The sequence below is a fragment of the Lissotriton vulgaris genome, chromosome 8, assembly GCF_964263255.1.
Source record: "Lissotriton vulgaris chromosome 8, aLisVul1.2, whole genome shotgun sequence".
NCBI classification, from domain to species: domain Eukaryota; kingdom Metazoa; phylum Chordata; class Amphibia; order Caudata; family Salamandridae; genus Lissotriton; species Lissotriton vulgaris.
The window spans coordinates 64342686-64486864 of NC_141696.1; the positions used below are offsets into that span (position 1 = coordinate 64342686).

Genomic DNA, 144179 nt, shown 5'->3' on the forward strand with positions numbered 1-144179 from the left:
TTGAATGGCGCTGTATGTTGATCTGAATGTTGTAATGTGCTGTACCCGCATCTGGCAGTGTGAATCGTCTTGTGAGTCAATTATGAAGGGTGTGTGAATGGCCTGTAAAGAGGTTGTTGCCTTGCCTTGGCTTTACAGTTCACGAGCTGAGAGTCATTGGTTAAGGTGGGTAACCTTTTAATAATTAACAATGCAATTCCGTTTTTGTAAATCCCTTCTTAATAGAATTTTACGCTCTGAACCTTCACTCACCCTCGTGCCAAATCCAACCAGTATGTCTGTGTACTTAAGGAATTGTTCGTTTTGAGTAAGATTTGTCTTTTCTTACTCTCTCTGCCAGGGTGTACATCGTCTTCACATTCTCTGTTGATATGAGTATTGTAATGTGCTGGAGCCTCAGCTGGTGGTGTAAAAGTGTGTGTCAAGTATGAAAGGTGTGTGAACGGCCTGTAAAGAGTTTGGTGCCTTGTCATGGCTTTACAGTTCACAAGCTGTGAGTCATTGATTCAGGTTTTAAACATTTTAATTATTAACAGTGCAATTCCTTTTTGTAGAATCTCGTGTTAATAAACTAAACATGTTGAACCTTTCACTCACCCATGCGCTAAATCCAACCAGAATTAGTGTGTACTTGTAGAACAGATGGATAGGCGGTCATATTTGTCTCATCTGTATTTCTCTGCTAAGGTGTAGTCTGTCTCTAGGGAAAATTTACCAACTTTATATATTTTTGTAAACCACAAAAAATGGGGAGTGCTGGCTGGTGTGCCTCTCATGGACCCTAACAAGTTTTTCTTTACTCTAAATGCCATGTAAACCTCAAAATGTGACTTAGTCAAACATTTTTTCTTGCATTACTGTGTCATAATATTCTAGTATCAGAAAAACCCAGGTGACCCCCCTTGTAAAACAGGTAATTTTGAGATTGGTAATTTTGATGTCTCCTCAATACATTTTGGCCCTTGCCTGTTGCGTGTACTTTGGTAACCCACATGAGTGAGGTACTATTTGTATCGGGTGACCGGGGGAACACTGGGTGGTTGGAAGTTTGAATCAACCGCACAACGTACAAAACCAGACAATTGAGTAAAAAGTGATTTTTTTTCAGCTAAATTTGAGGTTTGCAGGGGATTCTGGGTAGGAAAACATAGAGGGGTCCATACAAGCCACACCTCCCTGGATTTCCCCGGGTTTATAGTTTTCAAAAAAGTATGGGTTTGGTAGGTTTCCCTATCTGGCCGCCAAGCCCGGGGCCAAAAACCCAGGTGATTCTCTTTGCAAACCAGCTCATTTTGTGATAGGTCATTTTGATGTCTTCACAATATGTTTCGGGCCCTTCCCTGCAGCGGGCACTTAGCCCACTCACACGACAGAGGTACCATTTTTATCAGGAGACTTTGGGGAATGCTGGGTGGTTGGAATGTTGAGGATCTTTGCACATTCAAGAACTTTCCATCATAGAAATGTGAGGAAAATATATTTTTTTTTAAAAAAGTTTGAGGTTTTCAAGGGATTCTGGGTAACAGAACCTGGTGAGAGCCACACAATTCTCACCCTCGTGGATTCACCTGGGTGTCTAGTTTTATAAAATGCATAGGTTTGCTAGGTTTCACTAGGTGCTGACAGAGCTAGGGTTCAAAATCCAAAGCTATGCACTTTGCAAAAAAGGGACAATTCTCACTATAAAAATGTGGTGTGTCCACATTGCATTTTGGGCCATTTCCTGTTGCGGGCCCTAGGCCTAACCACACAAGTGAGGTACCATTTCTATCAGGAGACATTGGGGAATGCGGGTGGGTGGAATTTTGTGGATCCACACAGATTCTAGAACTTTCCATCACAAAAATGTGAGGTAAATGTGTTTGTTTGGACAAAGTTTGAGGTGTGCAAGGGATTCTGGGCAACAGAACCTTGTGGGAGCCACACAAGTCACCCTCTCTCAGATTTCCCTGGGTAGCTAGTTCTCAAAAATGTATAGGTTTGCTAGGTTTTCATAGGTGCCGGCAGAGCTAGGGTTCAAAATCCACAGCTAGGCACTTTGCAATAAAAGGGTCAGTTTTGACTATACAAGTGTTGTGTGTCTACATTGCGTTTTGGGACGTTTTCTGTCATGGGCACTAGGCCTACCCACACAAGTGAGATACCATTTTTATTGGGAGACTCTTGGGAATGCGAGGTGGGTAGAAGTTTGTGGATCCACATAGATTCCAGAACTTTTCATCGCCGAAATGTGAGGAAATATGTTTTCTTTGACAAAGTTTGAGTAATTCTGGGTAACAGAACCTGGTGAAAGTGATACAAGTCACCCCATACTGGATTCCTCTGGATGTCTAGTTAAAAAAAATATATAGGTTTGCTTGGTTTCCCTAGGTGCCGGCAGAGCTAGGGTTCAAAATCCACAGCTAGGCACTTAGAAAAAAGGGTCATTTTTCACTGTAAAAATTTGGTGTGTCCATGAAGTGTTTTGGCCCGTGTTCTGTTGTGGGCACTAGACCTACCCGCAAAAGTGAGGAACCATTTTTATCTGAAGAGTTTCGGGAATGCATGGTGCATGGAATTTTGTGGGCACAGCAGATTACAGAACTTTCCAACACAGAAATATGAGGAAAATGTGTTTTTTGTACAAAGTTTGAGGTTTGCAAGGGATTTTGGGTAACAGCACCTGATGAGAGCCACTCAACTCACCTCATCCTGTATTCCACTTGGTGTCTAGTTGAAAAAAATGTATAGGTTTACTAGGTTTTCCTAGGTACCAGCTGAGCTAAGGTTCAAAATCCACAGCTAGGCACTTTGCAATAAAAGGCTCAGTTTTCTCTGTAAAAATGTGGTGTGTCCACATTGCGTTTTGGGATGTTTTCTGTCATGGGCACTAGGCCTAGCCACACAAGTGAGGTACCATTTTTATTGAAATACTCTGGGGAATGCGGGGTGGGTAGACGTCTGTGGATCCACATAGATTTCAGAACTTTTTATCGCAGAAATGTGAGGAAAATATGTTTTCTTTGCCAAAGTTTGAGGTTTTCAAGTAATTCTGGGTAACAGAACCCACTGAGAGCGATACAAGTCACCCCATACTGGATTCCCCTGGATGTCTAGTTTAAAAAAATATATAGGTTTGCTTGGTTTCCATAGGTGCCGGCAGAGATAGGGTTCAAAATTCACAGCTAGGCACTCTGAAAAAAGGGTCCATTTTTACTGTAACAATGTGGTGTGTCCATGTTGTGTTTTGACCAGTTTTCTGTTGTGGGCACTAGACCTAACCACACAAGTGAGGCACCATTTTTATCGGAAGAGTTTTGGGAATACATGGTGCATGGAATTTTGTGCACACAGCAGATTACATTACTTTCCAACACAGAAATAGGAGGAGAATTTGTTTTTTTACAAAGTTTGAGGTTTGCAAGGGATTTTGGGTAACAGAACCTGGTGAGAGCCAGGGCCGGACTGGAAATACCGGGCACCGGGCAATCCCCCGGAAAGCTTGAAGGGATGGGGGCCAGTTTCATTACAGGGGGCCGGTTTTATTACTGGGGCCGCCGATTTTTGAAAAATCGGCCCCAGCAACAAAATCAGAACACGTCCTGCTTCCAGGCCTGTCGCAGCATGGGTTTTCAACAAGAAATCCGACCCTGGAGTGTCCAACTGCAAAAATACACACACAGTATAAATAATATGGTATTATTTATACTACCATTTCTCAGGTGCACTCGTTTGAGGCAGAAAATGAGGCCATGCTCAGGGCAATGACCTCAAGTACTTAAAAGACAGAAAGGGAGAAAACCTCTTGTGGAAAAATAAGCATAAAAAATTGCATCACAAAAGGGGGAGACTGAGGACTGCAAAGCCCGTATATATTCCTTATTATTTCATACTGAAAACAGGAGCAAAATATCGGCATCAAAGCCTTCATTTATGGCTGAGGGTCTCAGCTTTTATACTGTGCTGCGCAGCTTTCAAAAATCCCATCTGACCTCACCTCTTTACATAATTCCCAACTTCCCAAGTCTTTATGCATTCCATTTTAGAAAAATCGTCCATGGCACCATCATAAAATGAATACAAAATGCGCACAAATGTTCTGCTGCCGGCAGCAAAATCAGAAATTTTAGCAGCATTTATTTTCCCCTGGAGCAGCCTAGCTTGCTGGTCGTGTCTGTTTCTGCACAAAAAGCAGTCACGCACGCACAGCAGTCCAGCAGTGTTCTATAATACCCTCTTAATTCACATCAGGTCTACCCAAATATTAGTGTCAACACCAAACAGCTCGAAGCTTCCACAGGGAAGCATCTCTCAGTAGGAAGGGGTGCCCATATTTCCCTTGATGGCTGGAACCAGCTCCCATGCAATGTTTGCTCCATAGATTATATGTTCTATACAGTGCTTAATTTGAACTGGTGGTTTACGGTGCTCAGCACCAGCGTTTAATCATTAACACCAGCACCTTTCAGGAGCACTGGTTAAGGGCACATTTATTCATACAAAACAAGCGTATGGAGAGGCAACAAAGATAGTTGAAAATAGAATGTATCAAAGTGACAAAATAAAACACATGTCCTTCAAAATTGTGAAAAAGTCCAACAGTTTTCTTGACACGATGATAAAGAACAGCCAAGAGTCTCAATATAAGATGACCAATGAGACAGCCACGAAACAGCCAACGCGTTTCATCCGATGTGGGCTTCCTCAGGGCAGATATAATTCAGGTGGATTGCGGTCTCATTGAAAAGAGCCCCAACTGATTTGGTAGGTCAATCGCTAAGCTTGTTATCACATAAGTCTGTATTTGCTTTCACCCATCGATATGCAGAGGTGAGTACTCTGATATGCACCACACCCGATAGATCCTCTTTGGAGCGAAATCCGACTGTTTGAAAGCGAGAGTACCTGACTCGTCAAAATAGAATGAGGGCGACTTCTTAATTGAGGATCTATCGGGTGTGGTGCATATCAGAGTACTCACCTCTACATATTGATGGGTGAAAGCAAATACAGACGTATTCCGACATTATAGTGCTCAATCCACCCAAGCGTTTGGATTGGTATCTTGATCAAGTCGCTTTCTTCTTTCTCTACTCTTCTTCGTTGGTTGTTGCACAGTACTCGTGTGATAACAAGCTTAGCTGTTGACCTCCCAAATCAGTTGGGGCTCTTTTTAATGAGACTGCAATCCACCTGAATTATCTCTTCCCTGAGGAAGCCCACATCGGGTGAAACGCGTTGGCTGTTTCGTGGCTGTCTCATTGATCATCTTATATTGAGAATCTTGGCTGTTCTTTATCATCGTGTCAAGAAAACTGATTAAAATTGGACTTTTTTCACAATTTTGAAGGACATGTGTTATATTTTGTCACTTTGATACATTCTATTTTCAACTATCTTTGTTGCCTGTCCATACGCTTGTTTTGTATTTATCTATTTATAAGTTCTGTGGCAGTGGACTTAGGAGTTATGCTTTTTTACTGCATTTGACTTTGTACGTAAGTGTATAGGTAGGTGGTGCAACATTTAATCCCTTACTGCCATCCTTGTGCTGTGTTTTTCACACATTTATTCATGCTAGGCACAGGTAGATTAAGTGATTTGTCTTGAATTACAGGATGTCGAGCTGACGTCTAGATTCAAACCTGTTTTCCTAGCTCCAAGAAGTTGAGAGCGCTGGCCATTACATCACATGCTCGCTCGCTTTCCTGGTAAGTAGTTGGTTCTGTTTTAGGCGGCGCCAACAGGACAAATGAGCCCTGGCACTTTTTTTTTGTTTTTTTGTTACAAACTAACCACTGAGTTTATGTAGCGCCAACACTCCACCTTACATGCACTTCAAAGCACTCGGAAACAAGCAATGTATTTGGGTACGCCGTAGACAGCGGAGTACTACAGAGAGGCAGACACACACTCCTCCACCCTCACACCAAGAGCCCAGTACAGAATCATGGTTCTGCAAAACGTGCTAGGCATCATGCAGAATGCACGCACAGGAACTAGTCCTGTAGCAAGTGTCATCATGTGAAGCCTGAGGACAGAGAAGGCGTTTGGATCTGCAGCTCACGTATACATGTCATAGAGAAGCTTCTACTGAACATGTACAGATACGTGTGTATTTTTGCATTTGGTTAATATGTACGTGTGGGCGAAGAGAGGCGCACGGGGTGACATGTGAGGGTCCGAGGGAGGAGCCATACACAAGGGGCAGACGCAGTTTGGGATACGGAAGGAGGCCTCCTAGAAGAGAGGCGCCAAACACCGAGGCTGCGGGGATAAGAAGGGAGCGCAGGAGAAGAAGAGAATGATCCGCAGCAGACCTCCAAGCGCTGGGGTACACAGACCAACACAGAATCAGTGTGCACCCAAGATCACAAGGAGGGCTTCAAGCGTGCACGGGGCAGGTCCTCCTACTGCTGGCGCAATGGCTGTTGGTCGAGGGCTCCGGCCCTTTTATAGCTTGCAGTCCACTGCAGGGCCCATGCCCCTGAATATTCTCTTCTGTTCTATGGTCGGGCGGAGATACTCTACTTATTTGGTTAAACAAGTAGAAGCTTTAGGCTGGAATACATATTCGTGGTAATATACCAACCAACAATAAAATCATCAAGAACACAAGGGGCTTCTCCTCCGAAAACATGAATCCTTGTTCCACCTTTTCTGTGGATTGCTAACAATAATCTACAGGACTGATGCAGATCTTAAAATGTTAGCAGGAAAAATCCTAAATGTCTAGGTCAAGTCTATAGTAATCCCTTTCATGAATCAAAGGGCAAATGATTTCATGCATTTTGATGACATTAACAAACTGCCTTTATGGCACTTTGAGTATAGCATCAAGACTTTGTAGATTTATATGAATTAACTTTTGAAGTTTCTATACTTCATAACACTTCCAATAACAATTACTAGAATTATGACAACATAATAGTCCCAACACAATGTTTCATCCATGGAAATTCAAATTCAGAAATGAGTCAGCAAAAACAGTAGTTGAATACATGAAAAGTTCAGAAAAGGCTGACTACACTTAAAGAAAAGTTTATTGTGCACAGCCCACAAATGCACTAGACACCAGTGTCATTCGTGTTCAGGACAGAAGGGAATAAGCATCGATAAAATGGCTGCAAGATGATAAAATGTGTTAGATTTTATTTTCTGATCTATTCATCAGGCTCTCAGAATTCAAACAGTAGAATCTCAATCACAACACTACAGCTAACATTTTGGTAGATGTAAACAGAGAACAGTATACATGTGAGTGAGGACTTGGAGTGTTCAGGTTTGAATGATGGCACACATGGTAATGACAATCAGGTCCAGTGAAAGTATCTTCGGAGCCAGAAGCAAAATGGTAATTTACCAGTTGGGAGCTAATTTTCCTCATCCTCAAGGGCACTATTGAGGCTGTATGTTGTATTTTTACGCTGTCTGGCAGGTATCTCGAGTTGTGTCAAAAGACTGATGACTACATTGGCCTTAACGTAGCACTGGCACTGTTGACCACAATCAAATGCAAAATGCAAACAGAATCTTTACAATGTATGCCTTGTCCAGAAGGAACAGAGAGATCTGCGTGTGACCTTGGTCAAGCGCAGAAGGCTCCTGGTGGAGAGCAATAGCAGCTCATGCTAGTGACGAGGGAAGTCTCAGGACTGAGGCCCGAGGGCCTTAGATGTGCTACAGAGGCCTTCAGTGCAGCAGCGCCTTGCACTTGCATTCTTACTGGTAAAAGGAGGAAGCAGTGAGCGCTTCAGGGTAAGCAGGAGGTGCTGTGGAAGAAGGGAGAGCTGCCGGTCGAAGGTGGGACTGCCGACATCGGCGGCATGTGGGATGAGAAGGTCACGACAACGGAGAGTTCAATGATCCATGCAAGAGGGAAGGGGCACCGCCAGAGACATGAGAGCATGGACACCCTGCGAGCCGGCACTGCCCAGGAACACAGGCAAAGGCCGGGAGAGCCAGAAGCCCCAAAATAAAGGACCATGAGAAAGGAGATCTGGGGATTCGAGCCAGGAGACTGACAGAGGAGCACGGGCACCAGGGAGCAGGATTCGGGAGCCACTGCGGAGTCCATTGAGGAGCAAGCCCAGGGTGGAGAAACAGTGAGTATAGGGCGTAGTGACCCAGGCACACTACTAGGAAATGGCACTGAGGGAGAGGTTCTGATGGCTGTCACTGAGCGAAAGGGGTCGAGCGTAAGCGCGTATACTCAAACCACAGCACTACCCGTTGCTGTTTGCTCTTTGCCTGAACTTCTTGTATTGCCCTGCCTTGCATTAATGTTTTATTTAGAATGAATATTTCCCATAGCGATTATGATACACTTTTGTTGACTGTATGTATTTGAGAACTTTTTATAGTGCTGTACTGGAAGCTAAAATGTGTCTGGACTTTTCAGTCCATTTCAGAAGTGAAATCCTGGAAATTTGACAAATCATTGGTCTGCATAGCTTTACAGCCCTCCACTAACTATAGCTGCTATCATACAAGCTGTAATTGTCTGTATTTTCAGACCACTGCCATTTTTATTGTATTCTATCCTTTTGAGACCACTAGAGCAGAGGGTGGGTTGCTTTGTGCAATCGCATTCTCACGCAAAGCCAGTTACAGATGGAATTGCCCAGCAGCACTAGTGCAGCAGTTTAAGATCTTAAAGTTTCTGGTTGCTCAGATAGGTACAATTTCTGATATTTATATGTTTCCCTCATGTTCATTGCTTGATTTTTGCTTGCGAGAAAGTGTCACTCATAGTTATTGAATATCGCTCATAATTACACTGAATTTATGAAAATGTCACATATAGTAATCTGAAACCTTGGCAGCTACGCACAGTGCCGTGTGCACTCCTGCCTCCACTCTGCAGGGAAAAAGCACAACTTCCATTGGTGAGGTAACCTCTCACTCATGAATGGCAGTGGTGCTTTTTAACCCACACAGACAGAAGGAGGTGCTGCAGTGCAGCAGTTGGGCTGAATTTAATAGTGGTGTGCCTCACACACGCACTGCTAAATTCAACCCAAGTTACCATACCAGTCCACCCAGCTACTGCACTTTGCATGGTCATCATCTACTATTTACTGTGCTTTAAAAGTTAATACAATTAAATTCGCAATGAAAAATGTGCTGTAAAATGCACCATTTTGGTCTGTCTTTTTGCAAAGTTTTTGTGGGGTGAGAACCCCCAAACCCATCAAGTAGTGGTCGGACTCACTCGCTGCGCTTGCTCGCTATGCGCCGGAAGAGGACTGCTCTGGAAACATTTGCCAGGGCTGCTTTAAGTTCCCAGTCCTGCCCTGATGAGAGCCACTCAAATCACCCCATCCTATATTCCTCTCGGTGTGTAGTTTAAAAAAATGTATAGGTTTACTAGGTTTCCCTAGGTGCCAGCTGAGCTAGGGTTCAAAATCCACAGCTAGGCACTTTGCAAAAAAGGGTCAGCTTTCACTGTGAAAATGTGGTGTGTCCATGTTGCATTTTGGGCCGTTTCTTGTCTCAGGCACTAGGCTACCCACACAAGTGAGGTACCATTTTTATCGGGAGGCTTACGATAACACAGAATTGTAGAGCAACTGTTTTTACCTAGAGATTTTATATGCACGTTTCCCTTCCACATGTAAGACAATGTGTAAAAAAGAAGTCACTTTGAAAAATGTCCCATAAAATTCACATGCTAGTATCAGTACCCACAGTTTTGGAGATGTGCAAATAGCTTATGTTTCTAAACTTTATATTTTGCTCCCATTTTGGAAATACAGAGGTGTCTTTGATACCTATTTTTCACTTGTTATATTTGACCAAATTAATTGCTATATACAAGGTACACAATGAAAAATCATTCGATGACGCTGCTCAGTTATGGGCTCTGGGTTCCTCAGGTTCTTGGTAAACCTTCAAGTCCTATATATTCCGACAACCAGAAGTGTCCACCAAATGCAACAGTATGTTGCTTTAAAAAATCTGTCATACTTACAAGAAGTTACAGGTGAAAACAAATGGATGTTTTTTAACTCATTTTCAATTTTTCTTATTTTAAACTGTTAGTTTCTATAAAAAGATCTTGAAGAAACTGCACAAATGACCCCTTACAGAAGTTGGAATTTTGTCTACTTGTCTGAAATGTATAGCTATCCAGGATCCATTATTGCTTACATAACCATTTCTACCACTAACTGGAAGGAGGGTGAAAGCACATTAAATAGCAATACTAGGCTATGCCCCAGTAAAATGCCAAAAGTGTATACAATTTTTTGATTTTCTGACAAACGTCCATCAGTCCCTTACAGCTGGAAAGATCGGGATTTCAGCAACAAAAACCCTTTGTTGATACTAATTGGCAGGGAAAAAACAGATGGTTTCTTCTGCAGCACTTTCTTCCCATTTTTCTACCCCAGAAATAATTAAGCTGTATTTTGGCTAATTTCTTCTTCCACTCCAGTGGAATCAACAAACCTGGGTACCGTTAAAATCCCCTTGATGCTTGAAGTCAAGGACACAAATTTGGCATGGATACCTTATGTGGTCAAAAAGTTACAGGAGCCTAAGCGCTAACTACCACAAATAGCCAAAATAAAGGCTTAGCAAAGTGTGGGGGAGGAGGCCTACTAGCGAAGGGGTTACACAATTCATCTTCACCTATCCGAGACATACTACTGTCTCCTAGCTACAAAATTATTTGGCTAGTTATATTTAGTGGTCAAGGTGGAGGCATCGCCTGCATACATCGTAACAATCTATCAGTTAGACAATTACAATCTGCTGCCCTGTTGTTATGTGAATACCTGTGCATTGAAGTTACATGTAATAACAGGCAAGCATTCAAATTCCACACACTCTGTCACCCTTCATGAGATAACCTTCCTTTCATTGAACAAATTATGGAAATCATTTCATCTAATGCAGAGCTTCACAGCACTTAGATGTTCCTCTGAGATTGTAACGTCCACTGGAATAACAGGAATGGCTAAGAAGTCAACAGCCTTAAATCCTTCTTAGTAGACCTCAACCTAATCCAAATATGTGACAGCCCTACTCACATCAAGGGAGCTACTTTAGATCTAGTCTTCGGTAAGGTCAACTCCATTCATCTTGAATTTATCGCCCCTTGTCACTGGACGGACCACCATTGTATCACTTTCCTCATCACAGAATCTGTGAGAACTAATACATTTCAGGTAAACAAACCCAGATACTGGAAGATAAGTCTGCAAAACATGTACTTGAAAGATCTGAACTCCCTCAGTGATAACATCCTCCTCCCTCCTGTGGACACGTCTGATGTCCATGACTTACAGACCACTATGACCACTCCATGACAAACATTTTTGAATCAATGGCTGCTTTACAGCTAAATAGAATGTCCTCCAATATCTCAGATCTTTGAGAAATATCTATAAAAAACGCATTGGATGCTCCAAAGCTAGTTACTTCAGAAACCCAAAAACAGAAAAAGGCAGTAAGAAATAAAGGCTGCACTACCCTGCTATACACACACTGTGGATATACTTCTAGTTCAATGTTGCCCACCTCACTGGCCCACTGCCTTAGGACCACACAAATATGATATACTTTAAAGTGCACAAAGATGCAACATACTATATTACAACAATGCACAAATGCACAATTGGTGGCTCAATCCAGACTCTTCAATAATGTGGGATGTGTTCCTTTTTAATGGATTCTTCAATCATTCATGGCATAAGATGATCAAACACAGCAGCACAAAATACAGCCAACGCTTTTCGCCCCAATGGGGCTGCCTCAGGGCAATTATTAGAACCCGCCATTCTTATGGTGATCGCTAGTGTAGACGGATCACTATATTTTATACTTAATGTCAATATATAGTCTCTCCTCCAAAACCAGTAGTAATCACGAAAAGTCCTCAGTTTCTCCCACACTTTCAATAGGTAGTCCACGATTGCTTTAAAAACATCGAATCCTCAGACTGTATGTCGTAATTCAAATTCAAATATATCATGTTCACTTTGATAGGTGACTCTCCATATAGTGAAAATTACTTCATTAAGTGCTCGAGTAAGACGCTGTGCTTCTCAGCCCGTCAGAAGCCAGCGAAAATCCAACTTCAGAAACCAACTAGAGCAAGCTATAAACCGGTCAAATCATTTTTTGAACTCACCAAGCTTTAATCAAAAGGTCAAACTAACCTTCCCTCAGCGGAACTCCAACCGCAGACTAACTGTGATAAGTTTGCAGCCTTCTTCAGTGAAAAGCCAACAAAGAACAATTCGGAATTGCAGTCAGATTTGGAGAATCTATCAACCACACCACATATCACCCTCACTAATCCTAGATTTGGTGTGCCCCTGCCCACTCTCGTTCTCCCTGCAAATACAATGCATCTTGAAGCCTATTTGTTAGAACCGTGGTCTCTAGTTGGCAGAGGTAGGTAGGTACCACTGTCCAAATAGGGACCCTTGCTTCTAGTCAGGGTAAAGAGGAAACCCTCTGAGATAACCCCTGCTCACTCCCTTGGTAGCTTGGCACGAGCAGTCAAGGCTTATCAAAGGCAATGTGTAAAGTATTTGTACCAAAACTCACAGTAACACAGTGAAAACACCACAAACTGACTCCCCAACAGTTTAGAAAAATAAAGGTATTTAATCTAAACTACACAAGACCAAAACAACAAAAATCTAACATACCCAGCTCAAGAATATGGTTGCAAAAGTGTTCTTAAGGTTCTTAAGGTTAGCGATAAAATTATCCACAGTTGTATCACGTTTTAGCCACAGTACCTTTGTTAGCGATAAAAAGTTCCAAGCACAGAAACTGTAGCATTGAAAAACAAGCGATGCGTTGCTCCTGAGACCCTGGGTAGGCGTTAGCAACTGCCCCGCTGCAGCAGCGGGCATGTTGCGATGAATACAGTCTGTATGGGGAGGAAGGCTACTTGTATGGATTCCCGTGCGTAGGTTCTGTAAGAAGTTTTCTCCCGCAAAGGCACGATGCGATGATTCTCGGGTGTTGCGACGATGCACGGTCCAGCGGGGATCTTTCTCTTGCAGCTCCTCGATGCGATGGCTCTGCGATGATTCTCGCAGCGATGTGATGCGTTGATTTCACCCAGAGATGACAGGCTCTGCGACGATGTTCGCAGCTGCGGATATCTTCCCGCTAACGAAGGGTGCGACGACAGGCACTGAGATGATCTCGGTCTTCGTAGCGGCGGGAATTTTCTCGCTCGGCCGGGATTGTGATAAACATTTTCTGTAGCAAAGTCTTTAAAAGCTTGGTTTACATCTCCCCAACACAGGTACAACTTTCAGAGGCACCATACATGGGCCAAGCACTCCAGGAAGGACAGAGCTCTCTCAGCAGAGCTCAGGGAAGCTGGGGGTGAAGTCCTTTTGTTCCTGGGACTTCAAAACAGGGAGCCAGCTCTTCTCAGGCCCTTGGAGATTCCTTCAAGCAAGGGGACACAGCACAAAGCAAAGTCCTTTCCCTCTCCTTGGCAGCAAAGCAACGGCAGGTCAGTCTGGCAGAGCAACAGCAGGACATTCTTCCTTCTTCAATTTCAGCTTTCTCCTTGGCAGGGGTTCCTTCTTGGTTCCAGGGTGATCCAATGTTCTGTTGTCAGGGGTCCTGTACTTATACCCCTAAAAGTCTTTGGTCCCTTTGTGCAGAAGGGCTCTGAGCCCGGTCTGAACCAGTTCTGGGTGTTCCTTGAGCACTTTGTTTTCCTGGCTCCTCCTTTCCTTTGAATAAGGGGCAGGGTCGTCAGCTGCCCAGCAGGAGGTGGAGTCAGCATTGTGGAAGGCAGACGCAGCCCTATTCAGGCCCAGATGCTATCTCCTCCCACCACTCAAGTTGCAAATGCAGTCATTCAGCCTAGGGCTGACTCAGCCAGCCTCCAGGGGAATCCCCAGCCCCTGTCACTCTCAAACCAGACAGTCAATTCACAAACAGGCCAAGGCACACAGAAAGGTCGGACAAGAGAACAGCAACTTTCTAAAAGTGCTATTCTCAAACATAGGAGTTAAAAAACACCTTTCCTAAAAGATGTGTTATTAAATTCTGAGTTCAGGGATACCAGACTTTTATGTCCTCTCTTGCTCCTATGGGAAGATATGCTGGTAGCCACTGTAGCCAGCATCCCCCATGATAGCCTATGGAGAAAGATAGCCTGGCAGCAGTGAAAAACGAAAATGGCTGTAATTCACTACCAGAGCATGTCACCTGCACACGTACATGCTCTACCTTTCACATACACTGCACCCTGCCCAAGGGGGTTCCTTGGGCCTTCCATAGGGGTGACCAATGTGCACAGAAAGGGAAGGGTTAGGCCTGGTCAGTGGGGACACCCACCAGGAGGACATGGCAGTTCACAGACTGCACACAGGCACTGCGGTGGCAGGCCTGAGACACCATTTTAGGGCTACCCATGTGGGTGGCACAATCAGTGCTACAGGCCCACTAGTAGCATTTGTCATCACTAGCCCTGGCACACCCAGTGCACTTTAACAGGGACTTCTTGCTGATACAAATATGCCAATCATGTATATCCAATCACAATAACAATTTACACAGGGAGCACTTACACTCTGACACTGATCAGCGGTGGCAGAGTGTCCAAAACATCTAAACTAGCAAAAACGAAATCCAGCACAGCATCAAAAATACAGGAGGGAGGGCGTGGCTTGAGCGCCGAGGGAAATGGCGGCGTGAGCCCGGAGCTCCGCGCCTCTTCCCCACAGGAATCCTGATAAAGGGGCCGTGTGTGCCCCGGCGCCGCTTGATAGCCCGTGTGTGCCCCGGCGCCGCTTGATAGCCCGGCGGTGACTGCTCGGGTGCGTTCTGGGCAGCCGGCGGCGTCGTATTCCCAAGTACGACCGCCGATCGCGGCGGCCTCTGGAGCGGCAGGGAGAATGGCGCCGAGCAAGATGGCGGCCACGGCGGAGCCTTAAGAGGCGGCGGACTACCAGAGGAACGCACTGCCGGCGTGCATGGTGGAGGCGCGATCGCCGGCAGTGACGGACCCCACACGGCGGAGATTGCTCCTTAGCGACCGGCTGCGGTGTGCGGCGCTATCTGAAGTGGGCGGAGCGGACGTGGCCTCCTAGCGGCCCCTTGCCGTGCAGACGAGGATCGGAGCCCCGACCCGGCCCCAGGCACCGGCCGATCCAGCAGGTGAGCGAGGGCCGCCCGGAGAGGGGACCCATGGGAGACGGTGCACGCGACAGCGCATCCTGGGCCCCCCTCGCCCCCGCAGCAGTGGCCCACACAACCTATGGGGACATAAGGAAGGATCCCAAGTGGCGGAGAAGGGCCTTTGGCATCCGGCCCACCAAACCACCCTAGGGGGGGAGCGAACGATACCCCACAGTACCCAGGGGCCGGACAACGCGACGGACGCTCACGCCGGGGCGCAGTGGGCGAACAGCGAGACCCCGGAGCGCACAGGGGTGGACCACGTAGCCGAGACCCGGGGTCAGCAAGCAGACGAGGAGAGCGAGAGCGGGGGGCCGGCCACGATGGGGAAGCCGAGGGCCAAGGTGGAGGAGGCGGCAACATCGGACGCAGTGGAGGGGGGCCCTGCGGAGCAGACAGACCTGCAGCGCTTGCAGGACCGAATACTGGACGCCATAACGGCCACCAGGGATGCGCTCCACAACGACATAGCGCAGGTGGCGTCGGGGCTGGGCCTACTCCGGGCGGACCACGACAAACTGAAAGACAGGGTTAAGGAGGCCGAGGTGGTGATCGGGGTCATGGCGCCGGCTCACAAGGCGATGGAGAGTAAGCTGACGGAGGCCCTGGACCGTATAAGCACCCTGGAAAGGCGGGCGGAGGACGCGGAAAATAGAAACCGACGCAGCAACATACGGATCGTAGGAGTGCCGGAGACGGAGGGGACGGGTGACATGATTGCCTACGTGGAGGAATGGCTGAAGACGGTGGTGGCGCCGGAATGACTTTCGCCATTCTTCACTCTGGAGCGGGCCCACAGGGTCCCCTCAGGACCACCCAAGCCCGGGCTCCCACCCAGACCGATCATAGCCAAGTTGCTGCACCACAAGGACAGAGATCTGCTCCTGCGGAGGGCTCGTGAGGATGGCCCCTTCCAGATTGCGAACACTAGAGTTACACTCTTTCCGGACTTCACCTTCGAAACGCAGAAACAACGAGCCTCCTTCCTCACGATCAAAAGGGAATTGCGGACTGAAGGGATTCCCTACTCCTTGCTTTTCCCAACTAGGCTACGAGTGGTAGTGGACGACAAGGCGATCTTCTTCGCGACTTCAGCGGAAGCTTGGGACTGGTGGGAGACGTACAAGGCCGGGACTGACGGAGCCAAGGAGAGAGAAGAGCGAGAGAAAGAGCGGGAACGCTCGCCCAAGCGGCTGCGGAAATCGAAGAGACTCTGGAAACGGGGTCGGGGGCAGCTGGGCCCATCAGCCTCTCAAACTGAGGCGGAAAGACAGGCGGCGCTGTTGGAGGTGGGGAAGCTCGGCCGAGCAGAAGGTCCCGGATCTAGAGGGGCCACAGACTCGGACACTCATGTATCGGCCTCTGGATCGGAGTCGGACTTGTCGGGGATACACCGCACGGAGGGACCGCTGGTGACGCCACAGACGGCGGACGAGATCCTCAACATATGAACTACTGTCGATGCAGTATGGGTAATGTTTGGGGAACCGGGAGGGAGGATCGCTGCCTCCGCACATAGTAGGGGCCGGGGCACATAGCGGGGCTCAGGGCAGAAGAACCATGCGGAACTGGGGAGGAAGGGTGGAGATGGGTGGCGCGGCCTCCCTCTGGACAAGGCCGTGCTCCGTAGGCCCTTAAGGCACCCACAGCTACGGCTGTGTAGTTGAGACCTGGGTCATCAGGTACGGGAGTTTGGATGGGGACTGGTATTTCGATATTGGGGCCTGTTCTGGGGGAGGGGGGGGATTCCACAGTTGGGGATTGTTTTTTTTTTTGATATTGTTGACCCTGGGGGCACCATGGGCAGGGTTGTTGAGGAGTTTTGTTTCTTACAGAGGGGGCACCATCACCGCCAACGGGCTGGACCTGGAGGGAGGGTTTCGACCAGATCACTGGGATAATGGCTAATGCAAATGGTTTGACTTGTATTACCTGGAATGTCCGGGGCCTACACACTATGCAACGCAGACACAAAGTGCATGCCTATTTAGTACGGAGGGGAGTACACATTGCGCTGCTGCAGGAGACGCACCTCACACGGCAGGAGGGGGAGGCCCTACAAAGGAGATGGAGGGGACAGGTTTATCACACCAGCTATTCGGCCTATGCGCGAGGGGTGCTCATATGGATTAGGGCAGGCACGCCTTTCGAAATCATGCGTCAATGGGTTGACCAGGAAGGGAGATATGTGGTGGTGGAGGGGAAGCTTGAAGGTAGAGATGTAGTATTGGCTAGCATCTATGCCCCAAACACGGACCAATTAGCTTTCCTAGATACACTGTCAGGGACGCTGGCCCACTCCCTTGCGGGCCCGGTCCTGCTGGGGGGTGACTTTAACTCCATTGCCGACCCCTTGCTGGACAGGTCTCACCCCCCCCTTCGTGACTCCCCGGTTCACAGGCTCTCTAGGGGTAGGAGGGATTGGCAGGAGAGCTGGGGACTCATAGATGTCTGGAGAGGGCAACACCCGACTGATCGGGACTACTCATTTTTCTCAGGACTCCATGACTTGCATGTCCGTTTGGACACCATACTTTGCTCCCGGGAGGTCCTACCATGCGTCACTGGCTCAGAGTACCTATCGAGAACAATCTCAGACCACAACCCGCTCCTGATCCGGCTGGCGTGGGTGGCGGGGAAGCCCAGGGTTCCGCTCTGGAAACTGCGGCCTGAGATGCTGGAGGACCCCCTCTTCGGGGAGGCCCTAGCGGAAGGCGTGACCTTGTATTTTGCGGAGAATGCAGGGACAGCAACATCAAGGGCGACGGAGTGGGATGCCTTCAAGGTAGTGGTGAGGGGTATTTGTATTAGAGATTATATGGGCGTGCAGAAGGTACTGCTGGGCGATTTGGCGAAGGCGGATGCTGGACTGAGGGAGGCGGAGAGGAGGCGGCCTGGACGCCCGGAACTTCAGGAATCTCTCTGTTTGGCCAGGGAGGCGGTAGCCATCGAGGTGGAGAGGCTCCGAGCCTTTGACCACAAGCGCTATGTATTACGCTCCCATGTTGACGGCGATAAGGTGGGCACCCTCCTAGCGTGGCTCTCGAACCCATCCAGGCGATGCGCTCCCATACTCCAGCTACGGGATATGACGGGCGAGGTACAACAAACTCAACTAGGCATAGTCAACGTTTTCCAGAAATACTACGAGGGCCTGTACAAGAGTGCCCCGGGAGACAGGGCGGGACTGGTGGATCCCTTCCTGGCTGATCTGCCCCTACGCCGGATAGAGGCTGAGCAGGTGAAGGACTTGGGGTCGGACATTGACGTGGGTGAGATACGATCAGCGGTGAGGCGCATGGCGAGGAACAAATCGCCGGGGATGGACGGACTCCCCATAGAGTTCTATAACAAATATCTTGACATACTGGCACCGCGACTCCTGACTGTTTATAAGGAGGCCAAGGCGTCGGGTCGACTACCGCAGTCGATGAGGGAGGCGTTAGTGGTCCCCCTGCTGAAGCCCGGCAGGGAGAGTGATGACCCTGCGTCCTATAGACCGCTCTCTATGCTCACCGCAGACTATAAAATCCTGAGCTCCATACTAGCGGCGAGACTCCTGCCTCACATGGCGGGGCTTGTACATGACGACCAAAACGGTTTTATACCGAAACGCAACACCACGGCTAATATCAGGCGACTCATCCGTATCATGGACGGTTTTAACCGAGGGGACAGGGACGGAGCTGGTCCTATCGGTTGATATTGAAAAGGCCTTCGACAGCCTCGAGTGGGACTACCTCTATGCTGTCATGGAGCGTTTCGGCCTGGGAGCTGGCTATATTCACTGGACTAAGGTCCTTTACGCGGAAGCGATTGCGAGAGTCAGGGTAGGACCGGCGGTGTCCCACCGATACCCGGTGGAGCGGGGCACTCGACAGGGCTGCTCCCTGTCATCGCTCCTTTTTGCACTGGCTATTGAGCCACTGGCGGCAGCGGCCCGAACGGGGCGGCACACCCGCGGAGTGCGGACCCGTGACGGCCATCATTACATCTCGCTGTATGCCGATGACTTATTACTATTCCTCTGCGACGGTGGTGAGGACCTACGGAGGGCGGAAGCTCTCCTTGAGAGCTTCGGAGAGAAATCGGGCCTGCGGGTCAACTGGCCCAAGACAAGCTTGTTCCCGCTGCTGGAGGGCACTACCCAGCCGCAACACCAGTCGGAGGCGACCTGGAACCCTACCTGCATGAAATACCTGGGGGTCCACATCTACCATAAGCCGGAAGACTTACTTGAGGGCAACCTGGGGCGTTGTGTGCGTGGACTGAAGGGCTGTATGTCCTTCTGGTCCACATTACCACTATCAGTAGCGGGCCGGATTTCCCTACTAAAGATGGTAGCCCTACCGCGATTACTGTATTATTTCCGGACGCTCCCACTCTGGATACCTGGCTCCTTCTTTAAGCTCCTTAAGTCTCAAATCACATCGTTCATTTGGGGAGCGGGACGGTGTAGAGTAGCGCTGGCCATGCTCTCTCGCCCGAAAGATGAGGGGGGATTGGCGGTGCCAGACTTTGAGCTCTATTACCTGGCGGCCCAATTACAGGTCTTCACGCAGGAGGTAGCGAGGGTATTTCGGGGCCCAGAGGACGAAAGTTCGCGGGGTACGCCCAGACACGTCCTGGCGTACATAACCCTCCAGCAGCAGCTGGACAGTCGGGATTTGTCGCTGGAACAGCGCACGTACCGTCAATGCTGGAACCGGACCCAGAAGAGAGCGGGTACCCAGCGCCCTTACGCGCCTGAGATACCACTGGCCATGCTGACGGCACTGCCACATGGCGGCGAATGGTCGCACCTGCAGGACTGGGAGGAAGCGGGAATACAGGTAGTTGGGGACCTTTTTGAAAGTGGAGCACTGCTCCTGTTCCAGGAGTTAATAGACCGCTTCGGTATCCCGAGAGGGGGATTTCTGCTGCACGCAGCGGTAACCAGGGCGATGCACGCCCACTGGGGCACGGGGCTTGGGGAACCCGAGACGGCAGCGGAGTGCCAGTACACCATGATGGCGGCGGGCACGATTAAGGCGGTTACATGCCTGTATAATCGAATGATTAGGGAGAATATCCCTCCTCTCACATCCCTAAAAACCAAATGGGAGGCGGATCTGAATAGGGACATACCGGACACGACCTGGGCACAACTGGTCCGTAGGGCTCGCAACAGCACAAGGAACGCCAGGTTCCAGCTGATCCACTACTATGTGTTGCATAGGGCGTACATGACCCCGGGTAGAATCAGGCGGTATTTTGGCGATGACACAGCAGCCTGCCCCAGGTGCCCGGAGGAGGGGGCTGAGTTAGTGCACATGTTATGGGCGTGCCCGGCCCTACGGGACTTTTGGCAGGAAGTAGGGGAGGTACTGAATGAGGTGACTGAACGATCAATGGAGTACGGACCGGCCGAATGTCTTTTGCACTGGTTTCCCCATACCCCCAAAAATAAGCTCACGAGTAAGTTCATCGACATGGGACTGATGGTAGCTAAGAGAGAGATCACCAAGAACTGGAAGGCGAGGCTGGGGCCTACTCCACGGAGGTGGCGGCAGGAGTTTCTGAAATGGGCCACGGCTGACAGCACACATAGATACCAACTTGCGCGCAGGACCCCTAACCAGACAGCGGCTGACACTGCGACCGCATGGGAACTGGGAAGTAATGGTGCAGGCGCTCAGGGATAGCGAAGCTGACGCAGAGGAGGAGACTCCCGGGGTGGAGGGCACGGAGGAGGCGAGTTGAGGCCCCAGGAACAGCAGGAATATGGGGAGCATGAAGATAGCAACCCAGGGATGGTAATAGCGTGGCCTTAGGCGGGTGATGGTGTGCGGGTTGGGATGGGGGGGGGAGTTTTATGGGTTAGCGCAGGGAAGGGGAGTTGGGGGCTAGCGCGTAGTTTAGTAGGACCACAAAAGTAGACATACACTTAATCCGGACACTAACCACTCCTCTGTAAGGAACGTCAGGCATGGATGTGCAGAGGCTTCATCGCCGCCCAGCCCCCGGGTTGTGGGCCGGTCGGCTGTGTACTGATTGAAGAAATGTGTTATATATCTGCTGACACTTATGATGCTACTGCTTTGTGTGTATTGGCCTGTACAGGTATGACTACAATAAAAATTATTTAAAAAAAAAAAAAAATCAAAAATACAGGAGGCAGAGGTAAAAAGATAGGGGGAAACCACGCCAAAGGTGCCAGGTCTAACACGTGTCCCCTCCAGCTGAAAGTGGGGAGAACTGGCCACCCTCTTGGGAGTTCTCTACACTAAGGCGGAAAAACCTGGACAGACCATCAGCATTGGCGTGTTCTGTGCCAGGGCAGTGTTCCACCGTAAAGTCCATTCCCTGTAGGGAGATGGACCACCTCAACAGTTTTGGGTTCTCACCCCTCATCTGCATTAACCATCTGAGGGGCCTGTGGTCTGTCTGAACGTGGAAGTGAGTCCCAAACAGGTAGGGCCTCAGCTTCCTCAGAGCCCAGACCACAGCAAAAGCTTCCCTTTCAATTGCACTCCACCTCTGTTCCCTGGGGAGTAGCCTTCTACTAATGAAAGCTACAAGCTGGCCCCAGCCCTCCTCAGTGATCTGTGAGAGTACTGCTCCCACACCATGCTCTGAAGCGTCTGTCTGCACTATGAACTCACTGAAGAAGGCAGGTGCCTTGAGCACTTGTGCTGTGCACATGGCAGTCTTCAGGGTATCAAAATCAGTCTGGCAGGCTTCGGTCCAGTTCACTTTTCTGGGCTGCTTCTTGGAAGTCAGCGCTGTCAAGGGGGCAACGATGGTGCCATATCCTTTGACAAACCATCTGTAATACCCGGTGAGTCCTAAGAAGCCTCTCACCTCTGTCTGGGTCTTGGGGGCCCCCAAGCCAGAATGGTATCAATCTTTGCCTGCAGGGGCGCCACCTGGCCGCTCCCTACCTGGTGTCCCAAGTACACCACAGATCCCTGCCCTATCTGGCACTTGCTTGCCTTAATAGTGAGTCCTGCCCTTTGCAGAGCCTTCAACACTTCACAGAGGTGTTGCAAGTGTTCCTCCCACGTGGAGCTGAACTCAGCAATGTCATCCAGGTATGCAGCACTGAATTCCTCCAGTCCGATCAGTACCTGGTTAACCAGTCTCTGGAATGTGGCAGGGGCATTCTTCAACCCAAAGGGCATGACTCAGAACTGGAAGTGCCCCTCTGGCGTTGAGAATGCAGACCTCTCTTTGGCCCACTCAGTTAAGGCAATCTACCAGTACCCACAAGGTAAATCAAACGTACTAAGTTACCGGGCAGCTCCCAACCGATCCTCGTGCTCATCAGTTCAGGGGATGGGGTGTGCGTCAGTATTGGTGACTGCATTGAGCCCATGGTAGTCCACACAAAACCTGAGTTCTGGAGTGGCACTGGGCGCAGCAGCTTTTGGCACTAAGACAACTGGGCTACACCAGGGACTGCGAGAGGGCTCAATTACCCCTAGGGCCAACATCTTGGAAACCTCTTCCTTGATGCTGGCCCTGACCTTGTCTGATTCACAGACAGACTATCTCCAGTGTCCACATCATGGACACACCAACTGGCGACACCTGGGGTCAGGGAGAACAGGGAGGAAACCTTACCAAACACCTGGCGACAGTCCCTCTGCTGTTCTGGGGTCAGGGTGGGTGAGAGGACCGCACCATCTACTGACCTGTCTTGCTCCTTAGCTGCCAAGAGGTCAGGGAGAGGATTGCTATCTTCTTCCCCTCCAGTATCTGTAGCCAAGAGCATTATCACTTCAGACCTCACAAAGTGTGGTTTGAGGCGGTTCACATTCAAGACTCTCAGGGGCTGCCTGGGAGTCTTCAAGTTAACCAGGTAGGTTACTTCGCTCTTGCGCTACACCACCTCATATGGACCAATCCACTTATCTTGGAGCGCACAAGGCTCCACTGGCGTCATCACCCACACTTTCTGCCCAGGCTGAAATTCGACCAGAGTGGTATTCTGGTTGTACCATCTTTTCATTTCTTCCTGGCTAGCTTCCAGGTTCTCCTGAGCGAGCTTCCTGAAGCGTTGTGTCTGGTTGCGGATGGCCAGCACATAGCTGAACACAACCTGGGGGGTTATCCCACGGGATTTTTCCCATCCCTCCTTCACCAGTGTGAGAGGTCCTCAAACAGGGTTGCCAAACAGGAGTTCAAAGGGACTGATCCCTAAGAACTTCTGATGCACCTCCCTGTAGGCAAACAACAGGCATGGTATCAATATGTCCCACTTCCATCTCATGGGCTCTACTAGGCCCATAATCATACCTTTCAGGGTACGGTTGAACTTTTCAAGCAACCCACTTCCTTGAGGGTGGTAAGGAGTGGTGAACTTATAAGTTACCCCACACTCCTCCCACAGAGACTTCATGTACCTAGAGATGAAGTTGGTACCCCAGTCAGAGACCACCTCTCTGGGGAACTCCACATGGGAAAAGATCCCAATCAATGCACGGCCCACCACGGGTGCTGTGATTGTCCTGAGAGGGACTGCTTCCGGGTACTGGGTGGCATGGTCCACCAAGACCAGGATCAACCTGTTGCCTAAGGCTGTCTTGGGGTCCAGGGGCCCCACAATGTCGATGCCCACGTGCTCGAAAGGGGCGCTTACCACAGGAAAGGGTTGGAGGGGTGCCTTGCACTTCACTCCAGTCTTGCCACTGGCCTGACATGTTTGGCAAGTCCTGCAAAATGAACCAATGTGCTTCCTCATCTCGGGCCAGTGGAAGTGGGTGACAAGCCTGTTTAGGGTCTTGTCTTGCCCCAGATGTCTTGCGAGAGGCACATCATGAGCCAGACCCATTAGGAAGTTCCTAAAGTGCGCGGGTACCACCAGCACACGGGCTGCACCGGGCTCAGCAAACTTAGGCTCGCTATATAATAAGTCATCTTCGCAGTAGATGAAGTGATCTCTGGACGCTCCACCTGCTGCCTGGTCTGCAGCCTGTTGCCACATACCAATGAGAGAAGGGCACTCGTTCTGCTCCTTGCAGAATTCCTCCCTGGAGGGCACACCTTCTTGCTGTCAATGGGTCAGCTCAGGTAGGTCGCCCATTACGGCCACCTGTTCCCCTGTCGGTTCCAGGGCATCGCCCTCGGGTTCTGCTCCTTCCTGGACCGTGGGAATGGCTGGGGCTGGTTTCCCGCGCCCTCTGCCTCTTCATCTCCTGGCAGGTCTCTGGGCCACTGTTTCAGGCTCCAGTTCTGCTGAATCACACCTACTGGCTGCCATACCATGTGTGGTTTTTTGGTATCAAAGAGAGGAGTAGTGGGCTATTACTGCTCGAGGGGGGCAGAAGGTCCACACACGACGTGCCCAACTAGTAAGTCTAAACAAAAGGTATTGTGTTGTTCCTGGGGGAGACGAAGAAAGGAATGCTACAGTCTGAGATGCAGATGATTTATGGCAGGGTAACCAGGCGGTAGCCCTGGGAATCCATTTTGTTGGATTTAATGCCCTCACACACCCTTTCATCATTTGGGCCTGCTCCTCGTTGGGTCGGCGGTGCAATACCCAACGGGCAACACCTCATAGAGGGGCTCTTTGGCGGAGATCTTTTTCCAACAGCCGTATGGGTGAAGTGCGGGTGTGGGGCCAGAACTAGAGGGTAGACGTAATGTGATATGAGGAATTTAAAATAAAGCTAGTGGTATCAGGAATACTTTATTCAAAAGGGCCACTGCTTTAGTTAAAAGTGGTTATTTTAGAGGAGAGTAGTGGAAAATAATGTTTCCAACTATCATCTAGAAATTTATAGTCCGGTCAACATGTTTCTCGCTACTATGAAAAATTTGATTAGCGATTCTTCAGGACCTAGTTGACTATTAGCGGGTATCTAATTGTGTAGGACTGTCTACGCTTCTGGAATGTGGTATCTATGTGCTTATATGGCTACCAAATTAGTGGGTGAAGGGAAAAACACTATTATATTACCCTTCTTCTAGTTGTGATTGTTAGTACCTGTTGGAGGAAAATGGGAGAACATATCACAAACAGAATGATAACAGGTGCATCAGTGACTGTAGAACTTGTGCATTGTGCATGCCAGTGTAAAGTCAGGCATGTCATAACACCACTACACAAGTGTATCAAACCCTCTCACATGTGAGAATTCAGTGAGAGTGGCATGTGAAGCTATCTAAAAACATTAGAATAAAATCAGAATACCAATTCGGTATTCGTGGCTTGCAGTCGTAACAAAACTCACCTAAGGCTAGGCACGTGTGGTCACACAGATCTACGTAGGCAAACCGAACATCTCCAAATGAGTTCTGTGTTCTACATCCTTCCATGGAGAACTCTCCAGGTCATTACCTAGCAGACAGTCTACAGGCAAGGCATCACTGACAACAACTTCCAAAAGATCAGAGACTCCCCCCCATTCAAAGGGAACCCGCACCACTTTGCAGAGGCTCACTGAGCTGTCAGCTGCAACTACGGGGTGGAGTACATTGTGAATGACCTGCTCTTCAGACACCCACTGATACCTCACAGATGTCACACTGGCTCCTGTGTCTCTCAGAGCCTCTATCTCCCTCCCATTGACGGTCACCTTCTGCCTGTATTTCTTAGTGTTGAGGGGCAGTAAGGTTTCCTGGACATCTCATGGTCTCCTAAAGAGACAAGAGACATAACTGCAAGCCCCTCCTCAACACTAGAAATCAAATCCCCTCCCAAAGCTACACTTGCTAACACTGGGGCTGGAGCACCAGTGGGTGCAGGAAGTTTCTTGGGACATTTAGGAGCAACGTGGCCCACCTCATTGCAGTGATAGCAGGTAGGGGGACCCCGGTTGTCCCTGTTGTCTCTGTTGTCCCTGTGTTCTCTGTTGTCCCACATGTCCCTAGGGGGCCATGGCTGTCTAGGTCTGGGGGGGGGGGGTTGGGATTCCTGTCCCTGGGAACTATTTTGGGGCCCTTGAGAGAATTCCTTTTAGTTACCCTTGTCCCCCCCACTCTTGTGTTGGGGTCCCTGCCCACCTTTGGCTGTGGTACCCACAATTCCTCCGTGGACCCTGGTACTGGTCCAGCGGTCCGCCTCCTTAGCAAGCTCAATGGGGTCTGTCAGCTTGCTGTCTAAAAGATGCTGGCACAGCTCTGGAACACAAAGACTACTCAAGTGCTCCCAACTGATGAAATGCAACAACCCCTTAAAATCAGTTACTTGACTGCCCTTCATCCAACCTTCCAGTGCACGTGAGTACAAATTCACACATTCCATGCAAGTCTCAGACTCTCTCTTCTTGGAGTTTCTAAACTGCAGTCTATACTGCTCTGGAGTAAGGTCATACCTGAGACATAAGTCCTCCTTCATATTGGGGTAGGTCATGGCACCTGCCCTCTCTAAGGGCTTTAGAGCACTCTTCCCAGAAGCCTCAATATGTTTCCACAGACCCGCCCCCCAATGCTGCTCAGGCACACCATTCATTCTCAATGCAATCTTATATGAAGTAAACCAGGCATAAATATCCTCACTCCTATGGTAATTCTGTACCAGATCCTTGGGAATATATACTTTACCCCCCTGCACTGGCTGTGCACTGCCACCATTTGAACTGGAATTCACCTCCTTGGCTTTAAGATCCAGTTCTCTCATGCTCAACTCATGAGCCAAAAGCAATTTCTTTTCTTCCAGGACACAGGCATTTTTACTTTCTCCCGCCACCCTTTCTCTCTCAGCTCTTTTATTCTCTTTTTCCATTTCCAATTGCTTCATTTTCAATTTCAGGACCTCCAAGTCATGGTCCCTTGCTCTTTGATTTTCTTCTAACTCTTCTTGATTGAAGCCCCTATTGGAATGGTAACTGTCAGCCCTTGAGCCTACTCTGCTCACAGGCAGATCTGCGATTTGAAAACCATTCCCTGTACTTGCATCATTTCCCTCTTGTGCCTCCCATTGGGCCTTCAAGATTCTCTGCAACTCCTCCTTCCTGAGGGTGCTCTTTGCAGGGCACCCAAACTCTTGGCAGAATTTCCTAAGATCTTTTGCTCTGTAGGAATACAAATCCTCAATGACAAACTCTAATTCCATTTCTGCCCCCTCACTGAGTGCCTTTCCATTCACGGACAAGAGGCTTTTAAGAGTTACTCAAAAACAGAACCAACCAAAAAAACAGTAGTATGTGGTGGCTTAGTGGTCTGCACTCACTAGTGATGTACACCAATCACTGTGGGCCTAGTACAAATACAAGTTCAAATCCCACAGCTGACAATGTTAGAACTGGGGGTCTCTAGTTGGCAGAGGTAGGTACCACTGCCCAAATAGGGACCCTTGCTTCTAGTCAGGGTAAGGAGGAAACCCTCTGAGATAACCCCTGCTCACCCCCTTGGTAGCTTGGCATGAGCAGTCAAGGCTTATTAAAGGCAATGTGTAAAGTATTTGTACCAAAACTCACAGTAGCACAGTGAAAGCACCACAAACTGACTCCACAACAGTTTAGAAAAATAAAGGTATTTATTCTAAACTACACAAGACCAAAACAACAAAAATCCAAAACACCCAGTTCAAGAATATGGTTGCAAAAGAGTTCTTAAGGTTCTTAAGGTTAGCAATAAAATTATCCACAGTTGTGTCTTGTTTTAGCCACAGTACCTTTGTTAGCGATAAAAAGTTCCAAGCACAGAAGCTGTAGCGGTGAAAAACAAGCGATGTGTTGCTCCTGAGACCCTGGGTAGGCGTTAGCGACAGCCCCGCTGTAGCAGCGGGCGTGTTGCCATGGTATGGTTTCCGGTGTGTAGGTTCTGTAGGAAGTTTTCTCTCGCAAAGGCACAATGCGATGATTCTCGGGTGTTGCGACGATCTCTGGGGCAACGCTGCGCGGTCTAGCAGCGATCTTTCTCTCACAGCTCCTCAATGCGATGGCTCTGCGACGATTCTCGCAGCGACGTGATGCAATGATTTCACCCAGCGATGACAGGATCTGCAACGATGTTCGCAGCGGCGGAATTCTTCCCGCTAACGAAGGGTTCGACGTCTTCAAGCAGTGGCGACAGGCACTGCGACGATCTTGGTCTTCATAGTGGCGGGAATTTTCTCGCCCGGCCGGGATTTCGATACATTTTCTGTAGCAAAGTCTTTAAAAGCTTGGTTTCCAGCTCCCCAACACAGGTACAACTTCCAGAGGCACCACACATGGGCCAAGCACTCCAGGAAGGACAGAGCTCTCTCAGCAGAGCTCAGGGAAGCTGGGGGTGAAGTCCTTTTGTTCCTGGGACTTCAAAACAGGGAGCCAGCTATTCTCAGGCCCTTGGAGATTCCAAGCAAGGAGACACAGCACAAAGCAAAGTCCTTCCCCTCTCCTTGGCAGCAAAGCAACAGCAGGACAGTCCAGCAGAGCAACAGCAGGACAGTCTTCCTTCTTCAGTTTCAGCTTTCTCCTTGGCAGAGGTTCCTTCTTGGTTCCAGGATGATCTAATTTTCTGTTGTCAGGGGTCCTGTACTTATACCCCTAAAAGTCTTTGTTCCCTTTGTGCAGGAGTGCTCTGAGCCCGGTCTGAACCAGTTCTGGGTGTTCCTTGAGCACTTTGTTTTCCTGGCTTCTCCTTTTCTTTCAGAGTGAACGGCAGGATCGTCCGCCACCCAGCAGGAGGTGGAGCCAGCATTGTTGAAGGCAGGCACAGCCCTATTCAGGCCCAGGAGCTATCTCCTCCCACCACTCAAGTTGCAAATGCAGTCATTCAGCCTAGGGATGACTCAGCCAGCCTCCAGGGGAATCCCCAACCCCTGTCACTCTCAAACCAGACAGTCAATTCACAAACAGGTCAAGGCACACAGAAAGGTCAGACAAGAGAACAGCAACTTTCTAAAATTGCTATTCTCAAACACGGGAGTTAAAAACCACCTTTCCTAAAAGATGTGTTATTAAATTCTGAGTTCAGGGATACCAGACTTTTATGTCCTATCTAGCTCCTATGGGAAGATATGCTGGTAGCCACTGTAGCCAGCATCCCCCATGATAGCCTATGGAGAAAGATAGCCTGGTAGCAGTGAAAAACGAAAATGGCTGTAATTCACTACCAGAGTATGTCACCTGCACAAGTACATGCTCTACCTTTCACATACACTGCGCCCTGCCCAAGGGGGTACCTTGGGCCTTCCATAGGGGTGACCAATGTGCACAGAAAGGGAAGGGTTATGCCTGGTCAGTGGGGACACTGACCAGGAGGGCATGGCAGTTCACAGACTGCACACAGGCACTGCGGTGGCACGCCTGAGACACCATTTTAGGGCTACTCATGTGGTTGGCACAATCAGTGCTGCAGGCCTACTAGTAGCATTTGTCATCACCAGCCCTGGCACACCCAGTGCACTTTAACAGGGACTTCTTGGTGACACAAATATGCCAATTATGTATATCCAATCACAATAACAATTTACACAGGGAGCACTTACACTTTGACACTGATCAGCAGTGGCAGAGTGTCCAAAGCATTTAAACCAGCAAAAACGAAATCCAGCACAGCCTCACAAATACGGGAGGTAGATGTAAAAAGATAGGGGGAAACCACACCAGAGATGCCAGGTCTAACATTATTCAAAACTTTGGATGGAAGCACTATTCTCAAAACTCCTGCTGCACTGAAGCCCTCCCGCCACTTTAGTGACCCCTTGCCATTGAAATTCTTCAGGGGGATTAGAGCATCCATATTCCCACTCTGGACGAAGATTGCCAATGCCTCTCTACTTCAAGGCTCTAGTCCAGATTGCCTGAAGTCTGGGCAGGTCATCACTATTCTAAAAAAACTGACTGCAGATCACACTGACCTTCGCAATGTTCATCCAATTTCCAACATTCTTACTCTGGCAAAGCTCCTCAAGAAATGTGGTCACACCCATCTGTGTATCTATATAGAACAATTCCGCCTGCTAGACCAATTCTACTCTAGCTTCTGTCAGAGTCCAAGCACTGAATCCGCTCTCACTCACATTGTAGATAATGCACTTAGAATACTGGATCAGAATGAATCTTGCCTTTTGATCCTCCTCGACCTTTTTTCAGCTTTTGATACCGTTAACATGACAGCCTACTGGAACACAGCATGGGGCTATCAGGGACCGTTTTAAACTAGTTCTCCTTATTTATCTACAATAGAACCAAAAGAGTCAAGTCTGTCTAATCCCTCACCACTCATTCTGGGGGGCCACAGGGGTCCACACTCTCATCCACTCTATTCAACATGTTCATGGAGCCGCTGACAGAAATTCTGAAACTATTCAGCATGCACCATCACATGTATGCCGATGACACCAAACTCTACCTGAAAGCCTCTTCCTGGAGGACACCAGGTCTCTCAGTTCAGCTCTACAGAAAACTGAAAGTTGGCTGACCCTTAATCTCCTGAAACTAAACGCTCTCAAAACAGAATTCCTCTTAATTGCCCCATCCAAAGTGTCAACAGCCATCGAAGAATGGATGGATTAACTAACAGCTCTCAACTGCATGCCAAACATCATTGATGCCACAAGCTCATTGGAATAATGCTAGATAAGTGTTTGAACATGCTGAAACACATCAGTGCTCCCACCAAAGGAGCAAACTTCCAATTAAGCATCTTAAGGAAAATAAAACCGTACCTACCCCACAACGACTTCAAGGCTGCAATGCAAACCCTAGTGATCTCTAAGCTGGGTTATGGAAGTGCAAACCTATTGGGCATTCCCAGATCTAAGACGGCTCCACTTAGGGTCTCTCTCAACTCTGCTGCAAGGCTCAGCACAGGTTAAAAACAATCACTTCACACCTGAGCTAAAAGCTAGCTAGAAATTAGATGCATGACCCACAGAGCTTTACATTTCATCTCCCCAATATACCTCACTCAAGAACTTGAACTCTCTGGTGGATCTCGAACCTCTAAAGCAGGAGTACTCACAAAATTGTTTCAAGGGGCTGCAAAGATTGGTCTTTGATGTGACCGGGGGCCACATTGATGCCAGCAAGGGGGTGGGGGGGGGGGGGTGTAAGGGAAGCAAAGCAGGTAAATCCACTGGCTTTATTCAATTGCGCAATTTGAAACCTGCAAACCTGGACTGAGCTGTGGCTTCTCCCCTTGACAAAATGAGGTGACCCTGGGAAATAGTTTTAATGTAACTGCCTCCTTTTTCTATATTGTCACATATATGAGGACCTAAAAATACATGACTTAAAGATGTGTTCTGTAGAAAACCATCTCCCGTGCTTGGATGTAATCACTAATGGTCTTGTTGTCAGGGTGGGGCGGGGTGGGGTGTAGCATGAACTTTTCTAAGTTCATGTTTGAAAACCATCACTTTAAAAAAATACGTAGAGATGCACTGCTATAATTTTATTTAGTAAGGTGAAATGGTTCTGCCAGTCAATGAAATACACTTTTTGAGTTTTTAAAAGAATATTGTATTTTTACATGTTTGCTGTCTTTACAGATGAAGGTGTTCCTAAAGTGCTTGCTGTATATTTAATTTTTTTTTAAATATTAGTGCTGAGTCCAGTAAACAGCAACCCAGTGCTGCTGCTGCTCGGGGGGCGGGCAATACTTTGAGTGTCACTAGTCTAGAGGCTCCAGCACAGGAAGGGAAATACAAGCGAAAATGATTAATATATTTCTGGTCTAGATCCCCAGCCCCCAAGGCTGTCTAGGACTGTAATGATTGTATGTTGGCCTGTAAGGTTACTGTTACTACTTCCTGTACCTTCGTGATTGCCAAATTGTAAAGCACTCTGATACGCCCAGGGGTCAAGTTCACGCTATATAAAAACCCTAAAAATAAACAAATATGTTATGTCATTTTTATCGTGAAAACACACTTTTATGTGTAGGCTTGTCTTCAAGGGACTGAAGGGCTCCTATACCATTATAGCACGGTGGAGCTACAGTAAAGGTAGCCTTGCACATCCTGTATGATTTACAGTTATTTTTATTTCATTGACGAAAACCGAGCTTGAAAAAAGGAGTTAACTGGGCCTCGGGGAAAGACAGCTGTGTTACTTAGAAGAAGAACAAATAGCTATCCCATGGGGGAAAGGATAAAATCCCTGCTGGATTTTAGTCACTCACCTGCAAGCGGCTGGACGCAATAAAAAGCCGGACCCCCGACAGAGGAGAGGCGCTGCGGGCCCCAGGCTGCTGCTGCAGGAAGGGAATGAAGTTATGACGAGAACTTCTACCGAGCTTGGGTAAGAGACCGGGAGCAGACACTCGTGCAACCGGGAGGCAGGAGCGCGGCCCGCTCTCTGTGTCAATCATTTCTTTTTGCTGCAGTCAGAGCGTCACACACAGAGTCCTGTTGACATAAAAGGAAAGAAATAAAAAATAGGTGTTAAAAGGAAACTCGGCGAATGGAAAGGGGCGACCACTCGGTCCCCCCGAACGTATGGCAGAGTGCCTCGATCCCCCCGGGAAGCCATTTTGGGCGGGGAGCGCGTCTCGGCTGGTATGCCCGAAGCGGCGTAGCCGGGGCGCGCTTTTTCCCGCCCTTGAGTGGGCTGGCCTAGACACTGACGCGACCAGCCACGCCCACGGGGCAGGCAGGGGCGGGTTTACGCCCGCCCCGAAGATGGATAAAAGAAGACGGAAGACCAGAAGACATCCTCTTGTTCCTGTGCTCTGAAGCTGCACCTCCTCGCTGCACGTGAGCTCGAGACGGAACGAAGAGCCAATTTTGAGCGTTTTAATCGTTCTTGTTTGTTTTACAGCTACTTTGTTCGAGAATGCCGAAGAAGGTTGCAAAGCGCATGACTACTGACCAGATGCTGCGAGTCCTCATGAAGGAGATGTCCGAGCTCAAGAAGCGGGTGGATGAGAACGAGGAAAGGGGGCCAAAGCGTCCTTTGGCGGGAGCAGCACCAGGGGGGAGAAATAAGAAACCCAGGAGGGGGGCAGCGGGAGACGACATCCCGGGTCCCAGTGCACCGCTCGAGGCCCCAGCTTCCGTGCCGGAAGAGGTGGTCACCCCCGTGCCCAACGATGATATGCCGCCCGAGCTAGCGGCGCAGTTGGCAGCGTGGTTGGGGAAAGGTACCGAGGGCGCCACGGCAGCCGACGCGCAGGCACTGATAAAGGAACTGCGGGAGAAGCGGGGGCGACCTGAGGTGCCCGTGCCGGCGCCAGTAGAGGACAAGACTCCAGGGACGCCTGCGATTACAGAGGCAGCGTCAGGGGCAGGTAAGCGGCCTTTGCCGATCGCGAGGGATGAATCTACACCTTCGCGGAGAGATAGATTGGGGCAACATGTCCCGTTGTCAATTAAGGAAAAGATTTGGGCAGGGAAGTATGTGAACATTTTTTCCCTGCTTGTTGATCACTATGAGGTGGAGCATGTAAAGAGTCAGAAGGATCTCATGCATCCGAGTGTTTGGCGCGCAAAAATGGCCGCCTTTAAAGTGAATGAAAATATCGGCAATTGGGGCAAAGCCTGGGGAATCTTTACGGCAATCCTGGGGGAACGTAGACCTGAGTTACTTCCCGAGTTTCCAGCCTATCAATCACGAATCATGGGGTACTCGACATCGCACCAGGGCAATCATTGGTTCTGTTATGATAATCTGTTCAGGAAAGAAAAAGAGCATAATAAGAGTCTAACTTGGGATTGCTATGATTCCATGACTTGGGATAAAATGAAGGAGTCAGGAATGTTAAAAATGCCACTGGTGGGGAGTAATGTGGGTGAATCCTCCCGACAATATGCGGGGACGCCCTTTCGATCAGGTTCGGGTGTCGAGGAATACTCGAAGCCTGCAAGCAATGCCGGAAAGAGGGGTTTCTGCTTCACTTTCAACAAAGGTAAATGTTCTAGACCACCGGGATCGTGTAAATTCAAACATGTCTGTAGTGGTTGTGGGTCCCCCCATCCTGAGACCTCGTGCAGAGCCGGAACGGGTGATAATGGGGGCAGAGGAGGCGCCAAACAGGTCTAATATAGGCCAAGGGGCGCCTTTACCTACCCCAATTGATACCTTGGCAATGATCCCTTGGCTCAGTGAATACCCTGATCGTACTTCTGCTGGGGTGCTGCGGAACGGTTTTTCATATGGTTTCCGCATCCCGGTAGGGGACTTTCGGGGAGTGGAAAAATGTAACAACCAGCTTTCCGTTCTGCAGCACGCTACCGTGGTGCAGGATAAGATCCAAAAAGAGGTGGCTCGGGGGCGGGTCGCCGGCCCGTTCAGTGTACCCCCCGTCCAAAACTTTGTCTGTTCTCCGTTAGGGGTAGTTCCCAAAAAAGACCCCGGTGAGTTCCGGCTGATTCATAATCTGTCAGCCCCGCGAGGTCTTTCAGTAAACGATGCAATCGATGCAGAAGTGTGTTCAGTGCGGTACGCATCCTTCGATGAGGCCGTAGCCATTTTAAATCGCCTGGGGCCCGGGGCGCTGATGGCGAAGTCAGATATCGAATCAGCGTTCCGGTTGCTCCCGGTACACCCAGACGACCAGCGCGTCCTAGGATTCATGTTTCAAGGTTGTTACTATATGGATAAATGTATGCCGATGGGGTGCTCTATATCCTGTGCTTATTTCGAGAAATTCAGTAGTTTTCTACAATGGGTCTTCACGAAGAAAACAGGTTTCCGAAATGTAATGCATTACCTTGATGATTTTTTGTTTCTTGGGGCAGCGGGGGAATTAGAATGTGGTCAAGCCTTGGCCGAGTTTTGTGTGCTAATGAAACAGTTTGGTGTGCCATTGGCACCGGGAAAAACAGTGGGTCCCACGACTTGTCTCGAGTTTCTAGGGATCGAGTTGGACTCCATTGAAGGGTGTTTCCGTTTGCCAGCAGAGAAAGTGTTGAAATTCAGGGCTGCACTGCAAGTATGTATACGTGCATCTAAAGTTACGCTGCAACAATTACAGCAGTTGGTGGGACAGTTGAATTTTGCCCTTAGGGTAATTCCAATGGCCCGCCCCTTCTCCCGTTCAATTGCCCAAGCGATGGTCGGTCTCAAAGAAGGCCATCATCGCACGAGACTATCGGCTGAGATCCGCCAGGATATGCGTATTTGGTTAGCATTCCTGGCGGACTTCAACGGTAGGATCGTCTGGAATGAACCAGCCGTCTCTTCGGAGGAGCTGGGGTTGTGGACAGACTCAGCAGGAAGCATAGGTTTTGGCGCCATCTTCGGCACGAAATGGTCGGCACAAAGATGGCCGACGTGGTGGCGTGAGAATGATCTGACGAGTAATATTGCTTTCCTGGAGCTGTTTCCCATCTTGGTGGCCCTGAGAACATGGCCGGATGGTTTCAGGGATCACTCTGTCGTATTTTGGTCTGACAATATGACCGTGGTCGAGTGCATCAATAGTCAGGCAGCACGTTGTAAGATGATTTTAAGGCTGCTTAAAGAAATTGTTTTGCTTTGTATGCAATTGAATGTGATATTCAGGGCAAAACATGTTCCTGGTGTGAAGAATCAGGCTGCTGACGCACTGTCTCGTTTCCAAATGCAGGCCTTTTTGGGTTTTCTCCCCTCAGCGGACCCAGAGCCAGCACCCTTCCCCGAAGCTCTCTGGTCTCTCGGTGCCCCGAACTTCGTCACCTCGTGGGAGAGAGTCTAGCACCAAGGACGAGGAAGGCTTACGAAGGGGCGTTTCGGGCCTATTTAGCCTTTTTAGGGGGAGATAGGGAGCGACTTTGGGGGCACGAGGAAGGGGTAGTGAATTTCTTGATGTCCTTACGCAGGGCTGGGAAATCGGTGGCGACGGCCCAGAGGCATCGTGCTGCCATTTCCTTTGTTGCCAGAGCACACACTATCCAGGACCCGACAGCGTCTTTTGTTGTGCAGAAGGCGCTGCGCGGGTGGCAACGCCTGGAGGGTCGCAGAGTAGATGAAAGGCGCCCGATAGGTTTGGATAGGTTGTCCCAGTTGTTGGCCACATTACACGCCACATGCTCATCTCAATTTGAGGCGGTACTGTTCCGAGCTGCCTTTACGCTGGCATTCCACGGAGCAATGCGGGTAAGCGAATTGGTTGCAAGGAACAAGCTGGACGTGTCGGGAGGTTTATGCCGGGAACACGTTCGGATTCGGGGAGAAACATTAACAGTCTCCTTTGTAAGGTCTAAGACAGACCAAGATGGGATGGGTGACTGCGTCATCATACGCAGGATTCCGGGGTCCCCCATGTGTCCGGTGAAGTGTTTAGAGGACTACCTAACACGAAGGGTGGCATCATGGGAGGGGACTTTGTTAAGACATGCTGACGCCACCCCACTGACGAAATTTCAGTTTCAGCGGGTGCTTGCGATGTCCATTGCCGCCGCGGGCTTGAACCCGGGCGAATTTGGGACCCACTCCTTTCGGATAGGGGCTGCCACTGAAGCTACAGCAAGGGGTCTTAATGTGGACCAAGTGAAACGAGTGGGGCGTTGGTCTTCCAACTGTTATAAGAGATACGTGCGGTTGCACATGTTGTGAAGCGATAATGATGTACTCACGCTTCTTGTTTTTGTTTGGTTTCAGTTGCGCAAGCCTGCGAGGCGGAGCAGACCATGCAGTCGACCTTACACCAGGCCAGCGGTCAGACGTCACCGGCTGTGAAAAAGGAGGTGTGGGTTGTGGGCCACTCATACGTGAGGCGTGCCGCAGAGGTATTCAAAGCAGGTGACATGATTCACGTGGCTGAGGGATACGGGTACAGGGTGTCCTTCTATGGTAAGGGCGGTCTCTGTATTGACCAGTTTCAAGCATTTTTTGAGGATGTATTAGGGCGGACAAGGTCACCGCCGTCCGTAATTATAGTACATGTTGGGGGCAATGATTTGGTCACCATCGGTAGACGACTACTCCTAGAGGCAATGCTTTCCACTGTAAGTTGGTTGGCGAGGAGAGTTCCGGGGTGCACAATTGCATGGTCCCATTTGATCCCACGTAAAGTATGGCGGGGGGCTATCTCTGTTCCTGCTATAAATCATTCCGTAAGAAAGATTAACAATAAAGTGAGTAGGTTATTCCGTTCCAGGACATTGCATTCTATCTCCCATGGCTGTATTAATGATGGCAGTATGTACGTGGGGGATGGGGTGCATTTGTCTCGGGTGGGGAATGAGTTGCTCTTGGGTGACTTCTTAGCATGGTTAAAAGTGTTGAATCATGACCTTTAGGTAGGAGCGTGTTGTGGGGGGTCCGGATAGCCGGTCAACTATCCGGCCTGTGGCGGTAAGGTCATGATCGGTGAGCACTAATTGGAAGATCCCTATGAGTGGGCGTCACCCAATACGGCTGGGAGCGCTCGGGGGGAGGTGGCCTTTGGCCCCTCAACGGGGAGGCGGACCCTTCTAAGGATGGGTCGCCGAAAGAAGAGGAAAGGCGGTCAAGGCCCCTTCCTGTGTAGGAGGGGGTACAGCCCCCTCCTGTTGTATTTCCCGGGGCCAGGGTCATCTGCGACGGCAGATGCGGTAAGTTGTGTGGGGTTGGGGAGAGGTCTCCGATACCTTCTAGCTACCTCACACGAGTTCTCGAGCGACCTTTAACTGGCGTCGAGTGATAAGCGCCCCCGTCAAGTCAAGGGAAATTGAGTAAGTTGCACTTGAGTACGCCTCGGTGCAGTCGCCCCTCCTAAGTGGGGGGGGTATGTTTTGGTTAGGGATCTGACACCGGTTATGACCTTGCCGTTGGCCCTTAAACGTTAGGATGTACAATTTCAATATTTCAAGTACATGTTTTGTAGGATGTTAGATCGGCTAGGAGAACCTCTGTATTAGAGAATATGTTAAAGTTAGCCTAACATCGCAATGTGGTATGAAATTGTACATTAATGTTTAACGTTTTAACTTTTGTTTTTAATAAATATGGCCGGGCGGGTCACTCCCGCCCACTTCCAAAAACTTCAAGAAACGTTTCCGGTTTCCCTCATTGTGGGATTGTGTTGAGAGGGGGTGGCGGGTATCTCAGCCATATGGAAAGGGGCGACCACTCGGTCCCCCCGAACGTATGGCAGAGTGCCTCGATCCCCCCGGGAAGCCATTTTGGGCGGGGAGCGCGTCTCGGCTGGTATGCCCGAAGCGGCGTAGCCGGGGCGCGCTTTTTCCCGCCCTTGAGTGGGCTGGCCTAGACACTGACGCGACCAGCCACGCCCACGGGGCAGGCAGGGGCGGGTTTACGCCCGCCCCGAAGATGGATAAAAGAAGACGGAAGACCAGAAGACATCCTCTTGTTCCTGTGCTCTGAAGCTGCACCTCCTCGCTGCACGTGAGCTCGAGACGGAACGAAGAGCCAAGTTTGACCCACCCACCAGCCCCTGATGACAGCGATTGTTTTAATAAAGTTGATCGTTTTTTATAATTTTGTTTCCTTTTGCAGGTGGCGATAGTGTTATGTTGATGTTGAATATTTAATAAAGATCGGTATAATTTAATAAATTCGTTTTGATTAAAGAAAGTTTGAATTTGAGGTCCATATATCGAACAGGTTTGCCAGTCATAGGGACCAATTTACTCTTTTAGTTAGCATTTGTCGTATTTACTTTGGTAGGCGGTAAGGTCATGATCGGTGAGCACTAATTGGAAGATCCCTATGAGTGGGCGTCACCCAATACGGCTGGGAGCGCTCGGGGGGAGGTGGCCTTTGGCCCCTCAACGGGGAGGCGGACCCTTCTAAGGATGGGTCGCCGAAAGAAGAGGAAAGGCGGTCAAGGCCCCTTCCTGTGTAGGAGGGGGTACAGCCCCCTCCTGTTGTATTTCCCGGGGCCAGGGTCATCTGCGACGGCAGATGCGGTAAGTTGTGTGGGGTTGGGGAGAGGTCTCCGATACCTTCTAGCTACCTCACACGAGTTCTCGAGCGACCTTTAACTGGCGTCGAGTGATAAGCGCCCCCGTCAAGTCAAGGGAAATTGAGTAAGTTGCACTTGAGTACGCCTCGGTGCAGTCGCCCCTCCTAAGTGGGGGGGGTATGTTTTGGTTAGGGATCTGACACCGGTTATGACCTTGCCGTTGGCCCTTAAACGTTAGGATGTACAATTTCAATATTTCAAGTACATGTTTTGTAGGATGTTAGATCGGCTAGGAGAACCTCTGTATTAGAGAATATGTTAAAGTTAGCCTAACATCGCAATGTGGTATGAAATTGTACATTAATGTTTAACGTTTTAACTTTTGTTTTTAATAAATACGGCCGGGCGGGTCACTCCCGCCCACTTCCAAAAACTTCAAGAAACGTTTCCGGTTTCCCTCATTGTGGGATTGTGTTGAGAGGGGGTGGCGGGTATCTCAGCCATATGGCCGGGGTGCCAAACACTCCTACTGGAGATAAGAAATTAACCAAGTTGATGCTTATTTTATTACATTATTTGAACTTACATTTCGTTATAAAATCCCTAAATCACTTCAAGTGTGCCGAGATGCTTCAAGTAAAAAAAATATATACCAGATCTACAGCATGAATGATTTCCTAAGGACAGGGGTGATGGGGGAGTATCATTGTAGTGCAGGGAAAAGTTCTGTTTGATTGAACTACCATCTACTGAACGCTTTCCTCTTTCTTTTTTGCTTCGATCATTATGTTGGCGTTTGCTGAACTTTGTCTTCTTTCGTTGTAGTTTATCTGTGCCACGTCATATTTTGCTGTTCCTTCCTATCTTCAGGCTTGTGGTCTATTTTTGAATGTACTCCGGTGTCCTTGGCAGACTTGCTAACATGCAGCTCGGGGCCTGATATCAGAATATCGAACGTGAACTATCGATGTGCTAACATATTGTGACGTCAATATGAACAATCTAAGTATTGTGTCGGTGAGTACATTTAGGTAAATACATATCTATCTATCTATCTATCTATCTATCTATCTATCTATCTATCTATCTATCTATCTATCTATCTATCTATCTATCTATCTATCTATCTATCTATCTATCTATCTATCTATCTATCTATCTATCTATCTATCTATCTATCTATCTATCTATCGCTCTATCTATCTATCTATCTATCTATCTATCTATCTATCTATCTATCTATCTATCTATCTATCTATCTATCTATCTATCTATCTATCTATCTATCTATCTATCACCCTGACTCTATCTATCTATCTATCTATCTATCTATCTATCTATCTATCTATCTATCTATCTATCTATCTATCTATCTATCTATCTATCTATCTATCTATCTATCTATCTATCTATCTATCTATCCATCTATCTATCGATCTATCGCTCTATCTATTTATCTATCTATCAATCGATCTATCGATCTATCGCTATCTATCTATCTATCAATCGATCTATCGATCTATCGCTATCTATCTATCCATCTATCTATCGATCTATTGCCCTCTATCTATCTATCTATCTTACTATCTATCTATCTATCTATCTATCTATCTATCTATCTATCTATCTATCTATCTATCTATCTATCTATCTATCTATCTATCTATCTATCTATCTATCTATCGCTCTATCTATCTATCTATCTATCTATCTATCTATCTATCTATCTATCTATCTATCTATCTATCTATCTATCTATCTATCTATCTATCACCCTGACTCTATCTATCTATCTATCTATCTATCTATCTATCTATCTATCTATCTATCTATCTATCTATCTATCTATCTATCTATCTATCTATCTATCTATCTATCTATCTATCGATCTATCGCTATCTATCTATCTATCTATCTATCTATCTATCTATCTATCTATCTATCTATCTATCTATCTATCTATCTATCTATCTATCTATCTATCTATCTATCTATCTATCTATCTATCTATCTATCCATCTATCTATCGATCTATCGCTCTATCTATTTATCTATCTATCAATCGATCTATCGATCTATCGCTATCTATCTATCTATCCATCTATCTATTGATCTATTGCCCTCTATCTATCTATCTATCTATCTGTCTATCTGTCTATCTATCTATCTATCTATCTATCTATCTATCTATCTATCTATCTATCTATCTATCTATCTATCTATCTATCTATCTATCTATATGTGCATATTTTTTTTCTAGCAGATTTATTTACCTTTTGGGTACGTAAATGCTTGGTTAGGAAGAGTAAATCTATACATACCTACATACTTAAATATAATTAATTACCTTCACAATATTTTAGCAGTCAGTATTTATGTCAGAATCTTTCTGTACATAAATGTTTTTGCTGATGATATTGTGACATAGAAACCTTCCTGTAGGATGCAGGATATGTTTGCTGTCACATGTGAGTGTTGATATTAGTGTTAGGGTCCACACACACCCATCAAAATATGTCACATAAAGTTTGGCAGGTGTCCATCCCTTTCTAGTCTTGTACTCTGGGATCTTGAGGTGCTTGCCATCTCTAGGTCCTTTCCTCAGTTTGCAGACATTCCAATAAATGCAGCCATTTTGGAAACCCGAGTCTCTGACCGCTGTTGCCGATTTGTGTGAAGTCAATGTTCATAGAGGGGGTCTGCCATCTGTAGGATTTGCTACCCACCTTGAGACCACCATTTTGTCACCGCAATCCTTCTTGAGACCACCATTTTGTCGCCGCAACCGTGCTTGGGCCACCATTTTGTCAGGAGCCAATGGTCGCCTATGGTTCTAGAAACTCGTGCAGGATCAAGCCTTGAAATTAGTTAAATGTGAGGCATGTTAGTTGACATGTCTTCCCTATATACAGGACCACAGGAATTATGCGATTCTGCTGCGTTTTCCATATGATTATGGATTTGTTGCATTTATCACATAATCCATCATCCGCTGCATAATTTGCAGGTAGTCTTTCTTATTTTTTTTTTTTCTCAGTTGCCTTTATTGCAACCTCATGTCCCCCGACCACAAAGACAGTATAACAAGACATGTTTTTGCCTTGGGGGAGGGGGGACTCATCATTTAAATGCCACTTCATCATCATCAGAACAGCAATCCCGGTGCCGAACTGGAAGCTCGTCTCCCCTTGAGACATCTTACTTTTATAAAAAAAAAAATATATACATGTTGGATGGAAATGCTTCAATCACTCTGAACCTGTTGGTATTTTTCCTGCACTCATTCACCTTGAAACCAGAACTCACGGAATCCCAGGCAGCTCCCAGCCAGTGTCTGACAGGGACAGAAAATATGCCCTGGCACCAAAATAAAAGTGGCCCACATTAGTGAATTATGTTCCTAAAAAGAGGCCCGTGTTTGCAAATGGAGCAGTTTTTAACGTATAAAGACACACTATATAGGTGTTTTGCAATGACTGCATGGCCTTGATCTTGCTGTAGGTAAAGTGCGTTTTACTATCAGGACAATCAACTGTAAAACCCAGCCCAGCAGACCATAAAACAGGCACACTAACGCTCACATGCATCAACAATGCCATTTGCGATTCCTTATTAGCGAAAAATAAGGATTCACTAATAAGGAATAGTAAAAGGCTATGCATGAAGAAATCGCTAAAAAAAATTGCAATTTCTTAATATTCCTTTATTGCGATTCTCAAATTGCGAGTCGCAATTAAGGAATACCTCCCCATTCATTCCTATTTGCCAAGAGACCCATAGGGATGAATGGGAAGACATTCTCAATTTGCGAATCGCAATTAGCGAATTGCAAATTGAGAATGCAATTTCAAGGGTGCAGGGGTGTCCAAAGGACACCCTATAGCACCCCTGAAATTGATCTGTGCACATATGTTGCGCACACACATGCCCTTAGGGCATGTGTGTGCGCAACATGAAACTTTAAAAAATGCACAAAAGTGCATTTTTCAAAGTTTTTGCAAATTACCATTAAGTTGAACTTCATGGTAATTTGCTACTCCTATTAGCGAAATCGCTAATTTTTTTACTTTGATGCATCGCATTTAAGGAATCTCAGTTTGGGATTCCTTAAATGCAATTGCAATTTAAGGAATCTCAAGTTAGAGATTCCTTAAATTGCGATTTTTGAATTTGGGATGATGCATCCCAAATGCAAAAATACAGGTCGCAAAGTGGCAGATTCTGAGAATCTGCCCGTTTGCGACCGGTTTTGGCTTTGATGCATGTGGGCCAAAGTACTTTAAAACTGGTCCGCACATTGACCTGTCAGGCTAGGGTATCGGACACCTGATGATTGTCCTAGCCCTGGTAGTCAGAAGCTGACAAATGCAGCTCTGTGCACACGTCACACCCTCCTCAGCTACCTGGCTCACTCAGAGAGCAAAAACATGATGGATGGGAATCTTTTCAGTAAGCTAAAGTTACTTCAGGACCATTATATTAACCATTTTTAGCACTTCTTTTCTATTACAGGAGGGGAATGACAGTTTGGAAAGAATGGGGACCCCTACATACTAGTTAGTTTGCTAATCGTAGGGAATATATAAACACAAGTTGGGAAAGATAATATCTAGCAAACCAGTGATAGTATTATTGCCCTTATTTCGACCTCATTTCAAATACTGTCTAAATGACATTAAGTAACATACAATACTCCTGTTAACATGAGTATTGTATGTTACTTAATGTCATGAGTATTGTATGTTACTTAATGTCATTTTTATGAATTATATATGTCTTTTTATGAACCAATCAACAAAAAATATAGACTTTTTTCTAATATCAAAAAAATATAAAAAGTAAATAAATAGAATGAAAAATAAAACAATCAAATATTTTTGATATACTACTGTCTCAGTGAATCATTATTGTCTATTAGACAGTATTTGAAATGAGGTCGAAATAAGGGCAATAATGCTATCACTGGTTTGCTAGATATTATCTTTCCCAATTTAGGAGGGGAATGACTACATGCAAATTGTTGCTTATACATAGGAGCGTAGCTCCAGGGGGTATTTCGGGTATTACACCCCACTAAGAAATGTATTTTGTAGAAAATAGTTGGGTACATGTGTTTTCAGTGGCTTAATAAGAAGTGCCTGTCAGATCTCTGCTGGGATTTTTACATGAGTACAGTGACATGCTCTCTCTTATCTTGGTTTTGCAGGCCTAAAAAAAATGTTGATTTGCATGAAAAAATCGTGTTTTAAGTATCCCTCACAATCCACACTCCTCTCTTTTTCCACCGCCCCTCAAGCCTCCTCTAATGTCCAGCTTCTCATATAATGTGTTTTACCAAGATGTTCCAGCATGATTGTTGGGGAATCTGACCACACTACGCCCGCTTCTCCACCCAGAGAAGCAGGATGCAAGACCACAAATGATCATGTTTGTGGGGCTGTGTAGGTGAGTAAATTAGTGGAATTTCGCACTTAGCAAACAAATGCGAACTTCCTCGTGTTTTTCAGTCCAAAGTTAAAATTTGCTATTTCATAGCAGACAGACGACCCACTCAACAGAATGGGCCATCAAGCTAAGGGGTATTTAATGGTCGCATTTTTACAATAAAAGTCTTTGAGCCTCATTTATGAGAAGTGACGCATCGCAGCGTGAAAGCAGCGATGCGTCACTTCTCAGTGCGCCCTCCTTGCGACATGATCGATGCGCCATATTTACTGTATGAGGCATCATGTCGCAAAGAGTTACAGATACGTCAGTATTTCTGACGTATCTGTATGGCACAAAAGTAGCGCATTGCTGGAGTGTGTCACAAAAGTGACGCAACTCCAGCAATATGTCCTTTCACATGGGGCAAGCCCCATGTGAAAGGGTTTGCATCAGTCTTACGCCTGCTATGAGGCAGGCGTGAAATATTGACGCATTTGCGTCCTAGAAGTGACGCAGTGAAATCACTGTGTCACTTCTATTACCCTTTCTTGCATCATTACGCCCCCCCCCACATACATTATACCTGGTGCAGGTATAATGTAGCGAAGGCATTTACAAAGTGAAACATCTACCTAGATGCGTCACTTTGTAAGTATGGTGAAACAAGGCACATTTATTACGCCGCTGGTGCGTCACAAAAAGTGACGTACCGGGAGCGTAAAAGTGACTCATGGTCCCATAAATGAGGCCCTTTGAGTTTAGTGAAACTGGGGAGCCTATTTTAAAAAATTACGAAGTTGCGAGCAGTCAGGCTTCACACCGTTGCAGAGGCCTTGAGTTTTACCCTTACTGGGACCTACCCCGGAGGTGCAGCTTGCATTGTTACTCCCTCGGAAAGGCTATTAAGACCTGGTTCTTCAGCTGAACGGAGCTGTGTGTCCCCCTCAGCGCCTTGAGACCCTCACGGGTGAGTAGTGTGCTTCCAATTCCCTGATTGATTGAGGTTGTGGATCCAGTCACTGTCTCCTTCACCACCACATGGGAGTCCACTGGAGCTGTAATCTGCTGTGGAGCCTGCTGATGTTGTTGCAGAGCTGCCCTCAGTGATGCTCTCTCACCCTCTCTGCCACTTGGTTCCTCCTCCTCCGACTCATCATTGGACCCAGACTGGCGAATTGCTCCAACCACATCCATTGCAAGGCCTCCTCCACTGGCTGCTGATGATGCTTAAAAAGATTCAGATAATTCTTCTGTATGCATTTGACACATAGGTAACATCACAAATCTTCACAGATCAAAAATAAACATATTGAGGAATGTTGTTACCTCTTGCTACATTTACATACATCCACCTGTTCATCTGCCAGTTAACCATTGCACCTTCACACATGATGTTCTCTGCAACATTGGGTGTGTGAACATCAAATGAGACTCTACAAGGTCAACTACTTCACCAAGTAGCAGGGGATGTATCGACTTTTGATCCTGGCGCTCTTCTGTCCTAACATAACTTTCTCCTCTCCTGCAAGGGAGTTTAGAAATCACAATGGGATTTGGATTAACAGAATTGAATTGAGACATGGTATCCATTCTGCAATTCTTAGTCATCAAATTGGAAAACATTGTCTCAAACTGCACAGCTCAAATGTCTTCCTTTGTCCTGTGACTTATGTTCTCTACTGTTAGTTTACACACCTGACTCATGTTGCAGAGACATCAATGTAGTAGGCAGAGCTATGTGCGCATTACTTTAACGGCAGCGCGACATGTGAGTGATTGAAAACTGTGTTCTGCTGTATTTTTAAAACCCTTCCTTGCACTTTTAAATTGTTGAAACTTGAAACTTACTGGCAGCGGGATCTCCTCGCCATAGACACCCCGTTCCACCGCAAGCTTTAGGTTTGTTTGTTTTGGAGGATTCAGGGTGGTATCTTCTCTCCAGGGGACTTACGCTATTGTGCCAGTGAGTAGAGGCGGAGCTCCGACAGTCACATGACCTAGACCCTGTCCTCTACTTAAAATCCATGTCAGGCAACACGCGCAGTGGACGTGCGCAGTACTCTAACGGCAGCGCAACCTGTGAGAGATTGAAAACTGTGTTCTGCTGTATTTTTAAAACCTTTCCTTGCATTTTAAAATTTTTGAAACTTGAAACTTACTGGCAGTGCGATCTCCTCGCCATAGAAACCCCGGTCCACCGCAAGCGTTAGGCTTGTTTGTTGGGGAGGGTGCAGGGCGGTATCTTTCTCCAGGAGACTTACGCTATTGGGCCAGTGAGTAGAGGCGGAGCTTCGACGGTCACCTGACCTAGAGCCCGTCCTCTACTTAAAATCCATGCAGGCAACACACGCAGCGGAAGTGCGCATTACTCTAACGGCAGTGCGACCTGTGAGTGATTGAAAACTGTGTTCTGCGGTATTTTTAAAACCCTTCCTTGCACTTTTAAATTGTTGAAACTTGAAACTTACTAGCAGCGCGATCTTCTCGCCATAGACACCCCGGTCCACCGCAAGCGTTAGGCTTGTTTGTTGTGGAGGGTGCAGGGCGGTATCTTCTCTCCAAGGGACGTACGCGATTGGGCCAGTGAGTAGAGGCGCAGATCCGATGGTCACCTGACCTAGAGCCCGTCCTCTGCTTTAAATCCATGTCAGGCAACACGCGCAGCGGACGCGTGCAGCGGTCGCGCCATTGTCGCGCCAAAGACGAGCCAAAGACTAGCCCGTCTGTGCCCATCCGAGCTCCCAGCCAGGACCAGGGGCTAGGACCCCTGCTCCGAAAATCCCCAACATACAGGTATTCTCATCTGAACAACTGTTGGCACTTCGCCCACCTAGACCTAAAGGTTGTATAACACTAAAAGCTAAACACGCAGGTAGCGTTACATGTTCTAACTGTACCTTTCGCTCTTGAACTTCCAACCTTATCCCCCCATCACTAAAAATTGCACTTCGCATACCCCTCATATTGCTCCTGTCGCTGACAACTTTTTGTTTTTAAGTCTAAATTGTCACTCACTTCCCAAACATAAACTTGACATCTTTAATCTGATTTGGGAAGAACAGCCAGATGCTCTCTTCCTGACTGAAACATGGATGCACGACAATGCAGGCCCTGACATAGCCACAGCTCTCCCCACCAATTATGCCATCATGCTTAGAGATAGAGCACTGAAAACAGGAGGTGGTTTTGTGATTATTTTTAAAAATCACCTGAAATGTAGCTTTGACCCCTAGAACATCCCTGATTGCGAAGCTGCCGCATTTAAATTAACTCTGACCCCGAATTTCACTCTATCAGGTATGCTGGTTTATCGTCCTCCTGGAAATCCAACACAGTTGGCTACCACATTCGCCAACTACGTCACTCCGCTTCATATTAGTTCTAAGAACTTCTCTCTCATTGGAGATTTCAATCTTCACTTAGAAGATCTTTCCAACAACATCTGTAATAACCTGATAGATGACCTTGCAGCCCTTAACATTAAGCTTCTTAATTCCAGCCCCACACATAAAGCAGGACACCTACTAGATCCTATATTTTCTAGCCTCTCTGAGATGGTACGTTATCCTGCCATTCCTATGTGCTGGTCAGATCACTTTTTATCTAAATTTACTCTTGGGCTTTCCATCCCAGTCGCCCCTCCTTTCTCTCCTCAGAGTACACCGAGAAGGAACTGGAATAATATTGACCTCTCTGCTTTAAACAAACCTCTCTGTGAAAATTCGCCCCCAGATGGTCTTGAAATGGAAATTGCAGCTGAGTCCACACAAACCTGGCTTTCTGAAGCCGTTGATCTATGTCTGCCCACATCCAACAAAAAACTCAACAATCATCGCACCCCAGCCCCATGGTTTAATGGAAAAATCTAAATGTAAAGCACTAGAGAGGAAATGGCACAAACATTACTCATCTGAGCAAAAAATTATATACACCAAGGCCAGAAATAATTATTATACCTCCTGTATAAAAACAAAAGCCACTTATGTTTCTAAAACTATCACCGAAGCCACCAACCATTCAAAAACTCTGTTTAATATGGTAAAAGAACTGGCGGGATCCCAAACAGTCGCAACTCCTCGGGCTTTAAACGAACTACAGTGCGATAACCTCGCTCAATTTTTCACTGGGAAAATTGAAAATATAATTTCGGAAATGAATAATTCCAATCCCGACAACACCATTTCCACTAATCAAGAGGATAATGCAACTCCCTCTGTCTCTACGGACATCTTAGACTGTTGGCCTCCCATTAGTATGGACAAATTTAAAACCATCCTCAAAAGCATTAAATCAGGTTCACCCAATGATCCCGTCCCCATCAACATTCTGAAACAACTTGATAACCCTCATTTGAAGGTGATTCTTGATACTCTTAATACCTCATGTCTACAATCCACTGTACCTACTCCCTGGAAACATGCAATGGTGACCCCCCTCCTGAAAAAACCTATGGCTGACTCTGAGGTATTATCCAATTATAGACCCATTTCCCTCTTACCCGTCTTTTCGAAGATCCTGGAAAGACATGTTCACTCACTTCTAACACATTTCACGGAACACAATAACTCTCTCCATCCTTCCCAATCTGGTTTTCGGGCAGGTTACTCCACAGAGACAGCATTACTGGGTGTCACCGAAAAGCTCCGTAAACTTCTGGATGTAGGTTAAACAGTCGCACTTAATTTATTAAACCTTACTGTGGCCTTCGATACCATCTCGCACAAACGGCTAATATATACGCTTAAAAATTCCAGCATATGTGGTGCGGCACTGGAGTGGATCACTTCCTTTCTAGGAAATCGTATGTTCCAAGTCATGTCAACCACAGCCTGCTCTAAAATCTATACCTCACCTCACGGAGTACCCCAGGGCTCAATCCTGAGTCCACTGTTATTGAACCTTTATGTTAGACCTTTAGCGGACATAGCAGACCAAGCTGGACTGACTCTGTTTACCTACGCAGATGATTCCCAAATCATCTTCTCCCTCTCTGACTCTAATCCGCTTCCTCCTTCCCATCTCAAACAAGGCCTCACCAACATTTCCAACTGGATGACCAAAAACCAGTTAAAACTAAATGGTGATAAGACTGAGGTTCTCATCTTGGGTAAACAGAAAGACCTTTGGAAGCTTTCCCGTTGGCCTACTCAAATGGGTAATCTCCCTGAACCTACCAGCCATGTTCAGAACTTGGGCATCATTGTGGACAACACACTGTTCATGCACCAACAAACTGTTAAGGTAGCTGCACTATGTTTCACGATTCTAAAATGGCTCAAGAAGATTCTATGGATGTTGCCGTTTCCACTCAAAAGACTGTAGTCATCGCTCTTATTACATCAACACTTGACTACGGCAACATTCTCTGTCTTGGGTCAAACAAAGCCGTGGTCCGCAGGCTGCAGCTAATCCAGAATTCTGCTGCCAGGTTGCTCTGCAGGATCCCAAAGAACTCCAACATTTCTGGATATTTACGTGACCTACATCGGCTCAGGATGTAGAACCGTATTAAGTTCAAAGCCCTGAGCTATATGTTTAGATTAAAAGCAGGTACTGCCCCCAAATATCTCCAAGCATTAGTACGTCCTTACGTACCTACCTGCCATTTAAGATCTGAAACCTCGGGAAACTACTGTGTGTCCAGGGTTAAACTTTCCAGAATGGGAGGGAGATCATTCTCCTACCTAGGCCCCTCCATCTGGACTACTCTCCCTAACTCCATCCTTAAGAAACCAATTACATGCCTTTTCGGAAAAACCTCAAAACCTGATCAGTAACTTCTGCTGAAGGTCCTGTGATACTACCAAGTCTCCGCCCTGGCGCCGGGAAACCCTTTTTGGGTAGCTGAGCGCCTTACAAACTTAACAAATAAATAAATAAATAGCTAGGGTGAGAGGCACATGGCACACTGTCTTGTGCCATCTATGCACAGCGTCACGTAAAAGAATCAGAATGTTGTGAACATTCTAAATAGTTCACCATTGTCAGATGAGAGAAATGGTCTTCCCAATTCCAACTCTGATGGCTACATCTGCGCAATGCTTCAGGTGGAACACCGTGCCACTGACACATCTGGGTGCATTGTCTGTAAAGACTATTAGTGCTGCACCTATATTTATCATGAGTCCAGTCAACACTGTGTACCAATCCTGTCTATACTGCGCAAGGCCCCATTTATATGGGCCGAGTCGGAATGTCCCTCACTTCTTTTAGACTTTTTGCACATTTTGAACAGTTTACATTGCTCTAGTTTAGCATCTCATTTTGTTAACTCACTCCAAACTGATGCACATGTGACATCTCTTAATATGACAGTGATGCATCAAAGACATGGTTTACAAAGCCATCAAGTATGAATAGTCAAGAGCATTTACACATGTCAACTGTCATGAATGTGTGTCTAACATCATACTTTACAATTGCAGCCATGTTTCCACCAGTGACCACAAGTGTTTGACACTGAATGGAATGCGTTGACACAGTTACAGAGTCAGAAACATGGACTCACTCTTTTGAATGTAGAGAAGGGAATCTCACACCCAATAATGTGAAAGGCCAGTGTGACAGATTATCTGAGCATAAAAGCACTGTGCGGTGCAAAAAACAAGCCACCAGACTGACAAGCATTTTTTGTAGGCAAACCATGGTCCAACCGATTTTCAATGGACAGTGTTGGAACAACCATTCATTCCAGATCACATCAGTGATATTTCGAAATTTCTGCTGATTAAGGAGCCGAAGTGGGTTTTTAAACTTGGATGTGACAAAATTGGTCTGAACGACGAAATCCCCTCCGTAACGCTCTAATGGTCATATCCCACTGATTTTGAATAAAAGATCTTCAGATTAAGACCCTTTACCTTCCTGAAATACATACATAGCTGTCTATAAAGCTTTTTTGGCGAAATCTGCAGTATATTTGGGGAAGGCTTGGTTATTTTATTTGAGAGATCTGTACATATGATCTTCTGCCCTATGTCAGATTACTTCACTGATACATATACATTGTTGTCAATAAAGTTTGTCTGTTTAAATCTGCAATATGATTTGGTTAGGTCGGGTTAGTTTGTTATGAGAGTTCTGCACTTGTGGTTTTGTTTCTCTCTCCTATGTCAGGCATAGTGCAACAATACTGTATTTACAATACAACACAAAACGAGAATGGTGTTTAATAAAGATTACAATGTTTTTCTCCTATGAAGGATGAAGGAACGCGAAACATACATATAAGATTTCGTGGCGATATGGCAAAATTGCATGCGTTTTAGATTCGCCCAATATTCTTTCTTTTACTTTGATGAGCAATTTGTCATGTCTGTAAGTCAAGAGGCGTATGTATAATTTGAGGCTTAAACGAAACGGGTCCGTGAGGGCATGAAAAAACGACATTACCCAGCATTCTCGTGTTCACGTGGTATATTCACATGATGCCTGGATGTGCCGCATGTTATGCAGGCATCGTCATGAGCACGACAATAAACATGGTGGGTAGACACTGTTCGGTACCTCCCCAAAACGGCTTGGAAGACCGTCTGGAGTACCCACGGACAGGTAAGAGTGGGATACCACCACGGCGCACTCTTTTTTGGATCTTTTCTTGATTGCTCCACTGAGAAGCAACAAAGTAGAATGTCTGTTTCCCTTAGGGACTAGAAACTACAGTGTTGCCCGTCTTGTATACAAGCTGAAGGCTTTTTTGATAACAACTTGATTGCCCCACACGAGTGCTAAAAAGAGCTAGAGTGGCGTGTACGGCATAGTATTTGGTGTGATACTCGTGAGAACACCGCTCGTAGAGTGGATTGCCCTACACGACCGCTTGATGGAAATAGACAGTTGTAAAGTCTGGCAATACCTTTTTGGATCAAATATGACAGTAACTTTGGGACCGCAGTGGCCACTATGACTATCAACAATACATCAGACAACGAGCAAATATAGATGTCTTTTATGGCACGCAGCGGGGAATATGTGTTCTGAATATACACAAGCATATCGGACGAAGCATTGCATTTAACTTTGGTTCTGTGTATGTTTCTCAGATTTTTATAGAGCGGTGCTTCGTCTCCCTGAGCCGCAGCCAGGTAAGGTGGGGCTTTATCCTCCTGTTAAATAGGTAAGCTTGGAGTGGAGATACATCAATGAATATAGCTATACTTGATGTAAGTGCATATGTAATACTATAACGATTTGGACTTTAAGCCACATTGAGATGTCAATGGTTATGGACACACAATTTTTGTCTACCTTTTAGATGTACAACCACTTATTCTGCATATTGGTATATATATATTTTTTTGTGTGTTTATTACAGTGGCGAAACAGCCCATATGCAGAGGAATTCACTATACACCTAGGATTTCAGGTGATATGGTTGTTTGTCTCTTTTTTTCGCATTTATTGTTTATGTTGTATGTTGCAGTAGCAATTTCATTGAGGTCCTGAGGAAGGCAGAGGATATAAGTTTCCTGATGTACTGCTGAAACATGTCGACCTATTAACCACTCTGGCAGGTATTTGTTAAAACTGCCTTAATTTGCACTGTTTTTTTAACCTTGGGCATTTGAGCGATATTAATAAAACATAGTGTTTCTCTCATTTACCCAATTTTAAGTCACTTTCACATACACTTTCGCACTGCAATATAATTTTCATATCCATCCCAAATCACCACCAGTTGACACCTAAGTGCTATTCTAGTGATTCTTAATTTGGTGGGGGACATAACCATCTGGTCCCGTGGCTCACCATCTATGTTTCACGGTGGAAGCACTAAGAGGAGGCCTAAATGATGACTAAGGCGGTATCAAGCGGTGACTGATGGGTATCCTCATTCCTTCTTACATATACACTTAGTTTTTCAGATTCGGTGGATGTATATTTTTTTGAGGTAGATTTCTTTTTAGACTTGTGGACATTTTGTAGTATAGTTGGAATCGGGGGGTGTTGTCCATGCTTGGTCTCTAAGTATTCTCTGGTATCCTCTCTTAACGGTATGTGTTTTTTGTCAGTGTGACAGATAATAACCTGTAATTGGCCTATGGGATACATTTGATTACACTGGCTACAACGGCTGGAACCTAGCAATGGTACACTGACCAAGCAACACTCACCAAGGCCTCAATTTTGACATCAACTGCTGCCGGGATGTATATCATGCGCTTATCACACTTGAGTGCTCCAATAACAACATACTACACAGATTTGTTGAAACCACACTGAGAACAGGACATACATTGGCCAATGAGCAGACACATGTAGAACTATCGCATTACTGCTGAAGGTTATCCACATGCACATGTTTACTAAATTTATGCTGATCACATGAGCATGGCACTACTGTCACTACCCTCAACATAATTTCCTCACATGTCCCCGAGGAAAGGGGCATAACCAGGCATCTAATGATCCTGCTGCATATGCATCATTTAAAAATTAGCAGTGTGTTTGGATGACTTACGATCTGTAAAAGGGCCAACATGCATGGTTGAAGAAAGATGTGCGAAAAGGCGCATACTTACACCCTCCTTGCTGCTGTTTGGCTTTTATCCGCAAATCCAGGTAATGGAATACCACGGCTAGGATGCGGTGCATATTGGGGGACAGGGTTCATCGCTCACCTTTCTTGCCTGGTTGCGACAGTCCCATCTGGACTACTGCAATCATCTTGGTCCAGTGTCAAAGCTCCATCTACCACTCACAGCAATGACAGATGTGCAGAGTGACCAACCCCACATCGCGCATCTTCCGTGCGATGGTCCTCCACATCATGGCCTTCTCATGGGGCTGATTTGTTAGGATGACATGGTGACGGACCCTTAGTTCACATTGAACATGTTTCTGAGTCACACACTCCTACTCAGAGGTCACGGTTAGATTGGCAACAATGTCTAAGGGGTAGGCACATGGCGTTATGTGCAATTGTCCTGTGTTCAATGACAACTCTGTCCCATAAGAACAGTGATAAGATGTTTACCCCAGTACACTACGCTTACGGTCACTTAGAACATGATTGCATAAATTTTAACAGGAGCACAAAACGTAATATGCGTCATATAGTTATGCTGTAAAGTCGACGGCGTTTCGATCCCCGTAGGTTGGGATCGTCATCAGGACAGGGTTGTCGATGAAGACAGTGAAAGTCACCCAAGCGAGGGCGCGTGGGTGGCTGGGATCCAAGCGGTCGCTCAGGAGTCGATAGCTGATCGTTAGTTGAATCTGGTCAGCGAGGGGGGCCGGGCGGCGCCTGTATGAGTCAGGGCGGCGGAGGGCGATTAGGGCTCTTAGGATCAAATGGTGCTCGCAAATAATGCTGGAACTACGTAGCTCCTGTTAAAATTTATGCAATCATGTTCTAAGTGACTACAACTTGATCTTTGGAGCCATTATTGATTCATAATTTGTCATTATGCGCCGATCACGCTGTTCACCTTAGCACTTGCACCTTCACAGTCACCAACTGTATATATCACTACTCACCAAGTGCCACTGGGTTGTCACATGATTTGTTCTGTACAGTGCTGTTTAACTGTATTGCCATGTGAAAGACCTCCTCTTGTTTCAATTGGTGAATAATACCACCTTTTTTCAAAAAAAACCCTAGTGACTCATTGTTGCTTATTTTTGTAATGCGAATTGCATACATTGTTAAAATTGCCTTCTTATGATACCTGTTGGGAATTGTTCTTGTTGACCTGACAACATGACAGAGTCCATCCTGGATAATAGTGTGCATAATTTTCAGAGTGGGACACCTCATGTATGTGGTGTTTCACATGTAGTTCATTTATTGATCCTTAAGTGGGTACATTTTAAGCCTGCAATTGTTCTCATAAACTTATATATCAGCTTATTTTGTGTGGACTTTTTTAGTATGTGATGCTTGATTGACATGAACAGTGACAGACCCTAGCAAATTTTCCACTACTGCGCTCAAATTACTGTGTGACCATACTGTGATAACAGATTTGGAAAGGGACATAATGCTGTGATATGTGTCTAAGATCAACCATGTTTATTTTAACATATTTTACAGATGTTCTATACTGTATTTTGTGCTCATAATTCATGTTCTGTTTGTATTGATGCATGTTATATTGTATATTTGTATTTATCAACTATTATGTTTACATTCTACACATTGGTATCACAGAAGACAACCAGTCTACAGGCCATTCCCACACCTGCAGACCATGGAGGAATGTGTTAGTATTCGAAAATACTGTTTAACAAGGCCAATAATTGAACAGTTGGCTGAGCAGTTGATACCAGATTTGATGGCAGGTTGCAGATCTCCGACTGCACTGACCCCCAAAGTGAAGGTTATGGCTGCATTACATTTCTTTACCACAGGTTCTTTACAGTATACTGTGACAACATCTTGTGGAATGGCAAACGTGGTAATAAAATCTTTATTGCTTGATTAATTAAAATAATTGCAATCACAACATCTTACAACTCCAAGAAAAACACATTTACATTACGAACCAAACATCTTCTCATCACATAATAATAAAAAAACTGTCCCATAAATACAATTTAACTTATCGATAAACCCAAATCTAGCCACCTTGCATCCTTAATTACAGGATATTATTGCACATTATACGTTTTAAAGTGACGATGTGCGTTACATACTATTTCCATGGATAAAACAAAGAAATATTCTGACAAATAACCATTCATTTCCACTATGAAAACTACACATGTTATATTTCAAAGTGCTAGTGGTAAGGTGCTGAAATGACTAATGCAAAGAAGTTTATCTTATACATTTCTTGACCCCCTTACCTTTCAAAGTGCTAATGTGCAAAAATGTGCAGCAATGATAACCCAGCTATTGTTACATTTCATATTAATACCATCACAACAAAAATTATTGAGTGATAGAATGTATGAGCTGTTAGAACTATTAGCACCAAAGCTATAAAAATAGAGGGGATCTGCCCACACAAATTGTTCAGCCATGTCCTGCGTGATGTGTTTGAGGCACTGCTCCATCGCCTGGAACAGTACATCAAGTTCCCCACATCAGGTGACTTATCTGACATCAAGAGCGAATTCTATGCCTTGGGACATATACCCCATGTCATTGGAGATATTGATGGAACCCATGTTGCTTTGGTACCAACAAAGGCCAATGAACAGGTCTACCACAACAGCAACCACTTCCACTGTATCAATGCCCAGGTGGTGTCTTTGGCGGGCATGTTGATCTTCTATGTTTGTGCTCGTTTCCCTGGCTCGGCACATAATACTTACTTCCTGAGGAACAGCGTCTTCCCCCATATAATGTCTCAGCTGCAATGGGACTGTGCTTGGATTGTTGGTAGGTGATGTTTTATGTTTATGTTGTAGTGTGTGTTGATTGCATGTCAGATAGTGCTCTGTTTTATTCTCCTTGGGAATCCTCGTATGCATTGAGAATCCTGGTGAGGTTTGTTTTCTCCTCATCAGCAGTACCAGCTGCATGATGGCGCAGGTCCCCATGGCCCACCCACCACCCCTACACATCCGAGCAGGACCAGTTGTTGTTGGCACAGTCAAAACTGAGCCTCCTTCAAAGTTGACAGGGAGGTTGTTGTCCACCAACTCCAGAGTGCCCTGTGTTGCTGTGCTGTTGGTTGTGTCCTGAGCTGCTGTGTCGGTGAGAGAAGGGGTCAGCTGGGTGTTGTCAGCTGAGGTGGGAGTGGTCACAGGGTATGCAGATGTAGCTGATACAACTAGATGAAGACCAATGCAGGTAAGAAAAGCCTTTATTGCCACTGCTCCTCTCTCCACCAATTCAGGACAGTCCTCACCCAACATTATAAGGTTGACTTCAGAACACCTGGAATTTACCGACAAGAACGCAGGAGGAGGGAGGAAGAAACATACCATTTCAATATAAGAGCTGAGTAATGTATTATTAATACATACAATTGGAGATTACCAGGGGTAAACAAAATAAGCTAACAAGATAAGACCGTATAAAATAACAGGATTGTAACATATCTTCATCACTCAATAACAATGCAACCATATTCATTTGTACCTAATAAAGTCCTTGTACCAACCAGGAGTTTTGCGTGTTCTTTGGGTAGAGAAAAGGTTGCTCGACTGTGGCACTGTGGGGAGACTTTGGTTTGCTGGTAGGTTGTGTTCATGTTGTGACTTAACCAACCTATCAATACTCCACAATTTATCATTGTCTAAAATGACACTGTTGTTTCTTACAGCTGTTATGCGCATGAGTGTAGAGAATTTAGTCTCAGGATTGCTCTTTCTAGGATTTTTGATACAAACCCAGACCCCCCACCACCCATCGTGGAACCTTGACTCCATGTTTGGAGTCATACTGAGATTTGTACTTGTCCTGGTGAATGAGAATTTTGTCTTTGAACTCTTGCATGTCATTAGTGATGTGAGACGATCACCCCTAACCAGTTAGGGAAGAACTTGGTGCAAGGTTTCCTACTTCTTAAGGCAGAAAAAGGGGAAATGCCTGTGGTTTGATTAGGGATGATATGATAAGCTCACAACATATCTTGTAATGCCTCTTCTGTGAGAATGCTGTTATTACTAGCTAATTGTACACAATCTTTGACCATATGGTTCATTCTTTCACCAAGACCATTCGCCCTAGGGCAATAGAGTGGTGATCTTACATGTGCTATATTAAGGTTGCTAAGGAATTCTGTCATGGCGTGAGAAGTGAATTGAACTCCATTGTCAGTGATGATGGATTCCGGAATGCCCTCTGTTGCAAATGTATCTCTAAGGAATTGAATGACTGTCATGGTTCTTATTTGATTAACCAACCTAACAGTTGTCCAATGGGAATGGTAGTCCACCATGACTAAAGCGAACTGCTTAGTTACCCTTCTGAGGTTAAATGGACCCATTATGTCTAAAGCGACTTTTTCCCATGGTTTATCTGGCACAGGTACTGGGAAGATGGGAGTTTTCCTGGATACTTTTGTTTTGTCGCTGTTAGCACATGTCTGGCAATCCTTGACTTTAGTTTCTACTAATGAGTCTATGTTGGGGAACCAGTAGCGTTCACATAGCCTAGCTTTGGTCAGGCTTCTGCCTAAGTGACCCTCGTGGACTAGATCAATTATTTTACTTCTAATGGCTTCTGATTGGATTATGGTATCATTCAGAAATAAAATGCCTTGGTCAATGTTCAGTTCGTGGCGTACCTCCCAATTTTTTTTACATCAGCAGCCTTCTGATTTTGAGTATCAGGCCAACCCTGTATAGTGTATGAAATGAGTTGTGACATTGTGTTATCTGAGTCCATACTTCTTAGCCACTCTTGGGAAGAGATGGTGGTGAGACTAAGTTGGAAGATAGGGTATTCACCTACATCAAATTTTTCTTCCCTGTGGAGCGGACTTCTGGAAAGACAATCTGCTGCTGAATTTTGCATGCCTGGCACATATTCGAATCTGAAACAGAAACCTTCTAACCCTAGTATCCACTTGGCTATGCAATGGGTGTTGCAAGCATTGTTCTTTGGATTGAACATAAAAACCAATGGTTTGTGATCCATACTTACACATAATTGAATGCCCCAGAGGAAAAACTTGAAATGTTTCACCCCCCAAAACAAGCTTTCCTTGCCATCAATCACCTGTGAGAGGGTAGCCCCCATACCTTTTCCGCTTGCATCTGTGGTAAGAATCGTTTTTCGGTTATGCTCAAAATGACACAAGTAAGGGGCTGAAAGTATACCTTCTTTTACTTTAGCAAAGGATATCTGGTGTTCTTCTGACCACTGAAACTGAATGTTCTTCTTGGTGAGTTCCCTGAGATTAGCAGCCAATTCAGCAAAATGATTCACATATTTAGACATGTATTCTGCCAATCCCAAGAAGGACTTAAGTTCTTCCTGGTTGGTAGGTGCTGGGGCCTCTTTTACTGCTTCCATTAGACAATGTTTAGGTTTAAAACCTTCTCTGGAAATGCAATAGCCTAGATACTCCACTGATTCTACCCCAAGTTGACATTTCTCTCTTTTCAGTGTGAGCCCTGCACTTCTGAACTTAGAAAGGCCTTGCCTCAAGATGTTGTCATGTTCCTTGATATTGGCCCCATATATAAGAACGTCATCCTGGAAGCACAGCGTTTCGGGCACTCCCTCCAGGACGCGCTGAATGATTTTCTGGAATACATCTGCCACCGAGGCTAGCCGAACAGCATGCAACAGAACATGAAGGTTCCTAAGGGTGTAGTGAACGCAGTGAGCCTTCTCGAGTCTGGGTGTAGCTCCACCAGGTGGAACGCTATGGACAGATCCAGGACACTGAAATGCGTAGCCTCCCCCATCGTGCTCAGCATCTCATGGATGCAGGGTAAGGGATGTGTTTCTGCTAGAATGCTGTTGTTTAAGTCCAGTAGATCAATGCACATCCTGATGTCTTGGCTATGGTTCTTCGTAGCAATAACAATGGGGGCCACCCACTCTGAAAAATCAATTGGCTGTATGATATTTAATTTTTCCAGCCTAGTTAATTCTTTCCTTAATGCTTCCCATATAAGGTGGGGAATGGGTCTGGTCTTGTGGACTACAGAACTGGCATCTCTCAGGTACCACAACAGTATTGGTGAGCCAAGAAAAATATTGGGGACTATAAATTCAGAAAATCACAGATTGACAATTGAGTGATGTATGAAAAATGTGTAACAAGTTACAAATGGTAAAAGAACAATACTTATGACTAAAACAACTGTAATACTTTGTTTTTCTTTAAATCACACAACCTCAAACTAAATGTTCTGTATATAGCTTATTATGGAACGTTAAAGTACTGTTACCTGCTATAACAATAAAACTCAGGGAGTTATGCAAGTTATGAATTATGCCTGGACTGAAGAAACAATAATACTGTGTTATTACACAAGGTATAAGCAAAACGTAAAGTGTCACTGTGAATTAAATTGACACCTAAGTTGTGCAATGTTCCTAGAAGTAGTTAATAATCAATAAAATTTAAGGTTTATTGGAATAATGAAACACCACTAAGTCACTACACACAATGCTGTAGAATGTTCCTGGAAACAGCTTAAACTGCCATCGGTGTGTATGTCACCGTGTAATGAAGATATCTATTGACACGCTAAGGAGAGTGTATCTCTGAAGATATAATGGACACAGAACCACCTTAAGGAAGCTCTGGTGTGAAAGTCACAGCAGAAACAGCGTTGCCCTGTGACGACACGCATGGAGTGCGTGTCTCTAAGAAGAAATATTCATTAAAGAGAGAGAGACCTTTCACAAAGGCGACAGAGGCCCCGCAGATGCGCGCTGGGCGTTGGTGACACAGTCAGCTGACAGGCTCTGAGGCAGCTAAACGATGAACGCCGGGCGTTCCAGTCTCGAACTGACACCGGCACAGGGGTTGCTGAGGCACTTGGAATGCAGAGCTAGGCCAGTAGAGAGAGGCTGGGGCGTTCCCACAACAGAGCTCCGGAAGAAATTCAGGCGAAAGGCGGACCTCCGGCTGAACAGTTGGATAACATTGACGGGGCTGAGGGGGTTGTCAGGAGGACGCTCTTTGTCGGACAGGAGCGGCTGAGGCAACAGAAACTGTAGCGATCCCCAGGATACAGAAGGTTCACAAAAGAAAAGGTCAGGGATCTCGCAGCGGGGCAACTGGGACAAAGGCAAGGGTTCGGTGAAGGCCTTATATTTGCAGACAGCCTGCCTAGCCTCACCCAGACACCGAAAGTGCCGTGAACCAGGAAAGCACAGCGTGTCCGAGACTCTGCCTAGAGCTAGATGAGGCGCGGGTGACGAGAGTTCAGGGAGGGGCTGCCCCAGAAGACGTGTCAACGAAGACTGCAGAGGGGTTGTGGCATGGGCATCAAGTGTTGTCTCTGCGATGCTTGCCCAGAGGTCCCCTGAGATTGAAGGCCACGCTAGGAAATGCCCCAGCAGGATCAACGCCACACACGCTGGAAGGAGGAGGATTAGGTGAAGGAAACGCCACACCACTTAAGTCACTGACAAAGGCCAGGAACATCAACATGTGAAAAGAGTCATTGTGCCAAACAGAATGAAGAGTCTGAATGACAACAACAATACCTCACCAGTGTGGCTTGACGAGGCGCGGAGGTCCTGGATATGAAGAGTTGCTTTATGAAGAACAGGCTGGTGGAGTGCACGCAGAAGGGGAGGAGCAGGAAACATCTGTCACCTTACACAGATCATTGCCAGTGATATGAAGACCAATGCAGGTAAGAAAAGCCTTTATTACCACTGCTCCTCTCTCCACCAGTTCAGGACAGTCCTTACCCAACATTCTAAGGTTGACTCCGGAACACCTGGAATGTACCAACAGGAACACAGGAGGAGGGAGGAAGGAACACACCATTTCAATATAAGAGCTGAGCAATGTATTATTAATACATACAATTGGAGATTACCAGGGGTAAACAAAATATTCCAACAAGATAAGACCTTATAAAATAACAGGATTGTGACAGTAGCCACTGCTGGTGCTGTGGGGGTGACCCTAACCTGATGGGCCAGGTCGTTCCTTGTCGTGCAAAGATGGTTTGGAGACCTCACCGCCGGAGAGCTTATGGCCGACCAGAGTCTTGGACTGGTTATCCTGGTTGGTACCAGAGGTGTTCCCAGCTTGCCTACATAAAAGACAAAATGATTGATGTGAATGTCCACAGACCCTCAAATCATACCCATTACATAGGCTACTGAACCTAATGATGAGTTAATGTACATAGATTGGCCTTCTATGTCCATGATGATGGCCTATGTTTTGGGGGGTAATGTAATTCTGACAAGATGGGAATTAATGAACATGTCCAGCAATGTGCATTAAGGAGCATGTTGAGTTTATGCCAAATTACATGTCCAAAGACATTGACTGGTTTGTGACATCCTGTTATGCCATAGGTGTGTTGGTGTTTTCCGCATCTGTACTTTCACGGTGACATACATACTCTTTTTCAGCCAATGTAGTTATTTTTTAGGCCTGTGTACTGGGCTTAGTGTGTGTCTTTAGCAGCCACATTGTTGTGGCTGCCTACACACTCACAGTCTGGTATTTTCCCAGATGTTTTTGTGATTGATGAGTGAGGTGCTTCTTGTTCTCTTCTCATTATACACATGTGAATGGCTGTGAGTAGAAACATGTGTTACTGCTTAGCTTTGTGCCTACACAGATCATGTAACTCAATAAAAAATACATTAAAAAAATATTAATTAATTTATTATAATTAAATTACATCCCACCCTATTCCTGTATAAACCAGCAACCCGCTACGGAACAAAAAAATGTGAAATTTAATTAAAATAACATTGATAACTACTAAAAATGTAACTCATATATTAAAACACATAGACAATACTTATACAAAAAAAGACATCACAAACATTTAAAATATATACTAAAATACATAACACTAATTAAAAAATCAATATTTTAAATAACTGTATTCCTGCAAACAATAATAATGACTTCTATAATTTTTTTAATCGATATTTCTCACCTTAAAGTCAATATTCTTGCTGTTGATATTTATGTGTAACGATATATAAAAACTCAATTTTAGTGCAAGTCGAAATTTCAAACTCAATATTTTGTCTGAATATGATGTTGGCCAGCTATTCCCAGTGCAGCATGCACGCTATATCCTGCCTTTTAGGTGCGGGTGGTGGACCAGCAGGAGTAGCTTTGTCAAGAAATTAAACAAAAGGAAAAAAGACACATTGTAAACAATGCTCTGTGCAAGCACTTGTTTAACATTAAATTGTATCACAATAGCGGTACATTGCTGATCCCCTAGGGCCATTGGAATTTTATGTTATTAGGAGAGTCACAGGGCCATTTTTTAGCCACACATGACTTATATTAAACACACTGACTGTCTGGATGAAAGGAATAAAGGCAGAATAACACCAGATTAAAAAACCCAGAGTGATTTCATTTTTGTATTTTAAAGGCTTTCCTAGCAAAAAATAAATTACCTCCCATTAATGAGTAAGGCATTATGCAACATGGAGTACAAGTTGTTGTGCTAAATTAATGGAGGCAGCTAGCCAGCGCGTCAGGCACTTTGCTACTCTCTGGAGTCTGCAGCTGGGCCAACTGTAATGGACAATTATCTTACTTTGATTCCAATGGCCCTGCTCTTCCTGCCCAAATGCTTTTCAAATTCTACCTTGACTCTACAACAGCCAATACTGCAATCACAATTCTGCACCAAGGTCATGGCGGTGATATGCAATGGACAGGGATGGAGGTGATGAATGATGATGGGGGATACATATCTGCATCGCTTAACAACCCTGAATTAAGGGAGTAGACCTAAAAATGTAAATGCCCTCATTTTGATCCCTAGCTTTGATAAAAACCAAGTAAGGGAAATAGTTGGGCATTCCCCTCTTTAGAAGAGCTTCCTTGATTATTCACCCAAGCAGTTAATCATTCATCCTTTCATTTTCTATATGAACACATTGATCGCCACCTTGATTTATGCTTTACTTTCTGTCATACAGTTTTTACTGGAATTTCTAATCTATATATCTCTCAATTCAGTATCCATCCTTTCAACCATCCTTTCACCCATCCACCCCATCCATAAGCAAGCAATATGACTTACCACTACCCATTCCTGCCCCCGCTTTGTTTTCCCCTCCATCTGCTTCTGCAGATGAGCTGGCCCCACCACTAGTGATCTGTGTGGCTAGAAAAATACATTACACATTATTGAGATGCCAGATATACCTCCCCTTACATACAACTGCAATACCTCACTACCATTCGATTAGCAGTATCGTCTATCAAAAATATCACTTTGGGCATTTGATTGGTTGACATGTTAGAAAAGCCAGGTAGCCAAGCCAAACAAACATTTCTTTTAATGTAGGATGGAAAGCTAAAGCCTATGATGATGAGGACTCTGAGTTATTGAAGCAAAAGAACTGGTGGAATAAGGGTCAATAAAGGACATATGGTGTTGGTTGACAAATGCAAAGAAAGCTCAGATTTTCAAGCCATGCTGTATTGTGATGGAAAGTGTAGGTATAATGTATAAATGAATTACAGCACAATATTGGGGAGGTCCATGACCATGTCCACTCTCTCGTTAACTGTTAGAGCATGAGCAAGAAAAAGAAAACCTTATCAGCAAACATGCATGGTTACTATTATTTATAATAATAGCTTGCTTGGGCCTGCAATCTTCACAGAAGAGAGTAGATTACCAACAATCTATTCTTAGTCTTTCAGTACCACAAGATATATCAGGAAGAGGGAAAGATTACTAACAAAGCAGAATAAAACTATAGACTAGTACAGACAGGAGAGAGTCAGCAACAAAAACAACATGAACTATGAAAAAACAATAATGGAGGGATATCAAGGATTAAAGAAAAACTGGATAGAGGAGTTGAAAAAAGTAGACAGTAATAAAAAGGAGAAAAAAAGGCAGTATTTAAAAGTAGTATAGTGGGCAGAGGAAAATCCATTGTGCTTTAGCATGCATTGGTTTGTATCTCTTCCTCATCAACACTTGAAAGGAAGATGGTAGGCAAGGGTGTCAGAGCAACTTTATTTCACTGTGTTCTTAGAAGGGAATTTTTTACAGTCTTTGCCTCAGTGTTCATACACAGATCTTTTTGCGCATGACACTCTCTTTTTTGTTTGATACAACTTTATTTCTCGCCAGCAACACCAGGCTCCAGGCAATAACTCCTGTCCTGGAACCCAGCATCAACATTCCACTACCCTAAGGGGCATATATATCAAAAAGGCTAATTGTGATCCTTAAATTGCGATTTTTAGCAAATCGCTAATTGAGAATCGCAAACAGCGTTGTAAACAAATATTAACAATTATTTAGCGATTCCTTAAAAATCGCAGAATTCATTTGCAAACTCTATATTAACGACTCCTTATTTGCGAATTCACAAATAATAAATTGCAAATTTTGCAAATCGGCAATTCAGGTGCAGCTTGATGACATCACACCCAGGAAGTGTAACTGGCCATGCTGTTCCTGATTGCCTGCGTAAGATCCTGGGAGGAGAAGCAAACCACTTTAGACTGCAACACCACCAAAACCAAATGGATCCACAGGAGAAGCATAAGGAGGATGCTGGGATGAAAAGGGAGCACAAATTCAGTGAGAGGGAGCTAGAGGTACTCATTGGAGAGATGGTCCATAGCCATGAGTTGCTGTTTTGAAAAAAATCATTTCATGTCCCAGAATCACAAAAAAGAAAAAATATGGCTGGACATACAGGCAAAGGTGATTGCCATCTGTGTAACCCAGCCCTCCACTGCTGACCTACGCAAGCGTTAGTATGACATGCGCTCCAGGTCCAAGGACTAGGTGACAAACAGGCTTGCGGAGGTGAAGAAGACTGGCGGGGGTACATCCGCTGAGATCGAATCCACGCCCCTTGAGGAGTTTATGGAGTCCACCCTACAGCCTGAAAGTATCAGTGGTGTGGCTGACATCGACAGCTCCGACACTCCCAATACCAGACAAGGTAAGATGCATGCTAAATCAGCCCTGACACATCTCAATTTCCAGCACACCTAGCAATACATCAGGGGAGATGTAGTCACACACATAATACAGTGGAGCAATGAGACACAGCAATGTATAAGCAGTTGTAGCAAACTTGTAATGGGAAAAGTTCTAGACAGTAATTAGCCAACCTAAATTCAGAAAACGTTATTCAGTGAACAATGTGAAGCAGAACACAAAATAAAAAGTGTTTTTTAATTTACAGTTGAACCAGAAACACAGGCTGAAAATACTGAAGCCGAGGAGGCAACACACTCAGAGGACCAGGCAGGGCAAGAGGACACAGAGCAGATGACACTGCCAACACCAGTTCCACAGAGACACTGTCAGATTGTGCCACCACTCCCACTGTTGGAGGATGAACCAGAGTCCAAAGGGATTGAGGCCCAGCCAGAGCAGGAACTGCGTGCATCACAGGTCCATGATCAGCTCCCTGTGTACTGTAGGATAGAAACTGGAAGGAGACACAGGCCAAGGGCACACACCAGCGCAGACGCTGGAGAGGATCCTACAGTGTTTTATGGCCTGGAAGGCTACAATACTATAAGAGCTCTCCCTCATGACCCATTTACTTTTTAAGGATCCTTATTACAGATTCCACCAAGGGCACTGACAAATGCCAAAAACCATTTGTTTCTTTAACTTTCTTATTACACTTTATTTAGTCATATTTTGTTATTAATGATGATTTCTTTTCTCTTTTTTACTTTTTCTTTTTTTCACTTTTTTCTTTTTGTGAATAAAAAGTTCTAAGATAAACACAATTCTACCACAAATTTACAATATTACAAGAGATATTTACACAACAAATTACAACTGAATTTCATACGTGCCTGGGGAGAGAAACCATGCAACCAACATCATACATACACACTACATACACCCTTTTCACACAACACACTCCATCTGCACGAGTTAACACGTTTCAGTTGTTTGTCTATTGATCACAATTTATTCACTACATTCCGTTGGATTAAGTAATAGACTTGGTCAACACGTTTCGGTGGGATAAACGATAGTAGAAACCACCTTCTTCAGGACCCGTCAGAGTATTGAATAAGAGTTTCTACACCCAGGAGTATTCCTTTTGATCTACGCCTTTCTGTTCTCACATCCAAGCGATCTGCTTGGGGTTTTTCATATTCTATTCACGACTGTCTGATATTACTGACTGATTGCAGACGTGTCAAAATTAAGAGACAGGGTGGACACAAGTTATATTTCTTTTTTTTAAGAAAGGTTTCCACTAGCTGTTCTCTCTTTTTCAAATATATCCTCCTTTATTTTTATGTTTATTCTTCCTTCTAGCGTTTTTCTTGGGTTGCTCTCCCTTATTTTTCTTTTATTTATATATCCAAAACTTCTTGAAGACTTTTAGTTAATCCTTTCCACGCTTCTGGCTTAATCCCATCACAAAGTCCCAAGTTGCAGCATGCGTCCACACCATCAGCATTTGTTGTAAGTTTAAATGCAGCTTTGTTGAACACCAAATTTATCTCTCTGGAATCTCACTACAGAGGGTGTGTTTTTGGTCCCTCATTTAAGAACAACTCTACCACTGCATCGCGCTGTATTCATGTGCTTGATTGGCTGTCTTGTTTTTTAAATCCCTTGTAAATCCCAGCTGACAAAGAAGAAGACAAACTGTTAGAAATGGGATCTCTGGCTGGCCAAGGCTTGCGCCTAAGTCAGTCAGAGACCACCATTCCCAAGTCAGGGCAAGGGAGTTACACGCCAAGGTAACCCCTGCTCACCCTCTAGGTAACGTGGCGCGAGCAGCAAGGCTAAACTTGGAGGCTATGTAGGTTAAGTGTTTGCGCGCGCACCCAGCAACAACACCCAAGGCCCACCACAAAGGAAACTCCACACAAGGTTATATAAAAATAGCCTTTGTATTATACCAAAACACATTAGATAAAAACACACACTTTTCAATGTGCCAACAGGCACGGGCAGAATTTACAGGGGATATGTACAAGACAGGGTCACCTGGACCACTGTCAGGAATATGCACTTTTAGAACTAGCACTTAGAATATAGAACATAGAATGTAAAATCACTGTAGCAAACATTAGCACACAATCAGTAACTACTGGTAACAGGTAAGTACCACCTACGCAACCCTAACCACCTTAGGAAAAGGTCACACAGGGAACCAGGACCTCACTAGCGAAACCTGTACTAGGAGAAGAACAACCACCTAAGTATCACAATACCTGTAGGGGTATAAGCACATTACACATGATGCATCACAACATTCAGAGGTGTAGGAAAGGAAAACACATGATGCATAAACATACATTCAGCGGTGTAAGAACAAGGCACATGACACATCACAACACATTAAGAGGTGCAGGAAAGAACAATTGAGCATTAATCACATTAGCCACAACCTGTGGCAGTCCCTAGGCCAACTGGCCTCTCTAGGGCTAGGATGCCCTGTGTCCCAGAGTCAGGGGCCTAAATGTGGCAGCTGCCCACTAAGTGCTGGGCAGCTGTAGAACTCAATAAAATGCCCCCTGATCAGCGTTGGAGCCCGCAGGCTCTAAATACACAAATGCCCCCTCACTCGGTGGAGCCTCTCTGGGTCTCTGAACAACGTAAATGCCCAGGGGGGCCTTGAGGCTCCTAATTACAAAGGCCCCTTTCGTTGGAGCGGTCCTCTGTCAAACGGGGCCACTGTAGGCAAAAAGGAAACTGCCCCCTTCGATGGAGGTCTTCTTGGACTCAAGAGACAATGGCCCCCCTCGGAGCCCGCGAGGCTCTACAGACAACTGTGCCTCCTTCTGGCACTCTGAACCTACCCATAGCTCCCCCCAGCCCGATGACACTCACCGGGCTATTGCCTCGGGGACGTTTCCTCTTTCTGCGGTGGCAGGAATTCTCCAGACAGGGGCAGGGGGACTCCCTCACCGCAGGAGTCCCGCTCGAGCTGACCACTTCTCTGAGAGCTTCCGCTCCTCGGGGCTCTATCTCCGGACACGGCACCTCTCCAATCCCGTCCCAGTGGGGGGTGGGCATCCGCCTGGGTTCCTTGAAGCTGGCACTGCCTGGGGCCGGTTCCCTTCTCCTCCAGGCCCCGGAGCGCAGCCTCGGTTCCCGGCTGCTTCCGGCTTGTCTCACGGCCCCGCCCACGTCTTGACCGAGAGTGCCTGACTTCCTGTGGCCGAGGGCCGCCAATGGCAGCGCGGCCCTGGGTAGGGAGGCAGGCACAGTTCCTCCTTATACGATCTCTGGGCTGGCGGCGGTGATTCCACTCGAGGGCACAAAATGAGGGGTGGGCACCCTCGATAAATTAACAATCGATTACGGCAGTGTCCCTGGCGTGGTGGGAACCAGCCTGGGGTCAAATAAAAGGGGCAGAAGACAGCTCCCAATGCAGCAAAGTGCAGGGTGGGCACCTGCCTCCTTAAATCAAAACACAAGGGTAAATCAAGCGCCCCAGGTGCTAGTGGACCAAATACAGCGCTCCCAAGCGCTGCTAGGAACAAGGTTGAAGGTCCAGGCAAAAAGGTCCTCAGGAAGGTGGGGGGGCAAGGCTGGGCCCAGAGCCAGGTCACAGGGTCCTCCTAGGCAGGGAGGCAATCCCCAGTGGCGGTCCTCCTGGCGCCCAGCAGCAGCACCCCTCAGAAAAAGGATCCAGGAAGAGAACCTCTTGTCAGGGGACACAGCCCCTTCCTATACTAGAAAATCCTTTGTCTCAGGGTACAGGGTGGGGGAGAAACCAGTCGCAGCTGGTTTTTGAGCACCCTTGATGTGCTCAGCCCCTCACTCTATTCACTGGCAGGGCTAGGGTCATTAGACGCACCACAGGGGGCGGAGCCAGCATTGAGTGGGGAAAGCCCAGCCCTATTCAGGACCCAGGTGCACTCCTCCCCAGCCATCAGCATGCTAATCTCCACACTCACTACCGGGCAGACCCATCCAGACTCCTGGAGCCAGGCTCACCAGCCAGCTCCAGCCAATCAGTGTGCCTGTTGTTTGTGCTAGCACCAGGCTGGGGGAACACCCAAGACGTAACAGTCTAACATTTATCTGTGGCAATGCAATACCACTATCAGCTCAGTGGGTGAATGCAGACACTGCATAGAGGATCAGAACCAGGAGAGAGGAGGGTGGGAAACACATGGAAGATGATACCACGGATAGTAGAGGGGGAAAGTTTGACAGCAAGGACAGTGGGTAGAGGGTGGTCTGCAGGAGACAGACTGCAGAGGCATGTACTCTGTGAGCATGCTGTAAACTAACTAAACATACGCCAAATGGTCATCTTTCTGTAAATCTCATGCACAATGAGTGGCATTGTTACATGGGTATCAACTTTCATGCACCAGCTTCCTTTCCAAGATGACCACTCTGTCTTCTTTTTGAAAGCACATGCGTAAGCCTTTCCCTTTATTTGCATATTCATGAGACTTAGCGTTTTGTTGAACTACTTGGATGCTATCTTTAAGTAAAGTATACATGCATGTTATCATAGAGATACAAAATTAACCTTTAGTAAAGACTAGGGGCCCGATGTAGGTAGGCCTTTACCGATCGGTAACGGCCAAAAATACTGATTTTCGGCCCTTACCGATCGGTATCCAGCCATCGAGATGTAGGGCGATGAAAATCGTCCGAATCGGTATATATACCGAATCAGAATAGTTACCGAATCGGAAATAATCCGAATCGGAAATACACCGATTCGTTAAAAGAACGAATCGGTAACGTACCGAATCGATAAAATTACCGATTCGGTCCATGTACCGAATCGGTAGTGACACCGAATCGGTAAAAATACTGATTCGGTCCATGTACCGAATCGGGAGAGACACCGAATCAGTAATTATTCCGAATCGGATTATCTACCGAATCGGTAGAGTTACCGAATCGGTAAATTACCGATTCGGACAGGGCAAAACTGAGATGTAGGGAAGCATAGAAATACCGATTTTGCCTCAAAATCGGTATTTCAAATTCGGTATTTACCATGGATTACAATCAGGTGGTAACCAACTGCAACCTATAAAAATAGACCCAAAATGAATTGCAACTTGCAGGATGGCGGCATTTTATGTCATTGCAAGGCGGCTACGGCTACAGCAGGAAGGAGAGAGGGAATGGCAAAGAGAGGAACAGGTCTACAGACAGAGGATCTCCCTGTTCATGCTCACAGAGGCAGAGATCCTACAGAGGTACAGGCTGGACTCAGACACCATTCTGGAGCTCATCAGGGACCTCAAACCACTGTTGGACCACCCCACCCCAAGGGCACACGCCATCCCAGCGCACGTGCAGGTGCTATGCAGCCTACACCTGCTTGCGTCTGGCAGCTATCAAAGTGGAGTAGCTGCGGTAGGAGGGGTGACCCAGAGCAGCCTGTCAAGGTTTTTCCACAAATTCCTTGACGCCATGATACAGAGGATGGACCAATACATATCTTTCCCTGCAACCCATGCGGAACTGGTACAAACAAAAGCAGACTTTTACCAGATGGCACGCACATTCCGATTTGCCCCCCTGCTGACACAGAATACATATACCGCAATAGGAAGTCTACGCACACCATCAATGTGCAGGTGATCTGCAATGCGAAGTGCACCATCACAGACCTGGTAGCAAAATTTCCAGGGAGTACCCACGACTCCTACATTTTTCAGGGGAATTTGGTGAAGGATACCTCCTAGGTGAGACACATCAACAGACCCCCATAACACAAAGTAGCTAAGTAAAATACATGTATGCATGTGAGTAATGTTACCCCTTTTCCTTCTAGGCGACAGTGCATATGCCCTCCGCTCATTCATACTCACCCCCTACCTCAACCCCTTTACACCCAGCCAAAGGAGGTATAACTGGGCCCACAAAAGCACAAGGAATGTAGTAGAACGGACCTTTGGCATCTGGAAAAGCAGATTCAGATGCTTGCACAAGAGTGGAGGTGCAAGGCAGTATACCCCCATCACCTGCTGCAAGATCATAGCTGTCTGTGCAATGTTGCACAACCTTGCGGTTAAGAAGGGCACTGAGGTGGAGTTGTCAGACTATGAGGACCATGACAACGACGTTGCTGTGCCACAAACACAACCTGCTGGGGTGTCTACGCCAAGTGATGGCAGATACAGATGTGAGGAGATTACAGAAAACTATTTCTGAGTGAGTAAAGATGCACAGACAGGTCAATGGATGTTTGAAAAAAAAAGATTTAATAATGTTGCAACAACGTTACTGCACTGATGTGCAACAAATGAAAAGGTAAACAAGATGTGGGTAAATGTAAATTGTCCGGGTTGCCTCACCCGCCCTGGCAGTCTTACTTCTTGCTGCACTTAGCAGCCCCACTAGGATGTGGCTCACCCCCTTCTGTGTGTCCAGCAGCCTCAGCTGAGCGCCTGCTGCTCTGGCGCGGCTCAGACACTGCGCTGGCCGGGCTGCTGTGGCTGCTGCTGTCCCCAGCCCCCCCCAGGTCCAGGGCTGGATTTACCACTGTGTTCGATATTATCAGTGCCTCCATGGCTGTGGTAATGCGGGCCATGCCCCTAGTCACCTCTGACGTGTTCTGGGTGAGGCAGTCCTCCATGTTTGCCCCATGGCGGCATAGCTGGGCGGTTGCAGCAGCAAGGCGGTTGATAGCCCTATTCTGCACGCGGGCATCCCTGCGGCGACAGTGCTCGTGTTCATCCATTTTATTGCAGAGCTGGGTGATGGCAGTGGTCATTCGCCCAAGACCTGTTGCTATGTCCTTGTTGCTATCAACAAATGTTTTGAATCCCTGTGCCATCTCTCCCATCTGCAGGTTGTGCACCCGCAATTGGCGCTGGCAGGCCAAGATTGATTTTGCCTGCATCCTCTGTATCCTGACCATACTGCCCTCCAGCCCTTGGAACACGCTGCCCTCCCGTGCTGGAAGAGTACTGCTGGATGTGCGTGGCCTCCGGGGATTGCTGCTGCCCTGCTGTGTGGGTTGGGGTGCCACAGGTGTTACAGGGTTGTTTGCTGGAGCCTGACCCGCTGCTCCCTCCATGAGGTTTGATGGAGCAACAATTATCCTCCTGGCAGGAGATGTGGCAGGTGCAGGGTGGCTCTGTGGTGGTGAGTTCTCCGGGGAGAACTGCAGTGGGGGCGTTAGAGACAGTCGGGGGGAGTGGGGAAATGTGAGGGTATGTCCAGTGTCTTCCTCATTGCCCAGGGCACTGCTGTTCTCCTCCTCCTCCTCCTGTGCTGGTACACTGGTGCTTGGCCCTGCCACCACACTGGCTGATGGTGCTGGAGCTGGAGCTTGTGTAGCTGCTGCTCCCCCGCCTGATGGTGCCCCTAGGTATAAAGAAGCATTTGTGAACTGAGTGCTAATGTATTACAGTCACTACAATTAAAGCATTGCTCATCTCATTTCAAATACTTTGATTCAGTTTTACAGTTCATTTTATTATGCTTCTGCACTGGCATTTTTTACTACTTTTGCTGACTACATTTACCATGATGCATTGGTCATGTCTGTTGCTAACAGTACTGGGCTGGGGTTTGGCTGTGCATTGGGGCTAAAGGGGAGGTGTCTGGTAGGGTGTGTCAATATGCGCATGCTTCTTACCTTTAGCTGTAGCTCTGGATGAGCTGTCCAGGTCCCCAACTCCCACCACACTCTCGCTCTCAATGGTAGTCGCCACAAGTTCCTCCAGGTCAGTGAGGGGTGGCGCCGGGTTCCTGCCTCCACCAGTTAGTCCTGCCTGCTTGTGCAGCTCGGCCAGTTTCCTCTTTGTGAGGCTGCGGATGTCGTAAAACCTCTTCTTGAGGTCGTCCAGGCTCCTGGGGGTGACACCAACAGCGTTCACTCTCTCCCCTATTTCACTCCACAGCCTCCTCTTGGTGCTCTCTGGGACAGTGAGGGACAGCCTCCCAAACAGCTGCCTGTGTACCCTCACCACCTCCTCCACCAACACTTGCAGCTCCATGCTGCTGAATTTGGCCTTCCGCTTGCGCTCTGCCTTCTGGCACTCAGAGCTGCTTGCCATGTTTCAAATAGTTCCGGATAGTGCTACCACTGCTGCTCAATGTGAATGCTCAGCTCAGGCTGCCTCTCCAGAAAGTTCTAATGAGTTGCACCTGCCTGGCTAGCCACTCCCTGCTAGGGTGGGGGAGGGTGGTTCCACCTCATTGGCTGATGTCTTTAGTTTCAGTTTTACTTGCTCGCCGAATCGGCATTTACCGATTCGGTATTTACCGATTCGGCTAATACCGATTCGGCTACTACCGATTCGGTAAATACCGATTCGGTATTTACAATGCGTTCCTATGGGCCTTTTGGCTCATGGGGGTGTATTGCTATTACCGATTCGGTATTTGCCGAATCGGTATTCGCCGATTCGGTCAATACCGATTCGGTAATTGCCGAATCGGTACGTACCGAATCACAATACCGATTACTACCGAATCGGTATATTTCCGATTTTTTTTCTCGGTATAAATCGGTATTTTAAAATCGGTAAATGCGTTTTACCTACATCGGGCCCTAGGTAATCTATTAATGTAAGCTTACAATAAGTTACTGATGTTAACAAAAGTCATCATTTATATACCGTCTTCTTCTCTTTATCTAATAAAATATGTTACCTGAGCACACCTGCAGTGTAACACGAGCAGAAAACACACCAAGGAAATACACCCAGCACACACTTAAAACAAAATGTCTGCTACAGATACAGTAATTGAAGAAGCAGGCCCAGCACCGCTAAAGAAATAAAGAGGCAGCATGTCTCTTAATGCCTGCTCACAACACACATGACCCCCTCCCTGATAAGAGAGGCTTGCAGATGAGTGAATTGGGATCAATGTGAGGAGTCACAGAGGAGCAGGGGAAAAGAGAAAATGAAGATAAAGTAATGCAATAAAGCAAACCATGTGGCCCATCCTAAAGAAAATCCATGTAGCAGTGGCAGTATCCATGATGGAACAAAACAGGCCAGAGGTGAGACAAATGTATGCTCTTGACCAATGAAAACGAAATACTTTGTAAAGGGAGACAAAAGAACCAGTGGAAAGTGCTGGGTGTGTTTGAAGTCTATAGACTGAATACCATATGTCTCTATCTAAAAACCATAGTAATATTTATTTATTTATTTTATTTATTTGTAAATGATTAATTAAAATCTTTACAAAAAAATAAAATACCAGTAACGACATTAAAAAAAACTGAACTGTAATTGGAATTTAAAAAGAATACTGCATTGCTGTAAACAGATCAATAATGTCCTCAGGTGCTAGTGAAGAACTTCAAACAGTGTCAAGTCTTTTTTTTAATGAGTCAAAGAACTTCACAACCTGGCAGTTAAATTTTGTGTTGCTGGAGGTAAAACATAGTATAACTGCCTGCCTGCAGGTCCGTACAGCGTGTGACTTAAAAGATGGGAGCAAGAGATTGCGCCTCAGGTCCCTCAGTCTAGGGCATATACATATCACGTGGACAATATCCTCCATGCCAGACTTGCACAGGCGACACTGTTGCAAAACGGGTGGTCTCACCCAGGGGGGTAAGTGTGGCAATATCGGTATTACGCCAAGGCGCAGTTTTAAAAACTTTTCTTTGACATGTATTTTCATCCCGATGTTAAGGTATGCTTGTGACTGTATTTTGCCATATCCACCCAGGGTTGTCCATCCGTGCGCTCTGTTTGCCAAGACTTTCTTGTCTTCAATCGCAGAGATGATACGTGCTGATTTTTTTGCCAATTTTTTGAAGGACTGGAGGTCTGTAGACGTTTCCCAAGTGTTAGACAAACCTAGGAGTTCAATTGATTCAAAAAGATAAACTCTGTGCGGCGATGTGCGGTGCCGTAGTAGCTCATCCCATATGTTGGCATTTAAGGAGTCGGCTTCTGCATTGCAGATTTTGCGCCAGGTTGCTACATATGCGCTCCGCCTTTCTAGAGTTTGTCTGATAATGCCGAATTCCAAACGAATCCGGGCAGGGGAGACATATGTAGGAAGGTTGAAAATGACCCTATAGGAGTTGGCTATAACCGTGTCCAGTAGTTCGGCATCCTTCCCATGGAGGGATTCACTCCCATATGTGAGAGTCGGTTGAAGTTTCGCACGCAAGATTTCAAGAAATGGTTTTAGTGTGAAATCAGGGAGTTTTGCCTTTAGAGATTTTAATGCCAGGTAAGTCATTGTGGCTTTCCCTCGGATGGAATGGAGTTGAGGTCTAGAGTTGTTGTTTGAATCCAAGAGGACACCCAGATATTTATATGAGGCCACCCTATCAAGTTTTTCTCCATTTAGGTACCAGCAAGGATTCAATTTTTTCCTGTAATTGACCGTCATGGATTTTGACTTATGAAGATTTATTTGGAGAGCGTTCTTTGCTGAGAAGGCAAAGGTTGCGTTCAGGTGCTGAAGGCCTACTTGGGTGCGGCTTATTAGCACAAGGTCGTCGGCGTATAACAGATTAGAGAGGGTGATGTGCCCTAACTTGGGTGCGTGATTACAGCATTTCTCTAATTCTGCAGGCAGATCCGCTAAGAAGAGATTAAATAGGATGGGCGCTAGAAGACAACCCTGTTTTAATCCCTTTGTCGTCCTGATCGGCTTCGAGACGTGTGTGCCAGCCCCAAGCTTGATTTTAATCCAGGTATTGGAGTGGAGAAGTATCAGGACGTCCAAGAGACGCTTAGGAATGCCCCAGTTGTAGAGTTTCAGCCAAAGTTTGTTGCGATCCACGTGATCGAAGGCTGCAATGTAATCAATAAATGTAAGGAATAAGGGTGACTTAGCTGCTTTTGCTGCGCTCATCAGGAGGGACAATAGTACATAGAAAGGGGTCCCAGTTGGTACTGGGAGTTGAACCTGCAGCTGAACAGGTTCAGACTCTTACCCGTGAAATTGCTGATCTCAAATCGGAGATTGCCGGTGATGAAACTCTGTCTAATGCCAAAGAAGCACTGGAGAAAGTCGCAAAAACCCTGAAGGACTTTGAGACTAACACCCAGCAGAGAAAACTGGAAAAACTTGCTAAGGACATCAGATACTACGAGAAGAAGAACACCTACCCATATCTCAACGAGGATTATTACAAACAAGACTCTCAAGGCCGTTTCACAGGAAGAGGGAGAGGAGTCGTCCGTGGACGCAGAAACTTTACCACATTCTCAGACTCATCCTACAGTGGGGAGAGTGACAACGACCAGTCAGCCAACAATTCTGGTTACAGCTATCAGAGCAATTGGAACAAACCTCAGGGATCCTTTCATCAACCCCAGCCTTTTTTAGGAGAGGGCCAATGGCGACCTCCAAGCGGCAGAGGCAACTGGCAGAGAGGATCGACAAGGGGCCAGAATCCCAATTGGGACAAAGGTCGGGGCCAGGCCCAGAAGCAAGTCCATTTCCCACAGGAGAGCCACGGGGAGATAGCAACCCGCCGGAAGGTGTACAGGTGGTGAAGAGGAGAACTAACCCAGTTGTAAATCTATCATCATACACACTGAATGATAATGAAACCAGCATCCTCACAAAGAGGCTGTCTTTTGTACCCACGTCCTTTCCGAATCTCTTTAATGTAAAAACTGAACCTATGAAATTCTTCAGGAAAGTCAGATTAAGATATTTTTTTAGGAATAGTTCCTCCCTCTGCAGCACCTCAACTACAGGACTGAGAGTACCCTCTACTTTTGTACCACCAAGTAGTACAATGACCAGTCAGATTATGGCATATGAAAATATGGTACTTAATGAAGTTGAAAAAGCTCTGTCTGACAAAAAATATACCAAACTCAATGTTAATCTGAATGAAAGGAAAGCTTTAATGACCTTGAAAGACAACAAGACAATCGTAATCAAACCGGCGGACAAGGGGGGTGCCATTGTCATTCAAGATGTAGAGAAGTATAAGAATAAGATCTTGCGACAACTGGGAGACGGTGTTGGCTACAAACAACTGTGGAGTGATCCAACTAAAGATCTAGCATTGGAAATCAAGGATGTGACAATGGAAGGCAAAGAACAAGGGTTTCTAAGTGAGCTGGAATTTAAGTACCTCAATCAGAGTGATCCGAGGCTTCCCACAATCTACACTCTCCCCAAGATCCATAAGAGTATGCATGAACCCCCTGGACGCCCGATTGTGTCTGGATGTGGGTCAATCCTTGAGCCCCTCTGTAAGTACATCGATTTTTTCTTGAAACCTATAGCAGAAGGAACCCCCTCATATCTAAGGGACACAATGCAAATCATAAACATTGTGGATGGCATGAAATTCCATATTGATGAACAACGGTTGGTGGCATGCGACATAGTATCGCTCTACACGAGCATTCCACAAATGGAGGTCCTGGAGGTTATGCGTACTGCACTTGATGGCCGTATGGCACCGATGGGGGTGCCAACTGAGTTTATCATTCGACTACTAACTATTGCTATGAGGAAGAATTTCTTCATGTTTCAAGGAAATTTCTATCTCCAAACCAAGGGTGTGGCAATGGGGGCAGCATTTGCGCCGGACCTAGCCATCATTTACATGGCTGATTATGAGCAGAAATTTATACAGAATTCAATCAACCCTTATCAAGCACACATCATGATGTGGCGTCGTTATATAGACGATGTCCTGATGATATGGACGGGCACAGAAGAAACCTTGAACCTTTTCCATCTATGGCTGAATCAACAAAGTGTGGATATTCAGTTTACCATACAGTCGCACCATGAAAAAATTGACTTTTTGGATATTACGAACTTCCATGAAGGTAGCAAACTGGCAACCACATTATATCGCAAACCGGCTGAACGCAATTCATTACTGCTATACAACAGCCATCACCCTAGGGGTTTGAGAGACAACCTACCGGTGGGACAATTCTTCCGTGTAAGGCGCAACTGCACTAAAAAAGAAGATTATTTTTCTGAATCAGAAGTTCTAAGCTCAAGACTGATGGAAAGGGGGTGTCCACGCAGGCTCGTGAAGAGAGCACAGAAATGAGCTTGGTACAGCCCTGCAATGAACTACTTACCGCACAAGCTAAAAGAGACGACAGAGAAGACAGAATGATCTGTGTCACTACCTACTGCACACAAAGTAACAACATACGGAAAATCGTTAACAAGTATTGGCCTTTGGTGTCAGAGGAGATTGGTCAAACACAGGTACCCATGCATTCCTTCAAAAAATCGAGGAGTATCAAAGACCAGGTGGTAAGCTCCTACCTGGCGACTCCTGAGCCTCCATCCCTGCCAACTCTGTGGAACCTACCCAGTATGACTGGGAATTATAGATGTGGACATTGTAAGGCCTGCCCAAGATGTGTACAAACCAAACAGTTTAACTACCAACACCACAGTAAAGACTTAAAAACTTTCACAAACTGCAACACAAGTTGCGTGATCTACTGTGTCACGTGCCCATGTGGTTTGGCTTATGTAGGTCAAACACAGCAGAAAGTAAAAGCCCGTATCCTTCAGCATCAGAGCAGGATTAGGTGCGACGTGATTGGGGCTCCCCCTAGTAGACCACTACAGAAGGGCTGGGCATACCGTAGAACATTTACAATGGGTCATTCTGGAAAAAGTTACACTGGGACCAAGGGGAGGCAGCATTGGCTCTTTTCTAAATTTAAGGGAAAGTAAGTGGATGACCCGTTTGGACACTGTGCGTCATGGGTTAAATGAGCAGGATAACAGTTATGCCCAGTTAGCATGTTTACATTAGTGTATTTACGAGTATCTGTCATATTGTAATTGATGTGTTCTTCATCTACATGCTTTGCCTCTCTCCCTCGTACTGTGTATCATGTTTTGACTTTCGTGACTTGATGATTTTTGAAATATGCATGGTTATCTGACATTGCTGAGTATCTGATTGTGCAACAGGATATTTATGGTGATTGACTATCTGACGTGGTATTCTCCCATCCTGTCACCACATGTACCCTTACAAACAAAAAATATTTTTTCATTAACTCTTTCATGTGTTGCGGAAATATGTAATAAGACATTACTACATTTTCTGTGTTCATTTATTTGACCCCAAGTTTACGCTAGGCTTTAAGATGTATTTCACATGTTATTGTTTTCTCATTCATGCTGTACGTTTTAACGTGTTAATAGACTGTGTCTCAATGTATTGCTGTCTTGGTCAAAGCGCTCAGCACGACATCACCCCCTTGATTAGGTTCGATCCGAATAGTTTTTTTTTTAAAACGATCGCTTTACATGTTAACCTTCATTTGGGCTTAATTTGGACCGGCCCAAGTCTTTCTTCACTTCCTAGTAGGCGGCCAATGGCTAAACATTACAGCATGCATTTAGCTGCTGCTTGGAGACGCATTCTTTCTTTACGAACGGTCTCGTGCTAAGACGCCTAGCACGAACCTCCTGCCGTGCCCCCCACCTCGAGTGTAACTTGGAAGCCAGTAAAGATTTATTTCTCTGCGCTTGCGGTGAGTCACGACCAAACGTCCTAGTGTGCAGTCTTTCCCATGATAATACACACTCTTTTGAAACTAAAACTATTCCCCACTATTCTCCCTGTACTGCAGGCCATCTTAATGCTAAGGCATCACGTAAAGGACTGTTGGCGATAATCGCCGGATTTAATCGTTATCACTTGTAAGGTTCCGTGCCTATGAAGGACGGCTGACATCGTCTTATGAAGTTTTTTCGGAGCTTAGGGTAAATATGAAATCAAATGTGGATGTTGTTGGACACGTAATCTTGTATTAGCCAGGAGTGTTTAGTGTAGCCACCCATGCTTTAAATAATTGATGGCAGACAGCGTTTTTTTAAGCTCATTTCGAACTTTTGTGTAAATATGAAATCAGATGTGTATGTTTGTGGGCATGTAACCACAGCTAATTCTGTATTAGCCAGAAGTGTTTTGTGTAGCTGCCCACACTCTAAACAATTAGACATTTTGGGTCTATCCCGATGTTTGTTTGGTTGTCGCATTCCCCAATGTTTGACAGTGGATGTGTTTTTAACCCGGCTGGGTTTTCCTATGATGCTTTTAAATGGGAGCACTTTTTCAGACACTAGCGGATTTTTGTTGTTATGGGACTCACGGTATGATTGCCCATATTCTGATTTAAGCCTAATTTCATTTTAGGTTCATGCTCTCGTGAATTTTGGCGCCATCTGGGCCAACTACCAATCCTAGAAGGAGTCACGCGATTCGGCGTGCCTTTTTTTAGGTAATTTGGTGTGATTATCTAACCTCTTTGAAATAGAAATTCAAGAACCCCCCATTAAATAGTCTGTCTTTACAGGTGCCCTCTTCACTACCCCGACACCCCACGTCCACCCGTCCTGATGCCCGTAGTAGGGCATAACTTGGCCTGCACCCCTGGGGTCGAAACGTCGACACACCCTTCGCATACCCTACCCATCAACAACAGACCATTATTGGCTGTGTTAGCCTGTAATGGGATAGGAATATTCTTACTGTATAATAATATGAGAATGACAATGTATATACGTCCATGTGGTACTTAACTCTGAATGTATATGAGACCACTTGTTTTTTCCTTTTGAAACTGATCTAATTTCTGCACTACCCTGAACACACTCCCTCCTCCCACCTCGCCTTCCTTCTCACACCCCTCTTCCTATGGGCAATATGAATAAGTTTGACTGTGTGTTTTCTGTAAAGCATTTGTAATTTATTTACAATTGAGGATGTGTATTAAATAACATTTCTCAAAGTAATTTTTCTCAGGAAGTTCTTCATTGTTCTACAATTTTTGAACTGGGGTTTAGTGTCTATTACACTGTACCAACTGGGACCCCATTCTATGTACTATTGATTACCCAGGTCCCAGTGCTGTTGGGTTAACCCGTATATCATAACATCAGGAGGAACAAAGCCATGATGTTGGTGATGTTCCCTTGACCTTTGCAGAAACCTGTTTGATTGAGGGGAATGATGGCATTTTCGGAGGCCCATGATGATAATTCCTCCAGTATAAGTCCTGCAAAGTATTTTGCTTCAACGTCAAGCAGAGCAATAAGACGGTAACTGTTTGGATGGTTCGTGTTCCCATGTTTGTAAATAGGACTTATGATAGACCCATGCCATGAGTCAGGAAGCGTCAAAGTGGAGTTTATGTTGGTAAATATTGGGGCCAGAGATGAACTCCAAAAATCTCCATCTGATTTGTACAGCATAGGTGGAATTCCATTGGGCCCTGGCGCTCCATTTGGTCTCCCTTTTTTTATTTGCCGAATGATGTCTGCTGGAGTTATTTTCAGTTGCTCTTGTTCAGCGACCTTTAGTAGACTATCTTCCTCTTTTGGATGGTCAAATTTCGCTGACCTAATTCCTTCACCCTTCCATGTTTCTTGTATGCTCGCGATCTTCGGGTAATTGAGTTGTTCCTCATTTCCAGGCCTTAAAGATGTTGTGATAGAAGACAGAGTTGCCATGGCACCTATAGTGTCATTATCATTGAAGTGTGATAATAGGTGTTTTGTCCATACTACTAAAAACCATAGAGATTTATGGTAAAGAAAAAGTTTACAAGGACGATATCGTTTGGAAATGGAATAAAAACCCTTATTAATTCATTGAAAAATACGAAGGTTATAGGGATGTTATATTCAGGCCCAGGTTTTACACATATTCAGCCAGTGAAATTCAGTAGTTATAGCATCCAAATGAGAAACAGAATGCATTTCGGCCAACACTTACCTTTCTCAATGTGAGCAACACCATTTTGCTCCACATTATAAACAGTCACTCATAGCGTAATGTGCAAACAAAAGTGAAGAAAGTGAACTAAAAAATGAAACTTCCACACCATCATTTTATTATTTACAAACAACAGAGCTGTTTCCACCAACCATTATGCTCTCAACAAGTTAGTAGATCTGTTTCAGTCAGTTTAATCGGGATGGCGATAGGCCCAAAGCAACATAACAATGGAGACCGCTTCTACACTTATTGCACTACTAGTGCCACCAGAGTGGGCTTACAATCTTAACGTGCCTGATCTGTGGCAAAAAAACTCATAATCTGCTGAACACCCTATACTCTGACTTGTTCTACTCAAAGTAAGGCATTCCCCACTATTGTGCACTGTGGAATCAAATTATTACAAACCACATTACTACCTTATCTCTTTTCAAAGAGCGCAACTGGGCTGCAAACAGTATATCACTCAAAATGTGTCCTACCATAGTCTACTGCTATATCAACCTGTATGCATAGTGTGTTATTTGGCCTTTATAAGATATAAATAGCTCCGTCACTTTTGTCAGCAAGCTCTGTAAAACATTAAAAAATATATTGTTAAAAACAGCAAACCGACTTTCCATCACTCAAAAATTCAAAGAGCAAATCACTTTTAACATTTTCTAAAGCAAAACTCTAAACTCCAGCTAAGCCTTTGATTGTTCACAAATCTACAAGTAATTTTTATCCATAATTAAACCCCTTCGTTTTTTTGCTGTCTAAGGCCATTATGTATTTTGACTCTAAAACTCTTCGTTTTTCCCTCTAATCCTTCCTATGGAATCCTTTGCAATCTCATCTATGACACAGTACTTTAGTTCTCGTACTTCCAGTTCTTGCGCATCCTGATAATTTCCAGTTGCTGGATATGCAGCATCACAGTTCTTGATATCCCTCAAATGATGTAAAATTATTTTGTGTGCTTGTAATGTGGTGATCACCACATATATCTTAGGGCAATCAGACTTGAGAATATATATTACAATGTTGCTCTTGCACTTATAATGACCCTTGACCTTGTTGAATGTATTCCCTTCTATTTTTATTTCTGTTGCACTTTCCCCATTCCTATATGCCATACATTTAGAGCAGTTTATAAATGTTCAGTTCTCTATTCTGATGTCACTTTTGTCATGTCTCTCATAGATTTATTTCTCCTGAATGAAAAGTTGTGGACATCTGGACAACTCATTTCCTAGTACCGGGTCACTCGCAAGGAGATGCCATTGTAAACTGAGAGCAGTTTTAACTTTTTGGTGTGCAATATGGTAAGTTGATATAAATCTTTGTTGTGTCTTCACAGTATTGCCCTTTCTTGTTTCTTGAAATGGATATCCTTCATCTTACAGATATCCACTTTCCTATATGCAGTGTTAAGTGTGATATTTTTGTAACGCTATACCTCAGTCTCATAAGCATGCCCTTCTTTACTCTTTTAAAGTCTTCTCTGGTGCTACACATTCACCTAGCATTAAGGATCTCACCAAAGGGGATGCTCTCCTTCAAAGGTGTAGGAAGAAACCTGCTATAGTGTAGAATGTTATTGCCTACACTGGGATTCCTGTATAATATGGTCTCCAATCTCTGTTTCTCAACCCTTATCTTCACTTCAAGGAATTCAGCTTGATTTTCAATTATGCTACTGGTAAATCTGAGATTTAATTCACTTTTGTTAATGTAATTTAGAAACTGGAGGGCAGTATCTTTATCACCTCTGACAAAATCATAACCTGTCCACATCAACAACAGGATTATGTAGCTATTTTCTACAGTCTAATGGTGGTTGGTTGAGCACCTGCTCCTCCCACGACCCCATATGAAGGTTCACATAACTGGGAGTGAAGCAGGTGCCCATAGCTGCATCTCACTGTTGTCCATATATTTTGTTGTTGAACAAAATTACATTGTGCTTTAAGCACCACTAGCTCTCAAAAAATATTGCCATCAGTAGCCTTCCCTCTTCCCAACTATTGTCAATGATTCTTTTTAAAAAATCTGTAGTTTCTTTTGTATAGCAGGAGAAGTTCTGAACATGGGGCCTCAAAAAGAAGTCTATATAGTGCAAGACCTTTTCAAAATTCACCTCTTGGGCTGCTATGATGGTCTGCCTAGGATCTTAGTGACATCTTTGCTTATCTTGGAAATTAAATTAAAAAACTGCAATTTAGGTCAATCTGCTTTTCAGTAACAACGTAACTAAATTATTCACTGTTTAATAAATCACTGTGTGTGCCACTCAATTAGAGGTTCTTTCAATTGTGTCTCTATTGACTTGAAATAATCCACCTTTTTGTAGCAAGATGTATCCCTCAATAGTTTGAAAGCCTCTGTCATGTGTCTTTTCTTTGACCAAATAATCACATAACCGCTGTTGTTTAAACATCTCACTATTACATCTGCATTGATGCCTAATTTATTATTGGTGTTCATAAAATTTCTCCACCGCTCTGCATGTTTCTTAACTTCCTGAATACTTTGATTGCCACATCAACAAATATATCAATTCAAATAGACCAGGTATATATATATAGTCATTGAAAAAACCATAGGTTTCAGGGACGTTATAGTTAGTTGGACATTTCACTCGTACAAAACCATAGAAATTCCCCATTATAGTTAGTTCAGCAAACTATAACTCATGCTCCTGCAATGCACTGCTGATGACATCACATATTACATCATTCATGACATGGTCAGTGGCATCACTGATGACATCACCAATGACATCTCAAATGACATCACTGATGACATGACTGATGACATCATCCAGTGACTGTGTGTTTCTCTAAAGTTTAAATATCTTTTATATATATGCTAAGGTGTATTGAAGAATTAGTGGGATTATAAGTGTCTGGATGGAGGATTTAGTAGGTACACATGCAGCAGCTTACACAACAACAGACATACTGATACACACACGTAGACAGTTTAGTCACTAACCCATGCATTCAGTATAAGTGAGTGATTAAATGTATAAGTGAGTGATTACATGTGTCTTACTGAATGCATGGGTTAGTGACTAAACTGTCTGAATGTGTGTATCAGTTTATCTGTTATTGATTGATTGCCTGAATATTTGTATGAGAGACTGAGTGTGTGTGTGGGTCAATGGGAGGTGTGTGACTCTATGTATAGATGTTTGAGTGATTGATTCACTGGATGTATGGGTTCAAGAGTGCATGTGGAAACAGCTGTATAGGCAGGTGAGTGTGTGTATGGGTGTGTTGGTGAGAGATTGGATGTCTCAGTGGTACATGTCCAAGTAACTACATATGTAAACGGCAGTGTATGTGAGACTTGGAGTATATAAATGACTATATGTGAGAGTCAGTGACTGTGAGAGTGGCTGTATGGATGAGTGTGTACTTGTATCAGTGATTGTATAAGAGAGTAAGTATGTGTTAGTATATGTTTGAATAAGAGAGGTGGTGTGTGTATAACTTTTATAGGTGAAAAAATGGGAGTGTGATTGATTCTTTGCATGACTGACACGTTGTGTGAGTAACTCCATGGATGAGTGGCGGTGTGTAAGTGTCTGTATAGGTGTATGAGTATATATGATAGTGTTGCATTGAAGAGTGACTGTATGTATGAGTGATTGTATGGGTGAATGAGTGGTTGTATGTGTAAACCTAGGAATCAGTGAGTGCATATTAACTGGTATTGGTGTATCGATGGTTTTAAAAATTGTAGTCTGTATTTTACAGTGGGTGTATCAATGATTATATTAGATTGTGAGTAGGTGCATCAGATTTAGACGTTGATGATGTCATCAGGGATGTCATCAATGATGTCATTTGAGATATCATCAGTGATGTCACTGATTATGTCATGAATGATGTAATATGTGATGTCATAAGAGTTATAGTTAGCTGAACTAACGATAATGGAAGAATTTCTATGGTTTTGTACGAGTGAAATGTCCAACTAACTATAACGTCCCTGAAACCTATGGTTTTCCAAGGTTTCTTTAAAGCTAATTGCTACCTATGTTTTTTTCAGTTAATTTCAATGGCTTTTTAAATGCTAATTTCTAACTATGCCTACAAAGTTAGGACTTGTTAAGAAAGGGGAAGAAAAGTGCAGCAAGCAGCAAGGCAAATGCAGAAAAAGGCAACAGAAGTCCAGAAAGACGAAGAAAAGTGCAGGAAGAAGCAAGTGATGTGCAGAAAGAACCAACAAAAGAGCAGAAATTCCTCATGTGCCCCCAAATTTTTAGTGACGGGTACTGGAGGTAACTGACTCTGACTAACCAGGACCGGAGCCAGTGCTATGCCTAAAGACACTTAGAATACAGTGAAAACACCTACACACACTAGGGAACACTATGCTTTGGGGTACCCCTGTAACTAGCATGACCTCCTCTGTATTTACCACAAGTTAGCGCCTGCATGATTACAGTGCTGCAAGGACAGTGCATGGTGATTTTATAACTGCTTGGGTTTTAGCGGAGTGATTGGATAAGTACATGATGCTGCAAAGGTTAATGGAGGAGTGCATGGGTAGTGGCAGAGGGATTTCTGGAGTGCATGGATACAACCTGGGTAATTGGAGGAATGAATCAGTATTGTGTAGGTGGTTAGAGGCCTGATTGGGTAGTGGACATGGGATTGTAGCAGTGCATGTGTTAGTGCCTGGGTGACTCCATGAGTACATGGGTACTGACTGGAAGATTAGAGTACAGCAAGAAGAGTGCATGGTGAATTTATAGTGTCTGGGTTTTGGCGGAGGGACTGGAGAAGTACACGGTGATTGGAGGAGTGCATGGGTAGTGACAGGGCAATGGCTGGACTGCATGGGTACTGCTCAGGGTATTGTAGCAGTGTAGGAGTTACTGCATGGGTCATTGGATGAGTGCATGGGTAGTGACTGGGTGATTGGAGTGCTGCAAGGAGAGTGCATTGTGAATTGATTCAAGGGGATTTAATTCCCCAACCTAAAACATGCCACAGGGCACATTTGCACAATTGTCACATCAGGACATGCCCCCTCCCTGCACCACTGTGCAAATGCACCCCTGGTGCATTGTAAATTGAGGAATTAAGTCCCCTTGAGTCCTGAGGGTACCTGAGAGCCAACTAGCCCACCAGCTACCTCCAGTAAGTGCCACAGAGCTGTGTTGCAGAGTGGTGTAAAAAGGGGGCATGGCCTTGGACCACCTCTCTGCAAGGCAGCTCCCTGGACGTCCTAAGGGGCCAACTACCCCTCCTATTATCTCCAGTAAGTCCCAGACAGTAGGATTACTGAGATCTTATAGCAGGCATCCACTACTCTGCAAACACACTACCTGAGGGTCCTTGCAGGCAAACTACCCCTCCTGCTACCTCCAGCAAATCCAACACAGTGGGTTTGCTGAGAGGTTTTCAGTGGTCACACCCTCTTTTTCCCCCATTCTGCTAATGCACCTCCTGGTGCACTACTATTTGGAGGATGACGTCTCCTTGGCTCTTGAGGGTCGTTGGGGGCCAACTAGCCTTCCTGTTATCCCAAGTAAGTCCCACACAGCTGGATTGCTGAGAGGTGGTCAGAGGCCATGCCCCCTTTCTCTTCCACTCTGCAGAGGCGCTTCCTGGTGCACTGCTGCTGGGAAGATGAAGTCCATTTAGTCCTGAGGCCCTCTGGAGTCAAGGGGACCTCATATCCCCACTAGCAGTGCACAGAGAGGTACGTTTGCAGAGTGGTAGAGAAAGAGATGTGGCCTGCAACCACCTCTCATCAATTCCACTGTGTGGGGCTTACTGGAGGTAATGTGTGACCTAGTTTGCCCCTAAGGACCCTCACCAGCGAAGGGGACTTCATCCCCCAACCAAGAGCATGCAAGAAGGTGTGTTTGCATAGTAGTGGAGAAAGTGGAGTGCCTCCGGTGAGTTGCCGGCTCCTGATTTTTTTTGGGGGGAACGGGGACTGTGTGGCCCCTTTCCCTTGACCCTTTTGGGCACCATAGACCCTATCCCCAGGGCCTGACCAATTGTTTCTTTGTTATTAAATGAAATGGGAGGGGACTGCACAGCCTCGCACCAGAGGCCTATTTCTGCCTCAGGGACCCCATCCCCGGGACTATGCCATTGTTTGTATTTATTTTTTAAAGGGTAGGGGGCCATGAGGCACCCCTCGCCTGATCGGTTTTGGCCCTGGGGAACCCATCTACCAGGGTCCAGTAATTTTTAATTTCTTTGATTTTTTTTTCCAAGGAAACAGGGCTGGGTGGCCCTCATTCCCAGGCTTATTTCGCCGCTGGTGACCGCATCCCCCGGGTCCGCCCATTTCTTCTTTTTTTAAATGGAGGGAGCAGAGCAGCCCCACTTCAGGACCATTTTCAGCCCCATGGATCCCTTCCCTTGGGGAATGGCCATCTCCTGGGGACCACAGGTGTGCCTCAAGCCCATGCGGTCCAGGCCATCTGCCACCTCCTGGGGGAGCTAGCATTTCTTTCTACAAACACAAAGATATGATGGATGGAGCACTGAAACTTTTCAGACACTCACTTCCTGTCACAGATCTGGGTTGAATCCATCATCGTTCTTTAGCTCACTTTGCCACCTCAGTTCAGACCCAGCTATATGCAAATCAGTCTTGACCCAGTGCCTCATAAGAACAGTCCCGCCCGCACTGCCAAGCCAGGTCTTCCATGAACCAGAAACAAGCATCCTGGGACCGGTTTTGGAGTCACCCTCTCATCAGCCAGGCTACCTTGAATTCAGTGGCAAAGTGAGCAAGGGACCAATGTCTGGGCATACCCTGCCAACTTAGGGCAAACAAAGCAAACACAAAGCGATGATGGACAGAGCGCTGAAACATTTCAGACACTCACCACAAGTCACAAATCTGGGTTGAATCAATTGCTGTGCTTTAGCTCACTATGTCGCCTCATGGGAACAATCCAGCCTGAACAGTCCAGCTAAAATGCAGCTCCCTGGGTGTAGAAAGCAAAGTGTGCTCGGCTTTGATAGTAGCTTACCTCAAGCGCCAGACTTTGAATGTTTGCCATACTACGGAAACACATCTAGGCCTGATGAACAGAATACTGATGCAGGGCCTCTACTATGCAGTTAGCTTAACCTCCCATGTCAGGGGTGTATGGTCTGGGCCTGTATGGGTATGGAGGTCAAGTTGCAAGAGGTGAGTATTGACGCACATGGGAGATAGGTGGTAATGCAGTGCAGTAAGTGAGACTTGCTAGTTTTGTTGATCAGCATTTATGGTCCGAATTGTGATGAGCTCCAATTTGCCAGGCTCTTAATACTTGGCTACCTCAGTGGAGTGGTATACTTCAAATATGGGGTGGAGACTTCAACTGTGTGCTTTACCCGGGACGTGACTGCTCTAGTGGCCCACTGCAATGTCTGTCTGCAGCAGCGCAGGCTATAATTGACATTGCGGAACAGAACAGGCTTCTGGACGTATTGTGACCCTGTGACTCAGATGCAACTGAATACATACACCACTCCACGGTCCACGATATCCACACATGCACAGACTTCTGGTTGCTGGTGCACAAACTTCCCCTGTGATTCTTGTGTTGCGAGCCTCTTCCCCGCCTGTACTCGGACCATTCACAGGTTATTCTGAAGCTTGCACTGCAGGATCCATGGTGAGCTCCCTTCTCTTGTCAATTTCGTCCACATTAGTTACTGCACTCAGTGTTTAGGGAAGAACTGACAAAAGCTATAGATGAGTTCTTCCGACTTAATGTTTGGTCAGTGGATAAGTTTGGCACAGTCTTGGAGACTTTCAAAATATATATCAGAGGAGTCACCCTTTCCTCTGTTCACTTCGTGGCCAACTGGCACTCCTGGAACAAGAGTTGGCAGAACTCAATTGGCAGCATAGAGATTCTGATGAAAGAGCTATCTTGGCAAATATTAAACTCAGAATAGATCAGCATCACAATGTGGTGCAAAGAGAGCTAAATCACTAGAGGAAATATGGATTTGCCAGTGCATACGGGGAAGGCGAATATCCCTGATGCAACCCTGGCGAGATGATGGCACGATTTTGGAAGTGCTGGATGAAGATGGACAAAGAGCGTGCACTACTGAGACGCTTGACGATCATTTTATATAATATAGTGGTTTATATACATCTCAGCCTAATGAGGATGAAGAATCTACTGCAGACACCTTGCACATATAGCAGTTAAATGGCTCTCGAATGAGCAAAGAGAGAGGCTGATTGCTCTACTACAGACCGGAAAAAGAACGGGCTGCGCAGAAGGAAATGACATCTGGAAAAACACCCAGTACAGATGGACTCATTGTTGCTTTCTACAAAGCTTATCAAGATCTATTGATTCCGCGCCTCGTCATTCTGTAAGAAAAGATGGCCACTGATGGGCAGATGCCTCCACTAAGGGGAAGGTGTCGCTAGTTACTCTTTTGAAACCTGGGAAGCCAGTGAATGCCTGCTACTCATACCGACAACTTTCATTATTAAATGTAGATACCAAAATCTATGCAAAGGTGCTCGTGGATTGTTTGGCTCCCATACTTCCAGGGGTGGTGGTCCCTGAGCAGTCTGGGTTTTTGCTGGGATGTACTTTTACATAAAACCTCAGGATATTTTTTATGGTGCTCCTGGAACTATATCCCAGTGCACAAGCTGTTGCGGTCTTTAAGGATGCTGAAAAGGCCTTTGATGTCTAAGAGTTGAGCTTCATGAAAAAAGGACTCCAATGGATTGGGGTAGGTGACATCTTTTTTACAAATCCTCAATGTTTTCTACATGTGACTGATGATCTGGATAAATGGCATTTTAACATTAAGAGGCACTAGTACCAAGACAAGGAGTCTACCAAAAGGGTGGTCCCTTCCAACACAGCAAGAAGGAATGTGGTAAGTAACAAGCCCAACCTGTAAAAGAGACCAGGTTTTTAGAGAAGACATATCAAACTGATCTATAAAATCACCCCAAGCCTGATAACGTAGATTCACTTTCACACCTGAGACTTTCAGAGCCAGTATGTCAAGAGTAGTGCTGTTTGTAAGCACAGGGGGCCATATTATCAAGAAAGGGCAATACATTATAGTTGGGCTTTTTTCGGCAGGAAACTGCCGCTAAAGCAGGGATAATGGTCTTGATCATATGCCCATGTGAATTCCCATAGCAGCCCAGATTTACACCAGAACCTGGGCTTCTATGGGAATTCACAAGGGCATATTATCAAGCCCATTATCGCCGCTTTAGTGGCAGTTTCCTGCCGATAAAAGCGCCGATAATGTATCGCCCTTTCTTGATAATATGGCCCAACATTCCGAATATGTATCACGGGATCCAGGGGTAGTTAGTGCAGGCTTAAATCAGCTGTACAAAATCAGTATCTGACCAAGATACTCAAAATAATATAAATGCCCTCTATCCCCTCTGGGGCATGAGAAGCCCACGTCTCCCAGTCAATTTGTCATGGAAGTGTCCAAATCCTCTGGCAAATTGCACAGTGTCACATTCTGTAAAACTTGTGGATTATTGGTAATTTTGACTTGTCATCTTTATGCATTCCCCAGACCAGTTTTGGGACCTTTACTAAGTAAATAACACCTACATTCACAGTCAAAGCCATATTACCCATTTTTACTGAACCCTCCTCAGACCCATTTTTCAAAGAGAGATCGTATATGTTCAGACCTCCCTAAAGAGCTATCAGTGTGTCTAGCCATCTATAACTTGCCAGCTGCACAAGACCTGGCCAAGGAAGGAGCAATGTGCATCGAACCAGCATTAGATGGATCAGAAATGATGGGGTGGGCTGTGGCTCAGGGTGGTGAATAGCCCTTTCAGTCTTCAATCGGTTTCTCTCCTCAATTAAAGACATATGATAGGGTGTAGTACTTACTTGTGAGGAAGATCTAATACTTGGCGGCTTTGCATTCAATTTCAGATCCCCTATTTCCACTGATAACATTAGTAGTTGTGATCTAAGATCCAATATCTTCACCTGTAGCCTTTTTATCAAATGGACTATGTTAGCAATGTCCACCTTAGGAGCCGATTACAATGAAGTTTGGAAACTGTTCTAAACAAAGCGGACTCAGAATTCTTTCAGTACGAATCGGGTCCTGGGAACAACCGATAACAATACTTTCCAACATCGTTCGGTCAGACTCTCATTGACTTCAATGGGAGCCTGTGTTCTGAACGAGAACACAGGCTCCCATTGGAAAAATGGGTGGTTTGGGAAAACCTTGCACCTTGTGGCAGGCATGGTTTGGAAGAGGGTTGCCAAGGGTACCCCCACAGGCCCCAATCTGATGCCTTTGGGTGAATGGGGACCCGCGAGCCCCCAAAGACAGATTGCGACATCAGTTTCATGTCAGACAGAACAAATCTGAATGGCTGTCCAAATCAATCATCATAATCGCTTGTTCGGAAACCGTGTACATAGAGCTGTACGATTTATCTCCGAAGGACTCGGACTGTCTGAATGACTTTCAGAACTGATTCGGACTGCCCTAACTGTTTCCGGGCACCATAATCGGTCGCTGGGAAATGTGTACAATTCATTTGGTAAAAAGGATTCCGAAACGGATTCTGCAATACTGAATCCCATCTGGAGCCTTTCCGAATGCCATAATATTCGTCCCCTTAGTGTCCCAATTAGTATTAATTAGGGCCACCTCTGATATTGCAGCATGCTGGTTAGAAAGATCTGTGGCATCTCTGTCCTACAAGAAGCCCTTCTTGATGTTCAGGCTAATAGAAGGGATGCAAGGAGCATATATCTGTTTGTGCATATTATCGAGGGTGGCAATGGTGCAGGGTTATGGCCATTAACAGCAATGTCAAGAGAGATGACATTAATTAAATGAAATGAAAATTAAACTTATATAGCGCGTAACTACCCTGAGGCCTCGCAGCGCTTTAGCTAGAACCATTCAGGCGGCAGGGCAGGGCGCTAAGCTCTTGCAAACAAATGCATTTTTAATAGCTTTCTAAAAGCTGTCAGGTTGTTGTTTTCTCTCAAGACCAATGGAAGAGCGTTCCACAATCTTGCAGCATTGTGCGAAAAAGAGCGACCACCCCAGCGGGATATTTTTACTTTTGTGGTGGTGGCCAGATGTAGCACACTGGAGCGGAGAGCTCTAGAAGGGAAGTATGGAGTGACCAGAGAGAGCATGATGGATGGACCTGACTTACGAAGAGCCTTCTGAACCAGGCACATAGATTTAAATTGTATCCTGGACGCTACAGGGAGCCAATGCAACTTCTTCAGGGCAGGTTTGGCCGACTGCCAGCGAGGAATCTGAAAAAGTAGTCTGGCCGCACAATTTTAAGTAACCTGGAGTTTGGTAATTGTAGCAAGGGGGCTCCAAGGTTAAGTGCATTGCTGTAATCCAGGCGTGAGAGAATCAGGGCCTGGACCATGACTCTCCTCGCCTGGAACGGCAATAGAGGGAGAACCTTCCGGAGCATTCTCATAAGTCCGAAGCACGTGGCAGAAGTCTTAGTAGCCTGTACAGTGAAATCAAGTGAACTGTCTAGCCAAACTCCCAGGCTCTTTATCTGTGGTTTGGGGGGAGGAGGGGGACCTAGACAGGAAGGCCAGATGGGGGTCAGGATGGTAGGTGAGGGATTACCCACCAGCATGACTTCCGTCTTTTCCCCGTTTAATCTGAAACAGGAAAGCTCCATCCATCTGGCGACAGCCTCAAGGCATGGGCTCAGAGTGCTAGACGACCCCTCACCATTATTCAAATATACCACAAGCTGAGTGTCGTCTGCATTGGTGACAATACGGACGCCAAATGGGAGGACCATCTGTGCAAGGGGCCTCATATAGACATTAAAAAGTGTGGGGCTCAGGGCAGAGCCCTGAGGCACCCGACAGCTGAGTGGCTGTTTGGCGGAGGTAGCTTCCCCTTCAAAAACTTGGAAGAAGCGTTCCTCTAGGAAGGAGGTGAGCCATAACAGTGCCAAGCCCGACACTCCCATGCCACTAAGACGGTGTAATAAAGTGGCATGGTTAACCGTGTGGAATGCGGCGCTGAGATCTAGTAGTATGATGGCCGCTTTTCCTCCCTGGTCCAAAACTGTTCTGGCCTCCTCGGTCACTGCTAATAGAGCTGTCTCTGTCCCATGTTGAGGACGGAATCCAGTTTGAGAGGCACATAACAAATCATTTGAATCAAGATGTTCCACCCCATCTAGTGGTATTTGCTCCGGGGGGGGGGGGGGGGGGAGGGGGGTGATCAAAGACTTCGCTATCTGAAAGATTTCTTTGGGGGCATTGGCGGCTAAAATAATTTTTGATTCATAAAACTGGGCTTGGGTTGCCTTAATTTCAGTTTTATAGAGTCTGATGGCGGCTCTATAATCTGCCTTTTGTTCCTGTGTCTGATCTTGTCTTTAGATCCTTTCTAATTTGCGGCATGATAATTTCATATCCCTCAGTCTGGGGGTGTACCAGGAAGCTACTTTTTGCCTTTTTATACAATGAAGAGCTTCGTTCGGAAGAGCTAAATCAAGGGAGTTGTCAATCCAATTGTCAAACTTGGCACTAGCTATATCAGGGATAGAGGACCTCAGAAACCTGCATGCCGCAAGCATGGATTCCCACTTAATGGAGGGAAGTTTTGACCACTTCCTACCCATGTGTCTTTTAGGTTCTTGTACAGGGGGGAGCTCCCAGTGATCCAGATAATGGGTAACAAGTGGTGATCCGTCCAGGGTAGAGGAATAGGGGGTTCAGTTTTTAGGGCATCAAGATTACTGAACACGTGGTCCAAGAGGTGACCTTTAACATGTGTCGAGAGGAACCCCTTTTGAATCAGGTCAATTGCTCGAAGGCTCAGCTGAAGGCTGTTGGCTGCTGAGTCAAGTTGATCGTCTAAATGAAGGTTTAAGTCACCCAGGTGAAGTTAGCCGATGTAATCGCTAAGTCTGCTAAGTTTGAGGTAAATTGACCTGGTGATCCTGGTGGTCGGTAGATCAAGAGATCCGTGAAGGAATCTGTAGAAGATAGCTCTAATGAAAACAACAGGCTTTCGCAGGCTGGTATAGATGTAGGTGTCAGACGGCATTTAAATCTTTCTCTGTAATGATGGCCAGACCACCTCCTCTACCCTTATTATGATTGAGTCTCTTGATTGTGTATCCTTGTGGGGTTGCCCATACAGTGGCTGGATCAGCTTCTAAATGGAGCCAAGTCTCCGTCAGGAAGAGTACATCAGGGTTGTACTCCTCTATTAGAAGGGCCAGCTCGGTGTGATGTTTGGGTAGTGATCTACAATTGAGAAGGAACATCTTCCATGTCCTGTGGGTGGGGATTCTCCTTAAGGTTTTTCCTGGTAGTTTCCAATTACAATATGCACACTTACGTGAGGCATATAAGGGGCGGGTGCGGTGCAGACATTTGGTGTTAGGGACCTTTCTTAACTTATGCAGAGCAACGGAGTTATACGTGATTAAATTCCTGGCCATTTTACCAGAAAACTTGGTTATAGGCACGATAGGCGTGGCTGGGCGCAGACTGGCTTCTCTTAGGCGACTCTTCGGCGTGAAGAAGGCGCCCACTTACGCGTCCGCTACGCGGAGAAGAAAGCCTCTAATTATATAGCTGAGCAGGGGAAGTGAGGAAGCCCGCCCCACTGGACGCCGACTAGCGTGCCTGGCTCCTCCTATGATGGCCACTGGTGGTATATGCAGCCTACAAGCCTACAGGTCCTGTAATACCCCTGCAGCACTTAGTCTGCCGTACAGGTATGGGAACAGGAAGTAGTGTAGTGCAATACAATGCCACCGGACAGAGGAATGCAAGAAGGATCAGCAGGAATCAATTGCAGGAATCGATAGATCCAGAAAACACCTGGCTTCCGCCTCAGGTGTAGGAAATGAAAGGAGAGAAAGGTGCACAGAGCACGTAAATATGGACAGGTAAGGGCAGCGAGTGGCAAAATACGAACGCGCTAGCAATCAGCGCAGAGTCAAGCTAAAACAAAGTTAAATTAAAGCAGCAATGATGGGGGAATATTACCGGCGCTAGCAATCAGCGCAGCTTACACCAATGCAGCTCAGTTTAAAAAGCGCTTGTTATCGGCGCGCTTCGACGCAATAAAACGGCTGAAAGCGATGCAATCGCTCAACTACCCCCAACCTCCATCTTAGGTTCTAGCAGGTTCCATCACGGTGCCAAATTCCACGGAGACCGGGCACCAAAAACATCCAGGGAACCAAAAGTCACACCCAAAAAATGTCCAATATTGAATCTATACAGGGTCCCAGGATCCAAACTTTTGCTTCGAAAATGCTGCTTCAGTAGAGTACTCCAGTAGGGTCTCCTCACCGCGTATCCAGAGAGAAAACCAAAAACATTAGAGGCAATCATTAATCCATTGGTGATCACAGTGGTATCAATATATGTGGATATATTTAGGGGCAGAGGTTTAGGCTTCTGTTTCTTAAATATAGCAGCAACTCTATCTGGTGCTTTATTTGAGTGCAAGCTGTTAACTTTGTCTCTGCCCAAGATGGTTCCAACCTCTTCAATTAGTGAGTCAATTTACTTCAGAGATATGAGTCTTGTGGCCTGCCAGGAGTTGACATGGAGGTGGCTTAACCAGGGTAGAGTACTTATTGCCTTAGGTTTCCACATTACAGCCCAATCATATAGACAGAGGAATGGACCTAGAGACTTAGGACATATTTATAAGTCTTTTGCATAGGGAAGGGCTGCATTCCTCTACCTGTGCTGTGATGCATCAAACGAAAAAGGAAGGAATGCACGTATTTATACAATAGGGTGCATTCCTGTCCTTTTCGCCTGTGCTAGAACACAATGAGCCGACTTGCGCCAATGGAGGCACCCTTGCACCAGGGTGCAAGGGTGCCTGCATTGCAGAGATGATTGTTTATGTGGAAGAAGGGGCACCTTCCTGCATAAAATCAATCATACAAGGCATTTTCTTCTTGCTATGTGCACACATAGAAAAAGGAAAAAATAGTAGAAATACAGTTATTTCTCCTCATTGCACCTCTTTTATACCTCAACTTTTTATGCATTCCCAGGTTTACAAATACTTGTAAAATCTGTATGTGTCAAATGCCGTGGGTTTTATGTGAGAGCACCCACCGTAACACCTGTTGCATGCCTCTCTATTGCAGTGTAAAGCAACACTGTGACTTGCACTGTCTTGTCTCACTCCATATCTAGTAGGACATGTAAAGCCAGGTGGGGTGAGTTTGTATGGCCTTGTAGATATGGATTGGCAGTGTGCGCTGTTGGACTGTCCTAAAAGTGGCATTTTGGCAGCACAGTGAGGTTTGGAAATGAGTCCGTACACTTACAATGCAAAAATGGAAAACACACAAAAAGTACTCCAAGGTACTCCATTTTCAATATTCAATAAAGGAAAATGAGTTCCAAGGGCCTCAGGCATAGCTTCTATGAAGCAAACACAAGGAAATGATTGACGGAGCACTGAAACTATTCAGACACTCAACCCCTGTCAAAGATCTGGATTGACTCCATCATCGTTCTTTAGCACACTTCACCACCTCAGTTCAGACCCAGCTATATGCAAGTCAGTCTTGACCCTGTGCCTCATGCGAATCGTCCAGCCTGAACTACCAAGACAGGTCTTCCCTGAACCGGAAACAAGCATCCTGGGAACAGTTTCGGGGACACACCCCTCATCAGCCAGGCTAGCTTGAATCCAGTGGCAAAGTGAGTTATAGACCCACGTATGGGCATACCTTGCCAACTTGAGGCAAACAAAGAAAACACAAGGAGATGATGGACGGAGCAAGATCACAAGCATTTTAGCACTGGTTAGCAGTAGTAAAGTACACAGAGTCCGAAGAGACAACAAAAATGGTGTCTGAAAACAGAATTGGTGAAGGCAAATAATTTGGGAGGATGACCCTGCAGAGAGAGCCAATACTAACATTCCCTAGCTAGTAAAATGCATACAAAGGCTTTGAACCAAAAAATATACTTCCTGAAGGCAAGCAGAAAGTAGGTGAACAGTTATTGTTTTCTCCAGACGTTTCAACCTTTGCATCTGGTCTATAATTCAAAGCACTCATACCTATTGGGCAAAGTTTTAAAGTATATCTGAACATATTATTTTGGACTGAAAGGGAAGTCTTCCAGTGCAATGTCTTTGCGTGTCATTGCACACACATCTTTGCACTATTGCAAAAATGTGAGTGCATGGTGTAAGGCAGTGCTTGGTGAAATAAAGGGAGAGCCATGTCTAACTACCTATTGCAGGATCCTGCTCTCTCTCTCATGCAGTGCTTCAGTTATGACTGCTGCTTAGCTTTTCATAAAATTGTATTAATTCTGCCTGTAAATGTTTTCCTTCAGGGTCTCATTGGTGGAACGTTAAATCAAACATTACATCCGCTTTTCACCAGGAGTCAAAAGGCATCCTTAGAGTGGCAGATCTGAAAATTGTGACTCTATTGTTTGACAACAATCATAAGAATAATCCTTATGGAAATCTGTATAATTTTTATCAAACATCATATATTGATTTCACAAAGTAATGCCTGTGGAATCATTCTTTTCTAGAACAGAATATGCTAAATACATTTAGGGGCATATTCACAAGTCCCTATCGCCAGAGGAACATCACTTTTAGTGATGTTCCTCTGGCACTATGGACGTTTTTGTGGCACTATGGTGCAAGGGTACCTGCATTGGCACTAGGCTGCTAAATCTAGCACCAGTGCAGGGAGACACAGGGTTGCACTGCATTCTTGTAAAACAGTGCAGCCCTGCTTTTCAGAAGTGACAGAGCGTGGGGTTAATCCAAGAAGGCTAACAACATGCTCCGTAACTTATTTTTGTAAATATGTCCCTTTGTGTGCTAGTCTCCCCATATGTATTGAGTAGAACAATAAGGAATCTACATTAACATAAGCATGTGCTGTAAGACATAGACGTAGTAAGAGCTTAAAGATTTTGATTTAACCATATAATGCCCTCTTTTCTTCTTTGACCCTTTCTGCAGATGCTGACGTTTTTCATAGTTATGCCTGCTGTCAACACAACCGCAACCTTTGGAGTTCCATACTTTGTGCTGGTCTGCTTTACAGACATACATAGTTGGCAGCATTGGTTGTCCATTCCTTTGGCTCTTCTCTTCCTTGCAGCCATTGTTTCCAATCTCACAATAATGTCAGTCATACAAAGAGAGCATACCCTCCATGAACCCATGTACTACTTCCTCAGCTTACTTGCAGTTTTTGATCTAGGACTATGCACAGCCACCACACCCAAAATCTTGGGTATAATGTGGTTTGATATGAAGGTCATCGACTTGCCTTTCTGCTTTCTTCAGATGTACCTGATGAACCTTTTACTGGCAATGGAATCTGCTACATTTCTTTTCATGGCTTATGACCGATACATTGCCATCTGCAACCCCTTGAGATACCATTCTGTCATCACTGCCAGGTTTGCTGCAAAAGCCATTGTGTTTATACTACTGAGAAGTACCTTGCTGACATTGCCTGCACTGGTGTTTGCTGCTAGACTTCAGTACTGCTCCAAAAATGTTGTTGAAAATTGCTTCTGCACCAGTGCTGCAGTGACCTCACTTGCCTGCAATGATAGGACATTTAACACACTTTACCAGTTGATTGTTGCTTATGGCCTTTTAGGAAGTGACCTCATCTTGATTGTTATGTCCTATTGCTTGATCCTACGGGTGTTAAGGATGTTTCAGGGAAAAGGGGCAGCAGCTAAGGCCTTTAGCACGTGCACTGCCCACCTTATTTTGATTTCTTTTTTTTACTCTGTGCTGCTTGTTTTAATTTTCACTGCTAAGTTTGCGAAAGTAATTCCACATGATGTCCCAGTCTTACTGAACGTTCTTCACTTCCTGGTTCCACCAGTCCTCAATCCAATTGTTTATGGGGTGAGGACCAATGAGATCAAACGGGGTATCATAAACATGATGAGGAACGGAATTACAGCCTCCAAGGTTCAATACCTCAACAGATAGATGTACAATATCAACATCAATAGTTTGAAAGGCACATCAACAGGGCTTCTTAAACCAAGACCTGCTGCCTAAGAGACATGGGAAGTGGGTTCTCACATTAACTGCAGGAAGGACTAATTTACATCTATACTCTTATGTGTCCATAATCGTTGGCCAGTGGTATCACAAAACACGAGGGGTAACTTGCTCCAAGATATGTTGAATGGTCTGCCCACACTCACAGCATCAGGGGGTGATGGCACACCATCCAATATGGAATTATAAATGCCATTACAATGAATCCCTTTACGACCAAAGCTTTCTAACGAAAATGCCTTATTTACATAGTATTTTTTTTGCAACAAATATGCCTTTACCAAGGATGCCTTTACCACAAAAATGTAAGTATTTAACAATGAGGTAGAAACACTTTATATTTATATAAAACTATTACCCACAACACATGCACCCTAAAAAATCCCTTCCCACCCCAAAATTCCCTTGACACCCAAAATCCATGACCCACCCTAAAGCCCACAAATTCCCTTGACAGCAAAACACCATTATCTACCCTAAGCCCTAAAAATTCCCTTACCACCCTACATCCCATTCCCCACCCAGAACCCTAAAAATTCCCTCACCACCCAAAACCTGATACCCACCCAAATCCCTAAAAATTCCCTTCAGCACCTAAAAATCCATACCCCCTAAATCCTACAAATGTATTTACACCTAAAAATTCATACCCACCCTAAACCTATAAATAGTCCTGTACTACCCAAAAACCCATACTCACCCAAAACCCAAAACACTCCCTTGCGACCTAAAAATCCATAACCCGCTAAACCCCAATTAAAAAAAAAAATGTGTATATGTATGTATAACATTTATTTAACTGATCTTCAAAAACATTTCTCTAAAAAATGCTAATGTATCTTATTGCGCATGGTACGTTTTGGGGACCTACATCAGGTGGCAGCTGAGGAAGAGGCAGAATCAAAAAAAAAACATTTCCCATGTCAAGGCCCATGGTGGTTTTGAACACGACTAAAGCCTGAACCGCTGGACAGAATTACACCATATTTGGCAGAAAGCTTGCTCTAATTCCAGAAAGTGTGATTTGATGTAAATTTGTTCTGTAATTTTAGAGTTATTAAAGAAAAATAAATATATATCTCTGGGTGGAGCCTAAGCACAGACCTGATAGGGAAATCTGATTAGCTCTCAGTACTTTAACCAGAAAGTGTTGGCAGCCATCCTTGGTCCAACATACATGATAGCACCCATTGAAATGCATTGTAGTGAAAGGCAGGTTTTGAGGGTCACTAAAAGGAGAATGTATAAAGGGTGATAACAGATTTTAGTTACAATATAAATCATTTGGCGCAAGTTTTCTCATGATTTTTAAATAAAAGTTATGGAATATGATCCAGAAGCTAAAATGAGAGCATATCATCAATAAGTTCTCAGTCATAAGAAAACGAAGTCTGACATTTTCAGTAAAACATGTACTTCCAATAGAAGCAAACTCCCAATACCTGAAGCGACCTTGATTGAAATTAGGGCAAATTTTAAGTACGTTCTCATCCTCTTCTATTAGTCGCCCTTTCACTGCTAGGCTTAAACCCCCCTCCCAATGCTGAGCCTTTCTCTGGCTATTTGGGTTTGCGCTTAGTGCTCCATAATGTTTTGTCCAGATAAGCTACCCACACCAAATTTGCGTCCTTTTCTTCAAACCTCCTTGATACTCACGGTTTGTGGATATTCTGCATCCTATTTATTATAACTTCATTTCCTAACCTTCCTTTAAAGAAACATTTTATTTTAACTAAACACGTAACATTAGCTGCAAAAGAACTATGGGGCTGATTAGGATGGCGGGTGGACCTAAGGGGGATGAGGACTGCTCAACATATTGTCAGTGGTCCCACAGGGCAGATAATGATGCAACTGCCACCTTGGCGGTCGCATTGCCCATCTTTTACATTGCGGCGAGTGCTGCTGGCAGCAGCACCCACCACAATGTAAAAAAGGGATGTTTTACATATCCTTGTACTGACAGGCACCATGCAGTGCCTGTCACAATGTACAGGGATATGCCAGCCTAAACAAAAGTGCCATGGGGAAGGGGGGCCCCCAATGTCCATCCTTTCAGCCTTTCCATGGCTGGTGAACTGCCATGGAAGGGCTGGCGGGTGAACCATCCTAATCCTTCGGCAGCGCCTGGCAGGCACCACCATCATTGTAGGGATTGGGAGGCCCTCCTCCACACTGGCGGGCTCAAAGAGCCCACTGGATTATTGGCGGTTGGGCTTTCCAAACACCAGCACACCACCCGCCATCAAAATATGGTGGGAGGGAAATGGCTCCATGATGGCAGTGATCCCGCCACCAGCAGCCTGTCGGTGGTGGGTTGACCTCCATCCTAATCATTATTTAAGCAAGAATCATTAAAGCATAACATGCTTGTGTATTTTCGATTCTCTCTAAACCAAATAATTAACAGAGGCTTTGTTAAATAATTTCCAGCAACTAAATAGATTAGGCAGGTTACATGCTGTTATTATGTGAGGTGTTCTTCTTTCACACAAGAAAAAACATTCCTCTCGGACCAAGCTAAATCATGAACTGCTTCCTGTTTTCTATACTTTAAAATGTTGTATAAACTCAGCACACAGTTTATTAAACTATTGCATACATTTTAACATTTTTCTAAATTAAAATCACATTCTATAGTGAGGACATAATCTAAACGAGCCACATTAAATCAAACTATGAATTAATTGTGCAATGTTTCACATGATTTATTAAGTAGAAAGCATCTGACTAAAGCCTGTGAATAGTAAAGCCTCATGTTTTTATTTACAGCACCAAATGTCCGTGTGCCACTTTTTAAATGCAGTTTTATGGCAGGTTTGCCATTAGTAATGCATAATTCTATAGGAAATGTTCACTCTATTTCATTCCTCCCTCATGATTTTAAATCATCACACCTCTTATGATTTCTAAATCATCACAAGAACTTCATTTCACATGCGAAATCATGTAAAGAGCACCCTTTCATTAGCTGAATTAATATAAGTTTTCCTCTACCTAAATCATTGTTACATGTCTGTGGTGTGTGCAGATTCTGGGCCCGATTCACAGAATTAATTTAAGACAAAATCCTAAACTTACTACCATTTTGGTATTCACAGAAGGCAATTACTCATTTTGGTATTCACAGAAGGCATTTACTCATTTTGGTATTCACAGAAGGCACTTACTCATTTTGGTATTCACAGAAGGCATTTAGGAGTCCTAAAGTTGGAGTCCTACCTTTACTATTCCCAAACTGAGAAAAATCCTAACTTTAAGACTTTTGGTATTCACAGAAAGCATTTAGGAGTCCTAAAGCTTGTCCTAATTTCAATCAAGATTGCTTCAGGTGTTGGGAGACAGCTTCTTTTGGCAGTACATGTTTTACTGAGAATGTCAGACTGCGTTTTCATATGACTGAGAATTTACAGATGATATGCTCTCATTTTGCTCTCATTTTAGCTTCTGGAGTACATTCAATAACTTTTATGGAAAAATCATGAGAAAACTTGCTCCAAATGATGTATATTGTAACTAAAATCTGTTATCACTCTTTATACATTTTCTTTTTAGTGATCCTCAGAACCTTCAAAAAATGCCCTTCACTACAATGAATTTCAATGGGTGCTATCATGCATGTTGGACATGGATCATTCACCACTAAGAAACCAGTTTAATCTGAGACAGTTTCCACTTCTTGCTTTTCTAGTCCCACCTCAGTTTACTCCAGTGCTGCTTCAGGCTCAGTGTGTTCTCTTACAGCTTGACTGACCTTCTCCCGTGGTCCCTCAACCACTGCTGGCATTTTTTCTGGAAGAGGAGTTGTGTCATCAAGGGGATACAGGACCCTATGAGCATGGAAGGCATGCACCCATTTCGGAAGGCCACCACACTTCGCAGTAGTTGTAACCAGGATCACAGAGCCTTTCCATCTTCATGGTTCTCAATCACAACCCCATCTCTCAGGTAAAGGTTGTCGCACCGTTCACTATGAATATCAAGTGTAGTACCTCCAACCTGGTAAGGAACTGTATGCACCACATAAGCCAATCCTTCAAAGCAATGGCTTCTCTTTTCACAGGTGCTTTTATGATACAGCATCAAGTCACTTTAGTGATGTTGAGACATAGACTTTTGCAAAGCAAGACTCTATGGTGTCTTTGTGTCACTCAATTATACTTCAGATTTCAAGCCAATAACTACAGTGCAATCATTGTTCACTCTGTTGCTCTGCACACATCATCTTTGGATGTCATTGATAGAGGGGGGTCTTTTAATCCGATTTCAGAGAAACTGGCAATCTGTAACTTGGGATTGATTTGTTGCAATAAGACATTTGCTACCATGTGGTTGTCATTTCATCTGGTTGTGTAGGAGTCAGGCATTTTGATGATGTTCTTTTGCATTCTATTGGAGGGACCTTCTGATCTCCCTATGGCGCTCAATGTAACGTGTATTCTTTTCCCGCATCTATTTGTTGACATGTCACACCTAGATAACACTCTTCATCTGCAAGCTTCCTAAATGTTTGGTGGTATCTATTCTTTCTAAAGAGATGTTTCATTGAATCCCTCTCTAAGTGTGTGTCCATGCATGTATCATGTCTTTGGAAATGACAAACTGTCTGGCAAAACTGGTCTCCCATCAGCTGACATTCAGCTCCTAATGTGCTATTGTTACCTCTTAACAAAGGGCCATCTATACAATGGATATAATCCAGCTCAATCAGAGGGTTCATCACTAGTGTGGATGGAACCTTGGCTTCATGCACAGATCTATGATACCTAGACATTCATGTTAATTTTCACAAACATTTTCCTTTGCTGGCAGAAGACTCAATACATTTGAATTGAGAACCCTTTTGATCATAAGCTTTTTCAATAGCAGCTACACAAGTAAGTGACTATTTCATAATTCTATCATTATCATTATTGTCTCACTCTTTTTGTGACTGACATCAAATGCACCTACTAATTTAAGGCATCTGAGCGTTTCTGTGACAATAGGGTCAACGGTTGAGAAAACATCACAGACTTTTGAACATCTTCATGTTTTGGAACAGGCCCTGAGGCAGCACAGCCCTCCTTCTCCCTGCAAAAGTGTTTATATTTTTTAAATAAACTTGCATCCCTAGTGCTCGGGCACAACATACTTTTTCTTTCGACTCTAGGAATGCTTTTGTGCAATTGTTTTCCCATGGAAGAGGATCAGACACATCCTTGTGTGCCAACCTCAGTAATGCCTTAGCTACGAGGGAAAGGCTTGGTGTTGACTGTCTACAGTACCCAACCATTCTCAAAAGCTTCTTGATTTCTCTCTGAGTTTGAGGTGGATTAATCTGATGAATTGCTTCCACTCTCTCTGGGTATACCTTTCTAGCTTCTTTATAAATTATGTGTCATAGATATTAATCTTCTTTTTGGCAGTACTCCTGACCACCCTCATGTAATGTCACTGTCGTATAAACCTGACAAAAATCAATAACCGTAAGCCATTACTCAGTACCTGCAATTTGAAAAGATATGTTGCCTGGATTTGGTACTATAGGACTACATACAACATTTGTGCTGCTAATCTCCTGAACTATTCTGTAGTTCTCATTGGGGTTCTGTAAATCTATGATCAGATAGTTACAGGAACTTCCAATTAGGTATGGGCGAAATTTGCAAATTCGCATTCCGCCAATTCAAGCGAAATGGCAAAAAACTCTGCGAGTTCGCGAATTTGCCCGGAAACTCGTGGATTTTTTTGCAATTTGCACAAATATGTGACCGCGTGTGCCTGTAACTTTGCCAGCGCGCCAAAAGGGGCCGAGGTCCCTTGAGTGAGCTGGCCACCAGTGGGGATGGGCGGGAAGACATTTCATACCGCTAGTGTGTGGTGGACGGGGCCAAACAGGCAGGGCTTCTATGCGAGTTCACATGCTTCTTGTTGATAAAGGGTCAGAGACCGAGCAGAGCAGCAGATGAGGAGAAATCGGCCTCCTGGTCACAGGAGCTTCACGGGGATGGCGCTCGGGAAACTCATGGATGCAAAAATACCTTTGGCACAGGACCCCAGAATCCTTCAGATGTCCAAGATAGCTCTGCTGCGCGTGTTGGTACAAAGCCATTTTGATCCTGCTCAGTGGGTTCAGGCGCATTCAGCTGCTGCTGCTGGACAATGTCCCATCTCATACTAAACTGCCCCGTACACGAATATGCTGGCGCTGGGCAGTAAGGTGCAGTGGCATGCGGGTGTTGCACGTCTGGTACATGCGCATACAGGTGCCAGGGGGGACACGTGTTTATTGGTGATGTGTAGCAAGTTATGACTTTACATTTTGACTGCACCTGACAGTTGTACCACCTACACGGATCAGGAGCATCAAGGCACCAGACTTCATGGTGCAAGAGCATAATGGTGCTGTGTGGTATGGGTATATATGCACTGGGGGCAGGGGGGCACTTACCACAATGTGTGCTCACACCCAGAGGGTTCATTACAGCACCCTCTGGTTCACCACTGCCACCCTCTGGTTGATCACTGTCACCCTCTGATTCATCCCTGGCACCCTGTGTTTCCAGAGAGCACCCTCTGTTTCACCACTGCTTCACCACTGCCACACCACTGCCACCCTCTGGTTCATTACTGCCACCCTCTGGTTCATCACAGCACCCTCTGGTTCACCACTGCTTCACCACTGCCACCCTCTGGTTCATCACTGTCACCCTCTGGTTCACCACTGCTTCACCACTGCCACCCTCTGGTTCATCACTGTCACCCTATGGTTCACCACTGCCACCCTCTGGTTCATCACTGCCACCCTGGGGATAATCACTGCCACACTCTGGTTCATCACTGCCACCCTCTGTTTCATTACTACCACCCTCTGGTTCACCGCTGCCACCCTCTGGTTCATCACTGCCACCCTCTGGTTCATCACTGCCACCCTCTGGTTTATCACTGCCACCCTCTGGTTCATCACTGCCACCCTCTGGTTTATCACTGCCACCCTCTGGTTCACCACTTCTACCCTCTGTTTCACCACTGCCACCCTCTGGTTTATCACTGCCACCCTCTGGTTCTCCACTTCTTCACCACTGCCACCCTCTGGTTCATCACTGCCACCCTCTGGTTCATCACTGCCGCCCTCTGGTTCATCACTGCCGCCCTCTGGTTCATCACTGCCGCCCTCTGGTTTATCACTGCCACCCTCTGGTTCACCACTTCCACCCTCTGTTTCACCACTGCCACCCTCTGGTTTATTACTGCTACCCTCTGGTTCTTCACTTCTTCACCACTGCCACCCTCTGGTTCATCACTGCCACCCTCTGGTTCATCACTGCCACCCTCTGGTTCATCACTGCCACCCTCTGGTTCATCACTGCCACCCTCTGGTTCATCACGGCCACCCTCTTGTTCACCACTTCCACCCTCAGTTTCACCACTCTGGTTCATCACAGCACGCTCTGGTTCACCACTGCCACCCTGTGGTTCATCATGCCACCCACTGGTTCATCACTGTCACTCTCTAGTTCATCACTACCACCCTCTGGTTCACCACTGCCACCCTCTGGTTCATCACTGTCACCCTCTGGTTCATCAATGCCACCCTCTGGTTCATCACAGCACACTCTGGTTCACCACTGCCACCCTGCGGTTCATCACTGCCACCCTCTAGTTCATCACTGTCACCCTCTAGTTCATCACTACCACCCTCTGGTTCACCACTGCCACCCTCTGGTTCACCACTGCCACCCTCTGGTTCATCACTGCCACCCTCTGGTTCACCACTGTCACCCTCTGGTTCACCACTGTCACCCCCTGGTTCACCATTGCCACCCTCTGGTTCATCACTGCCACCCTCTGGTTCTTCACTGCCACCCTCTGGGTCACCACTACCACCCTCTGGTTCACCACTGTCACCCCCTGGTTCATCACTGCCACCCTCGGGCTCATCACTGCCACCCTCTGGTTCATCACTGTCACCCTCTGGTTCATAACTGCCACCCTCTGGTTCATCACAGCACCCTCTAGTTCACCACTGCCACCCTCTCGTTCATCACTGCTACCCTCTGGTTCACCACTTTCAACCTCTGGTTCAACACTGTCACCCCCTGGTTCACCATTGCCACCCCCTGGTTCACCATTGCCACCCTCTGGTTCATCACTGCCACCCTCTGGTTCTTCACTGCCACCCTCTGGGTCACCACTACCACCCTCTGGTTCACCACTGTCACCCCCTGGTTCACCACTGTCACCCCCTGGTTCAACACTGTCACCCCCTGGTTCAACACTGCCACCCTCTGTTTCATCACTGCCACCCTCTGGTTCATCACTGCCACCCTCTGGTTCATCACAGCACCCTCTGATTCACCACTGCCACCCTCTGGTTCACCACTGCCACCCTCTGGTTCACCACTGCCACCCTCTGGTTCACCACTGCCACCCTCTGGTTTACCACTGCCACCCTCTGGTTTACCACTGCCACCCTCTGGTTTACCACTGCCACCCTCTGGTTCATCACTGCCACCCTCTGGTTCATCACTGCCACCCTCTGGTTCATCACTGCCACCCTCTGGTTCATCACTGCCACCCTCTGGTTCATCACTGCCACCCTCTGGTTCACCACTGCCACCCTCTGTGTCACCACTGCCACCATCTGGTTTATCACTGCCACCCTCTGGTTCACCACTGCACCTTCCGGTTCATCACAGCACCCTCTGGTTCACCACTGTAGATTATGGGGAGAAAGCACACCTGCCCAACCAGCCACAACAGAGAAAAATTAATTTGGGGCTGGTTAATGTGTTTCTAAATTTGAGCTTCAAGTCTGGAACCTGCTTCCTTATCTGTAAGTGCTTCCTGTGGCAGTTTAATTTTTGTGACAGGAGCCATATTTGTAACTATTCTCTGACCCTGCTTCGAGGGTCAGAGCAGGGTCAGAGAATAGTTGCAACATCTCTTGAGGCGACTCAGGAAGCACTTACAGGGTTACAGCAGGTGCCCAAGTTGATGTCAATTTCTTTGTAACCATTTTGTAAATTGTTACAAAGAATTTCGCTTCATTTTGGGCACCTGCTGACACCCTGCAAGTGCTTCCTGGAAAAAATTTGTCCCGCTTGCGATTTCGCTGAGTGTTCTGCAATTTCTGGAGATTCGCGGAATGCGAAATTGCAGAAAATCGGCAAATTCAGTGAACGGAACAAATTTTCAGCCCATACTTACTTCCAATGAATTCCTCCAAAAGTCCCTCACTCTGTTTATCTTCAATTACAAGTGAAATTCCTGCAACTGTCTCTTGTGTCAAATTGTATGATGGTGTTCTGGAATACATGGCATCTGGTTTTAATCCAACTAAGACTGGTTCTGCTCTTTTTATTTATCTTATATATTTCTCTGTGAACTCACATATTTCTGAGTTCACTGTTTCTTCCGAATCAGAGGGTCATTTTTCAACTGTAATTTCTGAAATCAATCCTATAGCTGTCTCTTGTTGGGCCATTTTAAACTGTACATCCTCATCAGGAGTCTATTATTCAACATCATCAGTTGTACAGTAAATTGTGCAGTTTAACTTGTACCACAAATGTTTTCCTAGCAGGCCTACAGTGCTTCTGGTAACATCAGAAAGGTCAGGGTTAAAACTGTCACTTTCAAATAACGCACACTGTTAAAACGGGTACTGATTTTGGCTCTGAATCAAATTCAAATTTACTTTTGACAACTGACCTAAATACGTTTTAAGGTTTCCAATACTTAGCGGGACCATCTGGGCTTGGAGAACCTGTTTAATTGTGATGTGTTTCAGATTTGACATTTGCTGAACTGACCTCACCTTCATTCCCTGCAAGCAACCTTTTCTGAAATCCTCTCTGAGCAAACTTCCTCTTAACCATCATAAGTTTTTCCTAATACTCTTTCTGCTTCATGTCTTGTCCATCACTACAGTACCCCTCATGATTCTCGATCCCATCTATCAACTTTCTCTGCCAACAAACTGCACTTTGCTTTATGTGCGCACTGATCTGATCAAAGAACATTAATCCAATAACAAACTGAGACATAAAGAATGTCATGTCACTGACATCAGTGCATTCTCTTCTTCTGTGCTATTGAAAGTCCTGAAATGCTATTTCACAAAATTCATGAACCAATTCTTTTAGTTCTTGTGAGTTCATTTTAATCTTTACCCAATTAAGATATTTTGGTGGCACACAGCCCTTCAGAAAAGTAATCACTGCTTCATTTTTCTCGATAACAACAGAGGATGCTGCATTAGTATAAGAATCTGTCATTGTTTCCTCACTTGTCCACTGCACAACAACGTTAAATTCAGACTACAATTCAATTAGCATTGATGTGTCAAAGAACATTTTTAAATCAATCCACAACTTTGAGATTTCAACAAATCCATCAACTTGTGGGGACCACAGTATAGGTTTGTCTGTCAATTTTGGAAATGTGTCCACAAAACCTATGCTCCATTGTACAAGAATATGCACTTCTAATACTATTTCTCTCAATGGTAAACTGAAGCTTCTCCCTCATCCTGTTTGTTGTTTTCCTCAACTAGGTCTGGTGTATTGTTTTCTTCCCATGTTTCCTTCCTACTATTGGTTCAAATTCTCAAAATCTAAACATTCCCTGATAATTTTTTCAAGTTACATTTTTAACTTCGAAACATTAAGTGGTCTCTCTTTTTCGGGTTCTCGATCAATTTATTCCACAACTCTCTCTCTTTTTTTTTTATGCTTCCTGCTTCTTTAAACTATGGTTGAAAAATCCCATCTTCACATAAATGTGTTTCTCCCTTGGCTATTGGTGTTGTAAATTAAATCTTTCCTCTATCTTTCAATAGTTGAACTGTCTGGGGCAATTTCCGTTCTATAATTTGTGGATTCTGAGATGTTGGTATAGACTTGGATGTAATTACTCTTTCTACAGTTCTTTGAGCTTCTTGAGTGTGGACCATTAATTAGGGCAGTCATAATTTGTCTAGACACTGTTAAGTGCAGCTACAATTGGCAGTATTTGTACCGAATGAGTCACAATTGGAGCAGTATCCCCTGAAGGTATCTCTGTTGGTATGAGAACAACAGGTGATGGAGCAATCTAAAATGTATGTGAAATACTTTCACTATCTATTTCTCACTTGGTTCAACATAAGCAGTATCCACTATAGTACTTACTGGTACACAGTTATCAGAATTTGTAGTGGGGACCACATAAAATGGTGGACACTAATAATGCATTCAATATTTCATTCCCTAAATCACTTTTGGTTTGAGGTGTTTATCATCCTTAATTTCCTTCTCCTGTTTCTGATCCTTTACCCTTTCATCCTCTCTTTTCTTGTCTCTTGCTTTATTTCCCCACATGCATAATGCTCCAAATTATTCTGCTCTAGATGGTGACTTTATTTCAGATAACAATTCTCCTAATCTGTCCATGACTTGCAATTCAAAAGCACCATATTTCGTAAAACTCAAAGGACCCTCTTTCTCTATAACCTTGAACCATTGGTGAAACCACAAACATGAAAATAGTTAACATCAAATGTGCAATCTTTCCCTCAGGTGGTGCCTTGTCATGTCCCAAATCTAATTTGTCACATTAACTTCCAAAGATTTCTTAAGGCCTTTAAACCATTCCATTTTTACAATAATTCAATGCAATGTTTTGATTCAATTCCGTAAACATCACATTTCTTTACTTCAATCCTGTTACACTTTGAATTCTTAAAGACTTTCAACCAATTTCAATATGGTAATCACAAAACAGACCTATCAAAGTGTGGCACACTCTGATGTCACTCTCGCTCCTAACAGCAGCTCACCCTCCTTGACAATTTCTCTGTACACTTGCACTTACACAATCATCTGTAATTGTCTGCCTTCTAAAAGAGCAATAAAATTCAGGGGCAGATTATCAACAACTAGCGATATTTATCGGTAAGAAGTTTAGCCAAATTTTTTTTAACACCAAGAATCGCCGTATTTTATTGCAGAGATAACGTGTTATTAGCAACGTTTATCTCCAATGCGATAAAATATCCGGCGATAGCGGCGAAATGCGTGAATATCGCTGGAATACCAGCGATATTCAGGCATCATCTCCAATAGGGTCTTAACCTGAATATCCACTTCCCATTGGATATACAGGTTGAGAACTGGTCTGAGCAGGCATTAGTTTTCAGCTATATTCGTGCTTAGCGCAAATTTTTGTATCGCTACGCCTGTCTTGATAATAGGCGATAGCCACGTTAGCGACTGCTTTCAGTCGCTAACTGGTTGGGTACGCCCACTTTGCATGTCATTAGTGATAAATATTGCTGACATGCAATGCGGGCCCCAAACCGGTCGCTATCACCTGAAAGCTGTCGCTAACTGATGTTAGCGACAGCTTGCTAATAGGGCGATGAAATTATTGCAGCTTTTCGTCCGAAAACGACAGCTAAAGTGGCGATAATTTAATTGCGCCTGCCTTGATAATATGCCCGTCAGTCCCTAGAAGAGTGCACATTAGCTGTGAAACCTCGACCAGCAAGAAGTCACCTGAACCGGTGTAGTTTTCCCTTTGAACTCAGGGTCTACTGCACAGTTTGCACTAATCCCATTCACACAGGTTCCCTGTCTTAGGTTGAGCTGTCGACAAAGTCGCATGACAACTCCTCAATTTTCTGGTTAGACAATCCCAATCATGGTGTCTTCTACACATTTCAATATCCTGGGATTTTGGGCCACTTCGGGACCCGCAATTCAAAAGTCAGTCCTTGGGCCACATCCTACTCAAAACCACATTCACTTGACTCTGGTGCAAACTCCAAAAGACATTCTGCAATCAAATCATTACTGAAATCTAGCACTCTCCATGCAATGACTGCAAATACAACTACCGCAAATGCAATTACTGCATGCCACAATCTAATCCAGCGCAATTACCGCAAATGTAATTACTGGAGCCAAAATTACACCAACACATTGCGCCTTATTAAATTATTACTCACACCTGTTTCAGCAACCGCCTTCTCGTATTGCCTTCTAATACTGCTTTGCCAGTCTTCAAATTCTGGGCATTGGAATCAGGAATCAAGACTTTTTGGGACTTGAACATTTATTCTAACTAGGGCAATTATTTTGGAGCTTCATTCAGGCTGTTAACCTAAACTCTGCTCCTTCTGGCCAAGGTGTAGAACCTTACCTCTGCTACCAAGCTGATAGTGTGTAAATCTCGCGATAATCTTTCTTTGGAAAATTTTGTAAATGTGGCACAATTAACCTTTAATTACCATTACCCTTTTTCAATGCCATTATCTATTCTAATGGTAATGAATAATGGCAACCGTATTGTGACCAATAGAGATCATTCATTGACACAGGCAAATAATCAAATGCAAACACATACTTTAGTCAATAATGAGAGATGTGAGTAGTTTTAAAGGGATTTATTTTCTAAATATATTTTAAGGTTCTCTTAATCTTCATTCATTAGTCAAATATCAATAAGGTTACAGAATTGATAATAGAAAAACAAAGTTAGTATAGAGCATTTTACAAATTGCATACAGCGTGTTCCATAAAAAAAAAATGAGGTACACGTGATGTCTGTCAGAACTCATGAAGTGATATTAGCATGAAGCTAAATCAATAATTAATTATTTAAGAATCTCCCATTCAGAGAAAAAAAGCATGGTGCAAATAAGCCTTGGCAAAGCCAGTTAGTCAAAGCATAAAGCTAAGAGATTTTAATAAAAAGTCCGAATGGAACTAAGCCTTTATCTAGTCTGCCTTCACCTGCATCTGTTCTGTTCTCCATCAAAGTCTGCCCTCTCTTCTCTGTAGCTGCAAATCACATCTGCTCTGCTCCCTTCAGTTCTGCATCGAAGTCTGAAACTACTGTTCAGATCTTCAGCTCTAAATATGTCTGAGTCTGTCTCTGAGCAAAGTCTAAAACTCCTAAACTAAGAATGCATTTATAAGTCAGAAAAATGTTGCAAAGCATGTGGTATGTGTGGTGTCTTCCACAAGTATAAATGAGAGAAAATGAAGATATCTTTCAAGAGTAATTTATTCGCCTCATCCACGAACAGCCAAATGTACAACTAGCAAGAATTCACATAACATTCTCGATTCTAAGAATATTAACTAGGAGAAGATCTAAATTCTAAAAGGAAGCAAGAGCTTGCATGCAAAGTATGACATTACACATCTCCCTACTTTTCAACAGCAATAAACAAAAGAAAAAGAATAAAGAAAAAGAACAGAAATGAAAGAACAACTTAACATGACTAATAGCGAAAACAAGTGAGTTTATACATAATCTTTCATATAAGACGGAGCTCTGCGTAGCCTTTGACTTCTCACACGACCAGCAGATGGATTGCTAGAACAGGATAGAGGAAGATTAACAGTGCCAGAGGATTCACAGACAGGATCAAAATCATCTTGGAAAACATTCCTTGATCTAACAACAACTACTCGACTTCTATTCCAAATCCTCCCATCCTGTGTCTTAATGGCATTACCAAAAACGTTAATGACAGGTCTAACATTGGTATATTTAGACCAAGATCTTCTTCCAACAGGTGCTTTTATTTTGACGAGATCACCTACTTTAACCTCCTGGAATTGAACACATTTTTTTTATCAAAATACATTTTTCTACAAGCTTGTTTTTCTAATTCCCTCTCCCTCCAAGCACCAACATGATTGTCAACGAACCCCTTATTCAAATTCATCCAACCAGGACACCACATTGTGTTTGGAATTCTACCTTTGAATAATTCAAAGGGAGATTTACCAGTGGTAGAGTGAGAGGAACAACGGTAGGCATCAATCCTTTCCTTAAGTGCTTCTTTCCAATTTAACCCATTTGCTCTTGCAAGCTGAATACATTCTTTTAACGTTCTATTGACCCTCTCAACAGCACCATTGGTTTCAGGATGGTATAACGAAGAACGCTTGTGCACTATACCACATTTATTAATGTATGCATCAAATACAGCAGAACAAAATTGTGGACCATTGTCAGATAGGATACTGTTCGGAAAACTTTCTCTCATAAAAATCTCAGACAAGAACTTGATAACAGAATCAGATGTTATGTCACTTACGGCACTCACTTCAATCTAACGTGAATATAAGTCAATCAAAACAATCAAGTAAGGGTTGTCAGAGATATCAATGGCTAATTCATCCCAGGGATGATTAGGTAAAACTCTGCAAACCATAGGCATTTGTCTGGTTTTCAGAATTTTGTCACTTGCGCAACATTCAACACAGTCCCTAACCATGCGTTCAATTTCTAAATCCATTCCAGGCCACCAAAATTGAGTGCGTAACATCTCCTTAGTTTTCACTATTCCTAAATGACCAGTGTGTTCATGTACCAATAATCTTTTCCTTAAAGTAGAGGGAGGTTCAAGTCTTAACCCTCGTGTCAGCATGCCATCAGTTATGGATAATTCCTCGGAGACTAGAGACCATGGTTTATCCAAACGTTTATTATCCCTGAGCAAGGATAAAACTTTAACAAGCTCATCATCCTTTAGCAATTCATTCTTCCACTCATCTTTCCCTACAACACTGAGAAAATCATCTTCGTCAACAAACACTTCATCATTACACAGATTATCACCTTTTACTAGTCTTGAAAAACAATCGGCAGCTTTATTAGAAACACCCGGTAAGTATTGTACCTCAAAATCAAACTCCTGCAAAGATATAATCCATCTCCTAATCCTAATCCTAGAAGAGATAGAATCCAAACCCTTCTTGCAAAAAACTTCCTTCAATGGTTTGTGGTCTGACTTAACAACAAATTTAGTACCCCAAATTTAATTCTTAAACTTTTTTAGAGCCCAGAAAATAGCTAATGACTCTTTTTCAATGACTGAGTAATTAAGTTCTGGTCCACGAAGGCACCTTGAGGCACATGCAATAAGAGAATCACAACCATGTTTATTTTGTACTAATACCGCCCCTAGACCTTTGTCACTTACATTGGTAAACACATACGTTGGCAAACCCGGAACAAATGCCTGAAGACAAGGGGCTTTCTTCAACTCCTCTTTAATCTCTTCAAATTCTTTTCTACAGTCATTTGACCACTCAAAAATAACACTCTTTGCAGTATGTCTTCTCATATTTTTTGTTTTATCTGCAAAATGCAGAATAAATTTCCCATAGATCTCTACCATGCCAAGAAAAGATAGTAACTCATCCTTACTAACTGGTTCAGCCATGTTATCAATGGATGTAACTAAATCTGACTTTGGAAAAACGCCTTCACTCTTTATGCAGTGTCCAAGATAGTTCACTTCCTCTAAACCAAACTTACATTTCTCCTTTTTAAGAGACAAACCAGCTTCAGTCAACCTTTTCAACACATCACAGACCCGTTCGTTATGCTCTAGCATGTTAGCACCATAGATTAATAAATCATCTTGATAACATTTTACCCCCTGAAGACCCTTAAGTATATGTGCCATTATACGTTGAAATACCGAAGCAGCTGATATTAAACCAAAAGGCATCCTTTTAAATTTAAATGTTCCCATGGGGGTTATAAAAGCAGTCAAATCTTGGCAAGAAGCATCTAGTTCCACCTGGTGGTAGGCAGAAGCTAGATCCAAGGTGGTGAAGTATCTTGCACCTTCTAATGTACCTACAATCTCATCGATGTTAGGTAAAGAAAATCTGTCTACCACCACCTCTTTATTTAAAGCTCTTAAATCAATGCATAGGCGAATTTCGCCAGTTGGCTTCTTAGCTATAACAATGGGAGTCAACCATTCTGTTGCTTTTACCGGTTCTATAATATTGTTCTCAATCAGTTTGTCGATCTCTTTCTGTACTTTTTCTTGTTCAGCTAAAGGAACTCTTCTTACCTTTGCTACTATGGGGACTGCATTTTTTTTAATCTTATACAATTGTAACCTTTCAAACAACCTAACTTTTCTTTGAATACGTCTGGAAATTTCTCTGCAAACATTTCTGACAAATCTTCCACCTCTTGTATTTGCACTTGAGGTGAGGCATTCGGATTAAGTGTAACTCCTAAATCTCGTTGATGTCTCCAACTAATTAAGGAATCACCTACATTTGTCACATATATCTTACCAGGAACAATGCGACTTCCCAATTCAATAGTAGCCATAAAATAACCTAAAATTTTGATTGGTTTCTTGCCATAACCTAAAGGTATGATATCGCTTTTGAAGAGTTTAACATTTTTTCCAAAAGTCTTATGTAATAATTCTTCATCAATCATGGTAATTTGGGAAAACGAATCAAATTTAAACTCAATTATGGCATCATCCACTTTCACTAAATGTGAGGGATTTTCTAATGGACCACCATTGATTTGGAAAGTTACAGTTTTCACCTGGGGTTGAGACCACTTTCTATTCACATTGTCCCTCTTATTGTTTTTAGTTCTACAGCACTTTGAGAAATGCCCCCTTCTACCACAATTATTACAAATTGATTTCAGAGCAGGACAATTGGGAGAGTTAGCTAGATGACCAATGTTCCCACATCTAAAACAAGAAAATTTGTTTGAAAGGTTGAAGTGTGCATTAAAACTATTCATTCCAGTATCATTTTTTTCACCAGACATTTTTTCTTCTTTTTTTACTTGACAGACTACTTCTTCAACTTTAGGTTCATTCTTCTTTTCCGACTCAGTCATCTTTTCCTTTTCTCCTTTTAATTCATCCACACATTTTGTCATATGTTCAACCTGTTTCGCTATGACCAGAACTTCATCCAATGGTGGTTCATCTTTCAGCCATAGTTCCTTTCGAATGCTGTCATGTGCACATTTTAAAACAAATTGATCTCTTATTCTTTCTTCCAAGGTCTGACCAAACTTACAAGATGAGGCCAACTTTCTTAGCGCAGAAACATAGTCTTCAACTGACTCATCCTTTTTTGCCCTCTTAAACCAAAATGGTATCTTTCCATTATCGTGCTCAATCTAGGAAGATAATGTCGATCCAATTGTTCAATGGCTATCTCATACTCATTCAAATGGTAAATGTTCCAAAACATCTTGACCTTCTCCTCCTAAACAGTGTAACAATAATGAATATTTTCTTTCTGCATTCAAGTTTGTGCCACATACCCTTGCATAGTTTGCAAATATTTTTTTCCATTTTTGCCATTTCACATTTGGCTCTCCAGGACTTGTCAAAAAAAATGGTGGTTGTGTTACATTCTGCATTTTTTTTTTTTTATCACACTTTGTTGCTGCTTAAATTAACTTAAATCCCTTGTTTAGTCTTTCTTGAAATTAAATTTGGAATGCTCCTTGTATTAATAACGAGAAAGATTATTCTTAAAAGGAACTCTTTTTCAATTGTGGACTGTTGTGCTAGGAACATCTTTCTTTTACTTTATTCTTTTTTTTTTAAATGATTATGTCATAATGCTCAATGAAACACTGACACGCAAAGCTTCTTCTCTTTCATAGAGTGTTCCTGTCGTTGAAACGCTCTAAACATCACAATGCTCATTAAACTACTGACACGCAAAGATTCTTCTCTTTCACAGACTGTTCCTGTTGTTGGAACGCATGTCAATTACACGCAAAGATCTTTTTTTTTTTTAGAAACAGAACGTAATGCGTCACTGAAACGCATAGCCATTAATCTGCATCGTTTGAATCCAAGCGCGAGTGCTGCACAAACTGTTTGAGCGCGCGCCGTGTCAGAAATAGTATATTTCCTTTATTTTTTTTAAATTTTAAGTCCCCTTTGTATAGAAACCTCCCGCTGCACTCCTCACCGTAATATCTTTTCATCTAATCGTAGTGATGAATCTATTGAGCTGCCGCTGGGAAGACAACGCTTCCTTTGTTGATTCAACAGGCGCTGGAGAAGTGACGGGTCGGGGACGGCTTTGTGTTGAGGCGGAGAGGTACGTCGATCGTCGCCAATATGAATGTGGTGTCTTCCACAAGTATAAATGAGAGAAAATGAAGATATCTTTCAAGAGTAATTTATTTGCCTCATCCACGAACAGCCAAATGTACAACTGACAAGAATTCACATAACATTCTTGATTCTAAGAATATTAACTAGGAGAAGATCTAAATTCTAAAAGGAAGCAAGAGCTTGCATGCAAAGTATGACATTACAGTATGATCTTCTTTCTGCATCCAATTCGAATCCAACATTCTCATCTCCACCTCTCTGCTGTAAGCACAAGTCCTCCATCAGGCAGCGAAATACATCCCACAACATTTTCTGCATCTTATTTAATATAACTCCCTCTTCAAATCTTCTGTTAACATTTTTTATATTTAATTAAACACATAACATTAGCTGCAAAACAGCAATGTTATTTAAGCAAGAATCATTAAAGCATAACATGGTAATGAATTTTCAAAATATGTATGTTTTCTATTCTCTCTAAAGCAAATAATTAACTGAGGCTGTGTTTACATTTCAAGCAACTAAATAGATACCTCATCTATTCAGTTGTAAACACAGCCTCGGTTAATTCTTCGCTTTAGAACTAAGGAGAGGAATGTTTCTTCTTTCACACAAGGAGAAACATTCCTCTCCTTAGTTCTTCGAGCAAGCCAAATCATGAGCTGCTTTCTGTTTTCAATAGTTTACAATGTCATATTGATTTAGTATACGTTATATTCTACTACTCTACACTTTTTAAAATTTTTGCGAATTAAAATCACATTCTATAGTGAGGACAAAATCTAAACTAGCCACATTAAATCAAACAATTAATTGTGCAATGTTTTACATGATTTTCTAAGTAGAAAACGTCCAACTATAGCCTGTGAATATCAGAGCCTCACGTTTTTATTTTGCAGCAGCAATTGTCTTCATGTTACTTTTTAAAATGCAGTTTTATGTCTGAAGGCTAAAGGTTTGCCATTAATAAGGCTTCCTATTGAAATGTTTACATTCTTTCAGTACAGAGTAAAGACCAACTCTTATAGTGAAATAGGCGTAGTGAAAAATGGGTATCAAGGAAACTTATGTATTTCTGAAATGGGCCCATGATATAGAATTTAGGAGCAGTTGTACTAATGTGTAATTTGGAGGGAATTTTTCAAAATGTCATCTTTCTCATACACTGGTTTACATTTGGCCCAAAAGACAACATGGAAGCAGCTTATTTTTTCAACAAAAACCAACCCTCTTTTTCCAATGTGGATAGCTGTAGATTATAGACCATAACTCAGCCAGCAACTAGGGAAACCTAACTAACCTGTAAATGTATACAAGCTAGACATGTAGGGGAATACAGGATGGCATGACTTGCCTCAATGCATTTAGGTTTAATTTACCCACAATCCCTAAAATCCTATAGCTTTGCCTGACATCATGCATTTTCCTCACATTTCTGTGTCAGAAACTTCCTGAATAGCTGGAATCCACAAAGTTCCTACCACCCAACATTGACTCACCTGTGTAAAAAAAAAAGCTGCCCCGCATTTGTGGCTGGGCCTAGTGCCGCAATAGGAATGGATCAAACCAAGGACAATGGGAGCACTTTCATGGGGATTCCTACTGACCACAGTTAGATTTGTTCCTGTTTCTGGCACTAGACCCAGCTACACAAGCGGGACAGAGTTTTTACCAGTATATAAAGGGCAGTTCTGGGTGGTAGGAATTTTGTAGATTCCTGCAGGTTCCGTAAGTTTTCATCACAAAAATGAAAGGGAAATGTGTGACTTCAAGCAAAGTTGGAGGTTAGCTGGGCATTGTGGGTAAGAAAATAGTGTGGGGTACATATAAAACAAACTACCCTAGACTCCTCCAGATGTCTAGTTTTCCGAACTGTCTGAGTCAGGTGAAATACTACCCAAGTCGAAAAAGGGCCACCGTCCACTATTGAAAGTGAGATCATATTTGGTGTTAGCTACGCTCTCCTGGCACATATGTGAAATCAAATACTAAATCCATGGGGAGGTAGAGGTTCTTTATTAGCTAGGTCTGCCCTCCTTTATTGTACTATAACTGAAACCTGAGGTGTCGGGTAAAGGACCTAGTCAATGGTTAGCCCACTCCACTACACTTTCGGCTAATAATCACATGCGTTTTCAATATACACAATCAATACTTTTGTCAAGTAGTAGGGATAGGGCATCCAATCAATGAGTTCCGGAATGCCTCTAGGAAAGAAAAAGTAATTTCTTGATTATCCTCACTCACCAGGGTTTCCCCACCGTGACATGCTTCATCATAGAGGCCATCCCAGCTCTCTATGAACTGGAACGAGCTGCGACTTGCGATTTACGTAGGAGCACTTATGTGGAACACTATGTGTAGTGCAGAAAGTGTAGTGGAGTGGGCTAAAGTAGGTTAAAAATACCTTGCTAGTGTGCCCAAAAACGTTATTGTTGTTCCTAGATTGGTATGTCTAAAAAGGGGTGATACAAGGAATATCCTAACTATAATGAGTTAGAGATTCTATGTATAGATCAACTGTTTCGAGCCTACCCCTAAGCTCTTCGTCAGGACCACAATGGGACTAGCCCTGTGTATTGCACTCCTAAATACAAAAAACACGATTGATGGACAGAATGCAGAACAATGTCATACATTCACCCCAGTACAGAGATCTGCGCCTAAATCCATCATTTTTTTGCACTCCACACCACCGCAGTTCAGACATGGCTATATGCAAATCAGTCTGACCCTGTGCCTCATGGGAACAGTCCAGCCCGAACTACCAAGCCATGCCTTCCCTGGACCGGAAACAAGCTTACGAGGACCGGTTTCTGGCATTCCAGCCGTCTTCAGCCCGGCTTGCTTGAATCCAGTGGTGTGGAGTGCATGGGACTCACGACTGAGCGTACCCATCCCACTCGGGGTTACAAATGCAAAAACCACAGGTGATGGACAGAATGCAGAACAATGTCATACATTCACCCCAGTACAGAGATCTGGGCCTAAATCCACCATTTTTTGCACTCCACACCACCCCAGTTCAGACATGGCTATATGCAAATCAGTCTGACCCTGTGCCTCATGGGAACAGTCCAGTCTGAACTACCAAGCCATGCCTTCCCTGGACCGGAAACACGCTTACGAGGACCGGTTTCTGGCATTCCAGCCGTCTTCAGCCCGGCTTGCTTGAATCCAGTGGTGTGGAGTGCATGGGACTCACGACTGAGCGTACCCATCCCTTTCGGGGTTACAAATGCAAAAACCACAGGTGATGGACAGAATCCAGAACAATGTCATTCATTCACCCCAGTACAGAGATCTGGGCCTAAATCCATCGTTTCTTTGCACTCCACACCACCCCAGTTCAGGCATGGCTATATGCAAATCAGTCTGACCCTTTGCCTCATGGGAACGGTCCAGCCCGAACTGCCAAGCCATGCCTTCCCTGGACCGGAAACAAGCTTCCGAGGACCGGTTTCTGGCATTCCAGCCGTCTTCAGCCCGGCTTGCTTGAATCCAGTGGTGTGGAGTGCATGGGACTCACGTCTGAGCATACCCATCCCACTCTGGGTGACAAATGCAAAAACCACATGTTTTCAGAACTGTCTGAGTCTTTTCAGGGGAAAGACTACCCAAGTCGAAAAAGGGCCACCGTCCACTATTGAAAGAGAGACGATATTTGGTGTTAGCTAAGCTCTCCTGGCACATATGTGAAATCAAATACTAAATACATGGGGAGATAGAGGTTCTTTATTAGCTAGGTCTGCCCTCCTTTATTGTACTATAACTGAAACCTGAGGTGTCGGGTAAAGGACCTAGTCAATGGTTAGCCCACTCCACTACACTTTCTGCTAATAATTGCATGCGTTTCCTATACACACAATCAATACTTTTGTCACGTAGTAGGGATAGGGCATCCAATCAATGAGTTCCGGAATGGCTACAGGAAAGAAAAAGTAATTTCTTGAGTCCCCTCACCCACCAGGGTTTCCCCACGGTGACATGCTTCATCATAGAGGCCATCCCAGCTCTCTATGAACTGTAACGAGCTGTGACTTGCGAGGTTTATGTAGGATTTTTAATTGGAACGCTATGTGTAGTGCAGAAAGTGGAGTGGAGTGGGCTAAAGAGGGTTAAAAATACCTTGCTAGTGGGCCCTAAAACTTTATTGTTGCTCCTAGATTGGTATGTCTAAAAAGGGGTGATACAAGAAATATCCTAACTATAATGAGTTAGAGATTCTCTGTATAGATCAACATGTTTCGAGCCTACCCCTAAGCTCTTCCTTAGGACCACACTGGGATTTGCCCTGTGTATTGCACTCCTAAATAGCCTAAGTAAGGAAATAAAGGTATTAAACAAATGAAATGTATGCTGCAACTTATAACGCATGCATTTTCTATACGCACAATCAATACTTTTATCACGTAGTAGTTCTAAAGAAGCAAAATTATGCTTCATGGACCACAGGGGTCGTGGGATCTCTGAATGCACTGTTTCAGTTAAGAATGCCTCGCAGGCAGTAACCTATTCGTCTCCCCACCGGACCACATATGCAAGGGAAATGTGTGACCTAAGGCAAAGTTGGAGGTTAGCTGGGCATAGTGGGTAAGAAAATAGTGTGGGGTACATATAAAGCAAACTACCCTAGACTCCCCCAGATGTCTAGTTTTCAGAAGTGTCTGAGTCTTTTCAGGTGGAAGACTACCCAAGTCGAAAAAGGGCCACCGTCCACCATTGAAAGTCAGACAATATTGGGTGTTAGCCTAGTTCCCCTGGCACATATGTGAAATCAACACCCCAAAGAATGATACAGTGGGAAAATAGTTAAATTTATAAATGACACACAAACTTCTCTTGACACCTTTTAAAAGAAACTTTGATAAATATGTACAAGTACATGTTAGAGAAAACCTTAGAAAATCTCAAGAAATATTAGTTATTGCATCGTAAAAACATGGTAAACAAAACATGTATTTGAATACCGTTGATTCGTGTTTTACTAAATTTCACTTGTGAATTCTTTTAACATGTAATAAACATGGGAAAATAAATGATGATTCATGTGTTATAGAGATTTCATTACCCATCCTCTTTTAAATAATGATGTTTATGATGAATAAATGAAACTAAGAAATTTAGATGACATTGTGTGTGTTATTTAGGAGTGTCATTCTAAAACTCCATATTTTGCACATATGAAATTGTGCTCCAGCTGAAGAAAGAGAAAAGGGTGCTGCACACTCATAATTAACCTGTATAACCTGGAGGTTTCACCGAATGATCCTCATATATGTGCTAATATAATTCACCTCAAATGATATTAGATATTGTGAAATTGAAATAAATATGTACGTTGATACTTTCAAAATGCAGTAATACGCTATAGTGACACATCCTGGTTGCAATGAAATGAACCTACTTCTTAAGTACAATTAAGCTGGAAACAATATTTGAATGTCATAATTTTTCATGAAAATGTATATTTTATATTCTAAACTATATATTAGCCTAAATTCAATGCTTGCTTGCATGCCTTTGTGCTTGTTTGTTCGTATGTTTTTTGGGAATGATTGGTTACTGTAGACAATGGATGCCCAATTTTATCCCTGATAGTCAAGCCTCTTCAGAGGCTAACACACACAGATGTGCAAGACCCGCACCCTGGTAGGATGATTTCATGCGCTCCTTTATTAAACTGCAAGAGTGTTTGTTGAGCTCCAACTTTGGGAATGCCCAGTTAGAATAACAAGAGCTTTACTCTGTTCTGCAATGAACGCAAAGGATGCGCATTATCGGTGCTCGCTCAGATGAACGCTACCGCACGAAGACCTGTAACATATTTCTCATGTACTATACATCCTGTAGCCCCCACATTGCCTAGATGCCTGTGTATGAGTTTGAAATAGAGTGAGATTATTGTGATGGGAAAATCAGTGAAAGTACATGTGCCACACTCAGTTGAAGTGTTGCTTACTCGACCGCAACATCTAGCTAGAAGCCACCTCACCAAGTATAAACAGATCATCTTGGGAGCTGATAATGTGACATTGACAAGTTGCACAAGTTTAAGTCCTATGACTATGATGGATAGGATAGGATAGCACTTGTCAAGGCACTATAGCAGAATGGGAGGACAACATAGGAGAGGCGGCCAAAAAAACAAAAAACAAGATGAAAAGAGCCAGGTTTTCAGATGTTTTTTAAAAGCCAAGAAGGAGTCTGTATTTGAAATATACTTGGTTAGGGAATTCCAGAGCTTGGCAGCTGCTACAGTAAAAGGAGCAGCCACCCTATCTAGTCCTATGAAATCTTGATCACACGTTTTTTATGTGAGGAGGATCTCAGTTGCCTCCCCAGAACATACCATTGAAAAAGTGACTTCAAATGGGAGGGGCCCTTAAGGTGCAAGACCTTAAAGACCATGCACAGAGCCTTAAAAAAAAATACCTTTTCTGACAGGGAGATAGAGAAAGGAGCAAATCCCCTTTACTGGGATCATTCCCATGCCGTTGAAAGCTGCATGTGAATGTTCAGGATGAGATGAATAGCAGCATTCTGTACCACCTGAATTTGTTAAGGGAAGCATCATTAATTGTCAGGTACAGAGCTTTATAGTAGTGTAAACGAGAAGTAACCAGGGCAATGATAACTGGCTGGTGTAGCTCAGGAAGAATAAAAGGCATAACCTTTTTCAGAATCCTCAAGATGTAGAAGCTTGTGCTGAGGGTGTGACTAACCTGGGCTTCAAAATTCAGAGCATCATCAAAGATGACCCCCAGGTTTTTTGCTGACCTAACGGGGGCAGAGAGGGGTCCGCCGACCACTGGTCACCACATGCTTGACCAGATGGAGATCTGAGAACTAAACACAAGTACTTTATTCTTGTCTACATTAATCTTCAGTGAGTTGTCCTTCATCCAGCATATAATGCTGGACATACACTGATTAAAACTCCCTGCTACCAATTGTAGGTCATTGAAAATGGAAACAACAATTTGTGTATCGTCAGCATTTGATAACACCTCAAAGCCAAAGGAACACATCAGGTCTTCCAGAAGGACCACATAGAGATTGAAAAGGGTGGGAATCAGAGATAAACCCTGAGGCACCCCACAATGGAGACTGAGGGCCTTGGATTTAAAGCCTCCACAGCTAACAATTTGAGTCCTATTTGACCGAAATGAAAGCAGAAGCTGTAGGGCTGTCACAGTGATTCTCACTTGCTACGGATAATGACCCATCCGTGCAGGGTAGACAGTAGCAAATGCTGCCAACTGGTTAAGCATTATCAGAACCCCCACCCTACCCTGATCAACGTGAGCATGAATGTTGTTGACAGCCATGATAAGGGTAGACTTGGCACTGTAACGCAACCAGTTCTGGGAGAGATATAGGATCTCCTGAGAATCAACAAATTTAATCAGTTCTTTATTGATTAATTTTTCCAAGCTCTTAGCAGGGACGGAGAGAAGTGAGATGGGGCAGAGATTCTTCAGTTCCCTGGGGGTCAGCATTGTTTTTTTTAAGGAGTGGCATAACAAATGTCAGGATCAATACTGGATAGGAGTGTGTTGTTAAACACATTGCATAGAAATGTGGCCATCAGATGTGGAGGCAGTTTAAGTATAGATTACATGCACGGGTCTGAGGGGGGCCCGATTTTAAACTCAGCAGTAGCTCCTTTGTTTGCTGAATTAAAATCTGAGAGAAGGCACTGAGAAGATTGTCATTAGGACGGTGAGCAGAGTTGACATAAAACGTTTCCTCTACCACAGGAAGGGCAAGATTTTGAACCTTATCTTGAAAATAGGCTGCAGCCTTATCACAGAACTCTTAAGAATAGTGCAGGACAAGTAGACTCGAAGACTCAGATAACTACTTTACCACTTTAAACAACATTCTAGAGGAACTGATAGCAGATCTGATCTTCTCTGTGAAGAATCATTATTTGACCTGATAAATAGCCGGTTTATATTTTCGAAGAAGTACTTTCTGCTTCTCTTTTTCACTGGGACATGGGTTATCTCTCCATTTCTGCTCTTGTCTGCGGCATTCCTGCATAAGGCAACAACATAGTGTGGGAAAGGATCACCTGCCCACTAAGATGCGCGCTCAATTCACATTGAAACATGTAAGTTTCTTCACAATCTCCAACTGATTAATTCGGCATCAATCAAAAAGTCTTTCAAATTGGTTTCCATCAATTTATTATTCAAATATTCGATATGTTCATAATAATCTTCTTATGATACAAATCCTCATTTTATAACAGTCTTTCAAAGCACCCAATGCATTTTGGGTCTATCAAGTGCGACCCTTCATCAGGGGTCTGTTAGCGCCCGTCACACATTTCCCTGAAGCAGAGATCCCCCTATCATGTGACTAGGGACTCACGCTTTTGCGTTAAATCCTATTGGTTAACGCTTGCTGTACTTCCGTATGCCTGATCACTATCGCGGACGCTTAGACGCGGCTCGAACGGGCTTTCTGTAAGTCTTCCTTAATTAAAATTTTGCATGTTGTCACGGTAGACTATACTCGCGTTTCTTTTTTCCCTCACGATACAGGTCTGGAGTCTAGTTCAACAGCACTTTTGTTTGAAATTCATAGTATCGAGTTTTCTGTATTAAATCACACAATTTTCACCATGTCACTTTGTGAGTCCTTGGAAGCTTTCCTTTTCGCACTTTGGTCCTTTTCTATCATTGTTATTGATCAATTAATTGTGTGCACATTTGTTTCGCAGATTTGTTCCGCAGTTTTGGTATAAAAATTCGCTTTGTGCATCCTTTCTTGATGTTTTCTCCTAAATTCTAGCTATAACAACTAATTTGATAGTGTTGTTTGATTAGATAGTGGAGTATCTAATTTGGTCCAGTATTACTTATTTTAAAGACCCCTGACGAAGGGTCACACTTGATAGACCCAAAATGCATTGGGTGCTTTGAAAGACCGTTATAAAATGATGATTTGTATCATAAGAAGATTATTATGAACATATCGAATATTTGAATAATAAATTGATGGAAACCAATTTGAAAGACTTTTTGATTGATGACGAATTAATCAGTTGGAGATTGTGAAGAAACCTACATGTTTCAATGTGAATTGAGCGCGTATCTTAGTGGGCAGGTGATCCTTTCCCACACTACGTTGTTGCATTTAAGGCACGCCCAGACTCCATGCGTCAGATGTGGCGCCAACTAAATTTTGTGTAAAATCTGGATACAATTTGTTTATTTGAGTGCACGGGGATAACACAGCTTTTCATTCCTGCATAAGGGACATGAGTTCTACCAAAAATCAAGGGTCCAAGGGTTTACTTCTTTTAACAACACTGTTTTTATAATGAGCAACAATGTCCAAGATGACATTAATCCACTCACAAAATCCCTCTGCTGATTGTGGGTACAAAATGTCCCTAGCCTCCGATACTGATGCCAGGGCAGCTACCCAGTTATCTACTGTGATTTTATTGAAGCTCCTGCTGTGTATGTGCCTAGAGGAAGGCTGTTTCACACTTGTAATGGGGCACAGCAAGAATAGTTTAAACATAACCATCCAGTGATCAACCCAACTAAGGGGCGGAATTCCTCAATGGACCAGATTTTTTAGGGGGTATTTTATATAACGCCAAGTGGACCCGAAGATGTCAGGTATCAGAGCGCTTTACAAAGCACCAGTTGTGTTACATAAGGACACATCCATTTTTTTTGTTAGGCACGTGGAGATGAAGTGATTTGCCCAGAATCACAGGATGTAGAGCATGGGTCTTCAATCTGTGGGGCGCGACCCCCAGGGGGGGCGTGGACTCATTCAAAGGGGGTGGCGCACTCCTGCCTGGATCCGGAATCCAAAACGTTTGCGTTTTGGATTCCCAATAATGCGTGTCAATGTGCTCTCTGATTGGAGGACACCGTAAAAGACTATAACGTCATCCACGACTGTCCTCCAATCAGAGAAACTTCAGGATGCACACATGGAAATGCCGGGAGCTGGGGCCATGAATACGCACCTATGGAATTAACATAGAGTACATCAATATATTTTTTTTCGCTGCCTTGCACCCTTTTGCCTTTTCTGGACTTTTTCGTTGCTGCTGCTACTGCTGTGTAGTTCCAGCTGGTGCCCTTTCCGTGCCTCTTTCTCGTGGCTGCTCCTGTTATCTGATCACATTGCTGTGTCCTGGTTCCCAAGGCAACCGAGTCAGCTGCCTCTTCCCCCCTCCTTCCTCCGCATCCACCATGTTTTCACCCATCAGATTTACACACATACCCCCCTCGCCTTTATTATTTCAAACTATGGTATTTCCGAAACTTGGCTATATTACAACATTACCGTTTATTTATGTTCACTTTCACACTGACTGCATAAGCCTTTTTACTCTCTTATTCTGCGTGGTCCCATGATTTCTTTTAAATCAATTTTTAACAGAATCATTCCGCCGTTACTAGGTGACATCAAACTACAGAAAAGTACTGCACTTATGTATGGGCTATCATTGAATACTTTGGTCTATTTTTCAAAATCATGCATTAGGAGAGCGCAGTGACCGGGGTCTGGTGGCTCAATGAACTTTTGTACATGCTCCAGAAGTTTCTCTTTGACCACATGGTCACAGGTTTGAATTCCGGTGAGTCCACTCTGCCTTCCATCCTTTCGAGGTCGATAAAATAATTACTGTTGAGTTCGGTAAAAATAAGCATCCGTTATCTGTCAGGGCACCAAGGGGCCTTCTTGGGGTGAGCTGGACACTGCAAATATGCCTATTATATAGATGCCAAGTGAATGAGCATTCAGGCACCCGCGGTTAAACTAAAGAAAGGGGCAGTATGCCATTGTTTCTACCTTGCACTGAAATGTCTTGGCCTGAATCGTATTTATTGGCTTGAATGTATATCGTGGGGAAGGTATTTTAAGTTTTTTAAATAAAAATGTGCCCAATGTTTTGTTAAGGGAATCTCTGAGCCAAAAGGTGGATGGAAGACACACTCATAAAGTTAACATGTTGATGAAGCCTCCTGTGCCTCAGAACATTGGTCCACTGCACTCATATTTTGATCATTATTATCATCATAGATTCTGGCTGCATTATGAACAGTCTCTTTACCAGTTATATTCGTTTTCAGGGAACACCGCATCTTGCATCAGTGGATCTTTAGAGGCTATGGCACGGAAGCAACGCTCTTCTTTTCAACGTGGATAGACCAGAGCAGACAATATCAATTGCTTCATGCAAACATAAACCCACACTCAAATTGTTTTTTTAATGGATTTATTCATTTATCAAGTGAGTAAGGCGCCAAAGCTGATGAACACCAATTCTGAATATCAATTCAAGAGTGCAATAAAACATGACAACAGTGTACGTTAGAGTTGTCGTGCCAGAAATGCAACAAGGTATAGACCGCGACAAGCATATTTGTGAAGCAGGAGCCAATAGCTGCAAATATTTGCAATACTTTTGGAGGAAAAAAGGGAAAAAAACAGAACACCTGCCCACAAAGGAGGGAGTTCATGGTCAGGGTCCAAAGCCTAACCGACTTTACTATCACAGCTTCATGTATGCTTATTTGAATTGTAACCATTTAAGGATTACAGTTTGAGGAGTTTTTTTTGGTAGGTGGAGTTTTATATAGCCCAAACTAGACCCGAAAGGTATCAGAGCGCTTTACATGAGCACCAGTTTTGTTACAGACGGACACATACATTTTAGTTAGGCGTGAGGAGATTAAGTGATTTGCCCAGAATCACAGAATGTTGAGCATCCCTGCCGAGACTCGAACCAGGTTCCCCAGCTCCGAGGTCGACTGCCCTAGCCATTGGGCCATAATCTCTCCCCAGTTTGGTGTGATAGCACTTGGCACAACACCTAGGAATGTTGTCCAAATGTTCAAGACACCAGGGAAATCTCAATAAAAGTATTCCTACTCTTGCGCATGACCTGTAAATCATGAAAGATACCATATCTAGAATATGATGGATTGTCACATTGCTCTGTATGTTACGTTGCCTCAAGGTTAAGACTTGTATGTCAGTACTGTAAAAAAGGCAAGCAACATTATAATGATGTAATGAAAATAGTAAAAAAAAACTCTGGACGGCCAAGAATTGGGTACAAACTGCAGCAAATTTGTATTTTCTGTTACTTTGCAGTGTATGGGCTAACATATAGTAACTAACTGATGGAGGACATTATGAGGTTGGTAATTCTGTCATTTAGGGTACATTGAAGCAGTTAATTTTGGGACATACATATTTACCCAATCAAGTCTGTAATCTTCTGGTCACAACTGTACCTGTCTGTTGAACAGAAGTGGTGGGGATTTGAAAATACTAACCTTCAGTTTTGTATAAACTCTCAATCGTTTGTGTAGGTTTTTCACAGAACTTTTGAGTAAGCTGCCTCTTCCCCCGCCTTCTTCCACATCCGCCATGCCCTGGCTTTTCACCCCTCAGACACACACACAAACATACATGCATGCACACACACACATTCTTATTTGCAAGAATTTTCATGAAGATGTTTCCCCGAATACTTTATTCCCCTGGAAGCTTTGTTCATTTAAAACAATCCGCTTTCTACTGCTGATGGCACTGGTTACATTTCCACCATCTCTCTGTTGCTACCCTCACCCCCTTTATTTTCACACTCACCCTTTCCCCACTGCTGTCTTTGGTATTCTTCTGCTCTGCCCCTGCTGTTTCAGCTCCTCTGTTTCCGTTTTTGTTATAAATAAACTGGTACTGATAAGGGGAATTCTTGCCCAGTGTTACCATGTGTAAAAAATGTGAAAATAATGAAGCAATACTATCCCAAAATGTACATCTTCACATAACATTATTTATATTTTCTTACCACACAATTTAGTCAGCCCTGCCACATTATTTGGTCAACCCCTGCCTCATAATTCCAGTTGCCCTGCCTATAGGACAGTCTGGCAGTGCCCAAAGGGTTGACAAGTCAGGTCAATGAGTATTTTTTTTTTGCTGCTTGCTGGCCTGTTTTATGGTCTGGTGGACTGTTTCAATCTTGGTGCCTTTGCTACTACCACAAATATTGTCTGCAGGAAGCACAAATGCATGCAGGCTCCGATACCTTAAAAGCACTTATATAGCTTTGTCTTTATAAATTTAAAATGGACACTTCATTTTGTCCTCCCCTGCCTTATAAATTCCAGTTGCCCAATATAAAGTACTGTTCTTTTTGGAGACTTTCAGTTTGAACTGTGTAGTAAGCCTGTGACTCCAAACCACAGGCACCCACAAACATTTGATTCGCTATACACGGTTTAATAATATTTCCCCAACAGAAAAATGATTTGCAGTGGGAACTCTGGGCGTTTATGCTTGTCGATGATGAGGAGTACCAAGTTCTAGAAATTTTTTTGTCAGGAGGGGGGTCCTCAAGCCTGAAAATTTTGACAGAGGGGTCTCGGCATCAAAAAGTTTGAAGACCTCTGATGTAGAGTGTCGTTGCAGAGACTCGAACCCAGTTCCCCAGCTTTTTTTTTTTTTTAAGAAGAAGAAGACTTTATTGTGTGATTTTAAAAAAACCTTTGCAAATTACAAAATGTAATTAAAAAAAATATATATATACATTTAAAAGAACATGTGAGTTCCAGTCCAGTGTAGATGAGAGTGGCAGATGGACCTTGCCGAGTTGTTATGCTGATGGGGGTTCACAGGTATGGGTCCCATCACAAATTTTTTTTTTGCTGCTTGATGCAAGAACCTTACTAGGGCACAGTTTAGTTTGGTGTTCCGAGAATCAAAGCATGCCAGAACTGCTGCTCTGCATGATCTAACCATGTTTATATTCCAGAGTTTCCTTAAGAGGCACCGTCTTTCATGCAGCAGGATTGGGCAGACGCATAGAATATGTATAATGTCTTCTTTATGATTCCCACGAAGTCGGCAGTGTTCGTGGCCGGGAACTCTTTTCCATTTTGGCAAGTGACACAACAAATTGATAACTCCCCTTCTCAATTTTAAGAAGCTTAGTTTTGTTCGAGCAGTGAATGATAAAGTTAGATACTGCTGTGGGATCAGCTGGACATAGGATTGCAGCGTCATTCAACCGGGACTTCTTTTTGCTAGCCGAGCCTTATCTTCCACTGAAGAAAGTTTTTTTGCACTTATTTTTGCTAGCCGTTTAAATTCGTTTTGGCTTACTTGCAGGTTCCAAAGGTCATTCAGGCCTAGAGTTTTTAACCCTTTTTCCCACTAGTCGTGACCTGCTCGCCATAGGTTTGTGTTGAAAGAGACCCATAGATGTTGAGCTAGGCTGCCTTCCTTTGATGACCTCAATTTGTGACAGCACATGAGAAAGCTCATAGCTCTGGCCAGTAGTTGGTTGCAGATGTCCAATCCCAGCATGATTTGGGCCGGTGATGTTTGAGTTGGTAGCTTAAACACTGTTCTGTAGATTTTTAAGATGATTTTGTCCAGTTGACCATTGTCTGATCCTTTTAGCACCTCGCTTCCGTAGGTTAATGTTGGAATAATTTTAGCCTGTGCGACCTGCATTGTTGGAGCAAATGTTGGGCCAAATAGCTTCTTATGTATGGTACTGATTGCAATTTGTTCTTCTAGATGGGTTTTGTATCTGCCGTTGTTATTAAATAGGACGCCAAGGTACTTACGGCAGTTGGATTCAGCAATGCTTTCCCGGTTCAGGACCCAAACCAGCTTCTTTGCCCTTCCTGGACGTACCGCCTACATTTTTGTCTTCGTGTTGTTGATCTGGAGCTCGTTCTTGTTTGAGTATTCGGAGGTTGGGTCCATAAGTCTTTGCATGCCAATCTTTGTTTTACTATGAAGGACCACATCGTCAGCATATAGAAGGTTTGACAACATGAAAGCAGCTACTTTGGGAGCATGGGAATTTACCTTATTTAAGGCTTCAGAAAAGTCTGATAGAAACAAATTGAGTGTGGGGGCCAGGACACATCCTTGTTTTAGGCCTTTTGTCGTCAGAATTGGGCGTGATAGTCTAGAGCCGTCCCCAATCTTGATCCTGACCCATGTGTCCTGATGTAGAAGCTGTATGGCTCTTAAGAAGTCATTTGGGATGTTTAATCTGGAAAGCTTCTGCCAGAGCATTCCCCTGTTCACGTTGTCGAAGGCGGCTTTATAATCGATGAATCCCATGTAGGGTGGGCAAGAACTGTCCTCCGCCTGGTCAATCAAGTAGGAAAGGGTCATAAGTGTGACAGAGGTGCCAGTGTTGCTTGCAAAGCCGGTTTGGTTCGGAGGAATTACTGAGTGGTCATCAGCCCATGCCCTGAGTGAGTTAAGCAGCAATCCAGCAAAATACTTTGCTTCATTGTCAATAAGGGCTATATGGCGGTAATTCCCGGGGTATTTTTTGTCCCCACCTTTGAAAATAGGTGCAAGAATTGACCCCTGCCAAGAGGGCGGAATGATATTGTTCTGTAGGATAGTGTTGAAAAGGGTGGTTAACTTCGAGGCCCAAAAAGTTGTGTCCTCCTTAAACAAGGCCTGAAGAATTCCTCCTGGGCCTGGACCCCGTCCTTATGACCCTTCTAGCTCATTTTTTCAATTTGGACCTTGTGAATTTTTCTTAGTTCTTTGCCACTTTGGTATATGGGACACACTGTTGATCTTTTGATTTTTTGGCCTGCCTTGAGAGATTTCTCCGTTGTGGACGCTTTAGTTTGATGTTCGATAGGCCGAGCTGCCGCTTTTTGAGCAGTATTGCCGTCAGTGGTGAAATTCTGATGAGAGTTTTTTTCTTTTTGGTCGTTAAAATGAATGTGCAATGTGCAAGAAATCGACCCACTCAGACTCCAATATGCTTGACGACGCAACTTTAGGGGCACGCCCAGATAGGCTGTTGATAGTACACCAGAACCTTGCAGAATTATTTGATTTGATATCTTGCTGTGGTCTGACCCAAAAGGAGTTCCAATGAGTTCTGCGTTGTTCTCTTTTTGGCTTCTTCAGATAGCTGCGTGCCTCTCTCCATTTTGTTATTATTAGCGGATCCTTTGGGTTTGTTTTTAAGGCCCGCCATATCCGATTCATGGTTCTTGTTGCAGATTGAATCTGGGAATTCCTACCGGGCATCTGTTTTGCCCATTCAGGTTTGTGTGCCTTATCGGTTTGGCATGTCTATTGATCAGTTCAATTGCAAATGTTGACCAGTCTTCAATATGGTCATTAGAGGATCTGCTAGTGCTCTCAATGATTTGTTTGGCCTCTATTAATACTTGTTGAAAATTGCTGAAGGAGCACTTGATTCGTTTTAGATTGATCGTATAACTGTCAGATGGCAGTGCCCTTTCTTCAGCATGTTGGGTTAGACCGAAGGTAAGCAATATTTCTTGGGGGCGATGATCACTGTCTGTTCTGCCCCCAAGACTAAACCCTGTTATTTTATGAAGAAGTGAGAGGCTAACAAAAGTGTAATCAATTAGCGATGCACCATTTTTCAATGCGTAAGAGAAGCAAGGGGGCTTATCTGGCTGAAAACGCCTGTTTAGGGCTCTGAGTCCCAGATTTTCAAGGTTGCTTTGTGGAGAGCGACCCCTCGAGTCGTCCTTGTTCCATCTTGAGGGGTCCTGTGGTGGTATTACCCAGATACTTTTGTGTGCTTTGGTGACCTCGTTTTTTTTGAAGGTCGGACATTATCCACATGTTGAAGTCACCAGATAGTATTATTTCTGGATTAGGGAATCCAAGTTTCACTCTTACTATTTCACTCTTACTTGATACCGAGTTTGGACGGACATAGGCATTCATTAGGACAAGGACCCTGCGGTGGCCTTTCTTGGTGGTGAAGGAAATACTCACGGACTGGAGGGAATGTTATGAACTCGCTAAGTCCCATGAGGCAATTGCGTTGTTTATTGATATGTAAATCCCCAAACTGCCACTGCCTCTGCCCGAAGATTTCAATTTTTGAGCTGGAGTGTGATGAGTTTTGAAACCTTATATTTGCTGCAGTTCAAATTGCCATGTCTCTTGTAGTAGTAATATATCGAAATTTCGAAAATCAGAGATTATTGCGTTATCCTCTATTTTGTTGTTTAGGCCGTTGATGTTCCACTAGCAAATCTTTAGAGGACGCGTATTTGCGCTCTTTTCACTGTTGTACTGTCAGCGTAGAAGCCGAGTTGTGTTGAGGGTCCCTGCCAGCCACGACCATGTTCCAGCCTCGTCCTGATCCCTATTTAGTGAGATCCTGTCATCTCTTGGTTTCCTGCCTTTATGGTCGCGGATGGGGGTTTTATTACAGGCACCCCTAAGAACTGAATATACTGTTCCCCTTTCCACTCGTGTATGCTCTAAGCAGCGACTTGCCTGCAGGACGTGTGGATAGGCCGCTTCCTTTCCAGGTTGTATAAGTATGCCCCACAGTTTAATCGTTTCTGTGTGCCCTAAGATGTTATTCATTGCCTCTTCTGATCTCCAGGTGACCTTTGTGGTTTTGTTTGTTTGGTCATGGCATGGTGCAATTAATTCTACCAATGTAATGTCTTGCAAGGTAATGACATTTGACAGGCCTATTGCTTGTATCAGCTTTATGATGTTCCTGCGAATCAGGATGCCGTGGCTTCCTTTGGACTTATACTCCGGGTAAAAGAGTGTAAAAATAGGATCGCCACTGGGTGGCCTTGGATTTGGCTCTAATATTTGGGCGCAGGGCATTTGGTCTGATTTTGTCAAAGGACCCAAAGAATGTACGTTTATTGTTTTGTGTTTGGGTGTGGGGGGGCCTCGGTCAGTTCGCTGAGGCACTTTTTATGTTTATCTCGGGCTATTTGAACTGCTGCTCCTTTGTCACTCGCCGGGATTGCACCCGGATGATGTTTAGCAAAACTGTAGGTGTGCGCCTTGTTTGAAGTTGTGGTTCTATCGAGCGTGTTGATAAAGTGGCTGGAACTTTGGCCCTGCACCTGTACGTTCTGCGAGAGAGATATGTTTGAAGGTACCTTGTGAATGGTTATGTTTTGCTCCATTATCCCTCCATGTACATTTTTTTAAGAAAGTACCCCTACTGCTTCTTTTTCTGATGGCGATGGAGAGATGCTGCTCGTCCTTTTTTTCCTTTCCAGCAAGATTGGTTGTTCTTCTGATATGATGCTTGGCTCTTCGTTTCTTTTTGAGTAATCGCATGACTGCTGGTCGTCTAAGAGTGTTGAACAACGGGTAGAGGCTCAGCTCTTGTTTGCGCCTTCCCATCTTATTACAGCCTTTTCGCTTACTTTGTCTTTTCCCCTTTCTTGCGGGATCTTCCGTATCTTGTTTAGTTGAGGATGGAGGAGTAGAATTTACTCTGCATGCGGTTGTGGGTATTTGTTGTTTACTCGTATGACAGATGGTCGCTAATGTGTCCTGGGGTAGAGAAGAGTCAATTCTCATGGCCCCTTGTGGCCCGAGTTTGTTGCCATTTTTGCTTTGTAGTCCTCACCTAAGTCTCCAGCACTGCCATTTCCAGGGGAGGGCTTTGTGTTTGTGATTTCTTTTAGATCTGTCAGAAGTTTTTCCATCATCCCTGGAAGTGTGCTGAGTTTCTCGACTATTGGATACAACCACATCCTTGTTGCGGGCAGTCTGCAGCTGCTTGGGCCGAACTAATCAAGCTATTTAGGTTTGTGATCTTGCCGTCTATTTTGACTACATATACTGCCAGTGTATTCAGGAGGCCGATACGGATGTCCATTTGATTGGCTTGATTGGTCATTGCGTCGGCTGACCTTTGAAGAATGTCTAAGGCTGTGACACATGCCTTCTCTTGCGTGCAGTTCTCCTTTTTCTCCTCCATTGGTGAGGATGATGGCCGAGAGTAACCAGGATTGGTATTACCATGTGAGAACAGCATTTTTTCCCATTCCTTTGACTCTAAGTAGGAGAGGTCTTTCTCAGCTGCCTCAAGTTCAATAGGAGTGTTGTAAGCAAACCTCAGCTAGGCCTACTTAGTGCAAGGGTTCACCCTTCTCTGCACAGAGTCCTCAGACCTTAGGAAGAAGTTGGCAATGAAACTGAAAAATACAAAAGCAAAGTTCATTAAACCTTTAAAGGTGGTACTACAGTCCACACAACACCCTTCAGTATTGTATCGAGTAGCACACCGAACTAAAGCACATGGCCCCTTTCATACACAATGAAGGGGCTCAAGAGAAGGCGGTACAAAAGACCAGAGCAGTTTCATGACTATACAAGGACATATTGGAAGGCACAATCGATAGATGGGCGGAGTTAACAGTCTTCGGTAACTGGTAAACACATTCCTATCTGGAACCAATTAGTAACAGTCATTGACCCTACTGCGCATGTCTAGACATACTGGAAGCGGGGAATACTAAAAATAGCCTGTTGCCGGGCAGACTTCAGGCGCGGTGAACAAGAAGGTAGGACTAAGCACATGACGAGCACATGGCAATGTATGGCATTCAAAATGGCCGCTGCAAATACTAAAATGGAGTCGGCACATTTGTCACGATAATGGTCAAAACGAAGCATGTCTTCTGCTAAGGCTTAACCTAATCGCCGTTGATTTACAACAGACGACCCTTTCAGCATTAGCTGAAGACATTCGACTTCCTGGGAAAAGCCGGATACTCATCTCTTACATCAATGGCCATCATACTAGCTATCTCCTTTTTCAAATCATTCTGCATTTTGACTTCTGCAATATTGCTTTTAGTTGGTATACAAGCAGTGACACACACAGAACAAATCATCAGGCTGCATTGAATACATACACAGCAAGTGAAAATTATTGCAATTATTATACACAGAGCTGTTAATACTGTCCAGCCCCAGGCAGAAATTAAAGTCCAAAGCCACCCTGTAAAAGTCCATGTACCATTTTCTGTGTGAAGGTCTGCAGCGATTTTATGAAGTTTATTAATCGCTTTATATATTGATGGGGTGTGGTCAGGTATAAACATACAACAGCTACTACCTATAACATGACAGGCACCACCTCTATCTGCTAGCATGACGTCCAGTACCATTCTATTCTGCAAAGCTACAATTCTAGCAATTTGCAATTCTTCAGTGATGTTTCCTAAAGCTACAGCTGTTTGATCTGTGACAGCTTCCACTACTCTAGTCAATCGTCGCACTTTTCTGCTGTTTAATGCAGCACCTACAAAAAAGATCAAACCTAAATTAAAATCTATATATTGTTGTAGACTAGGGTCAGTCTGATCAATGCCATCAGTAGTCAAAGTCCTCTTCTATCGATTTACAGTAATATTGTTAAACAGTTTAAGATTTTGATGATACAATGGAGGTGCTAGAAACCCAGGGGGCAATAAAAATGACATATAACAAATGCGAGTCGAACTGGCTTGCAGTCGATAATATCCACTATTTCCGCACACAAAATAAGTGTTGTGTGAAGCTAAAAAGGTACTATTATTTAAGCCATCTATATTCAATACAGTGATACAATCACTGACCCCCACAGGGATATGTCCAATGCTCTGTACACATAGTTCTGCTTGTGTTTGAGTAACAGAAATGACAAAATGTTCAGCATTAGATAAGTCTCTTGTGTTGGTGAAGATATATGGCGTTGAAATATTGTCCGGTCGATATTCTTCCCACTCCCATTTAGTTCCATTCGCTTGAAGATACCCATCCTTGTCCTGATGGCACTCTTTATTTAACCGAAAAAGCAGTCTACCCACTGTAGGCTTCCTGGTCACAAAGAGCAAAGTATACCAGGCTCGGCAAGAGCCATTATGCGAAAAAGGGAGAGGTATAAACGGTGTACCTCCTTTCTTTTGATGTGCAGGCATCATCCCACAAACCCAACAGTTAGTAGCATTCATAGTGATGTGGGTGTGATGCAACATTTGAATGAAGGTATTATTGAGATAAGATTGTTGATGTTTCAACTCTTGATAATTGAGCGTAAAGAAATAATGCTCCTCTGGTGTAGGTGTACTAACAACAAACAACTCACGAGCAGGAGTTGTCTCCTCAACAGACCATGGTATTGTTGCCGCAATTACCAAAGCAACAACAAACCCTACAGCACAAAAAATCTTCTTCTTCTTTTCCATTTTAGTCATAACACAGAACAAATCTCCTGAAACTAAAGTAGTTGTCAGAGCTCTTACCCCTGGGTAGCCATTAATTTCTTCACCACGGGCCAAGACGGTTGTCACTACTCTAATGCAGGGCTGATCGCCCCCTTGCCACATCGGCTCTCCATTTCACTGACCCAGGGAAAGCTCAGACAACTTTCATAATGCTTCAGATTTCTCTCTCGGTCTCAAATTATATCCGGTTGCTCAGGGACTGTTTGCTCCTGGAAGAACTCCTCAAATCCGTCAGGCGTCACAGCACGACCTCTCTCGGCAGTCAGAACCTCTCGGTGGTCGGTCAACACAGCAGGCTCCACCAAAGTCGGGAGTACTCGGCGACAATGGGTACCATGGACCCAGTTCTTCCGATTCGTGACTCGAACTGCTGTTCTCGTAGCAGGTAGCACTTGCTCTGGCACACGCCACCTTGGCTCCAAACTGCTCGACCTCTCGAAGGACTTTAGAAGGACGAAGTCGCCAGGCCGGAGATTGTGGCCCTCGCCTGTGGATCTGTCAGGAAGTGCTTCTCGAACCTGTTGATGAATAGAAACCAAGTTATCAGTTAATTGTGCCAAATAGTCATTCATTAAGACACAAGGTACATCATACACAGAACTTGGTTTAGGAATTCCCCAGATATTCATTGGCCTGCCAAACAGAATCTCATAAGCTGTGAGACCCGTTCGAGAATGAGGCACTGATCTGATTGACAACAATGCCAGTGGCAACGCATCTGGCCAATTCAGAGAAGTAGAAGCCTGTATCTTAGCTAATTTCAGTTTCAGAGTAGCAGTGAAGTAGTGTGGCTCACTGGTTAGAGGCGGCAGACCCGAGAGCAGAGGACGGCCCGGGACCAGGGTTCGATTCCCGGCGCGGCAGGTTTCTGGACCAGGGTCAGCGGACTCGATAATTCTCTCGCCTCGGTGCCCACTCTGATCAGCGATCACACTCGGCAACTCTGGGCATTAGCTTGCCTCATCTTCACTAACGGCCCCACCAGACCGCCGGGGATGCCTGGTCTCACCCTGGAGATACCCATTAAGGGACCATCTCTCAGGGAAGCCAGGAAGGGTTTTGCAGCGGTCGAAGCGCCTTGGGACCCTACGGGTAAGTAGTGCGCTATATAAATGCCTATACATTTACATTTACATACATTTACATTTACATTGTATCTTTCCACGAAACCTGCTGAGTGAGGGTGGAATACTGCATGAAACTTCTGTTTAATCCCTAATCCTTTCAGGACATACTTTATAACATCCCCTACAAAATAAGGTCCGTTATCGCTCCACAAAAATCTGCAAACACCATAGCGAGGAAAGAATTCTTTCAAAAGCACCTTTGCCGTAGTAATTGCAGTATTGTCTTTTGTGGGGTACGCTTCAATCCATTTACTGAAGGCACATACCACCACCAAGACATACTTCAAATTATTACAGCGTTCAAGCTGATTATAATCCATCTGCAAAACTTCAAAAGGTGCAGTCGGTGTAGCAAATCCTCCTGCTGGAGTTTGTGTCCCTTTTCCAGATTTAAATCGTAGGCAAATCATACAGGACTGTACTACTCTCTTAGCTGTGCTAGCAATTTCTGGATGCTCCCAAACTTGTGTAAGCAATTTCACTATTGCTGAAGCTCCAACATGTGCTAGCCCATGCGCTATCGGAACCATAAGTTGTACAAAAGCTATAGGCAACTTCCATCTATCCATCTGCTTGTTTCGCCAACAACCTTCATCATTCAACTCTCCATCTATGGACCATTGCTCTCTTTGTTTGTCAGAAGCGGTCCTCTGTATCTCTAGTACTTCCTTCCTAGCATCAAGCCACCGCTCAGCTTGTGATTTCACTACATACATAGAAGTAGTGTCAGGCTGCATCGCAGTCTCACGTGCCACTCGATCTACAAAAGCGTTTCCCTGTCTCACCTTATCTGTCACTTTTTTATGCGCACTGCATTTCACTATAGCTACTTTCTTTGGATATGTTAATGCAGTCAAAAGATTATGTACTAGTTCTCCGTGCATTATGTGCATCCCGTGTGATGTCAGAAAGCCTCTTTCCTTCCAGAGCAGGCCAAAGTCATGCGCCACTCCAAAAGCATAGCGGCTATCTGTATAAATATTCATACGCAATCCTGTATTAAGCTCACATGCTCGCGTCAAAGCTATTAGTTCTGCTGCTTGAGCTGACTTCTGTGCTATGCGAGCTGTCTCTACTATCGTGTGAAGCGTAGTAATTGCATATGCGGCTCAAGTTGTACCATCCGGTAACTTCAGACAAGACCCATCAACCCACAGTTCTCCATCCACATCTGGAAGGGGCATATCCTGCAAATCAATACTACCCTTTGTCTGTTCCTCAGTTAGAAAAATACAATCGTGTGTTTCCTGCGCCTCAGGCGGAGTCGCGAGAAATGGCAACAATGTGGCTGGGTTTAGTGTTGCACATCTCTACAGTGTAATATGAGGAGTTAACAGCGTCAGCTCATATCCTGTCAGACGAGCACTAGTTAAATGCTGCGTCTTTGTTTGATTCAAAAGAGCATCAACAGCATGGGGTACCAGCACCAACAACTTATGTGACAAGACTATCCCTTCACTCTGGCGTATTGACACAGCTGTTGCTTCTACTGAGCGAAAACAACCAGGCAACGCTCGAGCAACAGAATCAAGCACTGCTGAAAAATATGCACAAGGGTGTTGCTTATCACCATGTGTCTGTACTAAAACTGACAATGCACATCCATCCCTCTTGTGTATATACAATGTAAAGAGTTTTGTGTAATCTGGAGTACCTGGTGCTGACAAAGAGCTTGTCGTAACTGTCGAAAAGCATTCTCACATTCATCTGTCCGAGGAAGGGGTGTTGGAGTATCTTTCATCAAAAGCGCTAAAAAGGTTTTAACAATATGTGAAAATCCTAATATCCATTGCCTACAAAAAGAAGTAAGACCTAAAAATGCTCAAACCTCTTTCTGTGTGGAAGGTACTGGTGTGTCTAGAATTGCTTGAATGCGATCTAATGTGAGTGCACGCCCCTCCTTAGACAAAAGGTGACCTAACTAGGTTACCTTTGGTCTACAATACTGCAGTTTCTTTCTTGATACCTTATGGTGATGTGAGGCAAGGAAAGAAAGCAAAGACAGCGTGCATTTCTCACATTGTTCAGGGGTATCGGCTGCTAACAAAATATCATCAACATACTGAATGAGCACCACACCCTCGGGTAGAACAAAGGAATCAAGCTGTCTTTTCAATGCTTGGCTGTAAATAATAGGACTCTCAGTTTAGCCTTGAGGAACTCTGCAAAATCTATATGATTGATTATTCAAAGTGAAACCGAACAAATATTGGCTATCAGGATGAATAGGGATTGAATAGAAAGCGTTCTTCAAGTCTATAACAGAGAACGTGGTTGCAGTAGGTGGAACTAGGGTAAGAAGTGTTGTGATATCTGAAACCACTGGATATTGCGGTACCACTATCTTATTGACCTCCTGTAAATCAATAATAAATCTTTAGATCCTAGTATCAGTGTATTTCTTCAAAATTGGGACGATCGGACTGTTACAAATGTTAAAGGGAACTTCCTCAACAACTCCAACTTCAATAAGATCCTGCACAATTCGAATGAGTGCTTCCTCACCCTCCTGTGACATTCGATATTGAGGCAGGCGTGGCAACA

The 144179-nt window shown here is 44.6% G+C and overlaps 1 protein-coding gene across 1 annotated transcript; it reads left to right on the forward strand.

Moving 5' to 3' along the window:
* Positions 1 to 99480: 99480 nt before the first annotated feature.
* LOC147693400 (olfactory receptor 56A4-like) lies at positions 99481 to 100455 on the forward strand. The gene has a single exon (XM_086935962.1). The coding sequence runs from the start codon at positions 99481 to 99483 to the stop codon at positions 100453 to 100455; it is 975 nt and encodes a 324-aa protein (XP_086792088.1).
* Positions 100456 to 144179: the final 43724 nt, after the last annotated feature.

Bases quoted from the DNA above. Each gene is read 5' to 3' on its own strand.
- LOC147693400 (XM_086935962.1), top strand. From the start codon at position 99,481: ATGCCTGCTGTCAACACAACCGCAACCTTTGGAGTTCCATACTTTGTG.